Raw genomic sequence first — 144,179 nt, 5'->3', positions numbered from 1 at the left:
CTTAGCTACACTTATTTAAAAAATAAAAACCATGCATTTTTTACAGTATTCACAGTTTTAGAGTTTGCATCTACACAATAATATTAGTACCCAAAGAAGTATATGATTGGCATACAGAATAGTCTGTGCTGGATCATACAGATTGATAGAGTATGCACAAAGAGCTGTATTACATTGCAGTGTAAAGTGATTTATATGCACCTGCAGGTTTTAAGGCCCCAGAATGCTTTCTTTCCGTGCTGGCAGGAAGTGAGTTAGTTCCTAGTCTTTAGATTCAGTTAGTATTTTAGTCTATTTACTGGGATGCAATACTGTGTTGAGTGTATTGTAAATATTGACAAGGGATTTTCATCATACTTTTAATGTTAAACTTCAGGTTTTTAAAGAAAGGATGGTTAGTTTTTGGTGGTAGCAAACACTCAATTTACAGTTATTAACAACTCAAAAATACTATGTAAGGAGTGGTGTAGGGTTGGGGGTTTCTTCCATCTCCATTTAAGTCTGTGTACTAAATGTTTGTGTAAAACATGTAATATTTTACAGCATTAAATTGTATTTGGAGTAAATATTGTTTGCTTTTTCATATACCATGTTTGTGGAGAAGAATGCAGCTGCAAGTATAATGACTTGAGCCATAAGGATAATTTTTTTCTTACACAGTCTTCAACGATTCTGACTCTGTGAGGCGGAGGGTGACTGCATTAGATAGAAGACCATTAATTAATGAGATAGCAATTACTTTGTGTATCAAACTGGTTTTTGCAACTAGAACAAATATTTGAAAACTGCAAGCCCATGAATCAACGAAGACAAGAATGGTTAAAAATTAGTGGCCTGTATTTCCACAAGTAGACAATACTGGGTCAGAGTGAGTACCTCTGTGAGAACAAAGTGGGGATCTTCAGTGTATGTTATCTAAGACTACGCTTACAACTTAAGGGAGTGAGATTGTGGTTATATAGTAGCCTTGCACCTGCCCTTCCCCTCCTGCTTCGCTTTTACCATGGTTCCTCTCCCTTCATGTAAAAGACCATTTTTGAGACATTTATGGATCCTCATAAGCAATTATAATCAAGCTGGAAATAGCTGTTGTGTGAAAGTATAGCTATAATTCAAGAATGTTACTCACTCAGAATTAATGTCTGTAGCTGCTAAAAATTCAAAAACAGCTGGTGGGTTGGCTCATACTTTGTTGTGTCACTCAGTCTGCTCTTATCTGGAATTTATGGACATGGTTTCCCATGGAAACAAGAGGAGCATCATCATACCACTGCATTTCCCTGATAGCTTGAGAGCTCTGTGCTTATTTTGTCCAAATTTGACAGAGGCAAGAGCCATGGAGGTAATTTTCTACAAATTGTACAGAAAGATGGTCATGTAGAAAAGTCAGGCCTCTGAGACAAACTATTGTTAAAATAATACAGAACTTATCCAAGAAGGAAAACAAAGCAGCGCTCAAGTTCTAGAGTCACTTTCTCTGTGGTTTGTATCAGCTACAGCATCCTGAGCTCCTTACACATGAAAGGAATTTTACATGCTTCTGTTCCAGAGATAGGGGAATTAGTGTAACACACAGAGATCAACATTTTGACCAAACTTATAAGGCAGAAACTTCCCCCGAGAGGTTGGTTGGCAACGTCTTGTATTGCTATACTCCAGGCTGTCAGTTAAACACAGTGCAAGCTGAGAAAGACTGTGGTTTGAAGAAGGTGACTTCATGCCACAAATGTAGGAACCGTAAAAATCTGCTTATGAATTTCCAGCATGTAGTGAGGAGGTGAGTAGGTGTTCGTTAAAAATAGGTTGTGTCTACCTGATTTAGTTTTCTTCTACAACAGAGTATTTGTTGTCTCTGTGGCTGTAGACTTATATATATGTTGACTTATAATCATGGTTTGATGGGACATTATCGTAGAAGTGCTAGAAAATCTGTGTTTGATAGAAGTTCTGTCTGTGCCCACATAAATGTTATTGATAAAGTCTGGGAAGATTTGTGGATACCTTGAGAAAGAAGTCTAAAATCCAAAGGTGGTTGGCCGAATTGAAAAAAAACCCCAGAACAAAATTGAGGAAGAACAATGTATTAAACCTGTATAGTTTTCATTGACAATGCTGAATGCAGAATAACTAGGAAAAGGGTTCTTACTACAAGAACTGAAGGATTAGTGTGGATCAGAAGCCAAATATAAAACAATAATACATCACTTCATTAAAAAGAACAAACCCTGAAAGAAAAAACCCTGGAAGAAATCTTTTTCTTCAAAGTACCAATGAGGATTACCAGCAGTTGATAAAAACTGAAGGTGTATATGGAGAAAGAGACTAGCCTTAAAAAACAGTGAAATATGTATGAACATGTTGCAAGTATGTAGAAGGAAGTGTGCAAATATTCAGGACATTAGCAGAGGGTAGGTTCTGGAAACACAGGAGTAGACTGTGGAGGGTTAGTATCTCTTCATGAAGACAGATATTTAAGGAGCAATTGGAGAAGCTGTAGGATTTGTATAGGACATAGACACTGCTGGTCCTGCCTTGGGAGAGGGATATAGAGTAGTTGGTGAGTAGTGCTGCTAATATGGAGTAGTAGTCTGACAGTCTGAAGACTCAGGCATGATTTTTTTTTCCTCTTATTGCTGTGCACAAGGGTTAGACAGAATGAATTGTGGGCAAAGGTAAAGATGAATACTTGGCCTGATTACACTGGCAGAGAAATACCACCTGTACATAAGAGCATAACTGTGGGCTTTACTGGAAAGTAATTGTCATTGAAATTTATGTAGATTCCTAGATTAGGAAGAATCCAGGAACACAACGGTTGAGGCATGATCATGCTTAAGGGAAATCTGCTGTGACACTGGCACTTTACAAAGACCACTCTATTTGGAGAGCACAGAATACACAAAATCACAGAGAATACTCTGACTCAAAAGCGATTCAAAAGTATTATTGATTCCAGCTCTTACGTAAATGACCTGTATGGGGTTCAAACCCTTGACCATAGTGTTATCAACACTAAACAACTGAGCTAATTTTAAAAAATAGAGAGGTCCACACAGCGCTGGATATGCTGGCATCAGATGGGACTCACTTTTCTCAGCAAAGGAGGAGAGTCTTCTTGGGAACTAGTGGGGCTCACTGGCAGAGCTTTAAACTAGATATGTTGGGGGAGGGGGACAATATCAGTCTTGTCCCAGGTAAGGTGTGGGATGAGAGGCAAAAGTTAGAGGGACAGGGTGCTGGCAAGGGCCCTCAGAGTCTGAACTGTGCTGGAGCATACTTGCAGTCTTACAGAGACGAGCCAGAGACTCCTGAGGTAAGAGGAGACAACAGAGAAACATCGGGGAAATATCTCAAAAGGATTAAGAGGTGCACCTCTAGGAAGGTGGAACTGCTGACAGCCCAGCTGAGGTGCCTTTACACCAAACATCACAGCATGGGCAATATGCTGGAGTTGGAATCCACTGATTACATATTATATTAATCCAACGATTATAGAAAATTATAACCTTGTTGCCATTACTGAAACTCGGTGGGATGAATCCCATGACTGGAGTGCAGCTGTGGATGGTTGTAGGCTGTTCAGAAGGTACAGGGCAGAAGGAGTGACAGGGATTTCCCTCTGGATCAGTAGGCGGATCAAGTGTGAAGAGTTGTCTGTCAAGAGGAGCAAGGGCCAGGTTCAACTTTGGATCAGTTGCATTATTTTGCATCACATGCAGTGCTCTGGTTCTGGGCCTGGGGAACCCTTCAGGGGGACCTTTGATGGGCCGTGACACCCCCTCATGTGAAGCTATCCTTCATGTGAGTATCGTGTAGATGTGACTTTTCTGTGGTGAGGGGTCCAGCTGATGAGCTAGTCTGCACGGCGGAGGATGGTGTTCAGTGCCTCTGACCAGAGGTTTTCACATGCACCCACACACACCTGGTGGGGTGTCTGTGCAAACCTGGCAACAGATAAGCCCAGAGCTATGGCCTCTACCCCAAAGCTGCTGGGCTTGGTGCTTCTGTGAATGTTTTCCCAGCTTTATCCATTACTTCCTAGGCCTGAGATGCTTTAAACACTAGTGTCACTTTTCGTATCTTGAATAGCATTTAACTCACAGTTCAGGGTTTCATCCTGTGGGGTTCTTGACCTCCGGTGCTCTAAGGCACCAACTCCAGAGCTCTTAGGCTCCTACTTGGTCAAGTTATCTTAAATAAGCAAAGCAGCTAATAGTTAAAAAGGTTATTTATTACAAAGCACATCTCATTACAAAGCACATCTGTTGGGAAGGAAATAGAAAAATTTCATGAGTGCCTAGCAAGTAGTTCTGAAACTATAGATGAAATAGAGATGTTAGCATATTTTGATATAGAGGCTGAAAACACCCATGTGAAGGTTTAGGGCCTCTTCCTTTGTTTAGATGATGCCAAATGCCACAAATACCAAAGAACCAACAGACATCCTGTCCCAAGCCGGGCAGGGAAGGTCTGAAGATAAGGGTTACAGATAAAAAAGCCATAAAACATGATAATTCAGTGATTCCTACAGGATGTATGCAAATATTAGGAAATTAGTATATTGTATTAGACTGGTTAATGGAAATTAGAATATTCATCATAGAAGAATACTTAATGTATGGTAAACAGGAAATCACTCTCTTGCCCTCTCCTACCCTCTTTGCTCTTACTTTCTCACCCCCTTGCTCTTACTCTACACTCTCTCTTACACCCACGCCCTTATAATAAACTACAGACCTGAAGAATAGAAAATAGAGAGCTCCTGAGTCTGTCCAGGGACCATCCAACCAACAAAATAAACCCCCCACACATCAGTCTCAACAGAGCCTCAATAGCAAAAAGCAATGGCAAAGCAGTAGCAAAGCAATGGCAAGAGCAGATGACTAAAAGCCCTGGCATAAGCCAAAGGCTAAAAAGGAACAATTCTTCCCAATACATACTCTTATATAGGATTTTTCTGACAAGCTACAATACAAACTTGGACCACTACTCCTTAACCTATTAGAATTCTAATTTCTTAGCACACCAGGTTACGTATAGAACTATGCATACAAACTATCTTGTTCTATCTAAAAAATGTAAGCAATATTCTTACTATAGCTCTGTTATGACTAAATCCTGTCTACCACTGTGGGCCTGGAGCCTCTTGCTGAAAATATCAGTATGTTTTCAACCTTCACTAGAACTCGAACTACTACTGTAAAATCCAGAGTGTTTACTTACTAAAAACACTAGATCTCACCCTAAAACTTACTTACTTCTACTTAAATGTCTACTTTATGTGTGAGTGGTTTAATATACTTCAATCCATCCAAAGGCTTTAATTCAATCCCTGCACTCTGATTTCTTTCTGAAGAATTCAGAGACCCTTTAAAACCCCCTTTTTTTCCCCAGCCCCTCCTACTTTTCTACTGACGGCACAGGGAGACAGGGCATGGGGGTTTGGTCAGTTCGTCACTCAAGATGTTTTTCTGTTTGCTCAAGGAAACATGTCTTTTCTCTGGTATGCTGTGGGGTTGCTTCCACAGGCAAACATTTTTCCTGAAACTGCTGTGGTGTGGGTCACCTGTCCATGGGGTGCTGTCGTCAAAGAATAGGCTGTTCTAGTTTGGAAGCAAGGGCCTTCTCTTTCTATGTCTGGAAGCAGGAGCCCTCCCTCTCTCTCTCACTCTTCAGGTCTCCCACTAGACCACATCTTCCTCTGGCACGCACCCGCTCCAGCATAAGCACTTTCCTCATGGGCTGTGAGCGGATCTCTGCATCCCTGGTGGACTTTGTGCATTACAAGGAGACAGTTTGTTTCACCATGGTCCTCGTCACAGCTTGCAGAACAATCTTGGCTCTGATACTTGAAGCACCTCCTCTTCCTCTTTCTTTTCCACTGAGCTGGGTGTCGCCATGTCTTTTTCCCTCACATGTCCTCACTTCCCCTCTCCTCTGACTAGAAGAAAAACTGCTGCTTATAGGCACCATTGTCAGCAAGTTCCACTAATTCCAAGGTTCTTGCAAGATCCTGCAGTGAAAAGGAGAGAATTTTATCAAGGTTTCATGTTGGGGAATCGCTTGTCATGCTTCTGCTGCTGGCCAGGTGGCCCTGCTGCCATGGCACAAGCAGAGGTGGCTACTGCGGCTCTGGTGCTATTTCAACACCTCTCGTCATGCAGGGCGCCAGGAAGGGGAACTGCTGCCACCATCCCTCCCCTGTTGCCCCCAGCATGGTTGGCTAGAGGCAGCCAGGCAGGCAAGCAGAAGCTGTGGGCCGCACTGAGATGGCAGCGGCTGTGGCAGTGCATTGCCACACACCATGCCCAGGACAGTTCTTGGTGGTGGCACTTTGCCACCCCTGTAAAAAACTGCGCCCACACTGCTTTCATTTTCTTCTTTAATATGTCATCACAGAGGCATTACCATCCTCTCTAACCGGGCCAGCAGCATGTCCGTCATGAGAGCCATCAAAGACTGGCTCTGTTGGACACGGTGGAAGCTTCTAGCAGCTTCTCACAGAACCCTGTGGCCCCCTCATAACCAAAAACCAGGCTGTGCCAAACCAACACAGTCAGTTAAGTGTGCAAAATTTGTTTTTCATGTATCTCATAGAGTATATGAAACATTCTTAGAATAACAGAGTGATCAGTTTAATAAATACTGAAGAAGGAATATACCAACAACCTACAAAACAAGAACAAAATTCTGAGGGAACTGTTTTGATTCTGACATTCTCAATAACCTTGTTATCAATGGTGAACATGGAGAGTTCAAAGAATATAAGAGGTTTGGAAGTTTTGTCTGGATGAGTTTCATGGGACTGGATGAAAGGTAAAACATATTTTGATCAAGAAAGAATGGTGCAATAGTCACAGCATAAACAATTTAAGTATTGAGAGACACATCATCAGCAACCACACAGGTACAAAATGAAAGCAAAAGCACTTGGATAAAAATATACATTTAATGAAAAAAGATAAAAATTATTTAAAAACAATACATACACTCAATATTTACATAATTTGCTGTGGGACTTCACTCTGTTTGTAATGTATCCTTTGTGACCATGTTGTGTCAGATACTCTTTCTTCATGAAAAAGGAAGTTAGAAGCCCTTGCAGGTGCTAGTTTACAGTGACAAGTGAGTGACATGATCTCAAAAAACCCCGTTTCCTTAGAGAAAGAAAAAAAGTACTTATTTGAACAATGAACCAGAGGGAAAAATCTGCACAAGTCTGAATATTGTGTTTGTATAGAAGTGATACCTGTTATTGACATTAACGATTACTTGGAAAAATTACTTAACAGCTGGAATGCAAAGCAAGTGCCTTATTAGATGTCTGTGGGGGAAAAAGGGCTGTCTGTTCAGGGAAGATGTTCCTCTGCCAAAGGAAACTGCTAAGCTGTCCATGAAGAAATAAGAAGGAAACTGAATGGTGGTCTTTACTGGTAGGCAGGAGGGGAAAAATCGCAGACAGCTGCCTAGGGAGAGACCATGAAGGGAAAAACTTGAAACAAAATGTGGGCATTGTAAGAGGGCTGCAGAAGAGGGAAGATGACCTATTTTTTTTTGTAGAAACCCATACAGCACTGCAACATGATTCTCCATATGAGTGCATTTTGGAGTGATGCACTCCTTACAAGTCTGTCTACAGAACTGTGGTCTGCTTCTCTCCTGGCAGAGTCCGTCAAGCAAGGATTGCTGTATCCTAGGCAAACAGATAACGCAATGTTCCAATATTGTGCTGTCACACATAATATCTCCACAGAGAAGTGATGCTGTCTGTCTCACTGACCACAGTATCTGGACCACATTTTGTTAGTTGACAAGCTGCTTTACTAAAAGGAGAGAAGTTGATCAATACATCAAAATCCACGTACAAAGTCTGCTGTCACAAAATGATGGCAAAATAGGGCTAGATATCTCAGGAAGTCACGTATATCAACAGCAGGTCACAAGCAGGCTCATCCCTTCAAAAATGGCTCAGGAAGGTTTTTGCCTGGCCTGATTGTTCAAAAATTCCAGTGCTGCAGTAGCCACATTTGCCCAGTCACACAGGCAGCAGCAAGCAGCGGACAGAATGCAAGATTTACTTCCGGGAGGGCACTCACGTTTCCGGGGAGCTGGGAGGAGGACGCCTGGGATCGTTCAACCACGTGGCCGAGCACAGGAGAGCCAGACCCTCTGCGACTACCTGCCCTGCATCTGCCCCGTTCCAGCCTCCTGCCTCTGCGGACACAGCTGATCACCCAGACACACACGGTGAGCGAGGAGACGCCGCTGCAGCTCGTTCCCGCCTGGGACCGGCGTGGCCGCTGCTGCCCCTCCCCCCTCCTTCCTGCCTCCATTTCCCGCTTGCCTTTTTGGCAGATCCGGGCTCTGGACTAAGCACAGAGACAGCGTGCTTGCATCTAAAGGGACTGACACCGAGTTACCTATTTCGTTCTATTAGCAATTTTAACTGTTATTGTTTTCTGTTTGTATAGTTAGATACATTAGTAAAAGAGCTGTTGTTCCCACCCCCCTTATCTCTGCCTCAGAGTCCTTGATTCAAACAATCATAATACTTGGGGGAGGGGAGTGGAACCAAAGTCTCTATTCCAGAGGGAAACTTCTGCCCTTACTGGCAGACACCTGTCCTTTCAAACCAGGACAGATTTTGGCGCCCAACGTGGGGCTCGAGGACACTGAGTTGAGAGTTAAGACAGGAATAACAGCTCTCTTAACTGGCAATATGTTGTCTGGTTTAATCTGGTTTGTGTTCCATGTGGTCACAGCCATCTCCCTCCCATTTGTAAGCCCTTTTTTGAATTGGGCCCCCTCACCGAGGTTGCTGTGGCTATTGTCCGATTGGTTTGGTGGATTGATTATGTCAGGAATTCATGGGTTTTTAATTTTTTCTGGGAAGCGGTTGCATGGATCCGGAGCTATCGTACTCTAACTTGCGTGTTTCTGGGGCTATTTCAGTAATGGTACTTACTGTGAGATAACGAGTGCAAGGGAAATTTTCTCCCAACCCATCACCCAGTTTTTTGAGGCTACCCCACTGGTTCTCAAGGATTTCAGATCTATTTTAATCGCCAGTGCTATTATACAGTGGCTGGTGTTGCTGGTAGGCTTGTTCTACTTAGCATTCAGAAACAAGGGAATATTGGCTTGGACGACAACTCTGATACCTGCCCCAGGGACTAGGCATGCTGCCCCAGAACCTGCCTCTGCCCCAGAGACTAGGGATGTTGCCCCAGAGCCTGCCCCAGGGACTAGGGATGCTGCCCCAGAACCTGCCCCTGAGACTAGGGATGCTGCCCCAGAACCTGCCTCTGCCCCAGGGGGTAGGGATGCTGCCCCAGAGCCTGATGCTGCCCCACAGCCCACCGCAGAAATGAGCCACCCAGAGTGGGTGGGGGCTCTAGTGAAGGATATAGGTCAAATGTTGAAGGAGCAAAGCCAGATGTTGAAGGAACATAGCCAGATGTTTAAGGAGCACAGCCAGATGATGAAGGAGCATTTTTCTTCAGCTGGTGAGAAACTCTGCCCTAAAGAGGGAGAGTCAGATGGTGCTGCAGTGGAACCCGTAGATGTTGTATCTGTCCAGGTTCCAGCTGGATCACAGCCACAGCCAGCAGCAGTTGCTCCTGTGGAAACTAGGAAATCTAAGATTAAAACGAGGCACTTAGATAATGGGGATCAGCAAGGAGGGTCCTCACAACCAGCAAGGGAGCCAGAGGTTGAGATTGTCACCGAGTCCCTCTCATATGATAGTCTCCGTAACCTGCATAAAGACATTGCTCGGCGGGGCCGTGAGCCTTTTACAACTTGGTTACTCCGGGTCTGGGATCTTACGGGAACAGGTGTACAACTGGATGGAACTGAGGCCAGGAATTTGGGATCCTTGGGCCAGGATTCAGGTGTGGACCAGATATTCGTAAGGGAGCAAGGCCTCCTTTCCCTCTGGGACTGGCTTTTAATGAGTGTGAGAGAGAAGTTTGTACACAGAGAGAGAATGCAGGAGCACCACCGTAGGATGCGCTGGAAGACCCTTGAGGAAGGGATCCAGCAGCTGAGAGAGACAGCAGTATTAGAGGTACTCTTTGGGAGGGATGGACAGCATGACAATGATCCTGACAAGGTCAAGTGCACAGGGCAGATGTTATGGAATCTGGCAACCTTGGGTCCATCTCAATATACCACCTACATAGCAATGATTAATGCCGATAACAGTCCAGAGACAGTGTGTTCTGTTGCCAACAAACTCAGAAATTTCGAGAGCATGATGAATGGCCCAATGCAGGCTAATGTCTCTGCCATGGCCAGGGACCTCCAACAGGTCGAAGATAGGATGAGGGATATGAGGGAGGAGATGATAGAGAGAATTGAGGAGGTGAGGAAGATCAGCGTAGCACCAGTACAAGTCACAGGCCCCCAAGTCAGAGCTTCACGTCCCCCAGCTAGGGAGAGAGGGTACACCTCATGAGCTGACCTGTGTTTTTTCCTGCGAGACCATGGGGAAGACATGGGAAAATGGGATGGGAAACCCACTTCTGTCCTGGCAGCATGGGTGCGTCAGCTCAGGGAGGGAAATGCTAACCGAGGGAGCCGCACTAAAATGAAGGTAGCCTCAACCTCCCACAAGCAAGGTGCAGGGTATTACAGCAAGGAGGATGTTCTGTCAGATCCCCTGGAAGGAACCTCCACTATGTATGCCCAGGAAAGAAATAATAACCAGGGCTAGAGGGGCCCTGCCTCTAGCCAGGGAGAGGCATGGGATGACAGGATCTATTGGATAGTGTGGGTGCGATGGCCTGGCACGTCAAAGCCACAGAAACATAAAGTGTTAGTTGATACTGGTTCACAATGCACCCTGATACCATCAGAACATGTGGGGAAGGTACCTGTTTCCATTGTTGGGATGACGGGGGGATCACAGGAATTCACTTTGCTGGAAGCTGAGATTAGCCTGACAGGGAAGGGGTGGCAGAAACATCCAATTGTAACTGGCCCAGGGGCACCGTGCATTCTAGGCATAGACTTCCTCAGGAACGGCTACTACAAAGACCCAAAGGGGTTCAGGTGGGCTTTTGGAATAGCTACTGTAGAGACAGAGAGCATTAAGCAGTTGAACACCTTGCCTGGACTGTCAGAAAACCCCTCTGCAGTAGGACTCCTGAAAGTGACTGAGCAACAGGTGCCAATTGCCACCATGACAGTGCACCGCCGGCGGTACTGGACAAATCGAGATGCTGTGATCCCCATCCACAAAATGATCCGTGATCTAGAGAGCCAAGGGGTGGTCAGCAAGAGCCACTCACCCTTCAACAGTCCTATCTGGCCTGTGCAGAAATCTGATGGAGAATGGAGACTGACTGTGGACTATCGGGCATTGAATGAAGTGACTCCACCACTGAGCGCTGCCGTGCCGGACATGCTGGAACTCCAGTACGAGCTGGAGTCCAAGGCAGCAAGGTGGTATGCCACCATTGACATTGCAAATGCATTCTTCTCCATTCCTTTGGCAGCAGAGTGCAGGCCTCAGTTTGCTTTCACCTGGAGGGGCGTGCAGTACATCTGGAACCGACTGCCCCAGGGGTGGAAGCACAGCCCCACCATCTGCCACGGACTGATCCAGGCTGCACTGGAGAGGGGTGAGGCTCCAGAACATTTACAGTACATCGATGACATCATTGTGTGGGGGAGCACAGCAATGGAGGTGTTTGAGAAAGGAGAGAAGATCATCCAGATTTTGCTGGGAGCCGGTTTCGCCATTAAAAAGAGCAAAGTCAAAGGACCTGCCCGAGAGATCCAGTTCCTGGGAGTGAAGTGGCAGGATGGACGGCGCCAGATCCCCACTGAGGTCATCAATAAGATCACTGCAATGTCCCCACCAACAAGCAAGAAGGAGGCACAAGCTTTTCTAGGTGCTATCGGCTTTTGGAGAATGCACGTCCCTGAGTACAGCCAGATTGTGAGCCCTCTCTACCAGGTCACTCGCAAGAAGAACGATTTCCATTGGGGCCCTGAACAACAGCAAGCTTTTGCCCAGATCAAACAGGAAATCGCTCATGCAGTGGCCCTTGGCCCAGTCAGGAGGGGACCAGAGATAAAGAATGTGCTCTACTCTGCAGCTGGGAGCCATGGTCTGTCCTGGAGCCTTTGGCAGAAGGTGCCTGGTGAGACCCGGGGCCGACCCCTGGGATTCTGGAGCAGAAGCTACAAAGGATCTGAAGCCAACTACACTCCCACAGAGAAGGAAATCTTGGCTGCCTATGAGGGAGTTCAAGCTGCCTCAGAGGTGATTGGCACAGAAGCACAACTTCTCCTGGCACCCCAACTGCCAGTGCTGGGGTGGATGTTCAAAGGAAAGGTTCCCTCTACTCACCACGCCACCAACGCCACATGGAGCAAGTGGATTGCCCTCATCACGCAGCGCGCCCGTATTGGTAACCCAACTCGCCCTGGGATTTTGGAGATAATTGCGAATTGGCCAGAAGGTGAAGATTTTGGTCTCGCTGATGAAGAGGAGCAGAAGCAAGTGACCCGGGCTGAAGAAGCTCCACCGTACAACCAGCTGCCAGCAGATGAAACACGCTATGCCCTTTCCACTGACGGTTCCTGCCGCATTGTGGGGATGAACCGGAAGTGGAAAGCTGCCGTATGAAGCCCCACACGACAGGTTGCACAAGCTACCGAAGGAGAAGGTGGATCAAGTCAACTTGCTGAACTCAAAGCTGTTCAGCTGGCCTTGGACATTGCTGAGAGAGAGAAATGGCCAAAGCTCTACCTTTACACTGATTCGTGGATGGTAGCCAATGCTCTGTGGGGTTGGCTGGAAAGGTGTAAAAAGGCTGACTGGCAACGTAGAGGAAAACCAATCTGGGTTGCTGATGAGTGGAAAGACATTGCCACTCGGGTAGAGAAGCTCCCCGTGAAAGTCCGTCATGTGGATGCCCATGTTCCCAAGAGTCGGGCTAATGAAGAACACAGGCACAACAAGCAGGTAGATCAGGCTGCACAGATAGAGGTCTCAAAGACAGACTTAGATTGGGAACACAAGGCGGAACTGTTCCTGGCTCGATGGGCCCACGATGCCTCAGGCCATCAGGGCAGAGACGCCACCTATAAATGGGCACGAGACCGAGGGGTGGATCTAACCATGGACAGCATCTCTCAGGTTATTCATGACTATAACACGTGCGCTGCCATCAAGCAGGCCAAGCAGGTGAAGCCCCTCTGGTATGGGGGGCGATGGTCCAAATGTAGGTACGGAGAGGCCTGGCAGATTGACTATATCACACTGCCTCAGACCCGCCAAGGCAAGTGCTACATGCTGACCATGGTAGAAGGCACCACCGGATGGTTGGAGACCTACCCTGTGCCCCACGCCACTGCCCGGAACACCGTCCTGGGCCTGGAAAAGCAAGTCCTCTGGAGGCATGGTACCCCTGAAAGAATTGAGTCAGACAATGGGACTCATTTCAAAAATAGCCTTATAAACACCTGGGCTAGAGAACATGGCATCGAGTGGGTGTACCATATTCCCTACCATGCACCAGCGGCTGGGAAAGTCGAACGGTGCAATGGTCTGCTTAAAACCACCTTAAAGGCACTGGGTGGGGGGACTTTCAAGAACTGGGAGATCAATCTACCAAAGGCCACATGGTTAGTGAATACCTGAGGTTCCACTAACCGAGCAGGCCCTGCCCAGTCAGAGCCCTTGGGAGCAGCAGATGGAGATAAGGTTCCAGTGGTACACCTGAGAGGCATGTTAGGGAAAACTGTCTGGGTGAACTCTGCTTCCAGCAAAGACAATCCTGTTCGTGGGGTGGTTTTCGCTCAAGGACCAGGTTGCACTTGGTGGGTGATGCAAAAGGATGGAGAGACCCGATGCATACCCCAAGGGGACCTTGTTCTAGGGTGAACTATATATGATACTGTGCCTGTAACTACATGTATGTATGTAATTTAAAGATTTCAATATGATGTAGCATGTTGGCATGGAAAAATTTGGGGTGGATAATGTTGGGGGTTGAGTGTTTTTTCTATTACTGTGTCAATTGAAAGAATTTTTCCCATTATCATGCCAATGGAGCTGGCCGGGTTACACCCAGGGTCGCTGATGAGTCCAGACAAAGGGGTGGGTGGGGATGGCCCCGGAGGGGCCTCTGAGGCTTCCGGGAGGGCACTCGCGTTTCCAGGGAGCTGGGAGGAGGATGCCTGGGATCGTTCAGCCACGCGGCCGAGCACAGGAGAGCCAGACCCTCTGCGACTACCTGCCCTGCATCTGCCCCGTTCCAGCCTCCTGCCTCTGCGGACACAGCTGATCACCCAGACACACACGGTGAGCGAGGAGACGCCGCTGCAGCCCGTTCCCGCCTGGAAACGGCGTGGCCGCTGCTGCCCCTCCCCCCTCCTTCCTGCCTCCATTTCCCGCTTGCCTTTTTGGCAGATCCGGGCTCTGGACTAAGCACAGAGACAGCGTGCTTGCATCTAAAGGGACTGACACCGAGTTACCTATTTCGTTCTATTAGCAATTTTAACTGTTATTGTTTTCTGTTTGTATAGTTAGATACATTAGTAAAAGAGCTGTTGTTCCCACCCCCCTTATCTCTGCCTCAGAGTCCTTGATTCAAACAATCATAATACTTGGGGGAGGGGAGTGGAACCAAAGTCTCTATTCCAGAGGGAAACTTCTGCCCTTACTGGCAGACACCTGTCCTTTCAAACCAGGACAATTATTTAACTGGAATATGTGGATGATGGCATCTTGATAGTGTGAATAAAATGCATAGAAGAAAATGCCTTGATGGTGGAAATAGCTTTCAAATCACTGACAGGTTTGCAGCTGAATGACAGATTAATTTCTCCAGGAGACCTCGTGTCATGCTCTCTCTGTGAGAAAACAGCTCTTTGCTCCTTCATTCATAATGAAAGATATGATTGACCCTTAAACTGTTCCTAGCAATAATTACACTGTCAGGAAAAAGCAGACATTCTAACAGAAAAAAAAACCCTTGAAATTTTTGAAATTCTGCAGTGATCTCATTTTTTTTTCCTCTGTTCCCATTGCTCCTCCCTTCTCTGACCTCCAATGCACATTTCAGGAAAAGGATGACTCATACAATAGAAAATTAAATGTAAAGCATATACTGTACACGTAAAGCATAGGTAAAATGTAACCATATGTAGCATCATTTGTGACTGTATAAATGTGCAAATGAAAAATTGTACAGTCCTGGACCTTGCTTTTATAAGGTGAAAGGTTTACGAAAGATGGGTGAGACAGTCTGTACATACCATAGTGTCTGTCGTTGGATACTGCTGGGAACCAGGGAAAAAGCAGCCTTGAAGGCTTGGGTTTCTCAGGCTGCTCAAGGGCAATTATAACAATGATTAAACACCTGCTGAAATGTCAGAGACATGTTGTTTTGCAGAAAGCATGTTTTCAAAGAAGTGTAGTCTTTTTGGACCAAATAAGCCTTTTCTATTTTATTTTGCACTATATAAGAGCCATTGCTTTTCAATAAATTGCTTCTTCTTGCTGCTTTGAAAAAAGTTGTGTGTGTTGCTGTATTATTCGCCATTCCTAATCAGACAGTGACACCATAGTATCAAATTCATGCTTGCTGTTAGAGAAGTCTTGTTAAAGCATGCAGGATAGGTTTCCTGTGAGGCAGATTGTTTGTTCTTTGTGTGCTGCCTTTTAGTGATGGCGGGGAACACCACAAAAACAGCTTCTGAGAGAGAAAGCTGCTAAGCTTCTACTATGTCTAGCACAGCCAGTCTCTGAAGGCTCTGATAATGGATGTGTAGCTAGCCCAATTAGTTGGTAACATCTCTGTGATGATTTAAGGTGGATATTTAAGAAGATATTTAAGATATTTAAGAAGACTTTTCAATTGATAGAACTTGAGAACAAATGAACCTGCAGACAACAATTTTCTCCTGAGTCAGAGAACAAAAAGTGAAAATGTGGGTAGAGCAATATGGTGATAGTAAAATCAGTGAGGGGAAGGAGGGAGAGGAGGGGCTCAAAAAATTGGAAATGAGATTCGTCAGCAAAATGTGGTGAGGACTATAATACAAAATCTGTTCTCCTGTAGTTCATGAAGTGCACAGGGGGATACAGAAATCTACTCGCAGCCTGTGAGTAAAGGTGCTTACACTACACCAAGTGTATGCTGAAAATTGTAACCTAGTGGGAAACTCAAACAGAGAGAGAAGATAGTGAAAGAGTAACCTTGCTTCCAAACTAGAAAAACTCATTCTTAAAGGACTACATGCCATGAGCTAATAACCCACCAAAACACTTGTGGGAAAATTGTTTGCCTATGGAGGGGGGACCCATCTTGCAGCAGGTGAGACTGCTACTTGTGAAAATTAAAACCATTCTGGAACAGCTCACAGAGAACTGTCTCCTGTGGGAAGGACCCCACAGCACAGCAGAAAAAATATTCTCCTTTCCCTAAGCAAACTGAAGAAAGATTTGTAGAAATTACAAACTGACTAAAAATCTCATGCTTTGTCTCTACGCTGTTGGTGAAAAAGAGGGACTGGGGAAAAGAGTGCTCTAAATGTTTATTTTAGTTGTCATTATCCTCTTTTAATTCTATTAATAAATTTTCTCTATACCATTTAGATTTGAGTATCTTTTGCCCTTGGAGTGTTTCTTCCTATTCCAACACTGCAGTCATAGGAGTCATCTCACCATGTTTGTGTGATGCCAGTAAAGCCATAGCATTGCAGGTGGGCAGGCACACATCTCTCGTTCCTCCTGTTTATTCTCCATGTTTTCTGCATTGGCATAGGGACATTTAAATTTGGCCTCCAGTGAGACTTTCTGTGTGGAGTGGCTGGAATTTCTTAAAGCTGCCCTTCAGATGCTCCCCTGCTGACCTCTATCCTCTCAAGGCTCTGAGAATGTCTTGCTGGCTCTGGTATCTATCTACTCCATTGCAATGGATGCATGATATATAGGTTGGGTTTCTCTTGTTCAAAAATCCATGTAGTTCTTCCACCCAGGAGATTGACTGTATGTGCAGCACTGCTAAACTGTTAGCCCTGCTGGGGAACAAATGCCTGGGATAACCCATCCTCCATTCCTTGCTGCCTGCCTATAGCTGCCAGTGCCACTGGGCTGTGCTTGCCTCAGCCCCAGCCTGGGGACTCTAGTAGGAGCTGGTAGCAGGCAATCTGTGTCTTCAGAGCCATACCCTCCAACACCCTGTGGTTTTGCTAAATCCAACCAACACTTGCATGACTGCTACTACAGAAAAGGCTTTAGTTACTGAAAAGCCAGCCAGCCAGCCAGCCAGGAAGAGGGAACATGGGGAGCTCCACAAGCTGAAGAAGTTGAATTTAGAACAGTTCTCTGCCTTACACACACAAACCTCCATTGAGGCAAATTGAAACAATTGAAAACCCTCAATTTGTTAGGGTATTTATAATGTCTCTGGCTCTCCCTCCCATGAATTCTCTATGCTTAAAAGCGCAGGTCATTCTTTTTAAGCAGATACAATTGATAGTGACTATGTGTTCTGCACTAAGGTAGCTGCTTCCATGTAGCTCAGGGAAACGGGAGTGCCTTTGGGATCTTCACCTTTCTGTCAAAGCTGAGTGAAACTAGCCAATGAGTAAAGTACAAGAATATGTCATTGCTGGAAGAGGTGGGTATCCTGTCATGTTTTGTAAGGAAATCATATCAGACTTTTAAAACAAAGAGGGACACTGAGATACTGGTAAATCTCTTTCTGTTGATCCCCTGTTGTTTTGACTGCAATAGACGTCATACATTCTGGATATTTTTGCAGTACACTTTGGAAGACTGAGGTAATTGTCTAAAATCAGCAATTACCATTCCACAGGATACATTTTATCTCTTTTTTTCCCTGCAGCAATACAATGAATTTGAACTTCCGTACTGTCTCCCTAGCCCTTTTGTTTGTGAAGAAGTACTGCACAAATTATAACCATCTGAGTGTTGTTTTAATCTTTCGTTGACACTAATGGATTTATCTTGCTTTTAGTTCTCTTTATGCAATCTCTGAAAGGAACAGTTCAGCAAGTAAGACATAAAGTCACTCTTTTAGGCTCACTCTTCGTGCATCTACTTCATCTCCCACTGTGAGGCCCACTGAGATTTTGCAATCACTGAGGACAAGGCCAGTAGACACTGTTCAGCCTGTGAAATAAGCTAGCTTGGTTAACTCAGGCTGCACTACAAAATTAAGGGAATACAGACTCCAGTAGGAGTAATGCAGACCAGTTAAAAGGAACAAAGGACTGTAGACCTGACAGAAGCAAGACAAAGGATGGTGTCAAGAAGAAAACTCTTTCCCTTTTGTATTCTCTTCCTGACCTATTTGCAACTACAAGATGTTCATCATTCAGGCAACACTGTCTGTGGTTTTGATCTGAGGGCTTTAGAGTGCTCTATCATTGAAGTCTTCTGCCTGAACTTTCCCCAATTGTCCTAGTGACAATGGCACTGAAGGTAAAGTGAATAGATTGCTCTTTGCAGCTTCTCAAGGGGTATTTTCTCCTCCTTTCTGTGAATCCTGTGATTCCCAGTACTGCCCTTGACCCAAATAACATCTCGCAGTTTGGGTAACTCTCAGCAGTTCTTCAGCTTCAAGGACTGAACACTGTTTATACATAGCAGAAATACCTTCCTTCAGACAGTGATTGTCAATTACAAAAATGTACTATGTAATTTTAAACTAGGTGTCTCAGGAAGGAGAGATCATCATTCCTTGTGGGTTCTTAGTTATGCTACTGTGGACAGAAAGCTGAAATGCATGTTAGAGATTGTGAGATCAGATTGAAGAAAAGTCAGCAGCAGAAATGCTATCAGCCAAATTGTCACAGAAAGCATAGAAAAAACACAGACTCTCCAAGAACATTTTTTCAGTATTAGAAAATATAGGCATTACTTTATTCTTGCCAGGATGTGCAGCTGAAATCATTCCATGGTTCTTTACCAGACTTTTCATATACCTATACAGACAAAAACCAAGGAAATTCTCATACATTGATCTTAAATCACACAGTCCTTAGTATTCAATCTCCTATTGGTTATGGATCCCTTCACCTTCAATGCCACTTTGGTTCTCATTCTTTGGTTCTGTCATCATTCTTCTCACAGACCAGGTCTCTCTAACCTCTCCAGAGGGTGATGTTTGGGGTAGTGTTCATTAATGTTCATTTCTGTCTTGTATCTTCTGCCTACTCCCATTCATAGATCTTAAGGCCACCAGGCTCCCTGTGAACAGAATCTTCTGTACAGAAACTTCAATTCTCCTGCCCCTGGGCAAAGGAGAACAAACCTGTGACTAAAGTTACATTAAAAAATATTAGAAGTTGTATAATTTCCAACATCTTCCTCAAACCTCTTTTGGCAGAAGCTCTGCTATTTACCATATGTTGCCCTGAGAAATGAAATATATAGTGGTTTCCAGCAGCATTTGATTTTTATGGTTGAAAAATGCTACCAACCTAATAAAAACACAATTGTTCTGCTGCAGTCACAGTTTCAGTGACAATACCTCCACATTAGCATGCAAAGCCAAACTTCCAAGCAACGAATTCATGCCCAGGTATTGTCTCCCAAATGCACAGAAAGGCCAATTTAAATGTATTCACTTGATTTCACGTAGTTGTGGTTAGACTGCTTTTTCTGGTGCTGATGAAAGATATTATCTTCTCAGACTAAACTCTGCCCCCAATATATGAGAAATTGAGGAGGAAGTTGAGTTTAGAGTAGAAAAATTATTTTCCTGTATTCATTTGACTTGCCTGGTTTTTGTTTCTTTCAAATTAGCTGCATATTAACTGAGATTAAAACCAGACAGTTCCATAGGATAAAGAGATAGGTTTATTGAGCCCCCTCCCTTTGCAGTTTCTAGTTCTGTGCAGCTTGACAAGCTTATCAAAGACATTGAATTTTCACTCTGCTGCTGACTCATTGGTGGTCCAGAGACCAAAATCAGCAAGGCCTTCAGATGCAACCAGTCTGGACGAGTTGTTACCTGCAGCCTGTTGGCAGGCTGTGTGTTGCACTGTGGTTTCCTGTAGCTTGGGATGTTGAGCAGACATGTGCTGTGACCCAGAGCCCTCCTGGAGGGGCAGAGACCATTCCTTAGCCAGGAAATGATGGGATTTACTCCATTTCTTGGCATGGCAACTAGAACACATAGTGAGCAGAAGGAAATCTGTTGAATCTCAGTCTAGAAGGAAAATACAATCCGCAGCTCTTCAGAGGCATGTGGTGGGGCTGAAAAAATTCACCCATGGGAGTGTTAAGTGGGAAGACATTCCCTACATGGGTGATGACAAAAGGCAGATTTCCATTCAATCCCAGCTGCTCTTTATTGTACCTTGGGCAGGTGCAGGAGCTAGAGAAACCTAGAGATTTGTTTAGGCACCTGCCCTGTATTGGCAAATATAATAACTATTTATTGCACTCTTTATGATCTCTATCCCTGCCCTTGTTCTTCAATATTCAGCACTGAAATCAGCCCAGAGAGGGATGCTTTTGTTGCAATGAAGGCCAGCAGGGGTTTTGACTGGAGAACAGCTGCTGTAATGCTAAGTATATATTTGGAACAAGGACACGATGAGATGTACTGCCCTGCTTAATGTCCTTGCCTGGCTGTGCCTTGCTCACTTCCTGCGTTAAGGGTTTTATTATATCTCCTTGTCAGCTGACATAATTGCCTGCAAATGTCTGCAAGCACACCTGCTACCAGACACTTTGCTATTAAGGTAATTCCAAGAAAATGAAAGCTTCAGCAACCATGCCAGCACTAGTTATTAATCCAGATAAGCCACCTTCCATGGACTGAGGACATGACCTGTTTGTATTTCGGTCCACCTACCTCCTCTGACATTCTGGAAGATTAGTGTTTCTCTGGCAGATCACTGTGCTCATCTCTGCCTGATTTTGTGGCAGACCTGGTGGCTAAGAGATTTTATTCTTTTGACCTTTCCCAGAAATGTCCGCTCACAAGGTGCACATGTTGGGGTTTATTACTTTAGCAGCTCTCTAGACAAACTGGTACAGGTGTCAAAGTACTTTCATGCCAGTAAATTTCTTTCAGTAGGGCAGGAATGGTAGAGCTCAACAGGGCAGGTAAAGCAGTGGGTGCATGTACATAGGGTCACCTCTCTGTTGGTAACCACACTTTGCACAAAAGGTCTGGGACCTTCTTGCTCTGAGCATCAGCTGCCTCCAGTAGCTGGGGCACCATTTGTGCCAGGAGTTATTTTGGATGCTGGGCAGTGTAAGGAACAGAGAGACCAGGAATGTCGAGGGAGTCAGGGCAGTAAAAACAGGCCTGAGGTCAGGGGAGATTTGGCTCCATCATGTTTGCCCCAGCTCTCTTCAGGACAACTTAATTATATAATATAACAGAAAATGGGTTTACTCATACTTTTGACTGAGTCCCAAATGCTGAATTCAACAGCACATTAGTCTGGAACAAGCTAATGTTTCCAACACTCAAATTGATTTTTTTTTTTCAATAGTCTTGTGCTTTGTGTACTTTAGTGAAACTCTTTAGACCTAGTTTCAGCTAGCAGTATGTCCTAGTTCCAGAGGATCAGACTACAATCTCCTAGTCTTGAAAATCCAGATGGGCAAGAGTTGGTTGGTGCTGTGAGAGGCAAATTCTGACCAGCAACATGGCATGGTATCAGGGCAGACAGGCAAGCAGGCAAGCAGCACATGGCAAGAGCAAGTCCAGATCTTCACAGGGAATTTGACAATTCTGGAAGTAGTTTTCCTTTTCTTCATACTAGTTAGTAACAAAGAATAGGTAATGAGTGGGGGTGAGGAGTGGGCAGTGGGAGCATTTTTCCCCCTGTTACCATACAATGTGCTAAAACATTCACAAGATCACTGAATTTGTAAAGTTGGAGGGCATCACCGGTGGGCTCATCGAGTCCAACCTCCCTGCTTACACAGTGTCCCCTAGAGGATGTTACTCAGGGTTGCATTCCTTCAATTTACAGCAAAATTAAACTGGGCTGCAGAGAGGCAGGACAGAAAACCATCTGTTACGTGTCCTTTCAGACATAAATTATAACTGATTTTCTATATCAGTTTTTCTCACAGTCTTCCCTCCTGCCCTGCTCTCTGGATCACAGTGTCAAAGGCAAGGTCTGGTGAAGAGGCATGTTTTCCCATGCCAGACAGTGCCCACAAACACACGCTCCCATCCTCTTCTTCCTCTGCCTCAGACAGCAAGCCCAAGCCAGACCTGCTCCTCGACTCTGACACAACCCCACTGCAGGCAATCATCCAACACAGCAGAATCAGCACATGCAGCTCCACATTTTTAGCAGCAGTTAGTGGAAAGTTGTAGGTGAGGGCCAGTATTTACTCATCATATTGCTGGTGGACAGGAAAAAGTGTTTGCAAGCAACCCAAAGGTTTGTGGGACACCTCTTGTTCATTTTAAGTTTCATTAATTGTAAAACTGTTGTTCAAGCATTCTATTTGGAGTGCTTTAAACTTACAGCATGCTGGTAACTTCTCTGATTATCCTCATATTTAACTAACAAAAAATGGTTCAGTTTGGGTTTGATGCTTCAGAGGCAATACTGTAGATTTACAATTAATTGCTAGTACTTTAGCACCCTGCCAAAAAACTCCTTTGTCCACAAAATATATATGTTGCTCAAACCATGATGTGAAAATTTGCATAAATAAGAGACGTAGGGATGAAAAAAAATCTCTTCAGGGCTAAAATCTGTAGTCTAGCTCTCTGTACTTTTTGCAAGTTTCTGGCACAAATGTTTATTTCTCTGAGATATGTGTTGACAGAAAAGGAATTCCTTATTTTAAAGGGAAATTCTGAAGTCTTTCCAGGGAAGGAAAGGTCAAACTCAGTTTTAGGATGCACATTGCTTTTCTTCTTGTCAATAAACACTCCAAATGCAACTACTTGTAAAGGAAAAAGTGATAGTGAATGGTTTTTTTCAGCACTACAGGTAAGGCAGTGAAGCACTTGTGTGTGGACACATAGTAAGGCAACTTGCCTTCACTGCCCCAGGCAGGACTGTGGTGGATATATAATATGTTTTCGTTTTCTCTCTGCTCAACCCAGTCATGTACCATCAAGGTCTGCTGTGGTACTGAAGGATTTAAAATCTTCCACTTGACAAAGTCACTGCAGTTGAGGAAGGATCAAATGTTAGCAAGCAGTAGGTTAATTAAAACACTCACCCACAGAACAAAACTGTGAACACCTCTGTGTGGGTGTATGATGCTTACTTCTCGGATAAAGCCTAAATGTCTTTTCACAAACAATCTATCTCCAAACTAAATTTTAAAACATTCCACATGTGCCTCTGTGACTTGGAGCCTACACCAACTTTGTTTTTTTTTTTTTGTTGTTTGGCAGGCATGGATGTCTCAGGACAATCACCATTCTCAGCTCCTAGGCTATCTACAAATTTCTTTTCTTTCCAATCTAAAATTTTGAGGCTTTAATAAGGTTAAAGTTGAATGAAAAACCTCTCTTCTGAGCTCACACCTTCAGTGTTGGCAGGATACCTCACAAAAACCACCTTAATTCATTGGGGAATATGACTTCCTGGGGCGACTGTGGGAGAAATATTAAGTAATAATGTCTATTTGCAATGCAATGATTTGTAACTTGTGAAGATGGATATGTTGGATAATTGTGGGAAAATTTTAGTATTTTTGACTTTCTTTTTGTTGCAATTTATTGAAGATAATTCTTTTATTTAAATGCATCATTCACCCAGGGACAGACTGAAAAAAAAAGGAAAGAGCCTAGCTGGCAAGGACAACAGACTGTGCAGCTTGGAGATTAAACAAGGTGTCAAAGTAAAGAATGGCATTCCAACCATCTTGTGATAAATGTATCAGTAAAAAAATGTAAGGGAACTTGATCTGGAATAGAATGACACTGCTCCAGACATACACAGCTCCAGGTAGTTTGGATTCACATTGGGCTGCAAATGAAAAATCCTTGTCTAAGAAAATTTTAAGCTCACTAAAAGACAGGCAATTTCCTTACTCTGTGTATACACTGAAGGTAGCACTGGGACATGGCAAAAGGCATGAAGCAGTGCAGCTTGAACACCAGTAATGATAAACAGCACTGCAGATCATCACTCAACCCAGAGAAGGCAGATAAAATACTATTTTCAGAGTAATAGCAAGCCCAAGACCATTAAGACAAAAGATACTGAGCAAATTGACACAATTTTTAGTCTTTTTATTAGTATTTATTGTTGTTATTGTTATTCACACTTAGACAACTCAGTTACATTAAGTTATTTATATTAAGAACTCTGTATTAATGTGGTAAGGTGAGAAAGTGTACACGCCACAGTGAAACATTCTGTAGATAGTGAAGTAGGACCTTGATAAAAGGGATTATTTCCAAGAGCCTATGTACAAATAAAGGAAACTTTCATACTATATACAAACTTATATTCACAAAGAATATACTGATTCAGACATACAAGAGTATCATCTAATGAATAATGATCCATAAACTTAAACACATGAGAAAAACAGGAATTTTCAGGGAATTGCCTCGACTTGCAAAATAAAAAATACATGACAATGTATTTTTACTTTTAAAGTTTGAAATGAGTAAAGATGGGAGACTTCAGATTTTTTCTTACAATAGGCTGAAAATGAGAGATGATAACAGCATGAAAACTACAAAGTGAAATAAACATACTAAAAACGCTTTATTACAAAAATAGCATCTGATTGTCGGTTATAACACACTACTATTTTCACATTGCAATACCATGTCTTGATCTTGCCATCTTAAGTGACAGAAATAATTTTAATTCATGTAAGTAAGTCAGAGTCAGGTTTGCAAAATTAGAACTGCAACAGAGATCTTGAAAATGGAAATGAACACAAAACAAAGTGAAATCCTTTGGTATTATTTAATTTTGTTAAGGGATTAAAATAAATCATTGATTTCTATTGGATAACCTAACCCTGAAAACTTTTTAAAAAATTGACAGAAGCAACTGATCCCTTATAAACTTACTAAAACATAAGGAGCTTCCTTTATTGTGATCTCAGTGGGAGAAAATATCAGAGTAGCAGAATGATTTAATTGTTTCATTGGGCCTGACTCCACAAGCATTTTATTCCTTCTCCTGGGGTGAACAAGGGTAGCAGGATTGAGTCCCTACTGCAAAGGTAGTGTGCAGTTTTTTGTACAGCCCCACAGGAAAACTCAATTGTATGAGGAGCAAACTTCCTCAGCTTACTCACAGCATGACTAAGGCAAAACCAGATCCTGCTTTGCTGTATATTTATTTGTCAGTATTTGACATTATACCTTAAACAGAGACATGGAATTGATTCTTTACTTTAAAATTAATGATCCCCTTACTTAGAAACCCCATACTAGTCTTCTGGGTTTTTTATGGCTTCTTTTTGCATTAAGACAACTATGTGACATAAAATAAAAATAAAAATAAAATAGTAAAGTGCACGATCTTTAAAAACGTGTACAAATTTCATTGTTGGGATCAGTTTTGTGTTTGATAGGTGGCAAATTTACAATAAATCTACATAAATGTACAGTTCATTTACCAATCTTGAATTAGTCCTGTCCTGGGCTGTTTCACTTATGGCTCACGTAGAAAGATATGGCCAATTACGTGTCTGGTCTACCCATACTCCAAGGGATTACATGGCTTCTGGGCTGGGGTTGACCTGTGCCTGGCTGGCTGGAGCACAGGCTCAGTGCCATGCCAATGTGATGACATGACTTCTGGAGGAGACATGCTTGCATCTGCTCAGGCAGAGCATGGGCAGGGGGAGGCTTGACCCACTGCAGCCATCCAGGCAGAGTCCTGGGTGCAGGCACTGGCACCCAGCAACAGCTGCAGACCTGCAGGATGGCCTGCCTGAGCTACAGAGCTGCAGGCCATTCGTGACTGCTCTATTTGATGGGTGCACTGAACTGCAGAACTTCAATTTGGAAGTGACTCTCCCCAGTTCCAATGGAAATTATGGATATCTCAATACCGATATTCCTATAACTGATGGCAACAGACCCAAGAAGGATAATTTTAACATCAACCAGGAATGAAACCCATTGCTATTGAAGGACTGGAGCAGGATTCTTCTCTGCAGTGTTGAGTGCAAACTATCCCATTTGATCATCTCAAAATCACTTTCTGCAAGTATTTTTACAGGTGCAAATTCTTCCATTTAACTTTCCAGAAATAGCAGAAAAAAAGAGAATCACCTGCTCATAACCTCTTTCTCAGTTAGTTGTGTCATTGTTATTTACAAGAGGTAAAAATGGTTCCACAAATACAAGTGAGTGTAATTTATCTCTTTGTATATAGCTCCCAGGACAATTAGGTTTGTTATGTAACTGCATTTATGAAATATGGGAACCTAAGATAAAAGTCTCTCTCTTGTCCATGTTAATGGCAGAATTCTTCTGTATTTCATTGGGCCAGTTCTTAGAGAAGGGATTATTTCCTCACTATAAATAAAGAAAACCATCTGATAGAGACTCATACTTGACTCAGAACATAAGTTATATGGACCACAAGATGCTATTTTAAAGAATTACTGCTGAAGGAATAATAATTAAAAAAAAAAAATTGAATATCCCCTTTTTTTCTGAAAAAAAATTAATGAAGTAAAAGACAACCAGAGAAATAATCCCTTAAAAAACACCCAAACATTATTAACATTTCTAAGCATCTATTTTTTCACAGTACTTGGATTAACTACATGTTTAACTTACCACTTTGTGGACCTTCATATCCACACAAAACAGTACCATGAGTGACAGTGAGCATAGACTACTTTAGAGTAGTATATGTGGAAATTATATGGTAGATTCATTGCCATTACAAACAAATGACACCTAGATAAGATTGCTTTGTCACCCACTGTGCTTTATGCTTCATGAAGTTTATGCAGTCAGCCACATCAACTGGATACATAAGCAGAAGCATACAGACACAAGAGCCTGTCTGCACTATAAGAAAGCACTAGCTTTCAGTAAAATAATTAATTTAAAATACATACAGCTTTGCTGAAAGATTTTTCCATGTCTACATTTAGTTCTTAAGGAGAGAATCTTCACCACACTTTTAATAACACTTTATAGCTTTTACCAAGTTGTGACCAGGGTGGCTTCTGCAGAGGGAAAACAGAAAATAGTTGTAGAACTCCAATGGTATTTTGTACCAATGGGGCCCATTCTCATATTTAATTCAAATGAAGTTAGTGCAGAAAACCTTTAAAACTGGCTACAATCTGAACCATGATCCTATTCAAATGTTACCAGAAATCCCTTCCAAAAACTTAACATTGATTCCATTCAGAGATGATGGAGAAGCCACAGAGGGTTGGTTATTCAATCTGAAGTTGGATTCTCATCTTACTTGCTATGTTGCCAAGCTGGTGTCCTGAAAGAGCTAAGTTAGAACAGGGTCTTTATCATAATGCCAATTTTTCTATTTATTATTCATTTACACTTCATAAGGATTATGCAGACAGCAGTATCAATTGAGTAGGTGAGCACAGGCATGCAGGCAGGTGGAAGAGACTTTCAGCACCAACCAGCTCACTGCAGAATTTGGGCAGTGTGAAGGACTAATCCCTAGGGAAGTTGTTCAGAACTGTGGCTGAAGAAAATAGAAACTGAACTTTGTCTTCTAGACGTGCAATGTTGAGAAGAGTTCATGATCTGACACTGAAATAATTATGAACAATGAGAAACACTTTATGCTGAGAAATCTGCTGAGACTGTAAAACAGCAAGTGTGTGCATTTCTGGCAGCATTGAACCTGGACAACTCACTGACATCTAGTCACTGGGTCGAAGCAGCTTTTGACTGTTCTCTCAGCATTCCAGTTTAAGATTGAATTCCTTCTACAGCATAAGGGACTAAGCTTCTCCCTGCATCCCACTCCTCTTTTTCTCTACCAGCCAGCAGAGCTGTTGACTTGTAATCAAAGAGCACATCAGCATCCAACTATCCACAAACAGCTCACCCCAGCAGCAGAAAGGTGCCTTGGCAAGTACAAACATTGCTCACAGACATCCTTCACAGAAAGCACCACAGAACTGAAATCTGTCCTATTCCTCTAAATCTGAGGTACCACTGACACAATCATTCAGCCATTTGAAAAATGATCGGCCCAACAGAAACAAGGCAGTGGAGCCATGAAGTGTCTTATTCTGAAGGAGAAAAAGTTATTTTTAATATCTTCCAAGATAAATATGTGATAGGGACAAAGAGACATGGAAAAGAAATGAGACACATTTTAAGACAGTATAGAAATGCCATTACAGGATATCAGGCCCTAATGGTACACATAAAGGTCTTCCTACAAGCTGTTGATGCCACTTACTCTCTACTCCCTACCTGCCCTCAGTGGGACAGCAGTCTCTGCTGCTGATGCCCTGAGTTTACCAGAGTGCTCTTACAGCTCTGAAGGTCAGGTAGGAGTTTTCCTATTCCAGAGTGGGAATTGTTACACTATGATTGGTCTGGTTTCTCTGTTTGAAATGCCAGATCAGTGAATCTGGGCATTGCAGCATTTTGTAAGTGCCTGCATACACAGCCCCTCCTTTAGATCAGTGCTATGTCTGATTCTGCTTACTTGAGAAAGGATTGCCTTTTTTGAGCACTGCCATCAGAGACAAAAGCATTTGGTGACTCCTCTGGAACAGACTGTACTGTGGAGTCAGCTCTATATTTTGGGACGCCCATTTCAGCTGAGGTCAGAATTTGGGTTACAGATTTGCTTTAGGTTGCTGTTGTGTCAGTAGAGGGCACCACAGTTATGTATATACACCCACCTTTCCATCATGTACACTCGTAGGAACAAATGTTAGTGATGGGCAGCACAATTGTTAAGACAGGGATTCTGCACCAGTGGAGGATCTTGAATACAGATTTTGCTCTCAATGTGAGAAGCTCACTCTAAAAAGCACTAAGAAGTAAGAGATGTTGCTTGTTGTATGATTAAGATCAAATACTGATTCTGTATGTAGCTAGGATTTAGGACAATATATGAGTAGCAGACATTGCAACTCCTAGTATCCTTTATTTCATCAACATCTCACTTTTTTCTTCATGATATCACATAATATTAATATTCCTAATATTAATTTTGTACTATTTTCTCTACCATTGTTTTCTGTCAAGTCCTTATTTGCTAATCATACACCATTACATACAAACATATATAACAGGAAAACAGTAAAGGACAAAGGGGATGAGTGAGAAACAGATAGAGTGTGGAGCAGAGAAGAACAGACAAGATAAAAATGTGCTGAGCCTTCTATTACACAGATGAGAATGGTATTGCCATTGTGAGCACAATACACATATAAAACAATGCTGAAACAGGTCACAGAAATGCACTGAAACTTCATGAACACTTAATTGCACAAAAGACTTAAACAAACAAATGATGATTATCTGAAATAATTTCTTAACATTCTTTCCAGTCCTCTCATTTTTAAAAAAATCAGCCAAACTACAGAAAGATGAGCATTTGCTGCTTTGCCCCTTCTTGTTTGTTTGTTTGTTTCTCTAGGTTTGGACCTTCTCCTTCTCTCAGTGCCTCAGAAAAAGGATATTGCATTTTCACTCCTTCCTGAGTTTCTTTAGACATGCACACTTCCAGCAATACTGAAGAATTTTCATGTAAGTTTCCTGCAGCTCCACTGTATTTAAATTGTGTTTCTCCTACCTAGTTTCAAGATTTATAACAGCAAATGTGAACTGTCCCAGCTTTATACAACAGCTGGAGATCTCTTCCAGCAATAACTATATGTAGCTGTGAAGGTCCTTACACTCCAAGTAATAGTGAAAGCCTATAAAGTATATATTCACTTAGCAATTAGGCTGCCACTTTATAACTACTTCTATTTTCTGTATGAAATACTATGCATAAGCAAATTAGCCATTTTATTCTGGCATGAAAAGGCAAACTCATAACAGCATCTGAAAGCCATTGGTACTGTTAATATTGCTGCATTAGAAAAAATGGTGTGTTCACATAGCTGTATGATGTCACTGCATGCTGTGTTGCTATTAGAGAAGAAAGATTATCCCCATTCTGGTCTTTGCATGAGAATGCAATGAAAATCTGCACCAGTTACAAAATGGTCAGGCATCATGGCTCCTTCAGGGCCAGAGACAGAGTTTCTGGAACCTGAAGAGTTTTGCAAGATGTAAAAAACCACCATTAATATCCTGGTGATTGCCTTTACAGACCTGTGATGCAGATAATCAGAACACTGACGAATTCCCTGGCTTTGCTGAAATCACATCATATAAATCCACTCACATGAAGAGACATACACGCCCTTCCCTGTTTGTGACTCATGGCTTGGTGTATGCTTTCCAATCGGTAGATTCAGCAGGTTATCGGAAAAGTCCTGTACCAGGGTGTGTGGGGGGCGGCGCCTCCACAAAGTTAATATTAGCATTCCCCTTGGAAGAGGAGAGCTTTAAGAGCGAGCACACTGTGTGTCTGTGCATATTCCTACAGAGAATGAGAAGTCTGCGGGAATGTACTGTGGGCAGAGGAGAAGCAGCAACCTTCAGTGTTGTCGTGCATTCGTAGAGCATCCAGCACTGAGCATCGAGGATGTTCTGCAGCAGAGAGACCTCGGTGCACCTGGACCCAGCCCTTCAGGTGTTACTGCACTGTCCAGCAGCAGCCATTCTTCAGCTCTGAGATCAACTCTTTGTATCCTTTCACTCTTCTAAAATTCAGGAAGAGGAAATTTACAGATCCATGGGTTATTCCCACTGAAGTCTTCCACTGTGGTTTCTTTTTGCTGTTTTGTTTTGACATATGTATCTTTTTATCTTTTCTTTAATAAAGATGTATGTTTTGCTTTTCTTCTTTTTTTTTTTGGTTTTTTTTTTTTTTGTTTGTTTTTTTTTTCTTTTGGTTGTTTTTTGGGTTTTTTTTGGTTTGTTTTTTGGTTTTTTTGTCGAGAAACAGCACTTTCCACTAGATGGAGACAGGACACTGGATCACTTTGTCCTCCAGAAGGACACTGACAATCAGGAACACAAAATAAAGCCCAAACATAAGGAAACCCAGGATTTTATTCATCCTCCACTTGCAGGAAGCAATGGAGAGGATGACAAAGAGCAGCATGATGAAGAGGAGGACAATTGCACAGAACAGACCGTTGCTGCTGACTGTCACCGGGGCAAAGCTGTTAACCACAGCATACAGGAGCCATGGAAGAGGAAGGCTGTTAAGAAACAGAAAAATTGATTTAAAACATTGCAGAAGTCCAGAAGGGACCATTAGTAAGTTTCTGGTGACAATTCAAAACGCAACCAAAGGCTTTCTGCATAAAATGAAGCAGGAAGAGGTGAATTATATTTCCCTTGGCTGGCAAATCATCTTCCTCTGTGAAGAGGAAAACCCCTTTCATTTGATTCAAGATTTCACACCATCTGCAGAAGCTGTTTGCACTCCTTCCAAGAGCCTGCCTGACAGAAGGGTGAGTTGCATAGAAACATGTCTTTTGCCATGAAGAAACAGCACTCTGCAAGGCACTGCCCACAAAATTTCACCCTTAAGTATATTTGTCCACATTTACTATATAGACCTCTGTTAAACTGTGAACTTCAACTGAACTTCAGCTTAACTTCTGTTTCTGTGTTTGCTGTCATTGCATTTCTCATCTCTCACGCCACCCAAGGAGACAATATCCCTCTGCAAGATGTCAAGCTGAAATAAATATTTAAGACACTGATTGGAGCTTAGCTGGCTTAGAAAGCATGAAGTGAGTTGTCAGAAGCTCACAACATTAAAACTTTGAATAAGCAGCTCAGGAGAGAATAATTTATTACAGCTGCAGTACTAACTACACCAGTCTACAGCTCAACTGTGCCATTTCTGTTGTAAATGTGGCAGACTGGTGCAGGACAAAACCATTTCCATCGTCAGGAAGATTAAACATTTTTCAAAAAGTAAGAAAGCACTGCAAAAGAAAAATAATTTTGTAATGCATCCTCTGTACTCCAAGTTGAAGGATATGGTTTTCTTGTATTTTATAGGTTTGCTGCATGTAGACAATTCAAAGACTTAATGCTTTGAGATTAATAGAAAGTTGGCCAAGTTTTCCTGCTATGTCTAGAGTATGGCCATTAGCTAATAGATGAAGTAAAAAAGATACTTATTATGTATTCTAACTTCAAGATCCCTTTTTGTACCTTTGTGCAGTTGCTGGTATATTTTCAGCTGTGAAAACCATGTTCTACAACTGGGCTGTCTGGCGCTGTAACAATGACTGGACCTGCTCTTCTGTTTGTGTGTGATGGCAAGAAACAATCAAAGATGGAGAAATTGAAAGTATGGACATGATTTTCAGTACCTCCATCCTGTGTTGAAGATGGGAATGTAGGAACAAACACAGAATTTATCTGTGTATTTCCTGCATATTTTTGAAGCACTGAGGCATAGATTACACTGCTTCTGAATCTGATCCACCTTGGTCTCAAAAGATAAAAAAAGAATTTGAATTACAACATTATGCCAGAAATCATTACCTTAGAGCTGCCATGAAACAGTGAAGTGCAAATAGAAAATTTCTGCAGAGTCTCATGTAGCTTCACATTGTCAGAGCTATAAAAAAGGGTTCTTTTTGTTAACAGAGAATTGGTTTGTAATTTGAGAATTGTCAGGTATAGGAAAAAAAATTAATCACTTGTCAACAGCAGCCTAAACGAGTTACACAAGACAATGACTTTCTGTTTTTATTACAGCAAACATGTTGAATACTGCAGAGGCAATTAATTGTTCCTGACCATCATTTATAAAGAAAGCTCTAGTATAAGCACAATGAGTGGTAGCAGAAAGCAAACAACAGCCTCACAAAATTATAAAAAGCTTTGAAATTCCCTTTTGGAACAATGCCCTCGCACAATTTTAAAGTGCAATTCACTTGCCTAAGCTTCTCAGTTATATATCAAAGCAGGGATTAGGCAATGAATTTATAACATTTCTTCATCTATCTATAAACTTCTACTTGCCACAGTAACATTTGCTGTATTATTTACATCACTCTCCTTTTTAAAGATTGCTGCTTGTGGGCAATACCACAGCAAAGTGCTAGGAACAATAGACTTATTTAAAGTAGACAATTTTCTTGGTGTAGAACTTACCCCACTGTGATGTCAAATATGTTGCTTCCAACAGAACTGGATACAGCCATGTCCCCCAGACCTTTGCGTGCTACAATAACACTGGTAATAAGGTCAGGAATGGATGTGCCAGCAGCTAGAATAGTCAATCCCATGATTTCTTCAGTAATACCAATGGTCTCTCCAACCTAGAAGGGTTTTAAAAACCAAAAAAATAGAAAAAGTGTCCTGCAGTGAAGAAATGTTTTCAGCTGTCCTGGACTTCCCCACTAGTAGCTTGGAGAACTCCAGGCAAGATCTGAAAAATAATAGTTTTCACAGATTTCACAGATTTCACAGATAAGACTTTTAAATAGAAGCATAAGGTATTGACAGGCAGTTACTGATGCTTCTGATGTTAAGAGAGTGATCAAGTCCTGTGGTCAGGCCAGCCACAGCTCTCTGAACTATTTTCCATTTAGTGAGCACTGATTTACTTTATCCATGGTTACAGCTCCCGAAATACAGCAGCACCCAGCAGGAGATAGATGGATTCTGATTAGAAATGATCTTTTACAGTGCAAAACATAATGCAGGGCCTTTATTTTGTACCAGTATCACCTCCTTACCTGGTGTGCCCACCAGACCATCAAGTAAGAAAAGAAGGCAATCCAGCTGATAGAGCCAAAAAACGTGATAGGAAAAAATTTTCTTGATGTCTGAAACAGAAACAAGGAGAAATAAAGACATACATTGAAGGATGACATGCCATACTCTTAATTGCTTCTCAATATAAGAGAGGCTTCTCATTTTTTCTAATGGCCTGTTCTTAGCAACCGTTCTGATGATCAGATGATAATCAAAATACCTGTCAAGCAAGGTAAGAAACAGATGCCCTGACATTGGTATTTCTTACCTATGCCTCATTCTTCCAATTGCTTCAGTCATAAAATAAGAACTTGTATGATGAATGGCAAGTTCTGGTTGTAATTTTTATAATGATTTGTTACAATGCAGTTTGCATATGTGTTTAGCTCAATAGTGGTTTGACTTCTAAATTTATTAATAATTTCATGTTTCTTCAGAATTAATGTTTTCAAATTGCTTCAACAGGTGCCCATATTTTTCCTTCCTACATTAGTAACTTTTTGCAACAACTTTCACAGTCAGTATAACAAAGACTGCCATATGGGAGAGCTAAAAAACATGCACATTTAGAATTTATTTACTCTGCTTGTGAAACCTACTCACTTTCTCAATAGGCTAAGCATGTGTTTTCCTTGCTTCATTTTGTAGAGAAATTTAATGTTAAAATGTTATAAAAACATGCAAAACATACTGTCAGACCCTTCAGTGATTTAAAAACTCTGCGTAACACTGAAGTAATTTAATTTTCATTTTCACTGTCTCCCTTACTAGTGTCAGATTTTGAATAGTGTTCTTGCAGGCAATGAATGGGTTATATTCAGATTAATGGTTTATTTTGGCTCTTTCCAATCTTTTGCATTTTCTGTATTTCCTATTGACTAACTGAATATATGTAACAAAAACAGATCAAGTTAATGCTAAAGGAAGGAAACAAAACTGCAGTACTGCACCAGGCAAACACTCTCTAAATCAAATCAGTACTTAAATTTATCCCATGAATTAATTCTACTATCTTTCTTTATGGTCACTGACCTTCTGAATTGCAGATCTTACCCCAGATGATTTCTAACATGCGACTAGCAGAGTTCTATAAATTTGCACAAATAACCAGTTGGACTGCCTGTGGAAGTAAGTTAAAGCACTCTGAAAGCCTCTTTCAGCTGCTGCTCAGTCCTGCAGTACTCCTTCCCATTTGGTTCTCACTAAATCCACTTCCACTCCAGAATTTTGTGCACTTTCATTGCAGGTTCTGCCTCTGCTGCACCAGAAGGCTCATAAGATTGTGGATCATTCCCAGATGTTGTAGGAGTAGATGGAATTGCAGGGCTTTCCCTCAATGTGACTTCTGGAGAGAAATACTATTTGTTCTGATTCAGATTTTTCAAGCCATAATAAACACTTCTTTTTTAGGGAGTTTAGAGAGCTACACAGGCAGCTTTTCTTACGTAACAAACTCAGCAGGCATCTGTATGAAACAGCTTCATTTAGAAACTGATCACCACAGAACCACAGGATGGCTGTAGACCTAGAGATGATCAGTATTTTGGGCTGGTCATTAGAGCTGGTCAAGCAGGAATGTCACTGTGTTTTTCCAGCTGAAGCTGAAAACAACGAGGCTGACCTGTAGCTCAGTGAAACTGTGTGGACTTTCTGCTGATGTAAGTGTAATGAGCTCGAAACATTAACTGATGTAAAAAGGGTAAAGTCAGCAATGGCAGTTGTGCACGCTCATCCACATCATGGTACAAATAGAAGGTCCCTATCTGCTCCAGCAGCAGGTGCAGCTCCTGGCTGTGCTACAGAGCACCTACTCACTCCCTGTGTGTACTTTGCATAATGCTAAATGTCTTCCTGAAAACTAAGCATGTTGACTAACATGACCTATACAATTTCACAACTGAATATCCACAGGAACACACTTAAATATGGTACAGATTTAACAGCACTACTAGAGGGATGGAACACCTCTTCTGTGAGGAAAGGCTAGGAGAATTGGGATTGTTCAGCCTGGAGAAGAGAATGAAGGGGTGACATATTTGTGACATTCTGATACCTGAAGGGAGCTGACAAGAAAGATGGAGAGAGACTGTTTACAAGAGCATGTAGTGACAGGACAAAAAGACTGAAAGAAAATAGGTTTAGATTGGACATTAGGAAGAAGTCTTTAGTATGAGGATGTTGAGACAGTGGAACAGACTGCCCAGAGAAGCTGCAAATGCCTCATCCCTGGCAGTGTTCAAGTCCAGGCTGGACTGGGCTCTAAGTGATCTAGGGAAAGGTGTCCCTGCGTATGTCATGAGGGTTGGAACCAGATGATCTCTAATGTTCCCATCCAACCCAAACCATTTCATGAATCTGTGATTCTAAACACCCTCATGGTATAAATAACTGAACTTCTGTTGGACTTAAAGAAGTGGTCCAGTAAGTGTTTCAAACTTAAATAACCACCATGGCACTTGAAAACATCCTTTTCTTATAAATTCCACTACTATCACAAGCACTGTTTTTAGAACTACTCAGGGTACTTTGGTTGATCTATTTCTTGATTGCTTCTCAACTCATTACAGAGTTACTTTTACAAACAAGACTTCTAAATTTCTATCAAACCAGAAAATATGATAATGAGCTTAGGATATTTAAAACCTACTCAGGTAGAACTTAAAAGTTTAAAATCAAAATTTTATATTCATTGGGGGACAGAAGAACTTAATGTGAAAAAGAACACAGTTTGAAAGAAACATATCAATGGTTACAATGATCTGTCACCAGTAGGAGCAGAATTAAGACCGGTAAGAATAAATGGATATAAATAGTAATTTCTTCTTTCAAAACTAAACAGCTAGCACTTTGTTTTCACCATTTTTAGTAGTCAACTTTTCCAACTTTCAACATTTTTCATCTTCCTTGTGAACTTCCTTTGATCTTTTGGCAAGACATACGGTAAATGAGACAATGAAGCAACAAACTTGTTGGAACTGGTTGCTCACAAAATCTGCACAGAGAAACTTGCAGCAATGCAATTTGAATGATCACTGCACAATACTCAAGATTTAAGCATACAGTGATTTAAGCAAAACTAATACAACTAGAGTCAGACTGGTCAGTTTGGTGTGATTATGTACACCAAATGGTTCTTGCAAAACAAGAAGACACTGCCTGAGCGAGATACCCATGGAATTTGGATGGCTAAGAATTCCAAGTCAGTAACTTTGCAGCATGTGTACTCCTTGCCTGTCTTAGCTAATCCTCTCCCACTAAAATTAACTGATAAGCAGCAGTCCAAGATACTTTAATAGGCTTAACACTTAAATTACCTACTTTAAAATGGGTAACATTTAAATTCAGAAAGGGCAAAATTTAAAGACTGTACATTTTAGAGGTGATGAAATAAAAAATGGATTCCATAGGTGCAGCTATATAATTTGCATATAGATGAAAATTTTAAAAAGCCATAACAAGAATGCTGATTCTTTTTTTTGTATGCTGCATTTTTTTCCAGAGTGTAACAATAATAATCATCATGCTTGTTTTGTAACTAGTTTCAGCATTCTTTTGAGATTTATGCAATTCCTATTCCCTAGCTCTTTGAAATACAGAGAGCTGCCAAGTTTCTAAGCATTTCCCTAGAATAATTACTCAGAGACAGTAGACAACAATACTTCCCTCCATCTTTTTCAGTAGCTGTTGTGGTGGCTGCCTTGTAAAGACAGAGTGCAGAGTTTATTAGCAACTGGCTCTTTTGTGGTCCTAGTAACAAATTAAAGAAGCCATTGCTCATTCAGTTCATATGCTATTTTCCTTTAACAAAAGCAAAAGAATTTTGTAGTTCTACTGTAGATTAGATGGATTGGTATTGTTCCTGTCTATCAGAAACCTTAAAAACATTTTTCTCTATACATTTTTATGTATTTATTTAGTGTCAGTGTCTGAAAACCAGGGCTATAAGTAGCAGAAATAGATGAAGGCCTTTCTTCTTAGATCTTGATCCTGTAAGGTAGTGTGTGCTGAATAATTTGGAAGGTAACTCTTCTAATTTTAACCAGCATTATTACCAACATCTCTAACCTGAATGATTCAACATGTTTGTCTCATTCATAAACGTATCTGCATTGCAAAGTTTTATCTTTCTTTCACACGTAACAGTGCTTAACTCTGATTATTCAGAACTTGCTCCTCTAAGTGGATCTGTACAGGAACATGTTGTCCATGTCCCCTTGGTAACAGTACATCTCTGTATGGCAACAAGAGTTCACGGAAGTTGTATCTCTTCGTTTGTAATGGGAATTTGCAGAGACAGAAAGGAACTCCCTCATATGGATCCAGTGATGGCAGGAATGGAGCCCCAAAAGTCATTTTTCCTGCCTGTAGTGCAAATGGATGGGCAGTGGAGTAAGGTTATAATAAAAGAGGTGGTGTACAATATCTGCCCCTCACCTACTGGGGCCCTAGGTCACATAATTTTTCTTTCAATCTTTCAATATCTGTTACTCCAGGAGGTATGCAATTACATATGTGACTTTACAGAGCCAGTGGGGAAACGAGCCATTAGGACAGAAAAAATATCCATTATTGTTCAAAACACCTGAGCAAAAATTCAGGAAAGGAATTTCCCAGGGGCACACCTACCGCTGGGATATGCCAACAACAATATTGATGTTATAGTAAGGATTTTAATATATACTGGCTTAACACTGTGAGCAGGTGTTATTAAGGCACTAAACACATTAAAACATCTCAGCTAGTCAATCAGCTGACAGTTATCTGAACTAATGCATAATCTACATTAAGTATATGAAAATCTGCATATGTGTGCACCAGAGCATAATAAGGCAGCAGGATTTTGCTAACTTTAGAACCAGAGACCTCGTCTACGAAATATTTTTTCTAGAGCTTCTGGGTTTCATGGAGCTAAATGTATCTTGGAATAGTAAAAATAAATGCAGGCAAACCATCTCCTTTATGTGGAGATAAAATATACATTAGAAAAAAGATTCTAGATGGAAAGAAGAACTAATTGAAAAGTGGACACCCACAGAGGATGCCAAAGGCTCCATATGGTCTTTCAAATCAGTATATAGCACACAAGCATTGACTTTATATATGCATATGCTAATCTGAGCATCCTGATGCAGAATTTGGTTTTCTGACTAAAATTACCACACTTGCAAATTGAGCCCCTGATGGCAGGCCTATCTAAAAAGTCTAGTTGAATATTATTTTAGGTTTGCTTTAACTTTAATCTCACAGATTTCATTGAAAATTATTGTCTGATGCACATGCTGATCTGTGATAGCAGGCATCATTTAGTTAGAAAGGGATTAGTGGGAATGGCACACAGAAATAAGCGACAATATTTTGAAGATACATTAATTAAGCATACTTAAAATGTTAGATCGTTTATGCAATAATCTGATGAATTCTTTGACAGCAGTGTTCAAAGTAAGCAGCTTGTCATATTGATTCAGCCCATTACCTCTTCTGTTAACCCACATGTAATTGTAAACTACATTATTTGTAGTTTAATAAAATAGTCTGTATGAATTAATAGTCTTTATAAAAAACTACTCCTTTCAGTGAATGGAGTTTTAAAACTCTGTTGTCCACTTGTCTATCTGGCACATATAACCATGTTTATCTTTCGTGGTATGGCAGGGTATTTTAGCTGCTGGATGTCAACATAGAGTTCTGTTGTGAATGGTACTAGTGTTAATAATCACACTACATCACACAGTTGCAGGCAACTTGTCAAGATATTAATTTTCCAAAACTATTATATACAAAACTGTTCTCATTTGTGCAGTACAGAATATTGGATAATGCTACAGGTCTACTTAAATTACTTTCAGATTTTCAAAATTCAAAACAATGCCCATAAATATTTCTCAAACATTTTCACTCATGAAAAATATAAGAAGGATGATTTTGAATGACAAAAGGAGAGCATAAATTCAGAAATAAACAATCTTGAAATTCATGAAATGTGTTATGAAACTAAAGTGATTTCCAGAGTTTTCTGTATTCTTTAAGAAAACAAAAGCTTAAATATTAGGAAGGGGAAAAGCATCAGAATGGAAAACGTCACTTAATAGCCTTTGGAACTTTTTATCTAAAAACAAGTCAGAGATCTTATTTTAGCTTTTTTCTTGCACTGAATTGCAGTTTTTCAGTGTGTGGGATGGGAAGATTTTTCACTGTGTGTGAGGAGGAAAAAAGAATTCAGGGTGTTGATTTATAAGCTTACATGCTGTGTATGCCTCCCTTGCAGCAGTTTTAAACCTGGTTTTGATCCAGAAAGGAAAAGACATTAAAACACCACTAATTTTTTTTTTTCAGCTCTTGGTGCTCTCTCTTTTACTTTCTATGAGCCTTCCCAGTCAGGTCTATTTGTATATGTGAGTATAAAAGTGGTGAGCCTTGGTAACTTGTCAGTCTTACATTACTTCAAGCTGTGTTTAGGACAAAACTAGCAAGTATTTTATACATGAAAGGACTTACAGATCTCATCCTAGTATGAAAATTATAATATTATGGACAGAAGAGAAAGGTCTAATAGAACATAAATTTAACAGAAATACAAATCATTATGTTTAACTACAAAAAAAATTCAGACAGTCTAAAATCCTTCCAGTCATACCCTTTAGGGCTCTACAGATAGACAGATACTGAGCACTCTTGTGTTCAGCAGAGATTCAAAAATACAAATGTGAAGGCCCCAAAGAATTTTTCAGACCATTCACTTTATGTCATAAAGTACAAGAGAATACAAATTATAATCTTTATAGATCTTTTACCTACCAGTTGCTTAAAAGACCCATTCGCATTTGAAGATTTGAATACTAATGTTGTAGCCTCTTCTTCAAAGAATAAACAATTAAAAAAACCTAATAGCTCTAGTCCTTTTTTGGCATTTAACTAGAGAGCCACGCTTTTGTGCAGGACACACTGACTTAAAACAACAGTTACTTACTGGTTTTCTGACGTCTGGCAGGGTAGCCCACAGTGGGAAAACAATGGGTAGCACGAGAAGATAGGTGACCTGCTTGCGTTTGGTTTCTGGCCAGGCCAGGCTGAGAGGCTGTTCCTCCTCATCCTCTTCATTCTGTAAGAAAAGCTCTAGTGAGCAGATTGTCAAAGTGGATGAAGGAAGTTAGGAATTCTTTCCAAAGGAGTTCAAGGACAGTGTTGTGTGTCAGGGAGAACTATGGCATCTGAAAACACTGAATTAACACCACACCTACCTAGCAATGTTAGCTAGGACACACCAAAAAAAGACTTTGGCCAGACTGTGAGGTATCCCTCAGCCTGTGCTGCCTGAGGATGTCCATTTGTTGACAAGGTGGTTGGTCCCTTGGGATGCACAGGGTGTCTCTGACAAATGTTCCCATGGCTTTCCCTTGGGATGTGGGCTAGTCTAGTCAGGGGTTAAGACTTGTCTGGGCTGCATCAAGCCTGGCCACACAGACAAGAGAGAATGTGTGCACATATGTGCCTGTGCACATACACACACACACACACACACACACACAAACATAGATATAAACAAATCTTTACACATACATATAAATGTATACATACATCTAACTGAAGCTTTTGTGAGTAACTTGAAACCTTACTATTAAATATAAATGCATATATATTTGTATGTAGTGTCTTCTCCACAGGGAAATAGGGTAATTCAGGCACCTGTGGAGCTCTAGTGCTGAGCTGTTAGGGTCAGGCTGGGCTGCTCAGGGCTCTGCCCACTCAAACTGTGACACCAACTAGGATGGAGATGGCCTATCTTGTCTGGACCCCAGCACTGTTGTGTGTGTTTCCTCCACATAAGGAAAGGGCTTCTCCATGTCTCTACTAAAGACTCTTATGTTCAGAACAGTCACAACACAGCAGCATTCCCAACAACTTGGTGCTAAAGCACTCCTCTCCAATTTGTGCTGCTGATTTTGACATCAGTCCCTTGTCTCTATTTATGTGTAAGCTGCCCACCTGTCACACCTATTACAGAGTAGGTGTATAGGAGCCCTCTCCTACAACAGAAAACACTTGGCTGCCATACACTTCTCTTTCCTTAGACTGCTTCTGCCAACAAAATGGAGCAAGTATGGTGGGCATGACTCAGCCTTTTGCAGGCACGTATTAAAATAACTTTAGAATTGTTAACATAGACAGGTGATGTCTCCAGAACTGCATGTAAATTGTAGAATCAGGCAACTGAAAAAATGGACTGAACAATACCTTCACATAGACATGTATAATGCAAATGCTGTTAAAACTGTGGAAAGATATGTAGAGAGCTCAATGAAAGATAAAGTCTGAAAAAGAGTACCACTGTTTGACAATGTGAGTGATATATGATGACTTCTTCAGGTAGTGTTCTTGGATTTATTTTTGAAAAAAGATAATAATTGAGACATCTCCACAATATGCATGTTACCCGTCCTATAGATTTATAATCGGTTTCTTTTTAGTTTTTGCCCTATATTAAGATTGCTTACATAAACCTTATGGTAATGTTATATGAAGCAATCATTTAAATGACCACACCAGTTGTTCTTTTCTAAGCAAAAGTATTATTGATGAAATGTCACCATATGTTGATACTGTTAATAACACTTTCTACTTACAGCTAATTTTGAAGAACTGGTCTTGATTATTGTTTACTATTGTGAACTTCTGAATTGTTCAACTACCACAACTGATCAGTACCTAAAGAAGAAAGCTCAGCTCTTATCTTAGGATCTTTCACTATGAAAGTATCATCTGGTATCAGTGAACTGGAAGCAAATTCCTATTTACCTCTTGACACACTGACAAGTTGCAGCTACTTCTGAGTTGCATGTTGATGTCAACAGAGGACATTTTCCTAACCCCTATACTTTGTGAAACTCCCAAATTGCATGACTGTATGACAACAGTAAAGTGAATAATGGTTATAATAATTAAAAAAATTTAAAAATGTATAACCACAATTTATAGCACTCAACACAGTACTTCAGAGGTTCCTGAGCGCTTATTAAGAGGCCAGCTTTTGCCTTTAGCTTTTAGCTCTTCACTGAAGTGGACATACAATGCTTCATTGCTGGAAATCTACTGAAGCCTGACTTTAGAGGAACTGTGCTGGAGGAGAAGTTTGTAAGGCTACTTCCCAAAACCAAATCCATTTATTTTCCATTTTGGTAGATACTTTTGGTGTGGGAAAATCAGCCTGAGACACAGGCTCAGCTTTGAAAAATGATGGCTGAGATAAAATTTGATCGCAAAAGGACCAATTGAAGGGTTGCCTAGGTAACTCTTTCTGAATGGCCTCTGTGTAATTCAATCAGCCAACTCAGCTGGAATAAAGCTTTCTAAGTGACTGTTGCATAAACAGCACTGAGTGGCAAAGTACTTCCTGAATTGCCATCTTTAGAGATTAGCCATGATTAACAATTATATTTAATTACAACTAAACTTTACATTAGTCTGAGTTTGCACATGAGTCTTAGAAATATCTAGACAGTAATGCCTATGTTGGCTCTTGCAATACTGTACCAGTACACATTGTACTTCAACACTGCTCTATTCTCATGTCTGAGTCAAACACCTCTGGGTGTGCATGAACACAGAGGTAGCATGAATGGCTGTAGAAAAGAACCACAAAGAATTGCTTTTGGAAATTGCTAGATCTGCCTGAGAAACCCTGATCTATCTGTTCAAGATCTTTCCACCTTCCAATTATCCTACATCATCCCTTTCCCCAAGACAACTATCCTCAAAATATAAGGCCAAACAAAAGTTCACAGTGCAGGCAAAATAATTTTTTTTTCTAGTTTAACTCCAGGATACATTACAGATGTTGCAAAAAGGATATTCCTTTCCTGTTTTTAAATTGGATTTGGCATCTCATTTTCAATGCTGACCTTCCAAAAATCAGTGGAAGTAATGTAGATCTTGCTTCCATGAATTTCAAAGCAAACTAAATTATCCACTGATGTTGATGAAAAGAATGGGAAATAATTTCAGCAGATCTAAAACCATACAAATGCAAGTGTCATGCTGTGCACTAAGCAGCAGCAACAGAAAATGACTCAGCATAGATTTATGGCAGAGATTTCATGCACTGTCTGTGGCTCCAGCCATGTACATCTGAATATGCACTGTCGCAGTTTGCAGAAACTAATCCTGAAAATACAGTTTTATTTCCGTCTGTATGATGAAAACTCTATACTTGCAATGTTCAGTATAATTATATTCTGCAATGCTAAGAAGAAAATGTAATTATAACATGATATATACCCAGGAATTCAATTGCTTAAACACATATGATGTGTTGTGTTCTGGTATGTGCCTTGACCCTCACATGCTCTAACAGAATTGAATATTCTGCTCTCTTTATGACATACTTGCCATCACCATGCAAAGATCTCCATTTCTTTAGGGCAGCTGAAGTGCTACTACCTACCCATCTCCACTCCAAGACTCATTCGCTAAGTTTTGCTAAGACTCTGTAGCTAATTAACTTCAGTGACACTGGACTGGACAAATGAGAAAGCAGCATCACTGGATATGATGAACTCTGATGACAATCCATCAGAAAGACACTGCCATATTAAATGAGAACAAAAGCCAATTTGCACCAGCACCTTGCTATGGTCAGACATGGGCATTCAGAGACCAAGTATTGGAATATGGCACATTTCTTCATCTTCCACAAATAGCAATATTAGGCTGGAAAAGACACTTTAGATCATCAAGTCCAATCATAAACCTAACTGCCAGCTCCATCACCAAACCATGTCCCCAGACCTATACATATTCTCACCTACATATATTCTAAACACTTCCATGGATGGTGACACAACTAGCTTTATGCTTGATAACTGATCCGATGCTTGATAACCCTTTCCATGAAGCAATTTTTGTAAAATCTGATCTAACCTTCTCTGACACATCTTGAGGCCATTTCCTCTTGTCCTGTCATGTGCTACTTAGGACAAGAGGCTGACCCCTACCTGGCTACACCCTCCTTTCAGGCAGCTCTAGAGAGCATTAAGGTCTCTCTTGAACTTCCTTTTCTCCAGGCTTTAAAACTCACCTCCCTCAGCTGTTTCCCACAGGCCTTGTGCTCCAGACACATCACCAGCTCCCTTGCCCTTCTTGGACACACTCCAGCAATTCAATCCTTTTTTGTGATAAGGGGCTCAAAAGTGAACATGAGATTTGAGATGTGGCCTCACCAGTGCCAGGGGTACAGAGAACAAACACTGCCCTGGTCCTGTTGGCCAAATTATTGCTAATACAAGCCAGGATGCCACTGGACCTCTTGGCCACCTGGACACACAGCTGGCTCATGTTTAGCTGCTCTTGGCCAGCACAGCATCATAGAATAGTCAGGGTTGGAAGGGACCTCTGGAGATCTAGAATAAATGACATCCAGGTCCTTTCCCACCATGAATTTTTTTGTGCACTCTTCCCTAGCCTGCAGCATTGTTGCATGGTGTTGTGACAGCATCTGGCCTTACTGAACCTCACATTACTGGCCTCAGCCCATGGACCCAGCCTGTCCAACCCCTCTGCATAGCCTTCCTACCTTCTAGAAGATCAACAGTCCAGTCCAGTTTTCATCTTCAAATGACAGGTGTACTTGATCCCCTGATCCAAATTATCAATTCAGACTTTAGGCAGGACTGGTCCCAGTTCAGAGCCCTGGAGAACACCACCAGGGACTGACAGCTGGATTTATCTCCATTCACCACCATTCTCTGGACGCTACCATCCACTCAGTTTTTTACCCAGTCCACCCATCCACACCATAGAAAGCCAGTCTCTCCAGAGGAATGTTGTGGGAATGGCGTCAAATGCTTTACTAAGGTAGACAATATCCACAGCCTTTCCCTCATTCACTACACGAGTCAATTTGTCACAGAAGGGGATCAGGCTGGTCAAGAAGGACCTGCCTTTGACAAACCCAGGCTGGTGGGGCCCACCCCCCTTGATGTGCACGTGCTGTGTGATGGCACTCAGAGTGATCTGCTTCGTCACCAACCCTGGCACTGAGGTCAGACTGACAGGCCTGCAGTTCTCTGGATCCTCCTTCCCATCCTTTCTGTAGCTGGGCATTACACTTGCCAACTCAAATCAACTGGGACCTCCCCAGTTAGCCAGGACTGCTGTTAAATGATGCAAAGCAGCTTGTGAGCTTTTCCACCAGTATCCTCAGTGGATCCCATCCAGCCTCAGAAATTTATGTGTGTCAAGGATTATAGTAGGTCACTGACCATTTCCTCTTTGATTATGGGAGCTTCATTCTGCTCCTCATCCCCGTCTTCCAGCCCAGGGGTTTGACTGACCCTGAAGACAGCCAATTTTGCTGTTAAAGAATGAGGCAAAAAAGGCATTCCACACTTCTGCTTTTCCCTTATTTCTTGTTGCAACATTTCCCATTCTATTCAAGAAAGGATGAGGATTGTCCTTAACCCTCCTTCTGTTGCTAATGTCTTTTTAGAACACCTTTCATTGTCTTTTAACTGAAGAAGTCAAAATAAGTTCTGGATGGGCTTTGGCCCATCTAATTTTCTCCCTGCACAATCTTAAAATATCCTTGTAGTCCTGTTGAGTTGCTTGTCCCTTCTTCCAAAGTTTGTAAACCCTCATTTTTCTCCTCAGCTCAGCCTAAGCTCCATTTAGCTAGGCTAGTCTTCTTCCCAGACAGCTCCTCTTTCAGCACATGGGGACCTGGGAGCTGATCATACCTGCTCCTACACCTGTAAGATTGTTTTCTTGAGCTATGTTCATCTTTCCTGCACTCCCTTGTCCCCTTGGGACCACATCCCAAGGAACTCTACCAACCAGCCCTGTAAACAGGTCAAAGTCTGCCCCTGGAAGACCCAGGCAGCAGTTCTGCTGACTGCCCTCCTTACAGCCCTGAGGATAGAAAGAAGCTCTCTTTTGGTGGTCTCTGTGCCCAGGATGGCCTCTGACCACCACATCTCCTACTAATCCTCTGTTCACAAGCAGCAGGTCCAGCTGGGCACCTTCCTTGGCTGGCTGTATTGTATTTCCAGCAGACAACTGCTAGGTTAAAGTGTCCCAGAAGAAACAGATCCCACAATTATAAGACTTCCTCCAGCTGCTCATAGTATATTTTTGTCTTCCTCTTTGAACTGGTTGGATGCTATATACTAGACTCCCACCAGGACATAGGTTTTGTTGGTCTTACCCATAAATACTCAACCCTTTTAAAACTATCTTCAAGCTTGAGAAAGTCAAACACTCCATAACTTACTGGGCTACCACACCATCTCTCCTTCTTTGCCTATCTCTTCTGAAGAGTTTATAGCCAACCATTGCATCACTCCAATTGTGCAATTAATCCAAGTATGTTTGGTACTGCAATTGCATCATAGTCTTCCAGCTGCTGAATGGCTTCCAGTGCCTCTTGTTTGTTGCACACACTGCATGCTTTTTAATTGGGCTATTATTCCTGTCATATACTGGGGGGGAGGACTGTTGTGACTGCTCTCAGGTGCTTCTGCAGTTTCTAATGGATTGATGATGCTTAGATCTTTGTAGCTGCACATAGACCTTGATCCATCACCTCCACTGGGATGGTGAAGGTGCTATGTGAATTAGTACAGGGACATCTCAAATGTACTCTGGTGTGGTCAGCAAATGATGGAGGAGACTGAAGGACCACACTAGCACACTGTTCCTCAAACATTGATGTTTGATGATAAGCCAACTTCTTGTCTTATCTCTAGCATGCCTGGTTTAATCCCTTTCTTTTTTCAAATCTAGTTTAAGGCTCTTTCAATAAGCCCTGCTAACTCTGATCCCTATGCTCCTTTGAGACAGGTGTACCCTTCAAGTCATCAGCAGCCCTAGACTCATTTAAGCCAATTCATGACAAAAAAACCCTAAAATTCTGCTGGTGACACCACTCTTGAAACAAGTTACTGACTTTCTGAGTCTTCCTGTTTCTTCCTGCATCATGTTCTGCAGACAGGAATGACATACTTGTGCCCTTCATGCCTTAACCAGTCATTAAAGATTTAAATGTAGCTGAATTAGATCCTCACATACAGTAGTCATTACTGTATTTCTATGAAATCCTTACTAATTCTGTCATAATTATTTTTACTCTTTATGCATAGGATCCTCATTTCTTCTTGCTGATGTCTGAGACTGTCTTATTGTTACAGAGACATTTGCAGTGCTGAATATCAAATGTATACTAATGCCTAGATGGGATAATTGTGGTACCCTGGCTTATATTTTATTATTGCTATTATCATTATTATTATTATTATTAATGATGATAAGGAAAGGAATCCTCTACTAGGAAAATGCCTCCTTTGCATCTTAAGAAATGAGATTAGAAGTGTTATTCTGCTTGGTGTTATCTTTGATACATTTTTAACTAATAAACCTTTTAAAATCAATCTACATACATTCAAAACTCTATTCTTGCTACTTCAGCTCTTCTTTTATTTTAAATCATTACCAACAATTAAAAAGGTACAAAAACTACGGATGTTCTATATTTCACAGTTCTTTATGCAAGAACATCTATCAAATACTTATCTGTAATCCCAGGGAATAAAGCACTTACTGATTTGCTCAGGACTGTTTTAGAAACATGTGATGGTTTGGGTTAGAAGGTTTGGGTTAAAGATCACCTAAAAGCCCTATCCAGTCTGGCCTTGAACACTTCCATAGTTCCACTTGGGGCATTCACAACTTCTCTGGGGAACCTGTTCCAGTACCTCACCATGCTCATAATAAAAAATTTCTTCTTAGTATCTAATCTAAATCTATCCAATTTTCCCAGTAAAAATTTTCCAAACAGAGGAAATTATGGTGTGTTTCATATTATGTAAACAGCACAAACATACAATGACATTTCATCCACAAAAATTTTGTTTCTAAACAACAGCTTATAGCAAGCTTCATCTGCCAAAGTCACAAGGTAATCACTCCTTTAAGCAAACATCACAAAATCATTGTATCCACAGAAGCTTACGCTCATATTACTGATACTACTAATATTACATATTATTAGGAAAAACACTTGCTTCTCTGGCAAAACATTAAATGGAATTTTAAACTTTTTTTTAGAAGAAAACAGAAAACAAGTACAAAGAACCACCTCAGACTTCTCAGAAATACTGAATCTGCCACTGTTCACCAACTACAAGTATTGTATAACAGCTAGAACGTATGAACTATAAATACCCTATTCTGAGGATTAATCCGTTAGTCCACCTAAGATAAAGAACTAAGATATAAATTCCCACACTTATTCATTTCTTGTGGATTCTGACTGCTGATGCAATTAATCAATAAGGAATTAGAATGAGAGCTCCAGAAGAAAGCAAACTTAAGACAGGAATCATGTGCAGCTCCATTTGCTTATGCTACAGCATGAATATTGCACCACCCATAAAGAGGCAATTTCTTTCTTTGCTGCAAGAGACTCTTCAGTTTTGGGATATTTTGGGGTTTTTTTTTTTGTTTTTTTTTTTTTTTTTTGTTTTTTTTTGGTTGTTTGTTTGGGTGGGTTTTTTTTTTTTTTTTTTTTTTTTTTTTTTGTGGGGGGGGTGGGGGGGTTTTTTTTGTTTGCTTGTTTTTGAGGGTTTTTTTTGGAAATGAGCTCTGTACAACCTAGCTTGTCACAATGAGTAAGTAAAGAAAAACTGATGTGATTGTGGTCTCAAATATTCTCTATCCCAGAGGTATGTAGTGATTTTCAAAATGGGGTTTATTTTTTTTTTTAGAAGGGCACATCTTACAATAATCTATTTCACTAGAAAGGCAGAGAGTATAGACAATTGGAGCCCTATTATGAACAGCCTCAAGCCTCTGCCTTCTGCTTCTTGTCTGTATGCCACATCAGTCATCTATCTTCTCCTATACGTCATTAAAAAAAAAACCAAAAAAACCAAGGTGAGATAGCAAGCTAGTGCAAGAGTATGCAATTTCTATGGGATGACTAAGATAGAAAGCAACATCTTTCATCACAAATTACTGAGTCAAATTCAAGCAGACGGTAATATTTTATCAATTACCTTTCAGAATGCATTCTGTATATGTGGATACTCTTCTTAGGAGAGCTAATTTGTGCTAATCCTTGCTGCACCATCAACTCACTGAGAAGAGCTACCTTTTCAGCAGACTCTATGGGAAGGAGTAAGGTCAGGTAGGTGTTTGGTCCAGATTCTCCTATTGCTGCTTATGTCCTCTTGGGCACTTCCAGAAATAACTAAAATCACAGTTCCCAGAACTATTGTACTAGTTTTTATGCTGTTATTGCCAGCACTCTTTGGGGAATTTGAGAAGAAATTCTCAGAATCTAACACACAAAACTGCAGTCAGCTCACCAGGGGAAATAAACAGCCATGGTATCATGGAAGTACTTCTAAAAAATAAGACTCTGTCTTCATGCCATTTTTCACAGTCCTAATTTTCAAGTCAAAACTGGTATACAGCAGCAAAAAATGTGGAGTAGGCAATTGAGTAGCATTGTGAAAATAAAGATCAATCTCTTTTGATAGCAATAGTTCTCTATAAGTTACAATGAGCAAACAAGATGCAGACATTTGCTTTAGAACCAAGCGTGGCAACTGAAAACATATTTGGGCTTTGGAAAATAATTTTCTTATGATGAATCAAACAAATACTAGGAATGCTGGAATATATCGCAGCCTTACAACGAAGGCTGTTCTAATCTTCTCTACCCTCTCTCTCTATGAAATAGTAATGTTTAACATAGCTCAGATCAATACCCTGACTCATAGAATGCAATGCTACTCCCATTCATACCAAGCTATTTTGATTTGAATGGAATGAGTATTCCAGGGAAGGGGAGATATGTCCCCATCAGAGATCTGTCTGGAAATGGTGGTGCTGCTCTTCAGTGGGGAAGGCAAAACGTGCTTTGTGGACTGCTGCTCAGGTAAGTGGATTAAATCCAATGCAAACAATGAAGCCTTTGCACCATTCTCCTACGACATAAAAATTGCCTTATACTGCCATGGAAAAGTTATCACAGTCATGGTTGGCATGTGAATGCTTTCCAGCGGGGTTTCCAGGGAAACAGGGAAAACTGCGCATGTGCCCATGTGTATGTGTGTGTGTGTGCATGTGTGCGTGCATGTGTGGGTGGGAGGAAAAGATGTTATCTTCAGATTGGAAACTATTTTTAGGTAAGCCACAGGTTAAAACGACTACCAAATGCTAGTTAAGAAGGTGGTGGGGGTGGAACTGGTCTTCTCAGAAGGATCACATTCTGAAGGGCATTTTATAAAACATTTAATGAGCTAGTAAGTGTCCTTTTAGTCTTCTTTAGTTTTCTTATGCATGCTTGGTACCACTCTTATGATGTCTTATATAACAGAGTCTTCTCCTGTGTGGCAACCTGCTAAAGGTTAAGAGGCAGAATGCTGTAAGTGGAACAAAATCCCCAAGGAAGATGCAATACCCAGCAGAAAGGAAGGCAATTTCTGACTTCAAATAAAGCAGTAATGTCTTACAGATGGTATGGTGGGAGGAGGTATTGTTCCCTCCTGTGCGGGCTAAGGAATGGGAAGGAGACCACAGCTGCCTGTCCTTCTTAGCTGATGATCCCAGTTTTATCCAAGAGTAGGATATTGGCTGCTGCTAATAGTCAAGTGGGGTGATAAGAGTCTCATTATCTGGAACAAATGATTGGGTTGCTGGGTATATTTTCTGGACACCCTTTTTAAATTTCTGCAAGCAGCTTTAGAAGAGAGTTTTTCTTGTTGCTCAAGAGCTTGAGCTATAAAGAGAACAGCTGTATTTCCCTGGAGGACAGTGGAGTAAGAAAAATGGGGTTAAGGTCTTAGGAAAAACAGAAAAGCAAGAGAGTGGAGTTTGGAAGAGAGAAATGAAAAAATAAAAACAAAACAAAAAATACCCCAAACAAATTAGGTGAAATCCACCTAGTCATGACACCTTGCAGAAGTCATTAACTTTACAATCTCCTCGCATCTGTCTTGAGTGGTGATTCAGCTGTATGTAAGCCTTTCCTTCTTGAAAAAGAAGGAAAGGAGGAAAGAAAAATAATTTGAAAAGAAATATAAACAGGTTTCTAAAAAAAACCCTAAATGAAAAACTAATTTATGGCAATTGGAAGTATTATGCTTATTTTTAACAAATTACAAATACATGAAAAATAAAATACAGTATGAAAGCTATTTTTTCTCCTTTTCTTGCAGTCTTAGCCTAAGGCCATCTTTTCACAAGGGTCTTTTCCTCAACATTGTGATTTCAAAATAATAGGGGATTTATAAGTAAAATGGATTTATATGCATATTTTGTTTTCACTAGAGGAACATAGACTACTTAATGTACTTATATTCTAACTCCAATATAGAGACTGGTATTCTAAAATGCTTGCATCTAGGGATTTAGACCCAAACACTATAATCTGCATCAGTAAAAAGTAAGAAAAAACCCCACAAATACGCTTATTTTGCAAGAGGGAAAGCATGAATACCATACTGGAACCTGACAATGAAGGAGAAAGAATTAGATGCCTATGCAGGTCCTCTGTATCCTCATGGCAGACATGGCTTCAGGATGACTTACTATGTGACTATATCCATTTCACATCCTGCACTTTTCAGGACAATATTTTTTTCCCCCCAAAGGCATATTTGAAGCTTTGTCAGTCCAGATTGACAGTGTCTCTAGTTTTATCAGTTCTATATTATCATTACCACAACATGGAGGCACTAGCAGTTCTTTTAAGGGATTTTTCTCAACAGCATTTATGGATTACAAACCTTATCTTTAGATTATACAAACTGAAAACCAGAGAGAAGCAATTTTATACCCTCTTTCCAAATTCTGACACTACAGCAATTCCTTTTGCGTCCGAGTACAGAAAAATCATCAGAATTTCAAGCTACTTGATTGAATTCTCCTTAGAAGCAGAAAAAAATGGTACCAATATAAAATAGAGACCACTCGGTTACAAAAAGATCAAAATTCAAAACCATTTGTAAGTCAAGTCTGGAGAAGCTAAAAAGAAGGCTTAGGAGAGCAATGACCAATTGGTCTTCTTCAAATTTTAATATTCATCAATGGAAAGTGTCACAGAAATGCTGTGAGTGGGCTTCTGTTGCTGCCTCCAAATTTTGTTGTCTTCTATAAATTGAGAGTAATCTTATTAGTGCCCATGAAATCAATATATAGAGCAGAAGGAAACAGAACCACACAGTTTTAGCTTCGGAGTGGTGCTAGAGTTTGGAAAGGTGTTTAAGGAAGCTATGCACAAAAAAGCCAGGCAACCCATTGAGGAGAGGTTCTGGTACACTACAGAGTTGGCAGAGACCTTAAGCATTATGGAAGCTTATTGACTTGTTCCATGGATGAATAGACTATTTTTATTACAACTTCTCAAAAATTCCAGTATGTACTTTTAAATTACAAAATAGGTTTCAGCATATCAATTACTCAAGCAGCCTAAGAAAGCTGCCAGGTTACCTCTGGAGGAAGACAAAATTGGAAAGGTGACTGGGGAGGAAGCCAGCCTGGACCATCTCAAAATGCTGTTAGGAGATTGCTAGTTTTTATTTTGACAGCAGATACCTGAAATCCTTTCATTCAGACTGATGGAGCTAAATCTGCAGAGTCATTTCTCCACCAGTTACAAACCTTCCTGCTTTGCTCTATTGTGCCATTTGGGTAAGGATAAATAATGTATCCCACATCTAATACATAAGAATCATTGTTCAGAATGTCCTAATGTTTGCTGAAATTAACATAAAAGTTCCAGAGCCTCTCATCACTGCAAATTTAAACTGTCCAAAGGGAGATTAAAGGAATTGCACAGAGTAATGTACTCCTGCAAAAATCTTCCCTTCTTCCCCTGCAGTGGCTTGAAACTGAAACCATTATCTCAAATGATAAAAGTCCTTGACCTTGCAGATTTCTGAACAAGCCTAGGGAATATTTTATTACAATGTAAATTGATAGCATGTGGACATTGCTGTGATATGTGATTGCTTAAGATTGCTTTTTCTTAGTTGCTTTCACTGAACAATCTCAGTGGGGAAAAAAGACTTACGAAGCAAGATAACAGAAGGCAGGATGCAGAAGTTCATGTGCAGATCCTCTTTCATAATGAATTTTGACTATTCCATGATGCAATCATGACAGGTTCTCTTCAATGAACAGGTTTTATGCAATATGACAACCAATTTCTATTTGCTATATTTAGGGCTGCAAACTTCTTATCTGTAAACTAAAAATACTTTACAGATAAGATGTTTCCCAAAAGAATAGATGCCAGGCTCTCACCTTCCCTTATAGAAAAGGGCAAGAACAGAAGGCATGTTTTTTTTTTATGGCAAAACATACACTGGGTTCAGTTGTAAATGATAACTAAATAATATGTAGACAGTTCATACTTATCAGCTTCATTCTATTAATATGTTTACTTTCAATGAAAAGCACAATGAAGCATGCAATTTATTTACTAACACAAGAATAAAAAGAAGAATAAAAAAGTCATTAACCTCTTCAACATTATGGGCGATTCCATTTTGCACTGGTCCCGAATCACTTGGTGGTGTTACTGCAACTTCCACTTTTGCACCTTTCTCTGTGTAATCATCCATAGATAACAGCAGGAAAACAAGAGATCAGAACATTAAATTACAAATATACTAGTGAAATAGCTGTCACACATTCAGTCTGAGTAAATTATCAAATACTAAAGTTGATCCAACATCTGTGTTAAAAGAGAGAGAAAAAATTTGCCTATCACACATTTTCAATAAAAATCTTACAAGCAGTGAGTTAGCATTTTAAGAAATATTTAAGTTCATTGCAATATTCAGTGCTCTTTAAGTTAAACACACTGAGCCTAATACTTCAGGTAAAAGGTGACATACAGCATTCACCCCTGACATTATAGAATATACTGTGCTGCATGTACAGGTGAGGGATACATTCAGCAACCTAAGTTTTATAACACACTAACCCCTTCAATTAGTAAAATTGCTTCCAAGCTGTAATCCATTCAAAAATGTGGGAAAGAGTAAACAGATGGTGTAATAACATCTAATTAGAGATGACAACCTTTAAACCAGAATCCTGTAGTCCTTGTGCTAAACTTCCACAGGAGTCAAAGGCATAAGCTTAGGTCTTTGGTTTCTGATGCCAAATTTATTAAAATTTCTTCTTTGACTATCTTGGAATTCTCTAAGTGGTAATTACCTCTATAAGTATGTAGCAAATAAATGTGTCAATAGCCAAACATCCTTTGGACTATACAAAGTAATGAAGAATAGCAATATGAAATGCCTTACTCAAGTTCAACATGCCTTATAGTATGCTCTAGTGCAGAAAAGTAAATACAGCTGTCTAGTTACATTACTGCTATCCTGAGATTCTTCTAAATTAAAAATCTGAGATCACAGCCACAGAGGAGTGCCAGACTATCTGGCACTATGTGTGTGTTGTCTCTTAACCCCACAGTCAGCATTATGGTTTATTAACAGAATGTCCCAACCAACTGCCTGATTTTGGAAGCAAATAATATGTAAACATAACACAAGGTTAGAAAAAGTGTCAAGTAAGAAAATGATTCAGATTTTATTGGTCACATCTGTATCTGGTTTTCTAATGCAGATAATGTGCTGAGGTAAAGTAGAGAAAACAAGTCATGGTACAGATTTTCCTTTACCATAAGAACTTTGGAACTAAAATATAAACTCTTGCCTTAATGGCAAACCCTAGTAACTTAATTTTGCACAATTAGCATAGATGGGCCTCAATGACTCCTAGCAAGTAGTATACAGACAAATAAAATCTTAAATATAAAGGCGATACTTTTTGTGACATATAAAACACATATTCTACTAGAGCATTTTATTAAGTTAAATTTTCCCATATATTCTGCAAGGAAGTTTTGCCTCTCTGTCACTTCAACACATAAGCTAACTCAGCTTTGCTTTTTCTTTTCAACCTGCTAGAAGGCTTTCTATAGGCCTTGACTGGCTTTCTATTCTTATATTTAGCTTCTGTCTCATCCACAAACTTCATACTCCTTGGTACAGAGAATCAGAATATTTTTACTAAAATAGCATAGATAATGTAGGAGAAAGTAATGATTAAAATTTTTCAAACAAAATAAAACAGTGAAAGAGGCTCTCAGGAACAAGTGATAAATCTGTAATGCTGCACTCACCGTGATTAGCAGCTCCATTCTGCCTTTCACTGTCTTCCACCTGGCACTTCTTTTTGGCAATCTTATGCAGAATTGAGGCCCTTTCCTTGAACTTTCCTAGAAGAAAACATTGTCATTATTACAGTGCAGTCATTCTGAGATGCAAAATTTATTTGCCATAGCTTAGGCTCCATAGAGCACTGTGGATAATCCATTTCAATTTCTTCTCAAACAGCAAATATGCTAATAGTATCTCATGTTCCTTTATACAGGGTTGGGGATTTTTTTCATCCTTTTTTTTTGGAAATAAAAATGCATTTTTTTTTTTTTTTAACTCAGCAACTAATAGAACAAGAAATTGAAACCAAAAACTATAATTTTTCTTTGGAAGAAGCCGGTCAAGTTCCACCTATAAATTGCTGGTGTAAGATTTCAGCCAAAGCAGAAGATGAATACAGATGAATTAAGATAGAAACAAACACAAACTGTTTCAGTTCTCAATTAATAGTAACTTAGAACGGAATTTCATATTAACACATATTTTGCATTGTAATGAGCGTGGTCAGCTTGGTCACTTTGGACTCATCTATGTGTCTGTGACTTCTACTCACTTCCGTGCTTGGTAAAATTATAGAGAAGATTATTCTGAGAAAGACCTGAAAGACAACACAGTCACTTATCACAGCCAGCATGGCTTCATGGGAGGCAAGTCCTGCTTATCAAACCTAATTTCCTTTTATGACAAGGTAAGACACCCACGTGTTGCCATCACACGTTGATCAGTGGAAACCAGTCAATGTGATCTTTTTGGGTTTCAGTAAATCTTCCAATACTGCCTCTCACAGGATCCTTCTGGACAAAAATGTCCAACACACAGCTGGATAAACACATCATGGGATGGGTGAGCAACTGGATCACAGGTCAGGCACAAAGGGTTTCAGTGAATGGGGTACCTGGGAACCTGTCACTGGTGGGGTTCCACAGGACTCCATCCTCAGCCCTGTGCCCTTCAGCATCTTTATAAATCACTTGAATGCAGGACTGGAAGAGATAATAAGTAAGTTCCCAGGTGATACAAAATCAGGAGGAGTTGATGCCCTCGAAGGCAGGGAGGTCCTGCAGAGAGGCTTTGACAAATCAGGGGTCTGGGCAATCACCAACCATGTGAAGATCAACAAGGGAGAGTGTTGGATTCTGCACAAGGGATGGGGCAACCCTGGGTGTAGGGACAGACTGGGGAACGAGATGCTGGAAAGCAGTGCTGTGGAAAGGCACCTGGGGGTCCTGGTCAGTGGCAAGTTGAACAAGAGTCAGCAGTGCCCTGGAGCCAGGAGGGGCAGCCCTGTCCTGGGGGCATCAGGGACAGCAACACAGCTGGGCAAGGGAGGGGATTGTCCTGCTCTGCTCTGAGCTGGGGCAGCCTCACCTCCAGTGCTGGGGGCTGGTGTGGTTGACACAATATTAAATTTCAAAATTAATGTATGTTCTGGGTTGATGTTGTGACTAGCTCCTCTCCCTGCCCCCGCCATGGAGCTGCCAGCCGCCTCCCCCGAGCTCCTTTAGCTAGGTTTCTGTTTCTGCTGGCCCTGTTGCTGCCGCTGTAGCTGCTGCTGCCCCGTGCTGCTTCTGCTGCCCCCGGCTCGCTTTTGCTTGCCCCTGGCTGCCCCTCTCCCTCTCTCCCTTCTTCTCCTCATCCCCAAGATTTGTACCAGCTCCAGAGGAGACGAATCTGAACTTCAGTGACTGCCTCTGGAATTCTGCCAAAGAAGCTCTGCTGCCCTTCCCAGCGAAGATCAACCGAGTTCGTCTCTCTCTGTGAAATTTTTTGGTCATCTGGGTCTGTGCTGGGAAGTGTTTCTCTTGTATTTTTGTTAATAAATAAGTTTTTTCCACTTTCCCCTGAAGAAAATTCTTTCCGAGCCCGGTGAAGGAAGGAATTGTGAAGGGTGGTGGGGGGGAGGGGGCGCTCCTTTGGAGATCTTTCCCCAAATTTGTCCTAAACTTGGACAATGTATTAGAGAATATCCTAAGGAGGGCCATGAGGATGGTGTAGGATCTTGAGAGGAAGCCGTAAGAGGGGTGGCTGAGGTCACTTGGTCTGTTCAGCCTAGAGGAGACTGAGGACAGACCTCACCGCAGGTACAACTTCACTGAGAGGGCAAGACTGTGCTGACCAGTGACAGGACCTAAGGGAATGGCCTGAAACTGAGTCAGAGGAGCTTTAGGTGGGTTATCAGGAAAAGGTCTTGCACCCAGAGGGTGGTTGGACACTGGTACAGCTTCCCAGGGCAGTGGTCACACCACCAGCCTGTTCAAGAGTCCAAGAAGCATTTGGACAATACTCTCACATTCACACAGGGTGTGAATGTTGGGGTGGCGCTGCTCAGGGCCAGGAGCTGGACTTGATGATCCTTGTGGGTGTCTCCAACTTAGCATATTCTGTGATTAGGAAGGGGAAGAAGAAATCTCCAGAATAACACAATTTTCATATCAGATTCTTAAAGGCAAATTCTAAACATGCCAGGTTGAGATTTTTTTGACTCCATGAAGTTAACCATCCAGCTCAACTTCTATACTCTCTCTGGGGCAACATACTCTCCAAAGGTGCCAGGTTTTGTCACTCTTTGTTGACCACTGTATTCAAATGATACATTCAAATAAGGCAATGTCAAAGATGTCACACCTTAAGTGAAATGAAACCCTTTTCTGCCTTGATAAGTCTTTCTATGTAGGACTCTTCGGATATCTTGTGACAGCTTATGATGTGTAGAAAGTTGATACATCTGCCTTTCCTGATTTATCCTGATTACTTTTAGTCTTTTAATATTTTAAAAATATTTTTTAAAAATTTAACTGGTGGCTATTTTACAGCACATTTTTCTAATTAAAAATAGGATTACAATACAGGACCTATGGCTCTTTTAATTCTTTAACTCCACTTTAAAAATTCCATTGAAAACTGTTGGTGTCTCTGCAGCAAATCCAGCACAGACCAGGAGATATTTCAATGCAATTATATGAAAGACAAACAGTGGAAAGTAAAAGTAAGAAGCTATTTGGATAACAGTCACTTGTTGCCAAGTTAAGAACTTGGAGAAATTCCAAGCACACAAGGATAAATCATTAGTCAGGAAAGAAATCCTCTCTTCCTGCCTTAAAACAGAGGGTTCAAACCCCTGTACCCACAATTTTGTATGTGAAGAAGCATATGAGCAGTTCACAGGGACTAGCAGTCATCATTTGCGGGGAAGTGGAACTAATTTCTCAACAGCAAGCCACTTGGAAAGTAATAAAAATCACCACAGATATTTAATAAGCAGAACTGCAGTACTGTCCTTTCTGCAGTCCCTGTGTTTTCACAAACATCATACTCCAAAATAAAAAAAAAAACCAACAACAAAAAACCAAAACCCAAAAATCCCCCCACAGAATTAGCAAATCACAATATTTTGCAAATATTATCTTTTTTGGCACCCGGAGTAAAACGCCTGCAGAAAAGTATTTAAGCATAGAACACAATCATAAATAACAAGGCATCCATTATTTCACTGCACAGAGTAAGAGGGAGAGATTCTAGTTAGAAGGGAAGAAGTAACAAAGAGTTAAAGAAAGAGAGAGTGAGAGAAAGAACAGGAATTTTTTGGGATAGCAGATAAAAGATGAAAAAAACACAGAAAAAATACAAATCATATCCACAAATATTTTAAGCCAAAATGTTGAATCATGGCAGTTCCTATCTTCTTTTGAAAGACTAGGGGCATTTAAAAATGCTTATCCAGAAGAATTAGTAGATATTAAAAATTGCCTGATATAATTTTAGTTTGCTAAAGGATCATGCTAGCTTTCAGACTCCAACTCAGTTTTACATGTTTGAGAATTCAGCTTGTGATGTCTCATATATACAAATGCATTCTATGCAAGCAATGAAAATGATGCAGCTGAGACATTTTCTGAAAAATATCTGTGGAGCTATCCATGTCTCCACCTATTTCAAGAGGGTGTAGGACCTTTCAATTAAAGGTTCAGTTTTAGAGGTTAATTAAAATGATAATGAACCTAAGGATCTTCTAGTATTTTATTTAAGATTGTGTAAAATTGTGTAGGTTTTCTTAACAGAGAAACATGGCCATTATTGAACTGAAAAGAAAATATCTCCACAGAGATTCACACCAGCTTAATGGAATGTGTCAATTTTTTTCACATTTACAAAAACCTCCCAGAATCTTTAGAAATAATTTCTGACACTGACTGTTAACCATTTTAAGTTACAGCATTTCATTCAGGAGATTGTTCCACAGTTGTAAGTCACTGTCACGGAAGTTAAAATCAACATTTGAAATGGAAAATGTATTTTGCTTTATTTCTCAATAGATGCATGATTCAGTTTACATTGTTTTACATCATTACCTTCCATTAGATTCACTCAAGGTAGTTAACAAAAATGCAAGGAAATGATTAAAATGCATTATTAACTGTCAAAAACATGAAACTGAAAAAAGCAGTAGTACTTGCTTGCATGAAAACAGTGAAAAAGTAAAAATACAGCAGAGCAATGCCCCCTCCCTCTCTCCCTTTCTCTACCATTTTCCTCCTTTAAATCAAATCAAAACTTGTTCACTGAAGAGGAAGCACAGAGCCACCAAGAAAAAGGATCTGCTGAGGATGAATCTAAGTCATTCCAATTTTCAGAAAGCCACTAGGGTCAATCTTAGGCACAAATATTCTCTCATGTCTTTCTTCTTATCTTTAGGTGGGGTCATTAAATAAAGCATAGGGATCTTATGTCACTGTTCTTATTTCTAGAAGTAGGTGCCTATGTTTCCTCTGGAACAGTTCTATGTACTATGGTTTGACTAAATAACAGAGATTTTCGCAACAGCTAAAATAATGAAAGTTTAGGTAAATGACAATGATTTAGGACGTGCCTCCATGCATGTCCTAAAATAGGACAGATTGATAGAGAAAATTCTTAGTTAATCTAGGTTCACTAAACTCCAACAGATTTGGAAGCTCACTTTGGTTTGCGAAGAAAGAAGTAGAAGGAAGAGGTGATCAAGGCCAGATGGTTACCAATGAAGGTAGCTTAAAACTACATGGTTTTATTTTGAATATATACAAACAAATTAGTATTGTATAATGTAGATATGCGTTGATCTGCATAAGCATCTCCACCTGGCATCAGTTGGCAGAGATTCTCCTCCTGATAAAGGATATATTAAAAAGCCAATCCTTTATCTCCAAACTGAATTGCAGTCTACGGGCTCCCTGGGTCAGAAAAATATCTCATTTGATGTGAAAACACTTCTTCAGAAATTCAAGAAATTAATTTTAAAAATTCAAGACTCTACCACTTGCCTTGTTTTCAGTCTGTGATCAAAGGAAAATTACTATATCTGTGCAGGTATAGCCAAGCTTTCATGGTGAAACATGTTAAATCTGTGGCTGTTGAGCACTCTGAACTGTACTTACTAATTCTCCTCATGACCTGCTGTGGAACATAATTAGTGAGTCATTACAATCAATTCCAGAAATCCACCCTACATGCTACCTCCTTTAAGATCAAGCAGAAATGTCACATGAAAACACATGCAATCTTGACATGCTGTAGGCTTTCGGTGAAGCACAAGGTTGCAGAGAGGGTCTCGTCTCATCTTGTAGGGCACATTTACTCTCTCAGTTTGACCTGAATAATCTAAAATTAACTTAAAGTCACTTTCAGACTAAAGAGAAATGAGCAAAACAATAAAAATCAGTTTCTAATATATGGAGCACAATGCTGCTCTGGCCATTAGGTTGAATCTGATTGTGCATTATAGCTTATGCATTACTTCTTGTCTGACTGTTCTGATGCAGCATGAAGAATAAATGCACCTGAGCTTCTTCACTCGAGGACTGAAATAATATTCCCTATCTCCACTGCAGGCTTGAGGGCTGGACATAAGGATGTACTTTATCAGAAAAAAAAAATCAATGGATTTGTAACTGGATTTATGTGCTCTTGTGACCATGTTGCTGTGCAAACGGTACAAAAACCTCAGTCAAAAAAAGGAAGAGAAAGAAGAAAATGGGTAATGCTGGTAAGTCTGATGCAGAGTCATAGCAATTTAACTCCTGAAAATCCAAACAGAAAGCTGAAAATATAGTACACTTTGATCAAAATACAACTTCTGAGATACCCTAATCATTACTTGCTTTGTGAAAGACAAGTGAAAACGATGATGGTTGTATTTGAGAAGGTAAAGTGTATCACAGAGCTTCCTTTTTATTTCTGCCTCTGGATTTTTCCTGCTGCTCAAGTATGGTCCTGGTTATTCATGAGAAAAACATTCTGAGATTACATTGAATATTAAAATCATTACTTCTGCACAGGCACAGTAATAATATACATATTATTATGTATATATATACAATATACTGCAACAGGTGTTTCCCTACAAATAACTATCTTTGGATGTCAATAGAGTATTTATGAATTTCAGAAGGCTACTTTTGAGATAGCAGATTTAATACTTCACCATAAAAAATAAAATCCCCAACATACCCAGGTTTAAGGCTACAATGCAAAGCTACCTTTTAATCTTTATTGTAATGAAGACTGAGATAAGACATACTGCAAAACTTTTGCTCTGGTAGCCATTTCTAAGTGGCCCAGGTTAATGGCTACTTATGGGTGTTTGAGACATGTATTTAAACAACACAGACACCACTGTTTACCTGTTAAAATTTATTTTCAGACACATTTTCTTATGTTGGTGCCACCCCTGTGAACCAGATGCTTAATGGAGTGCAGTGAGGCAAGACCATTCTACAAGCTCAGACCTGCCACAGATGAAAAGAGTATCTCCCAACACCTGGTGCAAAGGTGCACGGGACCATCTCCCACAGCCAGCCCCAGAACCCAATGGTTATATTGGTGTATCAACAACAGATACAGACAGAAGGAAAAAGACGTTATCACTTCCCATCCTCCCTGAGGAATTATCACGAGTAAGTAATGCAATGAAGGTTCTCTTAAAATCTTCAAGATTACTCAACACTAGAAAGCAACTGTGTTTTTTAAAAAGAGAGAATTAGGGTATTTGTGTTAAAATTCCAAGATTAAAAACAAGTAGGAATAGGTGGGTAATTTTTCTACAGGACTCAAGACTTTCCCCATCCCCAAACATGGTGCTAAGTTCTAAACTTAACATAATGAAAACATCTGTCTGGCAGTATAATCAAAGAGCTGGAAAAGAGGCCCTGATCCTACAGACAATCAGTCTGTAGGGTCTCAGTTCAGGGATAATTCCAAATTGCAGAAATGCTGACCACACTAGGGCGAAAAGCACGTGCTAGAAATTCAGTACAGAGTTAGCTGCTTTCCTGAATTAGTATGATAGAACTGCAATGCTTTTGAATCAGCAGCAAAATTTCCTGAGATTTCACTAAGCCCTGGTTCAGGCCTTAATTACTTCCTTCTTGTAGTGCTAGAATGAAGATTTCAAACTGCAATTTTTTTGCATTGCAATCAAGCATACAATTAAATACTCCAGAAATAAACATGCCTAATTTTTAAAGGTTATTCATTACTTTTCAATAATACAGTAAACTGAAGTCACTTACAATTCTTCTGAGTGATTTGAAAATCCAGACATTAGTTCCTCTTCTTGAATGCATTGTAAAACATAGTATCAAATAAGCACCTACAATATATGTTATACTGTGCCATATAATTTGCAAGTATGGTTTTGCACATGTTCTTTGCTGAAAGCATCCCATTTTATTTCTTTACCTGAAATAGCAGAACTGAAATGTTGAAAACAAAAACTTGAAAAAAGAGTAATAACTGACGAAGCCATTAATAAAGACATGCAAAAAGGAGTTATTAAAAAATGTAGAAAATGAAAATAGGATCAAGAAAAACAAAGAAAAATGTAAACACATAAAAGGCGCTCAGAGGGCTTCAAAAAAAGCTCATACAAACAATTCTAAAATATGTCTTACCTTCTTCAGTCATTGTGTCATAATATTTTAGGTTTCCATATGATCCAAGCTCTATAACATCACAGTAAAAGACACAAAGATAAGGAACCAGCAGACATTCAAGAAATGTACATGTTTTTTGCATGGGCTTCATAAACTGGAACAGTGATTATGCAAAACATTTTCCAGGACAATGAAACAGAGATTACAGAAATAGCACTGCTTTCCCCTCCAAAATTTCACAAGTCATTGACTTTAGCTAAAGTGTTAAACTTGCTAAAGTGAGATGTAGGAGAAGCACTGAAATCTAGAATTTAGCCTTTCAAGTTTCTTGCCAGTTTGGTGCCTTTACATTTGGGAAAAGATGATAGACCTTAAGAGTACCTGTCTCCCAAACACTGTTTTGATACAGTGCTGATGTTGACTGGCTTTAGAGGGGCTACTTAATTTAACCACTCTCTTGTCACTTGTGAAATCACAAAAAAAAGTTACTTGCTTCATCAGGTGATATGAGACCCAAATTAATTAAATAATTAAATCTATCTGAATATATTGCATTACTATATTCTATCAGGGCAGAAAAAAAGAATGGAATGCAGAGGACTCCAGGTCTGTAGGGCTAATACTGTTTGTTTCTGTGTGATACTCTTGCATGAGATCAACTTTCTACTCCAGATGTGACTTTACTCTCCTTTTCTTGAAGTGCTTTTTTCTTATCATTTGGCATATATGTTATGATATGTATAAACACAGTAATTAATATAAACCTAGAAAACAATAATGAAAAATTAAGCTCAACGAGGAATTTGTAAATGGCTGAGGATATGTGGATGACCACTCATAATTTTAATGTAAAGTTTCGCAACTGAGTTTCTGAGCATCCACCCTTTCACAGAATGTAACTGCTAAAAAATGAATATTTAACAGTTTGATGATGGTTTTTTCTTTACAAATTTTCTTTTCATATTTATGAAACAGCTTAAGTAATTAAATGCAAAAGGATACCAAATTATTTTGTTTTTCAATGATGTATGATGATTTTTCAACAATTTTTCCAAAGGCAAATTTCAGTAGAGGCCTGGCTATTAGTTTTTAACTGTTAAATACTGTGATGATATCAAATCTGACACTTAGAGAGATATATTAAAAAAAAAAAATTACATTATTTGCAGAGACAGAGAATGCCTTATGCCATGTAAATAAAACATACAGGATATTATAATTGTTATTTTTTAGTACATATGATTGGACTGTAATTATTTTACATAGGCATATTATAAAGAAACTTACAAGTATTCCTATACTCTTGCTAGTACAATGCACTGCCTTACTTGCCCATAAGTAAGTCAAATAGGATAAGACACTAAGTCTCTTTTAAAGCAAAGAAAAATGTAATTTAAAGATATAATTAATTCTATTGTTTTACAGCAATAAAGAATGCATGTTTTTTAAAAATGTTCTTCATCTTGCAACAAAATCTTTGTAGCTCCTAGTAATATAAAAAAGGTATTTTCTTAACATCCTAATTTTAGCCCTAAAGATTTAATTTCCTTACCTGGACAGAGCTCCCAATAACTCCAATACGGACTTCCCTATATACAGCATTTACTTGTCCTATTTAATAAGGGCTCGGAATTTGCTGATTCTACAGGCAGCACCTTTGCTTGTGCTCACTGATCTTTGCCTACATGTTTCTGAGGTCTGCTTTGCCAGAACCTGGGCAGAGGCATTCACTGGAGATTGAGGACAGGACTGGAACGCATACATCAGAAAGAGTATGCCAAAAGGAGAGTGTAAGAGTAAATAAAGAAATGGAGGCACATGGAGAACAAAATGTTGGCAGAGAGGGACTGCATGAATGAGGTTGAGAAGAACATTGCACCACAGTAACAAACTTCAGCATTAACAGAATAACATGGGGCTTCTGACTCAGCAGGTGAAGCAGAAGATATTTCAGAGGAAACCAACAACAACTGTGAATTCTAAATCTCAAAAAAAACCCAAACCCAAAACCCCAAGAAACCAGAGTGGCAGAGCAAGGCAGGACATTTCACACACTGGCAATCTCATTTAAATCTGTTTGCTTCCCATCTGAAGTGAGAGATAAAAGACAAACAGGAAAGGAAAAAACAGTAGATCTGACCTTATAGAGAGCAAAAAAGAAGCAAAACAAGGCGATTCATGACAGTGCATGATGCTGATGATAATCATATTCTGAGCACTTCAGGAATTCAACACACTAAGGATTAAACTAGGTTAATTCCTGCAGTTAGCAAAATTATTTCCAGGAAAACTCTTATCTTGCTGGTGAGATTATGTTTTCCAAAGCTTATAGTCCTATATCCAGAGTGGAAGACTTTATACAGTCATCAGCCCACTGACTGCAGTGTACTACAATGATCCCAGAAAACATCAGCTGCATGCATTCACGCAAATTATATTTGAGGGTTTTAAGATTACTTAGGCCAGTGTTGCTTGGCAGCATGACAGATCTGCCTCTATACAGTCTGACTCCAATATATCGTACTTCTGCTGTAAAATTTGTCTGCTTTTGTTTTTGAGTTCTTCTATTATATCCAGATATGTTCTGTTTAATATAAATTTAAGTAAAATGAAGTACTTTTCAGGAAAAAAAAATTGTATTGGAACAATTTCACAGCTTTAGGAGTAAACTTCTTTGAAATGAAATTGAAAAGGATACTTGAAAAATTATCCCTAAATCAAATACAATTAAAACTTGACAATTCCATTTCTGTAAGCATGCTATGCAATTCCCATGGTGAGGTCACAGTAGAAAGACTGGATGACAGCCAGTACCTTCATCCCTTCTGGTCACATGAAACAAAGAGGATGCAGAGATGCAGCTTAACAGCTGATCCCCAACAGTTACAGACTCACTGAATTAATTTGTTCCCTTCTGCATATTTTTACACCAGAAAAGAACAGAAGGTTCCTGGCAATCCTGTCTGACATTCCTGAAGTATTACAGCAACATTTGTCTTACTATCTACTATTCCCTACTGTGTTTGTAGGTGTCACACAACACCAAAGGAAAAAAATTGTTCATTAATGGGTTATGTTATTTGTGACTTCAAACTATGTTCAAGACACCCAGCATTGCTTCACCAAGAGAAAATTCCTGCCTGACCAACTTAGTGACCTTCTATGATGAAGTGACTACATCAGTGGACCAGGGAAGAGCTACAGATGTGACTTACCACATTCTGTAAGTGACCTTCTGTAAGATCCCCTCATGCTCCCTCTCACGGAATTGTAGAGAGATTCAGCTGTTTAATGGAAAGAAATTGACTGGATGATTGTATCCAGAGGGTAGTGTTCTATTGCTTATAGTCCTGATGGACACTGACAATGAGTGGTGTCCCTCTGAGATCAGTCTTATATTAAATATCTTCATCAACTACATGGACAGGGGAGATCAAGTGCATCCTCAGAAAGTTTGAAGACAAGATCAAGATAAGTGATGCAGTTGACACATCCAAAGGACAGGATGTCATTCAGAGGGACCTGGACAAATGGGAATGGGAATTCCATGAGAAGTGAAACAAGACCAAGTGCAAGGCACTGCAGCTGGGTTGGGGCAGCCCCTGCTTCCAACACAGGCTGGGGGATAAACAGATGGAGCGCAGCCTTAGGGAGAAGGGCTTGGGGGGGCTGAGGGATGAAAAGCTGGACATGACCCAGCCATGGGCACTCACAGCCCAGAAAGCCAAACATGTCACGGGCTGCATCCAAAGCAGTGTGGGCAGCAGGGGAGGGAGGGGATTCTGCCTCTCTGCTCTGCTCTGTGAGACTCCACCTGCAGTACTGCATCAGCTCTGGGGTCCCAGCACACAAAGGACATGGATCTGTTGGAGACATTACAGAGGAGACATGATCAGAGGGATGGAGCCTCTCCTATGAAGACAGTACATTTGAATTTTTCAGCCTATAGAAGAAAATGCTCTGAGGAGACCACACAGCAGCCTGTCACTTAAAAAGGAGAACTGCAAAAAAGATGGGGACAAACTTTTTAGTAGGAGTTACTGTGGTAGAAAGTAGATTCACATAGATTCACACTAGACATAAGGAAGATATTTTTTATATGGAAGATGTTGAAATAGTGTCCCAGATTGCTCAGAGAGATGTGGTAAATGCCCCATGCCTGGACATATTCAAAGTCAAGATGCACAGGGGTCTGAGCAACCCGATCTGGTTGAATATATCTCTGCTCATTGCAGGGAGATTGTGCTAGGTGATCTTTAAATGTCCATTGCAACCAAATTATTCTATGATTCTATTATATAAGATAGCTAATAACTTGGTTTATTTTTCACTCACTTAGTATAGTACATACGGTCTGGGATTAAATTCTCATTTCTGTCTTCTAAATATATAGCCGCAGGCTGACAAAGAAGAAAAACAGAACCAATATTTCTCTTCACTCTCCTGTGACTAAGATCTCATATACAGACTGCAGCTGACCCTAGTAAGGTTAGAAATTAGCCTGTCTCAGAGTTTCTAGAACCACTCATAAACCATACAGATATTTTAGAGACAGCAACCTGCATTACTAAAGGTATGTATCCCTTAATGGAAAATATTAAATCAGACTCTCAAATGAAAGAAACTCCTTGTGGATTTCTTCAACAAGCATGATATTTTCACTTCCTATTAAAAATGTATTTGTATGAGAATTCATGTCATGCTCCTCCAAATTAATTAAAAGCTTTAAAGTTGGTATATCTATTATTTAAAACAAATCTGGTAAAATGAAATTACTGATGGCAATCCCATAATTTTTAGTACAGTTTCACTGTTGCATTTACTAGATGCTCCTTTTGTTTGACTTCTACAGTCATGAAGGTGTCAATCACATGTGTTAATCAATCATGTGTTAACAAGGTGTTAATCCTCAATCACATCAGTGGGAGCTTGTCTTAAAAGAAATTTTGAGGCATTCTGAAACAAGCAGATGGAGAACATATACTTTTCCCAAGTTTTTGTACTCATAAATTAAAACTACCAAAAGGTTGAATACTTAAGAGATTGAAGAGAAGTGAAAATAAGGGCTCAAAACTGGTAAGTAAATTAAGAATATGCATGCAGCATAGAACTTAAAAGTTAGTAAATAATAATGAAAAATTCTAAACTTACAAAGGTTGAGTACTGGAGACAGAAGAAAATTTTCGTGTGAGAGGTTGTACACATAGTTCTGAAAGTTAGCAAATTCCTGGTTACCAATACATTATTTTCCCCTTTACATCTTTTTGATGTGACCTCTGATTTGCACTTTTTACTGTAATCATGCTTAATTGCATGTCCTTTTTCATTGGCGTTTTTTAAAAAGCAGGCCAAAAAACTAGTCAAAGGAATCAGAGGAATTCATATGATAACATTAAGGAGGACAAGGATTTACTTTACTGTTTTTTTTTTTTCAGACATCATGGTTTTGAGAAAACTTAATTAGATAATCAGTCTCATCCATAAACAGAAAAAGGAGGGCACTTTAAAAACTCTTCTTGATAAGTTGTAGTGACTATCCAAACTAAAGTGGAATCAAAATTTGATTTGGCTTCAGCAATGATGTTAGATTAGGAACAAAGATATCTTGATGATACAAACTTGTGAAAGATCTAGTGAAGATTAACATTACAGGTTTAAAATTAGAGTCCTAACCTCTAAGAGATCTTTAACAAAAGCAGATGCTTTTGCACTTACACTATTAGAGGAAAAACACACAAAGAATACCATCAACTGAAGGCTGTCAGGCATTGTGAATTTTAAAAAGAAATAATTATTTGAAAAATTTTTTTCAGTGAATCTCATCTTATTCGAACTCCTATCATTTACAAACTTCATAAACCTCTTAGCTTTCTTACTGAGTAATTATATCTAATCTGGGGTAGACTGGGACTGCTCTTGGAGTTCGTATGTAATATCACTGCAGAGGAGAGAAAACAAATATTATTTTAAAAAGCAAAATACTTAATTCTCCTACTCCATCCGGATGCTGTACCCTACATTTTCACTTGTGGATCTTCCAGCTGCCAGTCCTTTAAAAATGGAGGCTTTGCCACTGAGCTGTTTCTGTAGAAAATGCAAACAGATCCCTTTTCAATATAAGTAACGCAGTTAAAAATTGCATTGAATTTCAGAATTGCATCTTTTTTTGCTTATAATACTACCAGTTCTGCTTTATTAAAACTTATAAACAAATACACAAAATAAGGCAAATGAAATCTTTCAGATATTTGGCTATTGGGCAGTACATTGGGAGTAACTAAGTAATTTAGTACTTTGTGCATCTGAGCTCTAATAACATATGTAGTCATCTTTCATCTTGTCTTTATATTGCAAGCCTTCTATTCCTGTTCTGTGTCCTCATCCTGGGGTTTTTTTTTGGGGTTTTTAAAAATATTTTAGGTGGTTTTACCCTGAAAATTATTTTATTAGAGTTGTCTGCTTTTATATAATTGGTTTATTGCAATTTGATCAAGTTGGACTGTGAATAGAAATAGAACTAAAAATTTTTACAATTATATCAGTAGAGTTTCTGGGCAGCTTAAGATGGCGAGGACATCCAAAAGCTAGATCTACCTATTACTTTGCTCTTAGTGCAACATTTCAAATCAAGAGTGAAAATCCACTGTTTTCAGCCTATACCTCTAACAAATCTTCTTGTTGTGACAAAAGGAAATCTCTCAGGGTTTTAATTTATATGGCTAAAGAGCAAATATTTTTAAGGGGATGGCCAATGACATACGCAATGGAGCAGAAAGTAAATTAAATTACTATTGCATGTCAGACACAGATTTTAATATTTTTAGTGATTTTATTTTTCTTAAATTAAAGTATTAAATTGCTTATTCCTGAGAGCTTTGCTTCTTCTTCCCTTATAAGATACCTTCGTTCCATCTGTCATCAGCTCTTGAAGACAAGTGCCAAACATTCTCTACAATATAGTAGCACCAAAAGACAACCAATACAACAGAAATGGCTTGGCCTGGATCAAACAGAATTCCTGCTGACCTTAAAGATGGTATTTATCTTCAAACAATTTTCAAACATTCATGAAAATAGGAATTCCAAGGTGAAGAAGTGAAGACCTCATTATGCTGACGATAATGGGAGTTCAAGAACTGGTTCTAGTGGGATCAGGATTTCCTTGAGTGTCTGTTGGGTGAGGCATCATAGGGTCTGCAAACCTACAACTCCAACTGAATAAATTCCAGCTGTTTTGCTTTCCAGCATATCCAAGAAGAATAACAGAAAGACAGCATGCCTTCCTTTCACTAGCCAGTCATAAAATCCAACCACCTTGTGGACAATGAAGTAATCTGTCATGTGCAAACTGTATTAAAGGAAATCTCCCACTCTCAAGTTCAATGGAAAACCCCTCATAGACGTACAGGTTTACACATTATTTATGTTCTTTATTGTTCATATTTTCAACAAAAAATTCTGAGTTAAGAAGAAACTTAAAATGAAGCTAAAGCCATTAAGCATATAAATACAGAGTCAGGACAGCTGTACCCTGTGCTGGGATCATGCTTGTATTTAAATATTCATGTCTTCCTTGCATCCTTTGTAGGGAACTGCAAGAAGAATATGCTGTCTGAAGAGCAGGGCATCACTGAAAAATATTATGAAGAAGCGAAACAAGAATTCTGCCTGCAGTGTACAGCTTAAGTAGATTATAGTTAAAACAACAAAACAGGGCATGCAGAAATAAATTGTTGTGGAAACTGACAACAAAACAAATGCAAGGATTATATTTCAGATTCAAAACTACATTAAAAAACCATCAGAAAACTTTTAATTTTTACATTTTTCTGCCTACAAAGACCAATACTGATTTTAAAAGGAGATCTATGCTTCAATTTTATGTAACTAGAAATTCTCTCAATGAAACTAGCACAACAGTGAGTTGTGCCTTCTCTCTGAGTTTTGGGAACCTCTGAAGATAAGCAGAACTGGTACTTATTGCTACAGAGTTGGAGAGCATTATAAAAGAGAGCTGAATTTTCCCACAGAACTGCCCTTTCTGTGAGAAATCTGTATGACTTTCATTGCCCACAAAGTTACATATAACAAAAACACAGTCAATTTTTAATACCTGTGGTTAGGATAAAAGTTGCAAACCTACTCATTCTATAGTCATGGAAGTTTTCTGATATATGGAAAAAGCAAGACCTATGTCCTGAATGTATGACAAGAATGAAATGGTTCATGTATGCAAGCTAAATAGATCCACTCAGTAAAATAATTCAGACTTTGAATGTCTACTTTGTTGATCATCACTATATATTTATGATTGACATTTTAAAAAATGAGCTGAACAAAAAACTTCATAACAGATTCACTTCACTAGCCCAAGACATAGTTTTTCTCTATGCCAAAACCACACATTTTTATAGGCAGCTCAGGTTCCACAGCTGTTACAGTGACATTTATATCTTCTGTGTGTTACATGGAAGTTTGCAAATACAATTGCTATCCATTCTTCACCTTGAAGTCCTAAATAATACTGGGGGAGACAGCTATATAATTTCTCTTCTGACAGATATTTACTAGGTTATCTAAAATACTGTCTCTGCTCATTTAACTAGATGTGCCCTTAGCTGCATGTAACCCATATGGCTTTCAACTCTATACTGTTGCTAACTGTGGCAGTGTGGAGTGCTTGATGTTGGAGATACTTTTAAAATACTCATCTCATCTACATTATCATGGAACCTCAGGTACCTAAATTAGGAACACAATTTTGGTGGTCTCTACTGTAGTTGAAACATAGTGAAAGGTGAAAGAAGACCTTGCTGGAGAATTATATTTCTTCATCTATCTCATTTTAGATAGATGTTTGAAAAATTCTTCAGGAAAAAGCTTTCTTCTGTTGCCTGGAAAGACTGGCCTGGAGCAGAGACTAGACAGAGCAAAAGGAATAAAATAGGTATTTATTGAAAGGATACACTTTGGTCAGTGCAAGAGTCTGGCCAGGGCTACACCCAAATCAAATCCAAGATGGATCCCAGTCAGAAGTTTTACACTTTTTAAAGTTTTGGTTAATTATCCAAACACAGCCCCAGGTTATGAAGTCTCAGCCCCCTGGCTTGCCCCTTTCCCTCACCGTTGTTTATGCTTTTTGAGTACCAGTTGTCCTTGATTCTCTAGCTGGGAAGCTGTCTTACTACCCTGTGAAGAGAACTTACTAACACCTAACATGAAGTTTCAGAGTTACACACCAAGAAGCAGAGATTCTGAAAAATGTAAAAGCTAAAACCCAAGGCATCACTTGCTAATGACTGCATGGAGAGTCATGCCACTAAAAGCTAGAAAAGTGCCACTGCAGTGAAGATGACCAACAGCACCCTTAGGGTGCTGCACTAGGGAAAGCACTGCCACCAGGTCAAGGAGGTGATACTTTCCTTCTGCCATGTTCACAGTATATATGTGGGTGCTGGGACTAGTCCCAAGCTCACCAGTACAGGGCAGGTGTAGACATACCAGAAGGAGTCCAGCATTGGGCCACAAAGATCATGATGGGATGGAGCACCTCTCAGAAAAGGAGAGGCTATGAGAGTTAGGACTGTTCAGCCTGGAGGAAAGAAGGTACAGGGAGATCTTATCCCCATGTATAAGCACCTGATGGGACAGAAAGAACAAAAGGGAACAATAATTCCCTCAGAAGTACCCGTTGACAGGAGAAGAGTTAACGGACATGAACTAAAAACCCAGAAAAATCCATCCAAACATGCATTGGGATGATGGGCAAACATTGAAATGGGTGTCCAAAACCACTGTGGAGTCTCCATTTGTGAACATTTTCAAATCATGATTGGAAGCTGTCACAGTCAACCTGCTGCAGTTGATCCTGCTTGAGCAGAGGATTGGACTAGCTGGATTCTGAAGTGCAAGGAGTCCCTTTCAACCTACATGAGAAAAAACCACATCAATTTTGCAAAAGCTAGATGCATAAAGCCAGTATGAGCATCTACCTGATGTAACACTACACTGAGAAGGTAAGCCTAATTGTCCTTTCCATTGGTTTCCCACCCCATATCAGACTGGAATACCATGGGAAGGAGTTAAAGAGAAGATCTTATTATAATTAACAGCTATTAATATGTGTGTGAGCCTGGGAGGGAGCCCTCATCTTCTCTGGCAGAAATCCCTTGCAAACATTTCAGTCTGCAGCTGAGAGGAGAGAGAGCCAAAATCATCTGAGCACTGTGCTCAGAAGACTGTTTTTTCTTGATGGGACAGAAAAGGAGCGAAGGACAGGCTGGGTAAGAGCAATGGTGCAAGAAGAAGGATGCATAGCTTCTTTGCAGGCCTACGGTATGCCTAAAGGATGCTCAAGAATTATGACAGATTTAAAGCAGAGATAGTTAATAACATCCAAAATTACTTCATTAATTTTGTCTAGATTTGCATATTTCTTCAGATTGAATAAAATACTTTTGTGCTTATACAGTTCTGAAGATATATTTCTTTATTTTCTGGCATGATGCTAGGAAGTGGTGAGATCACACCTTGAGTGCTGTGTCCAGTTCTGTCCCCTCAGTTTAGGAAGCACGTTGAGACCCTTGAGTGGGTCCAGAAGAGGGAACAAGGCTGGTGAATAGTTGGAACACAAACCCTGTAAGGAATGACTGAGGGAGCCTGGGGTGTTTAGCCTGGAGAAAAGGAGACTCAGGGGTGACCCTATCACTCTCTTCAACTCCCTGAAAGGTGGCTGTAGACAGGTGGGGGTTGGGCTCTTTCACCAGGCAACAGCTGCCAGAATGAGAGGATGCAGTCTTGAGCTGTGCCAGGAGAAGTTCAGGTTAGATGTCAGGAAAAATTTATTCACAGAAAGAGTGACTGAGCACTGGAATTATCTTCCCAGGGAGTTGGTGGAGTCACTGTTCTTGGACACAGTTGAAAAAAGATTCATGTCATGGTTTAGTTGATGAGGAGGTATTAGGTCATAGATTGGATTAGATGAATTCAAAGGTCTTTTCCAATCTAGTTCATTCTGTAATTCTGTGATTCTGTGATTCTGTGAAGTGTACTCAAGTCCTCCAACATCACAAAATCAAAGAAGAGTTAAGGTTGAAAATGACTTCTGAGATCCACATTATGGAGATGAGGAAAGTGGAAGTGCTCAGGTTACTTCAGCCATGCAGGAGATGAGCATTACCCATGAGTTGGTGTAAGCTGAGCTACCTGGCCATACTTCTCTGAGGATACAGCAAATAAACAGCTTCAGGTAAACAAGGTTTCCAATGGTGCCAATGGCAGCGAGCACAGACATGATGGTGCAGCTCACCTGGGCCATGGGAAGAGTAAGAACATAAGTTTTTTACAAAATGAGACAACTGCTGGGAGGCTGCTGAGTAACCATGCAGGCAAAGGATACCCATCCTCTGTCAGATGTCTTTGGGGTGAGCTGACAGTTTTTATGACATCTAAGAAAAGTACCCAAGTAGAAGCAGCAAATGAAGCAGAATAGTTTGTGGTGAATGGAAAAGTTGGAAAATTCTTAAGACCAGTGTGTAGGAACACAACAGCATCTACCAAGCCATTACAAATAATTCACTACTATGTAAAAAAACTTTGAGGATTCTTCTTTATTTTCCTGAGAAGTATGAATGCAGGTTTCATTTCTTTTTGTCAGAACAGTAACAGTGACTGTATTTTTCTGTATTCAGTGAAGGAAGTGACAGAATTGTAAGCTCAACTTTATGTAACAGAAGGTTACTTTTCTCACCAGTAACATGCACCATATTTATATCTTCAAAAAAAAAAAAAAAAAAAGTACAGCATATAAGATAAACAATTCATTTTCTGCAGAAGTACATCCTGTAGTTTTCCATTTTGGAAATAGGACTCGAGATAGGAATAGGAGAAAATTGCCAAAGATACCTACTTCTCACTGGGGACTAAGCCATGACAGAGATTTATATCACACTCATTTTCATGCAGAGGATGGCATTTGCATATGAGTTATAGTCTTGTCACACAGGAGCAAGAAAGTCAGCAACTAGCTAAATCCTCACTGCATTTAGATGTTGGGAGATGTTTTGCTGGCCTGTGGCACCTTATCAGCAGGCAGAAAAGGGGTGCTATGATAATGAAAACACTGCACTCTTTCTGTATCTTGATAAAACTGTGCAAGAAAAACAATGCAGCCTAACTGCACTGTTGCTCTAATTCCTCACTGCAGTGCTGGTATCTTCCCTACTCAACAGAGTACCTGTAGAGAGAAAATGCTTCCTCCACACTCCTGAAGGAGTCATCTTTAAAGCAATCTACAGCTTACAGGTAGAAGGTAGGATTATTGTTCATGACACATTGCCATAAAAATACTTACCATCTTATTCTTGCCCTGCTCCAACTACACAACAACAGCCATCTTCTCTTAAAAAATGTAGAGATCTTTGTAAAACCTACACTTTCATAACCTAGGAATATCCCTTTCAAAACTAGGACAAAGGTATCTGAGATACAGGACTCAGAAGAAAGCAGCTACAAATGATCAATGGTTGTCATGAGTTATCTTCAGGTTGCTTGGATTTTGGACTGGGACTTGACCAACACAGCAGGTCAGATGACGCCATCCTTACCTTATGGGTAGTGTTGTTATGAACAGACCAGCTGGATTGCCAGACTAGCACTTAAGCAGAAGCAAATATGGCATAGGATTTCCTGGGGATTAATGACTGGCTAAGAGTTAATGATAGCCTGAAACACAGGCAGTCATTAATCTTAATCCTCAGGAAATGATGTCTATCAAGGTCATTATTTCTGTAATAAGATAAAAGCAAACAAAAACCTAATGTCATATAGATACATATATTTTTAATGACTCACGATGTCTCAGCTGTAATGTAAAGCTCACGTCCCATTAACAAACATCCTACACATTCACCTATTAGAGTAGCTGAACTCTTATCTTCTTAGAAGCTTTATACTGAGACCAAGATTTTGAAGGGGAGAAGCCTTCCTTGTCTAGACTGCTAAATCCACAGCAGACTGCACACTTGCCTGAATGCAAAGAGCCAAATATCCTGCAGCTCCTCAGATATTACTCATCTGTCAGAGGTGGGCTGAACACCTTGCAAGCCTACTGATTCTGGAGAATTTGCAAGCTGGCTTTCACAAGACAGCCACAAGCCAAAACTACATTTATGTGAAAAGGGAAAAGGAAGGATAGGTTCACAAGTGTGTAGCATATTGGGACTGCTCTGTTTATCCACATTTTGTGGAAAAAAATCTTATTTCATGTTATCCTACTTGCAATCAAGTGCATTTTTAAGATGCTTTCAATTGTGGTAGAGGTTGGTTCTGACTACACAAATGAATTATTCAGAAGTAAATTTGATGAGCTGGTTTTCTATAAATACACTGAATATTAATGCAGTAATAATGGTGTGTAGGTCAAGCTCATGTTTAATAGTCACACAGACTGTTTATACACTTCATACTGCTTTTGCTACCAAGAGGATGCAGATGGGACTTCTGCCACCCTTGCAAAAATCCACACAACTCCAAATGACAGTGCAGCATGCTTTCCCATGCTCCCACTTCCCTTGCAATTATTCAAGGGAAAGTAATAATATTACTGACTTAAAGAGGAAGAAAATCTGGATCCCTCAGCAGCAGTGCAAAAATTAGAAAAATAACTGCTAAAGGCAATATTTGATCTAGAAGCCCTCAAGAATCAAGTACAAAGCTCCCAGACTTTACCCGTACTCTTCCACTTGGCTGTGACAGCTGAGTGCTGCTGGTGTCTGACCTGACTAATGGACACAGGATCCAGAAAGACAGCAGGTGCTGAAGAAGCCATCTTATGGGAGAAGGCTGAAAGAAGGTGGGTGCAGGTGGGTGAGATCCAGTGGGAGAAAGGCAAATAAGTAAATGCTAGAGAAATGCAGAAAAAGGAAATGCAAGAAGGAGGAGGAGGAGGATGTCAGGAGTATGCCCAGGGGTTGCCAGAGTCCCCATGTTTGTTAGCTTTGATAAACACCTTTCAAATGCTTTTCTCTGAGAGCGGCACCTTTTAATGCTTTCCTAAACTCTTCTTTTTCTGCAAATCCAACAAATTCAGCAAATGATGCAATGCTTTTGCCCTATTGATCTAAGTCATCATGTGGCAGAAATACTGAGGAAATCCAAGCTGACTGAAGTAACACTGAAAATTTTTATAACATCTTTATGCTATTCCTTTGGGTCTGATCCATGCTTGTATCAAATTATTTGGAAAACACCCTTTAGCCTCACAGATCATGCAGCAGGTCCATCATCATTCATCACATGAATGCAGCAGAGCTAATTTTATTTGCTTACACAAAACTCAAAACTGTTGAGTTTTTGTAGTAGAGGAAAGGACATGTAAATTGAAGAGAGCCACATGGCCCAGAGAAGGCACCAGGTAATCCTTTACATTTCTAAATTTCTCAAATAATGGGTTTATAGAGTAAAGGACTGCATTTCTCAGACACTTTTAATAAATACTATTTCTTTCAACTTGCAATAATCAAATGCTATCAGCTTAAAAAATTACTTATCTGCCAAAACCTCTTAAAATAAAGATGATGCACCAATTTGCTTCTTCAATGTCATTATACACAGATTAAAACATGAAAACATGGGAAGAATTTGGTAGATAAAATTCATACAGATCTAAGTACATAATTAATATTATATACAGTAGGTACCCACATCCATATTCACACATACTTTTAAAGTGAATATAAGATTAAAATACAACAACATCCAAAATTATTAACTGCCATGACCAGACACAGCATTTGTATCAAATGAAAACACCATTTCTTTCACAGAAGTTTGCAGAATAACCTGAATACAGAATAATTAATATGGACACTTTAAAAGCTTAAAATATCAGAAAACTAGTGTGTTCAGTGGAGACATTCAGTACTCCTCATATTTGCCTTCCAAACTGCCTGCAGTGCAAAAGATCTTGAAAGCTGAGTCTATGCACAAATGAAGTGCTGCCTCATTAAAGGTTAATAATGTGTGACAGAAACATGGATGCATTTTTATCTGATTTTTCCTACAGTCATAAAAAGCTGTTCATAAAAAGCTAAAACCAGAGTTTCATGTGCAAAAACAAATTATTGAATGAATTGCACTTTCATGCTCTCATGAACTAAAATTTGAATTCTGTAAAGTCAGCAAAAGCTTGAAATACTGGCTTCTTCGTATATACTAAATTAAATATCTGCACATACATAGGCTATTTTCCAGCAGATTTTTGGCCATTTCTTCATGAAAATTTTGCATTAAAATACCAAATGCAGGTAGATTCTTTTTCACTTTTGTAAATTTAACTCAGTGAGTTAGTTTTAACAAAATGTCCAGATAATGAAATGGCTACCTTGCACGTACTTGAAGGCCACAACATATTTCCATTCTGATTTTTTTTAAAGAATATTATTTCCAGGACAAATGTAAGACTTCAGAAAGGAAAAAAAATCTGTAAAAAATGAAGCATTATGTGCAAAGAAACCCTAAAAAAAATGTTGCTTGATTAATTCAAGAGAGATTTATGCATTGCAAACATCTCTATCAATCCACATCCAGGATTGAGCTACCTGACAAACTGAATTACAAGTAATAGCTAATTTTCAGAAATGTCTACCAAGACGAATTTCAGATTTCAAACCTCTTTTGTCCCTCGCTATCGTGAAGGGGAAAGCCTCTGGATCACACTACACAGTGCAAGCTTACTACAGCAGAAAAGTAGACAGGTCTGAACAATGAGCAAGCTATGTATGGGTAACAAGTGAAATAAGCTTGAGCAATGGAAAAACACCTGAGAGATTATCGTATTCTCAATGTACTTTAGGTTCAAATTGTGCTCCAGTCAACAATTTCTTATAGTCTTCAATCTGTCATGTATGTTCATGTAAAGTCCTACATATAGTTGTTGGTCACTGAAGTTTGAAAAGTCTGTCAGTAATATTTTTTTTGTCTCTTTAGTACTTCCCCATTCCTTCAAAAGTGCTATTTCTTGAGACATCATTTACTGCAGCAAGAGAAGTCCTATGGACACACAGACATCAAATAACACAAGGTTTTGAATTTTTTTGGTTGTTCTGCTAGAATCTGAGAGTCAGATCAAAGCCAATAGGGTTTTCCTGCCAGCTTCTTGGATCAAAGCAGTGGTTTTCTTGCTAATTTGTCAAAGAAATAATAAATCACACCACACTTGGATAAAGCAAGTAAACAGTTTATATACATAGAATAGAGAGATATGTTGGCTGCATTTTTATTAATGTCGGCATTAAACAACCTGAAGTCAAATCAACAGAATCTCATTCTTTTCTACAGTGCACCTGACAAATTATCCACCATTTTGATAAAATCAAAACCAGGGAGGAAAACAAACAAAAATCTTTATGGAAGTACAGGATGATACAGTTTGTGTAACTTTTACATTGCTGCTGACACCAGAAGAGAAGAGAATCAGTAGTTATGCATCAAACAAGTGACCAGTTTTAGTTTCACTGCAATGAACATAATTCCTAAGTGGAAAGTCTTGGTGGGAGTATGTATATCACACCATAAAAGCACAGAACTCTCTCAGAAAATCTAGACACACTCAGAAAAGCAAGATGAAAACAAGAGAAAAGAAAAAAATAGTTTTGTGGAGAAAAAGGAAAAATAAATAATTTGTTTGCTTTTTCATCAGGAAAGCAAAAAAATAATTATTAGGCATACCTTCAGCAAGTGGGTCAAGTGTGTGAATCATGAGCTGGAAGATGCTGTTCCTCATTAGGCTGTTGTGGAGAGATGCAGAGCTTCCTCCCCGCTGGAGACGTGGCTTGGTCTAGGGTAAAAAATATGGTGAAGAATTTAGGGGGTTTTTGTTGTTTGTGTAAAGATGTCTGAAACAGTATTAATTAATCTCACACTTCACTCCATAATGAAACATTCTGAAGCATTGCCTATAGCAGATTATGTTAAGTGACAGACTTTATCACTCATTGCCATAAGTACAGACAATTTCTCAGGAGGGGTTGGATTGTAAGAACAGCCATTAGTCTCCCAGGACTCAGGAAAAAAAAAACATGGCAAAAAGAATGCTTCTTTGTGAAAACTCATAAAGTGTTGAGAAAATGCAAACCTCATACTTGCATCAGGAAAAAAAAATTGTTTCTTTATAGAACCTTTTGTTGGAATTCCTGAAGTGAGTTATAATTTTTATTACTTCAGCACATTGAAAGAATGCATATAATCAAAATTATGCAGAAAAAGGGTGTACAGTACTTTTTTAAAATGGCACTCAGTCAGAAACTTGCTCCTTGCTCTGGCTCAATCCACTGGATTCTCATGGCAAAAAGAGACTGAGATTGTGATAAGGCAGCACAGACATCTACAACAATGAATCTAATGTACAAGCATCTTTTTCATGCTTGTAATTAAATATAAAACATACTCTGAGATTCTGTTCCCCGTGCAACTGCCTAATACAATAATCACCGCACTGTATATATCTCATAGAACAAGACTGTTTTGTGGCAGTTTTTTTCAATAAAAGGGATAGTGAGAGCCAGCAGGCTACTGACTAGAAAGACCCTGAAATCTAATTAGAGGGGAAAAAACACAGAAGAAAATAATATCTGGCAATAATACATGGATTAATCTTTGGAGTCATACACATGAAAAATAATAACTTATAAAAAACAATAAAGAAGATTAATTCACTGCTTTATGTTTGGAAATAAATTATTTAAACTCTATAGCAGTATAGGAGGAAAAAGAAATCCCAGTAATTTAGAAGAATGTTGATGTATGCCAAACCAATGTAAGGCTTGCCTCACCACCCTTCTGAGAAACAAATGCTCAGATGCATAATTGCTGCCTACCGTCAATGTCTGGTCATCCTTGTCTCCAGCATTAGGTGACTGCATGAATGGGAAAAAGAACAAAAAGAAGTGTCAGATGGAGCACACAGGGAATGGACAGGCAGCAGAACATCACACATGTCTGTTCCTATGAATTCTGTTGTGATAGGTTTTTGAACCGCTCAAGGCATCCTACTGATCAAGTAAATCAGAGTAAATTCACGTTGCAGTGTGCAAGCGTCTTTAACTCTTGTCAGTTCCTTGGAAAGCAACTGTTGTCATTTCAGGGCCTGGCACAGCAGCTGGGCTGCAGATCACAATGTTCACTTCATACAAATTACTCAGGGAGCCAAACTCCCTGTACATCAACCAGCTTGAGAGAGTGAAGAGAGAAGGGCAACAAGAAACTCAGGGCTGAGCAACTGTTCCACAAGAAGGCTAAGATGGAGTAACCTTGGTATTTTGCAGGAAGAGACTAGGCAAGGAAATGAAAAAATGTGTTTCATTTTAACAACTCCCTACAAATTACCGTTTAGCTCAAACTGGCAGCTCTGATCAAGAGCAAGCAACATGGAACATACTGCCTTGCCATGAGGGAAAATGAGACTCTGAATGATGTTAAATAATTTTCTCCATCTCAAGGGCTCTTCTTTAGTGCTATGTAATACACAGAAAACAAACTGCATCACAACTGTTCTATGGAACAAGTTCTCTCCCATTCAGTGAAACCCAGTTTTTGGACACACACAATCAGTATTTTTTTTTATATGCTTTTTGGGTTAATTAATCTTGAAGGTTAAGTGCAAGGCAAGCAGCTATGATGAAACACTGATGAAGTAAATCCTTTATGTTCCATAATAAATACAAGAATAATGAGAACCAAACTCTTTGTCAAAAATGTACTGCTAGAACTCTGACTATTGACTAAAAAAAAAGATAATCAGACAACAAAAAACATCTTTGTTCTAATAAAGGAACTATCTGTTACCTCTAAAATAAATCTATCCTTGTGTTAGAAAACAATAGGAAAGAATTTGATGCTCTATTGAAGAAAGCTATGGCAAAAAGAACCGTGAAAGGAATAAAAATAAAAGGAAACAGAAAGAAAATACAAAATCTGTGTTCTAAAATATCATTGAAAGAGTAGATGTATCTTAGAAAATGCTGGCCTAATGAGTATATATGTATGGTTATATATTATACATATTCATGTGTCTTTCAGATACAAACCCACACAAATGAGCAAATCCACTATTTATATGTGAGTATTTTGAGGGACCTTCACAGAAAAAAATCCATCTCACAGCAAAATTTGCAAGAAAGCAAAAAAGGACAAGCTGGGAAAAGCTCTTATTGTCTCCAAAAAAGAGCAGTTTAGAGTAGTTGAGCCCTAAGGATCAGTGGCTATAGTTACAGAAGTAAAGTCTGTGATATATGGATGAATGCATAAAAGTGGAACTTGATTAGAAGTCAAAAAAAATTATCATTTGAAACATTGATTTTCTGAAGTTTAAAAAAAACCTATTTTTTATTTTTAATATTGAAAGATATGAGAATGTATAATTGATGAAACTGAGTAAATTGTACTTTCTACCTCACAAAGGTCTGAAGACTATCACTTTTCAAAATTTCATGTTGAAGGAAACATTTCTCATTTATTTGAAAAAGAATGGGATGAGGCTAAATGAATGCATAAAAAGAGCTAGTCGATAATTTGCACCATATAATTTAATTAGTAAAAGATAATTATATAAAAAAGAGAAAGAATAATGAAACACATTTTCCATATGCATTAAGAAAACAAAAGTGTGAAATAATTGAATTATTTGCCAATACAAATTGGGACATACACCATGAAATGGATTTCTAAAATTATTTTTTCCACATTTTCCATGCAATTGTTTCTGAGTTTAACTTGTCAGTCAACTTATATTCTAGCAAAAATGTTCAGGAAAATTTCAAAAACAGGAATGTAAACAATAGTTTGACATTCTGGTGATACTAAATACTTAGACTTCCAGGTTTATATCCTGGAGTAACAATAAAAATCTCCCAAATAAATAGCTAATAAATAATTAAATAGTGTCTTAAACTATGACAGTGAAAAATTCAGTTGGGTTGCTGTTTACAGTACTGGATGACATTTTGTCCCCACCAGGATGGAAAATGAAGCTATTTTACTACTGTTCACAGCAAGTTTTGAACATGTCTTTGCTATTTAGTTTTGGTATCATACACTGCATGAGAAAGTATCTTAAAGTATCATTTTTCCCTTGAGGAAACATTGAGTATTCAAGCATTTTATGCTGTCTTAATATGAAACAACACTTATAAGCTGGTCCAGTTGGTGGAGTTTCTTTGCACTGGGAGCAATACTTCATTTGTGGACACACTTAACAACGATATTTAAAAGAAAACACATGTTTTCTGTAAAGATAGGTTTGTTCATAATCATGGCAACTATTGCATGTTAGTTCCCTTAGGATCAGAAAGAGATGAAAGTTCCATGTTTTGTAGAGTACAAACATTTCTGAAGGTGTTACTAATAAAAATTATCTTTTGCAATTACACACTTTAATTTCTTTAAAACCATGAATTTATTATGATTCTGCAAAGTGAAAAAAATGCACTCTAGCATACTTTCTTATTCAAAAGTATTTGAGGCACAATCCATTATTGTGTTTTTATCAGAATTATAAAATGATTAATCATTACACAGGTCACTAATTTTTTTTAGAGAATTCAGTGGAGTATTTGTTAGTTCTTCCATACCCCACAGCAGGACATAAGAATTTGTCCATCCTCCTGCCACCACCAATGATCATTTATTCAAGCTTGCTTCAGATGAGATGAGAGTCTTAGAACATTTTGTTTCAGGAAGAATAAAAAATGTCTACTTGCTATAGAGAGATGATTTCTGGTATTCTTTTCACACATCTGTCTTTGTCAGTGACCTAAGTTCATCAGTGATTGAGTCTGGTAACTTCTTTGCCTTGTTTGGGAACATATGTTGTTGAAAACCAGGCTTCTAAGCAACTCATGCAAGAGGTGATGGCTCACTAAGTGCCTGGTGAGCCTCCTGGTGCTTTCCTTTGACATAAAGGACATCATGAGAGCTGGGAGCAGAATCTATAAAAAGCTCTAGGTATTTGACACCGAGCATCCTTATTAACAGGAGATGGCTGGTAACGTGAACCATCCATTAGGGTGTGCAGTCCACAGCCTCAATCTGAGAGCTGACTGTCTGCAGCTCAAGCAGTTGTTGCTCTAATTAAAGCTTCCATGTTAAAGGTTCAGCAGCCAGAAACAGTGCACTGGACTGCCCATTCTCTTCTCCTAACATGAGAAAAGCAAGTTGTCTATCAAATTCAAGTAAAAATGTAATGGGATTTCAACACCCTTTCTACAGTGTGAGGTCACATATCTTTTCTTCTTGATAAATATTTTCCAAATATGATAATGAAAAGCTGTTAAAAATCAATCAATCAATCAATCAATCAATCAATCAATCAATCAGCTTTTCTAGGAATAATGACATTTAGGGACATTTGTTGTTTTGCAGTGTGGTTCTGAATGCAATACAGTGTCTCCAGTTATTGCATTATATGAGCCCACATGGGAGTTTGTACAATTGTCTCAAGATGTTTTCCAGTGCAGGACTTCTCCTGCTCTCTCTTATGCCTGCTTTAAAATGTGGCATCAGGACACAGCCACTTTACAGCTGGCAGTGAGTCACACTTGTCAGCCCTCAAGTAAATTACAGAAGGTAAGTTTCTTGGAGCACTTTTCTAGGATTCTCTAACCTCACACTTAAGGTCTGTAGGGTTTTTTTTAGACTGAACTGGAGAAAAAATGAGATAGATTTCAAAGGCAGCCACTGAAGTCAACCTAGTAAACATATGACATTTCAGTTAATTTCTAAAATCCAGTGTCCTAAGGAGTACTAGTAATGTATTTGGAATAGAACTGTTCTGCATCTCTTTGAAATTATATGGTAAGTCAGGTTAAGACATCAGTAAAATCCTTGCAATGAATTCAGCTAGGCTTTTCAGAAATAAGCCTAATAAGCTTAGCGAGGGAACCAAAAATGAAGGTAATAGTTCAGCTTGTTCTCTCTCTGAATACATGCATCTTTGAATTTTAACAAATTAGAATCCCTTAGAGCTCCTTTCTGTGAATACTCCAAATTCCAAGTTATAACCTTTGCCTTCTTGATGGCTGGCTGGAAAGATCAAATCCTAGTGTTCCCAATATACTTAAATTAAAATTCTAGGTATCTAAGGAAAAGAAAGTTGACCATCACCATCACCAGAACCTCTGTCAGGTGCTGCAGTGAAGCCAGTAGAACTTCATAAATGAAGGTGAATCACCTCATTACCCCACTCTCTAAATAATTTTTTGTAAAAAGGCTGTAAGTAGCTGCAAGGGAAAACCTCTGTATTTAAGATATAGTAAGGATTTTAACTTATATATTACTGCTTAGACATAAGTATCTGAATCCAGACTGTGACTTAACACTGCATACAGGACCTTAGATCTAATTTAAAACAGAGAAGAAAAAGCTTTAGTAACCACACTGTAGAAAAATACACTAAAGTTTTCTTTCACTTTGCCTTCTTTCTTCTTTTCACCTTTCCCCTTCTAAAAATAAAATAAACCAGGGAGTTTTACCTAAAGAAGCAGATTTCTGTATTGTTGAAGAAACCAAATATGATTCACAAAACCACATCCAAAATTAAACTGAGGTTGTAAAGTTGTTTTTCTTATCAAAATGAAGAATTTAATGAATTAGATGTTGAACTTCTAAAGACATTAACCTGGACCAAAATGATCTGGCTCCACTTACTGCTCCACACTGCTTAGAGGCAGTGTGTGAAAGTTTCAGGCTCTGGAAAAAGCAAAAAGGCTTTGTTAATTCCGATCAGTTGTCTCTTTTATGCCAGTCTATTCATGCAATTACCCAATGTGCATGCACATAGTGAATCCTCATAAATGTTCAGAAGAGATGCATCCTAGTTGATTTGAGCAGCGACAAATAGATGGTGTAAGCCATTAGTTGCTAAATCACACATTAAAGTTAGGTCAACTGATTTAATTCCAGATATCTGTGCATCCCACTGTGTGAAATAAGGCTCTTCTAGTCACACTGTATAACCAATTATATGGTGTTTAGGTATTCATCATGTGTAAGTAAGAGTCTGCCCCATGTCTCTTACCTTCTCTGAACTTGCCTAAAGTCAGGTATCTTTGGCTTAGGGTGGCAATGTAATAGCTCAAGCTTAAAGACCTCATGAGTTTTTAATCACCTTAGTGTCAGAAGTAATTATGCAGTTTAAAGTTGTCCCTCATCCTCATTTCAAGACTTACTAATGAAGTCACCTTTTGCTATTTTTTGAGTCAAATAATTTTGCACCACAGCTCTGTATGCCTATGTAACTTTCAGGAGGGCAAAATAATCCATAAATAAATAAACAAACAAATCTAGGTACATAGCAGTCATTTGATACACATGAACAAAATGTGTTCACAAGTGACAGTATACTTCAGTATGGATTTATGTGGCTAATTTTAAAATAAGTGGATTTAAAGTCTTTAATATGCTGCTACTTGATCAGAAACATTATGTGAGAAAGCATTAGTGAGTGCTCCAAGTAAAAGTTCTTGAAATTTAAGAAATTTTGGAAGTAAAATCATCTATGAAACAAGAAGCAAATTGTAAGGATAAGACTGCAGAGGTTTTAATCTGAATTGCAGCTACACCATAGGAAATGCAGCTCCTGACAGGAAACGCTTGCTCTTCATTTCTTGCAACTTAATCAAACATGAGTGGCTTAGTAAGAAGCCAGCAAAACAAGCATTTCTGGGTATTTCTCCTTGCCTAAATACACAAAGGATCTGCTACAGATAATGGAGGTTTCAGAGTTTGCCTTAGAAGTGGTCACAATAATTCCCAGAGGGGAAAATGTTTGACAAACCTCAACTGTGGCTGTTGCTATTATGATTTGCAGCTCCTGAATAAATTTCACTGCAGTGAGTTGGCTGTATACTACAGAGGATACATCACATGGGCAAAAAGGCTGCAGTTTCATTGCCTTTCCACCTCCAGCACCCTGGAGATCCTGAAGGTCAGCTGCAGAGAAGAAACCTGCCTGCACAGCCCATAGGGAGGAAATGCTGAATCAGTGCATCCTCAGCTGCCCTTTCAGTCCCATCCCTGTTCCACCAACATCTGCTCACTTCTCTCATCTTATCTCACGGTTGCCTTTCTCCTCCAGGTGACTTTTTTTGTTACTAGGATCTCTGCTGACTTTATTGTCAGCTGACAGAAATGCCTGATTGAGCTCTCTGGATAAGGTCTGCAGGAAGAATGTGAGCAAAAAAATATATACAGTAATAAATGATGTTGGCAGAGCTAGCTGAGTATTGCCACAGTGGATGTGCTAGAAAGGGAGATAATGGAGCATAGAACACTGGCCAAAGGGAAAGCCTTGGCTATCCCATGGGATTATCATTTCCATGAAACAGTAATAACATTTAAAGTGGTCTAACTCACATTAAAAAAAAAAAAAAAAAAAAAAAAAAAAAAAAAAAAAAAAAAAAAAAAAAAAGAGTTGGTCTAAAGGAAAGCATCACCAATATATAGCTGGTACTCAGGTATAAACATTTCAAATAGTTGTGTTTCAAAACATAAAACTATCATTCCTGAGAGCATGCTGGCAGCTATGGGCTGCAATAACATGGGTATCAGTTTTACACAGTGTAATAGGCAAAATCTAGCAGTCAGCTTCTCTTCCTCCATTTCCCCATTTGGTACCTAGGAATAGAGGCACTGTTTGTAAAGAACTTGGTTCTTATGGAGAGGGCTGATTGCCTCAGAAGCAGGTTGCCCTCTCTACAGCAATTAACTGGCTCTTTTGGGTTTTGTATCTCCTGCTGAGCACAATATAGACGTTCATTTCAATAAGCTGCAAAGCAAATCTTTGAGAGCAGCATCTCCAATAGTTACAGGTAAAGGATCAAAATGTACCTCCTACAATGCTTTGCTAGCTAACAAACATCTAAGATTTTTAGATTTTTTTGCACTATGTCTCTAACAACTCTGAACCTACAGGTTTACAAGATTATGAGAATTCATGCAATCAAAGCACACAGAACACTTGCGCTTTTTACATCCTATAGGATGTTAGACCAATTCCTCTACATAATAAGAGGGAAACAAATGAAAATATGACGGTTTAATTATTTTCATCCATCCACTAACTAGATTAAGTTACATGTTCTCAGCTTTACAATGCAAAACTAGACATCATGTCCAAGACAAAGCATTACTAAAAGAATCTTAATTTTACCCATTTGACTCAACAGAATTTCAGGCTCAATGTCCTCCTAACTGACATTGAATACCATCTGCCTCTACATTAATCCTTCAGATAACCATTTTCAGCTTTTCCATCACTGTCACTTAGGTCCTTCTTATCAAACAAAATGTGGAAATGCTATCTAAGGGTTTATCATATACCTGGTGCAGGGGTAAAAAATAGTAGGGAGAAAATATCTTCTGTAAAAATAAAGAAGAAATTTTACAGAAGAACCTGCAGATAAGAAAACAACACTGTACTGCAAATGTGTCTGATGGAGCTATGGACAGAAAAGCAAGTCAGATTTTATCTACAACTAAAATAAAAGAGTTTTCTTCAAATTAGGATAAGAAAAAAGAGGACTACATTAGCTTCTGTCTTACTCTGATTCCATCTGCTTTTAACTATTTTTTCTACAATGTTCTCCATAGAATTTAGATGAAAGAGACATAAGATTTTTGGCTCTGAAATTAAGAGCATCCCTGCATGCTGGGATTCCAGAGACCACCAGATATGTTCTGGACAATCTGCAGTATGCATGTGCCAGGTTACTTTCAAGTCCTTTAGAGCTGAAACTGAGGCAGAAAGACCTAAACAACACTGTTCTTCCTAGATTAAGGCTTACAACATCCAGACCTGAAATCAGACCTCCTCTATTTTGGGTCTCAATGTCTGGACCATCAGAGAAATTCAGAGAAATTTATGTACATCATGGCATAGCCAAGGCTGGACAGAAAATCTTTGAGCTCACCTTCCTTCATAAGTCTGCTATTTCACACTGCCTTTCACACTACTGATTTGTCCCTACAATTATGACTCAGATGCCTGCAGGGAAACCATGGCCAGTGCAGAAGCAGTGTCTCTGTTGCTCGTCTCTGCAAACTCTGGTCCTCCCAAAACAGTTTCCTAATTAATATTTAAGCTAAACATACAACTCCAAGGATAATTCTCCTTGTGATTGAAGAGCATAAGGCATTGGGGAAAGCAGATGTGCTGGAGTTAGGAAAAATTTACATGCCTGTAATAGGAGACCACAGCTACAGGAAAACATGGTGAAACAGTGAGGGTGGCAGACCAAGCAGCTACAGATGATACTGAGGTACAGCTTTCTGCTGTGTTTCACCTCTTTATCCCATTTACAGCCTATAGCAAAAACATTTCTTCACCTGTAAGCTGCCAGATAAGCTTCACTGCAAAGCATGACATTTCTCTGAGACATTTGCTGAGAAATGTTATTTGGGACACCACCCAAAATCACAGTCTGCAAGGTCTTTCAATAAGCAAGAGAAGAGAAACTCGCAGTAACTCCATCCATCTTTTATGTAATTCCATTCCACTACAATGAAAATGAAAGTCTGGTATCTTGAAGTCTGCAGTCTCTAACTGCCCAAGTCACACGCACAAGAACATGCCACTACCCCCAACTGTAAGTATCCTTTCAGCCAACAGTTACTGCTCAAATGTCTCCGTCATAAATCACAGAATCACAAAATATGCTGAGTTGGAAGGCACCCACAAGGATCACCAAGTCCAGCTCCTGGCCCTGCACAGCACCATTCTCAACATTCACATGTCCAACTGCTTATTGAGCTCTGTCAGGCTGGTGCTGTGACCCCTTCCCTGGAGGGCTGTTCTGGTGCCAAACCACCCTTGGGGTGAAGAATATTTTCCTAATATCCCACCTAAACCTTCCTTGACACAGCCTCAGGCCATTCCCTCAGCTCCTGTCACTGGTCACCACAGAAAAGAGATCAGTGCCTGGGCTTCTGCTTCCTCTTGAGAGGAAGATGTAAACAGTGATGAGGTCTTTTCATCTCAGGATTTTTCCCCCAGAATGTGTGCTTCTTCCACTGTATTTTAGACTTTCCTGCTGCCTTTCCCCCCTCCTATCTCAGTGACAGGCACATTACACAGTGCCCATGGAAACCCAGCCCATTAGAAAACTTCTGTTCCAGGGACTGGCACGCCTCTGTATCTGAGAGGGATGTTCAGCTATCTGCTTTCAATAAGATGTGTGGTTATAACTATCTGCACTTAGCAACAAGAGGGCTATTACATCCCACTGCTTTCAATAGCGCCCAGCCCAAACAGTCCTTCTTCAGTGTAAAAGGTACACCAAACAGCAGGACTGGGGAGAGTTTTTGACAAAAACTACACCCTTGCGCTGAGTGAAGTCACCCAAGACAGAGGGGATTTGAAACTAAGAGCTGAACTTACACAGTGAAGCTGGGCCCCCATAATTTAAAACCCTGGGTATGAATTCTAGTAAGACAAAAATACTTTCTGAGCCTTAGTTTATGCATTTGTGGATTATTTAATAGCCAAACTCCAGTTCCTGTGGCTACATTCTAGGTTGGCATGTTTTTGGCTTTATCATCCCAAATTAATCTGTTTCCAGGTAGTGCACATACTGCTGGATCTACAAAAACTCTGGTTGCTCCAGGAGGGAACAAACTAGTTCCCCAGGATACAATTTTAATACAATTAAATTAGTATAAAAAGAAAACTTTTAGTTAATGTGAAACAGAAATCATTATATGCTGTGCAGTATTAATCCATCTGGAAGTAATCCATAAACTGTAAAACTCCCATTGCTATGAATCTACATGTTTCTGGTTCAGTGTGATTCTGCAATCACTCCGCTAACATGTAAAAACTTCAGTGAACAATGCACACATGATTCTTTTCACAATATTGATTCTGAGATTGAGATAATTGCTGTCTTCTGCAAGCTAAATTGTCATTCAGTAGGGTTCCTTCATGTGTGAGTTTGTGAGTATCCAATCAGGATTTTATGAATTTAAGCTACTTTTTATTATATGAGGTTCCATACATGGTCTTTTACATTAACATTTTGCGCTTGTAATGCTGTCCAAGAGAGTCAAAGGAATAAATGTATTTGAATCTTAGAGAGTCATCTTTCCATTTGTAAAACAATGTGTGGCAGAATGAGGAGAAACACAAATTAGAACTCCCTAAGTCTGTCTACCTCCTGTTTGCTTTACTGGAAGTTTTATAGTAGACATTTCTGTGTATGTACATTTTTAGTATGCTCCATCAATAGTATTCCTGCACTTGTGCTATGGATGTCAACGGCAATACCTGAAGTGTGCTTTTTTTTTTTTGCTTTTGGTTCAAAAAACATGCTTATTGAAAGGGACAGAATCATCAGATCTGTCACTGTTCAACTCCTGCTAACGGGGTTTTGTTTGTAAACTGAATTCTCCTATTTACAATCACAGAAATATCCTCTCAAGACAATCATGTTTTTCAATATTCTAGTTAAATCTGACTTATCAAAATGTCTGCATTCTGATTCCCAGAGTTGTAACAAAAATAAGGAAGATCAGGTAAAATCATAATCTTAATAAAGAAATAACAAGTACAGGGGACACTGGCATATGTCCAACAGATCAAAACAGCAACAAAAAAAAACTGGCTCAAAGTCTGATTTCACACCAGTTGGAATTAATTTCATGGCATTAGCATAAACTAAATTAATTGAGAGCATGATCTGATTGTGCATGAAGGAACAGAGGAGATATTTATTCCACAGCATGCTGAAAGAAGGTGTCCATCTCACAGTTTGCTAGATATAAAGCAAAAATACAGCAAAAATATAAGACACATTTTGCAATGCAAAATTGCGGTTTTATTATTACAGTTATAATAAAGTTTATTTGAAAGATATGCTCCTATTTCACACCTTTTCCCAGACCTCCCCTGACAAGGGCTTTTGAAGTCATGAAGTCAGGCTCTACTTTTACCCTGCAGATTGTCGCAATTTTGTCAGCTCATCCTGGAGCTTCTCCCACCAAAGAGGCAGATGCAAAAATTTGAAGGCTTTGGAGTTTAAAGTCACAGGTGTCAGACACACAGCATTGAGAGGTGGGAAAACTGAGGGCTCAGGATCGAGTTACATATCCTGACAAGCCAGATCAAACTGCATTGATGATCTGGAGACTTCAACTGCTCCAACAAGACCGATTGCCTGAATATTTCTGAAAAAAAGCATTTAAGCCACTTCGTATCCTACCTATGCTAGTCAGCTCTCACAGCAATGGCTGTTTAAAAAAATATATGCACGATTAAAATAGCTTTACTAAGGCTACAGCAAATCATGGTGAGTTGTGCTAGTGTTTCTCCCAGATGAAGGAATGCCTGGCCACTCCCAGCCACAGCATCCAGGGCAGTTTCACACACTACCAAGCAGTCACGCTGTGGCTCAGCCACGTGCCACATCACTCACTGATTTCACGCCTGGCCTCCACCGCAGCCAGAGTCATAGGCAAGTAAGGGCAACATTATAAACTACTCTCTGAGCTCATTAAAGGATGGCAAAGCAGGAACTATAACAGGAGTCCAACCCTTTCGTGTCTCATTTCTTCAGGCTGAAGGCTTGTTCTGGTTGGGTATAAACAAGAGCTGCCCCTGTCTGCTGGATTAGTAATGCCATCTGTGAAAAAAGAACTGGAAAGTGGACCTGGATGATTACAGATTTTGTCATACTAACAGAATCTATCACAGCATTTCCAACTCCTAGCAATATTTTGGGCAAGCTAAAGAAAAGCAAAATACAGATTTGAATGGACTAGTCATTTCACCAAAGACTTGGGACCTAAAGGCTAACAAAGAATGGACAATTTAGTACAGCTTTTGGAAAAACTGCTGTCCTGATTCTTATTAGTTCTGTGGAGAAGCTACATATACTAACTCCACTGATGGAAATAAACAGTCTAACACAACACTACAAGCTTAATTTGCAATTGTAGGTAATACAAAATAACTCATTCTTTGGTTTAGGCCACGTAAAATGACATGGTGTGTTGGATGAAAACAAAGTAAGAGATGGAAAACTAAATCAGACAAAATGCTGCCACCACAGAAAGTACAAATTTTGTGTGCCTGAAGTAAATATGATACTTACAGAATCAGTGCTTTCCTCTTACCTATCTTCTCATTAAATAAAATATCAAATGACTGCCTACAGTTTCTGTCTATAAAGTGATTTTTTTTATGCCTGAGAAGCAATCACAGGGGCAGGGACAAGATGAATTCTAACCACTGATTTTTGGGGGGCAGGTACTTTTATCTCTCAGAAAGACAGGAGAGAAATCTAACTGAGAAATGTAGACCTGTCGGCTAAATCTTTCCAACCAGAACTTCCCAAGGAAGAATAATTCTGAGATCTATGATTGCATCTTTTTCTACGAAAACCATAGTGATCATGAAACATCTGTGGCACAAGTAAATTGCAAGTATGCCTTCTGGGACCATGAAAGAATACCAACAAATGTCATATGTCTCTGATGAAGGTACTGTGAAAGCCTAATAAGAAAGACACTGCATACCTTGTAGCTAAAGACAATTAAGTATATCAGAACATCATCAGAACCAGAAGTAGAAATGCTCCAAACAAACAAAACCTAATCACTTCTGCAAAAGAGAAGTAATGTTACACACAGAGTTGTAAAAATATGATGTGGCTGTGTGGATTATACTCACATAAAATGTATTTAGAAAGAGAAGGTTTTTTTTCATTGGCATCACCACACTACGAATTTTCTATAATCATACCGTGTTTGCTATTTAATTGAAAGATAGTGATTTATAGCCTTTGGAGCAAGTCTTTTATTATCAATTTTCATGTAACTCTTCCAACAGATAATTGGAGCACTAATTTGTTTAATTACTTCAGGCATTTTGTCTCTCAGAATGTGTATTCCTCTACAGAGAGGAGAATTAGAATATTTTCTGCACTTTGTTTTTGTCATCTAGAACCTCACAGTTTTTTGTGATGTCTGCACGCCTGACTTTTGTAGAAAAAAACACATCCAATTTTCTTAACTCATTTGTTCCCTTCTTTCAATAGCTGAAGAGAAATCTTGCTCTGTGATCTAAATTTTATGAACTGCTTTCTTCTGGTGAAAAAAAAAAGCATTTCATCTTCTAGGTCATTTATCTCCTCTACATTTGCCTTATTTATCGCTTACTCCAAGTCATGCCTAATGTCTAATACCTACAAATTCTTCTGATTTCAGGAACTATGAAGGTGGATCTCAGTTTCATTTATAAAACACTATTTTTGCTGCTTTATCCTTGTGAGGATAACCTTGTAAACATAGATAGGCATAAACCACATATTAGGACTAAACAAGTTAAAGCAAGTAAATGTCATTTCTGCATTAAAGGGCTGAGCATTAAAGGGTGGTGTGGCAATAAGCAAGAGCTAGTCTAGTAAAAACTGAGTATATACTTGTTCTTATGTATTATATCCCATATTTTTGTATTTCTGTCCCCCAAGGTATCAGCAAAATTTTTCCATCATTCTGCACCAAGAACAATGGTTCCTTAAAAGTTTATGGGTAAAAGGTACTAGCCTCTTCATAGCTGCTTTTTCTGGGTTTCTTAGATTCTTCTACAGTAAACCTCAGCTTTCAGTAGTAGGTGATTCACTCTTGCACACAAACAAAAAATAATTAACTTTTCCTATGCCTTTTAAAAGTCCTTTAATTTTAGTCCTTTTAATTTTAGCATCTTAAACAGAAGTAAACCCATTGCACATGCTTAATGAAAAAGGTTTCAGAATCCCCTGCAGAATATAAGGGTTTCAGGATTCTTAATCTGGTTCTGTTTTGGTTTTCAGTCTGATACTCTCAGAAGGACCAATTAATTGAGCGGATTTTTTCCCCTCAACACTTTCTGAATAAATCTTACTTCTTTCTTACTTTCTATTTTTCATTTGTAAGTTTTATAGCACTAATATATTCACTGCCTTGTCTTGCATTTTTCTGTAAAATTGCCAGATTTTCTGCAAGGGCTGTCACTGATCTTAGGACTAAAAGCTACATGACCTTTGCTGCGGTTAGAAATACATGATAGAACTTTAAATACCTGGGAGGAAAATGCCATGCAGTGCAAATCTCAATTCTACACAAGAGATCAGAAGAACTACTCTGCCGGCAGTGAATTTGTCTGCTGTCTTTTTTTTTTTAAAATGTCATGGAGAGATGCAATTATGACCCCTGTTGGTTCACCCTAAAATGTACACATTTATGCTACTTGAGCCAGAATATACTGCATCAATGGTTGGTCATTCTCTCCTCCCTGAGCTACAACATTGAATGAAAGAAACATTTGAGAAAAAAAAAAATTATAAAAATATCCATGGAAAAAATAGCTGTCAGTGTTAAATAAAAAAAAAGCAGCTTGTCAACTAGAGAGCCCTGAGCACTGAAGAATCATCAAGTTTCATAACTATTCTTCATAACTAACCCTTTATGACATCTGTTCAAGTAACTCCACTCCAAGATGCTTTAAGGGTATTGCTCTAATAGCTCCAGCCACAAGTGTAGTCTTATAGCAAAACTCTCATAAGCATCATTTCTGAACCAAGGATGACAATATAAAGGAGCTTAACATCAACTTCAAGGTCAAGGAGACTTGGTCTAGTATAAAGAAATCAACATCATAGAGCAAAACAAAGAGCAAAGTTAGAACACACAAAAGGAAGGTCACCCAGCAAGTGATAACAGCATAACAGCAGTGTAACCTGATCTCTGGGAAAACCATGGCAAACTAGGGGAGATGCATTGTAGAGCAGATTTGTATCTGCATGTGAAGAGCTGGATTTCAGAACTCAGACGCAGTTGAACAGACTTTGTTGCCTGATATTGCTGCTCTAGGTGATGACTCCTTCATCGGTGTCACTGAAACCCACAGTTTTAAAATAAATACAGTTTTGATTAACATCTACCATACAAATCAATTTATTTTTTGGTTAACATGAATGCAAATGGAGCAAATATCCTTAGCAAGGGACTAAGTGGAGTGGAATAAGGTAGTTTTGTAGGCTAACTGGCTCCCTTTGGGAATTTGTTGCACTTTCTGTCTTCTGCAATATTTTTGTAAGCACAGAATGGTCATCTTGCAGACCCTTAAAGATGAGGCAATTCACCAAGGGTCTCATACAAGTAAGAGTTTTTGGGACTGAGCTCATAATTTCTAATAGCAAATACATTAGGATTTTATAAGCTCAAAAACACTTGTGAGACTAATAATCCATAAAGCCTATTAAGCTATTAAGGTAACCAAATAAAGCATCTGCATTTTGATCTGTCTCCAATCTAAATGCTCAGCATGAAGCCTCCTTAGTGATAAAAAGAAGGCTGAAGAAATCATTCTCTATATGAAAATTTTCTGTGTTTCACCTTCTGTTAGAAAAGACTATAAATCCCAGAAACTTCTTCCACTCTTAAAACATGTTATATCAGTGTCATGCTTTAAATATTTGAAAATGCGTTCTCTGTTAAAATGATTCTTCATTCATTAAGATAGAGGATAAAATACATTGTTTCCTTTAGCCTATTTATATTTTTACTTGTTTGCACTACTTCACCTGCTGCAAAATGCATCAGACACACTACTCAGATGGCCATCTCTGCTCCACTTACTACTTACGACTACTGCTCCACACTCCTTTCTGGATGTTCTCTACATGTTTGTTTCCTTTTTATTCTTCTCACTTTCATTCAGAATCTGCTTAAAGATAAATTTCTGTGCTCATCATAACAGGAAAGTTCAACATAACTAAATTAAAAGAACATTTTTAGCTAATGCTCTTTGGAGGTTGTCATTTTGCATCCTAGCTATTTTAACTCAGTGAAAAGTTAATGTCCTTTGTCTTCTTTTGGTACATCAAGTAAGGCGAATCACAGAGGTATAGTTAGTTTAGAATTTATTTCTTTTAATTTTTATTGAATGTCATTTACTAACATCACAAGCAATAATCCTAGCTTTTGTAGACATGAGATTTCATGCACATATCTCAAATAATCATAATAAAATGACAGGAAAAATGGTAATGCATTCATCACGACAATGGAACTCATTGTTTTTCTGCAGCATTCATGGCAGAAATATATTTGGTACTTCTCATCTCCAAAACTTCACAATTCCAGAGTCACAGAAATGCCATTCTTTTGTCCTTTTATTAAATGTGGTTAAAATAAAGACATTCAGTAAAATTATGTACTGTTTCTCACTCAATTGTGAAGTGCCCATTTCGGCAAAATATTTCTTTATATTTTCTTTATTTATAACTTCCTTTCCTTTTCCAGCTCTGGGAAAGTTTAGCTTCCAAGACCATTTAATTATAATGTGCAATAATAATCCAAAAATAACAATTAGAAAAGCTTTACAGATAAGCCAACCAAACAATACTATACTGATTATGACTGGAAATAAAAAGATGAGTCTGTTTCCATGGCAAAATGTAACTACTATATTAGACATGGGTGCTGCCGCAATAAACAGAACCTGCAATCCAGTCATCTTTTGCCTGACTCCAACAACAGGCCAGTGCTGATCTTCTCAAGTAATGCTGATTTAATTTTTTTTTCCTCTTTACTTTTTTCATGCGAGCTGATATTGTAACAAAACACCATGTCAAACAACAGTATGTGTCAGAAAGCCTTAGAAGACAAAGACCAGTGCTTCAGACTGTTTGGAGGAGGAGCTGAGCAGACACAAAAATAATCCCTTCACCATATTTATAATTTTCATTGTCACTAAATAGTGCTCACTGTCTATATGTTTGAGCAGTATTCAGAGAAAGTGAGTATGGTGAGTTTGGATTTCTAGAGAATATATTATAAGCACTTGTTAAGTGCACTATTAAATGGTTTTCATATCTTTCAGATATAGATACTCCAGATTTGGTCTCAATGACACAAAATTATTAAAAATATTTTTACAGGTAAAATAAAGTACCCATATCCCAACATCAAGCCTTTGATTTGTTCAGTAAGAGAGCTTGCAGGCAAAGAGACTGCAATATTGAAATTTCAGTAGTTTCATTTATTTTAAGCCTTATGTAAGTAATGTAATGATTGTGTTTATTTTACAAAGCATTTTTGAAAAAGTGGACTGAAAATCACTCTGCCTGCTCCTGAAGTTAAACTTCTACTGACTTTAACACCTTTTGTTCTCTCTGGCTATCAAAGAAAATCCCTTTATTTCTCTCTGAAAGAGAGCTATAGTTCACTGTAAAACAACACAAAAAATTGAGACAGAGAGAGGATAAGAAGCCTCTGGAAAAAAAACCAGGGCTATTTGGTCTATATTAAATATTTTTGATGAGTGCAACAGTTTTCTGTATTTTTATTTATGTTGTCACTGTTGTAGTGTGCTGCCACATGGCTGCTGTGTTTCACCTGTATTTACCTGAATGGCTTGTGAGGTACTCTACATCCACATTTCAGTGTTCCTCATACTGACTCTTTTTCTGGATAACATTAATTGCTACTTCCATTATTTTATTATTGAAAGACTTTTATGTAAGTCCCAGAAGACTAAGACAAATTTCAGTGGAAGCCCATGTCCACAGTGACTAATGAGGCCTCCTTCCTTACTCTGCACTGATTCTCATAGCATCCCTGGTACAGCTGCACACAACCAAAGGCAGGAGTCACATAAATTCCCCTTGTTGTGTCCCCCCCCCCCACCACATCTAAATACAATGAATACCTGTGTAGATCACCAGAAATTTTGTTAAGGCTCTTTTGCTGCAGTTGACTATGAACCACAGAAGTGAGAACAAGAGCTGTCCTCTGTGGATTTGGGGCAGACACTGATCTGCTGCTTCTCCCACACAGATGACGAGCACTGAGGCGGAATAGCAGGACTAGTGGAAAAAACTGCAAACTGTTTCTACAGTCCTTTGAAGGAACCACAGAAACAATGATGAAATCTCAGTTGCATCTCTATGTGGATTTTGCTGTGCTGGACAAGTAAGATAAGTTCTGAGTAATTTTGCACAAATATCTTTCCTTCAAATGGAATAAAATTAGTAGTGGACTTAAGTCGCATTTAAATATAAGATCCTTAGGCTATCCAAATCACTCTTACCAGAAGTGCTTTACAGTCAGCTTAAATCAGCTGTGCTGTCCTTTATGCAAATGGAAAGGATAATCAGGATCTGGCATTTGACCAGACAAATTTGTGACATCTCTTTCCTCCCTGAGATTTGCAGGGACAGAGCTGGGCATAATTTTGCCTGCCAGATGGGAGGGAAATTTCTGTCTGTCATTTATTCTATTAAAACAAGAATGTACTTATCCCTGGACATCTCCTGAGTGCACTAGCACAGGTCAGTGGTACTGCAGTACCTTTCTCTTAAAAGCCTCAAAACTCATCCACATACTTTTTAAAGACAAAAATTACTTCCACACTGTGTGAGAATATCCATTTCTTATAGCCTTATGTATCTAGATTCTTGGTCTGCTGGGAGATAAGGGAGCTTAATGCTAGCTCCATAATATGAAAGATCTCTTCGCCTCAATATACTCACATTTTTATTTAAACAATGTTAATTCACAAGTTTATTTAGATGCCAGACAACTGTGCACCAAAGGAACTCGATTCACCTCAGAAAAGCAGCCTCAGATTTCCCACAATAGTTACAGAACTCAGCTCAGCACACCATACCTTACTAATATTTTCTTTAAAAAGGGGGTACACTCCTGCCAGTCTGTACATTTTGGTCAGAGCTGTGTACACATGAATGCAGTCACAGATTTGTCAGCTGGGGGAGTGGTCAGACAAAGCCCTAAAGTGGCTGCAAGGACTGCAGCAGCAGCACTTCATACCAGTTCTTTGTAGGTTTGCATTTTACCATTTGCTTAATTATGGGCAGGTAATTGGTCTCAATTATGCACAGTATGGAATAGCTAGAAAGAAACATGAAACCTAACAAAGAAGGTGTCAACTTCTTGACCTAGATTTAGATCTTGTTTTCCTGTTCCTAAACAGAAAATGGAATTACATTCTTTACACCGTGTTTAAATTTCTTGGTTTAAATGCTAGATCAGATCCACAAAGCACCAATTTGTGCTGCTGAATCTTTTATGTTTTATCACTTCTGAACCTTTATAAACAAAAGCAGGGACAGAATTTCTACAATTCTGAGAACAGAAAATGGTCATACAACCTACTGAAAGCTTTCATTTTACAGTTTGAAAGTAAGTATCTAAGCAGGTACCTATGCAGAATTTGTATATGTATTTATTTAATTAATCTATATACAAAATGAAAAACAGTATTGATTTAATGATGAGCCTTTCTAAGTGAAGCAATATATTCCTTTAAGGCAGGACCTGATCTAAGCTCTTGATCTACCAATAAATGAAAGGTTTGAAAATATTCTCTAGCCACTTTTTCTAATCTTGCAAGGACAATGGTGACCTAAAGGAGGAGAATCCTGGCTTTAATGGAAGTTTTATTGTTTATTAAGACAGGTAAGACTTGGATGACCTGGGCAGTCCCGGCAGAGGTGGAGAAGAGAACAGAGATATTTAAAAGTGCTTATTGTGATAAATCTGGTAGAATACAGTAAAACATTGAGGTCACACAATGTTAGTTGAGTCCTAAAACCAATTCTGCCTTTTCCCTATAACTGGCAAATTCTGTTTCCCATGTGTAGGCTCTGCAGCATCACAGAATACTTGCTCCAAATGCTGGAAACTGAGGGGCCTACTTTGAAAATCTCATTAAGTGTATCTTTGATCCCACTAAAATGTGTGCTTAAGAACCTTTGTGAAGCAGGTCCTCAGTGAATTATGCAGCCACTGAAAATACTGCAAGTACAAGAGCAACCTGCGAAGAGCTGAAATTGTCTTCTCTGTGATGATTTTGCTTCTAGATAGGGTTGCACCATTGCTGCACATTTAGAAAAAACTAGAGTTTTAAATTTCTACAAACCAGCAGTACTTACTGACACCAAAGGTCTAGTCCCTTTGATGCACTGTATTGCTGTTTGTTTCCTCATCTGCAAATTTTAGATAATAATACAGACTTTTTGTGAAGAGCTTTGCCAATCGCACCAAAAATTCAAAGAATGAGCTAAATATTTAGTTTAATCATCCAGCATCTTCACTAGTCCCTTGTTAATTGATTTCTAATTCCATCTGCTTCTGGTTAAATCCCATGTGTCTTGGGCAATGCTTTTTGGTCAGAGACAAAAGCAAACATTTCTGTGTGATGCTCAGATTGCTTTTTATTGTTGTAATGCATATATAAATTTGAAGAAGAGATTCAAAGCATCTTAAAAATATTTTCATAATTATTTATTTTTCATGTTATGAAATTTGCAAAACAAACATTCTTTTCAATACTGTAACATAAGTAAGCATGTACCAACATAGTAACCTATTATAACCAAGGACCAAATAAATGTAAGTAGAATCATCAGCAGAGTGGTTAAATAAATGTGTATAACATTCTTTTCACATTTTCCAGAAATTTATATGTATACTTTTCAATTCTTAAAATGTATGTGCTTTGTCACAGATGTTTCTTGTTCTGTATTACTATATCCAGAGGTGTTTGCATAGTGCATTTTCCAATTGTTTGAGTGTTTCTTTGTCTTTACTTACTGATTTCAAGCTAAGAAAGCTCAAAATTGGAAGGTTCTTTGTTTTGGTTTGTTTTGTTTGAATACATATTTTATTCATTCTCCCAAAACAACATCACAGCTTTTTTTCTGATGAAACTGTCTTTTATCCTTTTCTGGTTTTCATGAAGAATGTTGAAGCTTAAGTAGTACATTTTGCAATATCAATTATTTAATGAGTTCTCTGTACTGTGCTGGAAATCAGTCCATGTCCTTCCCTGCATGTGTTATAATATGGCTCTTGCTGTGAGATAAGGCTGACAACACTGACTAAAGTCTGTCCTTATTTGATGAAAACAGCACAGATGTTCCCCAATGGACAGGAAAAGGTCAAAGAAAGAGACTGAATGTTGCTTTGAAATACTCAGTTATACTCAGATATTACTCAGATATTTTCACTTGAATTGTTTTGTGACACTGAGAAAGGAGTTAACAGATGAGTGACTTTTAAAATTATTTGTACAGCTTTTGATATTTTCACAGAACCTAATTTAGAACCTCATAAAAGGTACACATTGGTTACAAATTGGACAGAAACAACACCTATGAGAAGACACAGAAACAAAAATCTGTCCTTAGACACTTACTGGGGCAGAAAGCTGCAAATCAAAACATATTGTCACTATCTCACTGTCCAAGCATTTTTATGCCCTTCAGTACTGATGAAGCCAAACCTGATTCTAATCAAATTTGTGAACTCAGTCTTAGTTATTTCTTCTAAACATTGTTAAAATTCAGCAAAATAATAATGGATTTCTTTAGCATTATTTCTAAGATGTTTTAGTGCACAGAAGAGCTTCATTGGCTTCAGTTGCTTGCTGTTACAAAAAGGATTGCCTTCTAATTTCGGAATTCACCTACAGTAAGTAAAAATCACTGAAATAACATTAATAAGTAAAGAACACATTGTATATTTTGGATAGGCACCTACAATTATGTCCATATAGAGAAAGGGTTTTATAAAGACATTCCATTATCTCAATTAGGCAGAACTGATCAAAACTGAGGGAATCACAGTTCATAAAGCACCAACATACCTGTTGCAAGGAACTATCAGTAAGAAATTACAGAAAAGGAGAAAGGCCATATTCTGTCACAGGATGATGATAAGCCATGTACATTTTCACTGCGGCAAAGCTAAATGATAGGTTGTGTCAATAAAAATGTTTCCAGTAGAGACTGGCAGCCCTTCAAAAAGGCACTGACAAAGGCTCAACTGCAAGATGGTGAAGAGCTCTAGTCATATGCCAAGAGGAAATATGGGCTCTGACTAGGGCACGTGCTGGGAAGGGTGCCAGTGATCAGCAGAAAAGAGAAGACCTCAAAGTTTTATTTCTCTGTACAGGAAAAGTACGAGAATGAGAACACAAAGGCATTTTCAAAATGCATCAGTGAAACAAGGACAGAACAAAAGGTTATGAATTGGGTATAGAAACCAATTAATCCTGAAAAAAGGTGTTTAGCATATAGTAATGGTCAAATTCTAAGGACCCATACTAGAATCTGCCTTTTTCCTGTGGCTTTGAGAAATGTGTATAAAGGATAGCATAAAATAATTGCCCCTGTTGTCAAGCACCCCGACAAGTAAGTCCACACCAGTGCTATGTTGTCAGGTTCTGCAATAAATACTTGCAGCATATCCTGATGAAAAACCAGGAGGAGATTTGAATTTTACTAAGATTTATCAAAAGAGCATTCCATCTGCTTGGTGATATGCAAGTTACAGAATTCTACTTAATTTTAACAGCAGCAAATTCAAAACATATAAATACATATTCCCCCTCATCATATTTTGAAAGAATTTGTAGTTTTGATTTGGTGGTTGTTACCGCTGTTGTTTTTTTTCTTGTTGTTATTATTATTATTAGATCATTTTATTTTAATAAGCAAAACCTACTTTTTTTTAATCATCTTCTAGTCATCACTTCAACAATTGTTAGACTTCTGCAGACTCCTGATAGGATGGGATCTTGTCACTGTTCCCCACGTCAAGTATGGTAATGGGGAAGAGAAGATTGAAAAATTGGAGTAAATTATTTCCCAGGACGGAACTCTGGACAGAGAGCATATTTTAGAAAGCTTTGCAGTCATCTACAAAAATTCATCTCACTGACAGAAAGTGAATACATTTTTGCATCTCAGTGATGCTCACGTGTCACTTTAAGAAATCTGCTTATTTTTGTGATGGAACAGCAAGAAGGTTTATATAATTGCATTCTCTGTGTACACTAAAAGACAATTTTGAAACAAAAACCTCTGAAAGTTTTTACTATAGTCAGAATTACTATGAGCAGACTAGAATTAGATGTGAAGTGACAATCAGCATTAATTCAAGATTATCTGTAACTTCATACCTACCAAGATGGGATATTTTGTGCTTAAGCCACAGAAGATAGTGACTATTTCAAGGACTCAGTAGGAGACTATACTCATACTGCTTTATAAATCCTTTCTTCCTAGCAATTGTAATTGTAAATTGTAAAACATGTGTACTGTGTTATACCAGCATTTAAAAGTAAGGGCAGTACATACACACATATGTATATATGTTGCAACAGCAACAATTTCCTTGAAAATCATTTGGTTGACTGTTATATTTAATTATATTTAATTTATCACAACATATGTCCACTAAAACTCTCAATTATATTGATAAAATATTAAGAAGTCACAACAAAAATTAAAGACTTATTTAAAAATGTGTATTTTGACAATATACTTTGAACTGTTGTGTTCAAATGAGAAATTCACATAGTACATTTTGTGAAAGAAACCCACATTATGATAAATAACCCAAATTATGACAAGAAGTCCAAATAAATACTACTCGAATGTGCTTCAATATAAAACCAGATTATTTAATTTGGGTTTTATAAGGAAATTTAGTTGGTATGATACTTAAGAAGAATGTAATTATTAATTTGAATGCAAAGTGGCCATACTGGTATGATATGCTGTCATATGAAATAGCGACCTTCAAATACATACAAGAAATAAAACATTGTACAACAGAAGTATTCAACTGCCTTGAACACTCTTATTTGAACATGAGAATATTTAGGTAACCCTTCAGCTGAAAGTGTAATGTTGCAACCCCTTATTCCTGGTGTAATACATAGGCAGTGGTATTGTCTATGGTTTTAAAAAGAGTTAGAAAAGCCAAAAAAACCCAGCTCATAAACCCCCATTTAGTTCTAACAAGTTAGTTTTATCTAGTTCTATGTAATACTAAACCTACTAATGCTAAAGCGTGGAAGTACCTAATGCCTAGGTGCTTAGATTTAAATCCAAGTGATGCTGAGAAAATGTACCTTAAAACAGTGCTAAAAGATGCTGGTGTCACCATTTCTTCTTCTTCTTTTTTTTTTTTTTTTTTTTTTTTCCCCATTTAAAAATTCCACCACCACCCTCAACGTCGATTTCTTATTTTTAAGCAAGCATTCAGTGCACTGTTCTAAGTCATACCACTGGGGTCTGGCAGGCATCAACTGTGGAAACCAGATGACATTCAGAACTACAAAGCTCAGGTTCCTTAAGGAGCCTGGGTGGCTGAAGAGACCTTAAAGCCACTGTGCCATTTTGCCTTGCAAAACTCCTTCACAAATACTTCTGCAGTCTAATACATGGATGCTAATGGTTTAAGAAGAAGACAGGCAAGGAAACTGACTCAGAAACATTCCTATCTCTGCCATCTCACCCAAAAACTCTCATTCACTTTTCCCTAAAATTTCTGATAATACAGAATTTTAAACCTTTAGAAATAGGATCAACAAAAATTCAAGCAGATGCATCATTGGGAAAAACTGTACATGTGATATGAAATTCCAGAAAAGAATATTCCTTTTTCCAGTGGCTAAATATTCTTCTGTCCCAGTCCACTACTTCAGAGACTGTTCTCTTAGGTTTTATCTCTCAGACAAAAAATGTAAGGATTAAGTTTTTTCACAAAACTATGACTAAAGGTTTCCTCTCCCATTCTCCCCTCTTCCTATTCCTCCCTTCTTTAGAAGGTAGCAAAAGTTCAATCCCTGCAGCTCAGAGATTACTTGCTGCAAGGTTTCACTATGTAGCAGTGTCTCTCCCCTTTTTTCCCAATGTTTTTGTTTGTCTGTTTTTTAAGGGAGTCACTGCAGAAAAGTATTTTTGATTATGGCATCTACTCACTTCTTCATAGAATTCCTACAGAGTTACTTCCATGTATAATTAATTTATTTTTAATCTTTGACTGAAAATTACTTTAAGCAAGAATAGCAGTTAAATGTCTGTTTAAAATTTACATTTATAATCCTGGGAAAAATGCATACTTCTTTCACTACTTCTGCCTTCATATTCTTTTGCCAGCAATAGTATTGCAATGTGATCATGTGGCATGGTAGTAATTAGGTTTTTGGCTAAGACAGAGACATGGACCACAAGAAAACAGTGACCTTTGCTTTGATCTTCCAAAATTTCAATAGGCATGTATTAAAGCCATTACAGAGATGGGAGATGGTGGGGGGGGTGAACTAGAATAGATGGTAGCAGTGAATAATTATGTCTCTGGAGCAAGGAGAGGAAGGAATTAAATCACCACATCAGAAATTATGTCCTATGAATGTTTCTTTAGAAAAATAATAGTTTAGAATCCCTATTTTTCTTTTTCAAGGTCTAGGGAGAGAGTCTGATTTATATCTCATGACTTTTACAATGAGTTTCAGACACAAATTACCCATTGTGCAACAGCTTTCTGATGATGCCTGCTCTGTGCCCTTTCACTAGGACCTCCTATGGGATCAAGCAGAGACAATTTGCTGGCACAGTATCACATGCAGCAACCTCCTAATATTATTAAACCCCTAGAATGCTGCATCACTAGAATAAATAATTCATTAGTGTTATTTTAAAAAAGGGGTACATAAAATGTGGTAATGAAAACTGCTGCACATCATTGCATCTGAATGCAAGAATGCATGAAGTGACATAAAATACAACCACTTCCAAGAGGTATCTGATGCTGCACAGACACAACTTCATCACATTGGAAATAATTTTCCCTCCTGTTGCTTTAACATCAGTAGCATCAATATTTTATAAACTTAAGAGATTTCATAAAAAAGAGGGTGAGGAACTTTTCACACAGGCAGAGAATGATAGGACATGGGGCAATGGTTTTAAATTAAAAAAGGAGAGATTTTGATAACATGTTAGGAAGAAATTATTTACTAACAGGGCACTGAGACCCTAGAACAGATTGCCCAGAGAAACTGTGGATGCCCCATCCTGGAAGTGTTCAAGGCAACTTTGAGTGAGTAGTGAGTGAGTGAGTGGTGAGTGTGTGAGTGAGTGAGTGAGTGAGTGAGTGAGTGAGTGAGTGAGTAGTGAGTAGTGAGTGAGTGATTAGTGAGTGAGTGAGTAGTGAGTGAGTGGCATCCCTGCCCATGTCAGAGGGGCTGGAACTCCATGATCTTTTTGGATTGCCAAATCATTCTGTGATTCTGCAGTTTTTCTGCAATGCCTGGGGGCTAAAAAATGAGCAGAAAGCGGGGAGATCCTTTCATATGAATACTCAAAAATTATTTCAGTTGCTGGCAAAAATGGGATTTCACATTTCTAGAAGAATAAATGAACCAGTGCAACATCAGAGCTGGTAATGGGAAACTCTGTAGGGAACTGTAGCTCAGTACCTCCACAGGTGCACTGTGGTGCCACAAAGAGCACTGGCACAAGGAATTACATGCTGTTCAGCAATTATTTATGGTAACACATCAGAATGCACTAGCTGTATGAAACAGACAGAAAGCAATGGCTTTCTGCAGAAGCCTGATGTGAAGTCTTTCCTGAGAAAGTGTTTCTCCTCTTTTCCTGAGAACAGGAGAGACCCTGACAATTTTTGTGTGAGTTAGAAATATGTGGATTATTATGGGTCTGCTGTATTACCATTTAAAAGTCATCTTTTCAATTTTAATTCTTCTAAACTAATCCCATTGTTAGCAGATCCCAAAGAATACTTAATTAAAAAAAATTAATCTTTAAAAATTAAATACTTCCACAACAGCTAACTCAGAATCAGTTTTATATAATTATATTAAAATATTTAATTGAGTATGTAATTTATAAAAGCAATCAATCCCTAACCAACTATATTATTGCTGCATATTATCTAGTAAAATAGATTGTAATCTTACTAATAGAATAATATTTTATGGGCATTGTTTCAATAGGAGCACCCAGTTTATTACTTACATAGATGTACTACGAGGAAAGAATATAAATTGATAAATCACAAAAAGCACTGTATCATATTATGGCAAAATAATTTAACCATTAAATATTTTAACTTAGCATCTACAATAGTCTCTATATAGGAAGTGAGTATTCAAGCAAATATTAGATAACTGAAAACTTTTCCTTTGCAAGTTGAGTTCATGAATTGTAAGTGAAAACTTAAAAGACCCAGGAAATAAAATAAACATTGTAAAATCAGACAAATTGTGAGAATAAACGCAATATAAACATAGCAATTTTTTTTCACATCTTACAAAGAGTACTGCTTATACTTTAGACATACAGGAGTTACTTATAAAGATGCATACCAATAATTCTTTGCAGAATTTGGAAAATCCTCAGTTAAATATATTGTCTACAAGTGAGCCAAGAACTTCTGGAGTTGAACATGTAATCTTCTTTTCTTGGAACAGAAGTATTCGTTTAAACTATCTTGCCAGTTGCACTGTGGCAAAAAACTGCCATTGTGAGCTATATGAGGTCTGATTTAACCATCCTTCTTAAAACTAATAAGGAATTTTAAAAAAAAAAAATCGGTTTGGCTCTTCCTCTGCAGGCTTATCAGTTCCTGAAAGTAATGTCACCGTCAATAACCCCCCTTTCCACATCTTCCCTTACCATCATATCAATATTTCTTGCTTATCAGAGCATAGCAAACAAGTTGTATTGCAATAAACACTGAGCAAAATCATACTTGAGACTACACAGACTTGTGGCCAGCTCCAAAAGTCCTCAGGCCTGTGAAGATATCTTAGAATTATTGAACAGTCTGGGTTGTAAGGGACTTTTAAAAGGTCATAGAGTTGAACATTCCTGCAACAATCAGGGAGATCTTCCACTGTGCAACATTGCTCAGAGCCCCAGTCATCCTGGCCTTGAATGTTTGACTGGGCATCCACAGTTTCTCTGGTAACTTGTTCAAGGGTTTCACCACCCTCACTGTAAAAAAAACTTCCCAAATCTAATGCAAATCTATCCTGTTTTAGTTTAAAACCATTACCCCTTGTTCTATGACAACAGGCCCTGCTAAAAATTCTCTCCCCATTTCCCTTACAGGGTCCCTTCAGGTATGGGCAGGTGACAAATAGGTGTTCCCATGGCCTTCTCTTCTCCAGGATGAACAATCCCAATTCTCTCAGCCTTTCCTCAGGGAAGAGATGCTACAGCCCTCTGAACATCCTGGTGGCTTCCTCTGGACTAATTCCAACAGGTCCATGTCCTCCCTGTGCTGAGGACTCCAGAGTTGGACACAATACTCCAGGTGGGAGAGGATCTTAGGGACAGAAACCTGGAACCAAATTCCTAACTGAGGCCCACTGGCTTCAGATCCAGCACATGAAACAAGAGCCTCTAAATGAATTCCTGCTCAGCCATGTTCATGAGCAGGGAACCTACTGGGACAGACAGCAGGACATGGTAGATGTGGTGGCACAGACACAAGAAAGTTTTGGTACCTCACTCCAGGTGTCAGCAAGATGCACCTTTCTGCTTCTGTGCCCCAGCTTACAGCTGGATCCTGAGCTCTGAGACAGCTCCTGCCTGCTGAAGAGCCACTTCTGTTGTAGCTGCCCAAATTTCAGAAGCACCCAGAAGCCCTATGGTGCAGCAATTCCCTTCAGAGTTTACAGGCACCAGGCAACCAGCAGTGCCACTGGAAAAACAGCAGTACAGCCTCCCCGACCTTGTGTTCACTGGTTCTCTGCACCTCTCTCTTGCCCACAAACATAGCAATCCAGGTCCATCAAAATGAAGGATTAAAAACAATGGGGTGCAGACACTTCCACGTAAACAACTCAACAGTATTCACTGTAATTCAGAATTTCACTCTTGAATTACATGAATATTACTTGAATATTAAACCAAATAATATTGAAGTTTCCAGAAAAATCAATTCATGAATATAAGGAATCATAGTGCTATTGTTGGCTTATTGATGGTTAGGATCAGCACAATACTTAAATGATACTGTAATGCAGCAATTTAGGAATTAGAAATTTCATTGTTTATATTGAAAGATTCCATAGTTTCTACTGCTTCTATGGAGAGACCCAAACAGCTGTTTGACTCTGTGAAAGAATCACCCTTCTCAACTGTCAGCGCTGCCAAATATGGACTTTAATTAAAAAACAAGTAACTGCTCCACATAGTGTCAGCAATTCCATTCCACGCTAAACCTACAGAACAGGGTACTTGTTCAAATACCAGGAACTGTGGCTGCAAGCTGCTTTACTGAGCTCCACTCAACAAAGCAGTGTATAATTCAGTTTACATAACAGTGCTGATGAATGCTAAGACTGTGTAAGGTGCAGAGCAGTGCCTAAAGTAGGAAGAGATTAAAATGATACTAAATCAAGTATTTATTCTTCCTGCTGGCTGGAATAAATGAAAGGCACTTTAAAAGACAGCTTTGCTTTGAATCACCAGGACCTACAAATCTATTCAGAACTGAACATTCAGTGAAACGTGATTTTCCCTCCCTTCCGTTTTGTTAACCAGCATAGGTTAACTTGATAGGTGTTTGGATAACTGCTGGTTAATAAAGCAATTCAGCTTTCAATTTCTGGCTGTCATGTAGACATACACTTGAAGAAATTACTAGGCTTTCTACACTGTTCATATGACAGAGGGGACATTATCCTTGCTGACTAGCTCTCTTAAAATTATTGCCTATTATTCACCAATGTTCCACAGATTTTTGCAAAGAATAAGATGACGTAGGGTCTGAGGACTTCTTTCCTGCAGATGAGGACTCCTTATGGACATTTATAATAAAGTTGTCTTCACATCTGTATTATCCTCATTCTATGCCTCAGCTATCATACCCTTAATAAGAGTATCAACACTTAATAAGCTCCTATAAGAACCTAAAAAGATTAAGTCTAGGAGGGATCACAAGTGGAATGTAGTATTGCTTTTGAATGTTTCTGTTTTCACACCATGTTCTGTATAGAAGAGGACAGAAAGATTATCATCAACCCCTAGAACCACCAAATACCTATTTGTATTTTTCAGAACCTACTTCACAGATATTTCACACATTTCCATGAAAGAAGAAATAAACATAGGATCCAGCAGTACTTAGGTCTTGTCCAATAATTAATTTTCCCCAAACACTTTCAGTCAGATTTCATACAGTCTTAGCTCACCATTAGCCTTACCCATCGCCTTTATCTTATGGTGACATATAAAGATAAAATGCAAAGCATCCTGAGATGCTTTGGGCAGGCTTTTACAACAACACTCCCATTTGCATCGAGCTTGAGAGACTGCACACTGCCCATGAGCATGAAGCACCCTGCCACTGGCTGTACAAGCTACCAGAGGACTTGGTGTCACAAAAAGCAAGTATGTCTTGTCACAAAATGTTCTCACTTCACAGAATTATGACAGCACGTGATGGAACAGATAAATTTCTGCCACTCTTGATGAATAACAGCCCCACAGAGCCCATTCCTAAATTACTTAGTCCCACCGTGATTTATGCAGCGTGCCTAGTTAGCTCAAATTCAGTGAGGACCCCTACACAGAGAAATCTCCCTGCTAAAACAATTACCACATTTGAATGAGGCAACTGCTTTAAAACTGCCCCTTTATTACTAATGCAAAGAACACTCCTAGGTCACATCCAGCTGCTGCATACAGTTGGAACCACTACAGTGCACAGAATATTGGTGAGATAGGCATAAGCAAACCATGGCTTTTACTGCCTTCAGCATCATGTCCTAGTGGTTATAGTGTGCTGTCATATCTATGGAAGTTTAAGCACTGGTATACCTACAGAGGATTTCTTAAAAATACCTCTTTGTTCAGGACATTGGCATAAAGCTGTGAGCAGAAAAACCTGAACTGAGTAAACAATTGTGCGTGTCTATTTCAGTCAAGGTCACAACAGCCACTGCCTGTCCCTGCCTATTCCTAAATAACTCATTCAAACTGAAATTTACCCTTGACAGCTGTCATTCATCTTATTTAACTCTTCAGTAAACTAGTTCTATTTTCACAAAGATTAGGATATTTTTCTATCATCAGCATACAGAAGATAGAAAATAGGAATACTACAACAATCTGCCAGTGGATTTTTCTACTCCCTCTTCCACCTCTTCATAATTTACAATTTGCATTTGGCAGTCACTCATAACTAGTCAATTGTTCTAATCCTTTCTACTCCTCCTGATGTGGTGATTTGCTTTCTGCTGGGGAACAAAGTGGGTGGTAAACCTTTGTGAATCCTTGGAATCTTTGTAACTCTATGATTTAGATACTGAAGGTACTCGCCACTTTCTTGCAGTAACTGAAATTCTGATTTAGCGGTTCATGGCAATGTGATCCTAATACCTGCCACACATTAGCCAGAAAACTGTGTCCTACCTGCCCATCATGGTTGCTAGCTAAAAGAATCCCAGACATAGGTCAATCCTGTATTAGCAACTTTGATCACTCTTCTGAGGACTGTTTCTGAAGCCATATCCGAAGAGTCTTCCTGGGGAATAAGGTGGACCTTAAAAAGGTGGGGCGCAGCACTCCATTGCACCTCACTTCATGTCTCACATAACTGCTTGATTATTTGTCTCTTTCAAAGGATGTTCGCATTTAGCAACTGTCAGACACGGTCCAATAACTGGAAGGAAATCAGCTGATAGTAGGGTGATTCAATGAATTGAAGTTAGCCCTGAAATTGATTGACATTTCATTCCTTGCAGAGAATACATAATTAAAGACAAATTTTGTTCTGGTGACTGAGATAGAATGCATTAGTTTAAATGTAGTAATAAAACTCTGATGGACCTTCACAGTTTTCGTGCACATCACAAAATTAAAAAAAAAAAAAAACCACACTTCCTGGGTGCAAAACAGGGTGTTTTTTTTTCTTAGATAAGCACTGCAGATGCATTTACCTCTATTTGTGGACTATAAAGGGAGTCAGATCATAATATCCATATTAGAATAAATTAGATAAATCTCATCTTGGTGTACATGAAAGCAAGCACATGGCTTTCTACGTATTTTTATTGCCTTCCAAACTAAAATGCTCTGTAACAGTAAGTAAATATAATGGTGGATTTTTTTAATCTGTGAGGCACAGAGGATAAATGTGTTGAGGAAGAAACAGTTGATAAAATAAAGGTAATTATTAACTTATTTTCATATAATGAGAAAAATACCAGCTACTCAGGAACAAGCTCTGTTATTAGTAATTTTAACAATAAAAATAAAGATGGGGGGTTGGGCAGAACACTGAATTTTAGTCCTGTTTAGAGCTGCTTGGATGTCCAAGTTTTCAATAAGATGTTACTTCTATGGAAAATAGATCCATTGAGTTAGTCCTAGTCAATTCCTCAGAGCCTGCTCACAGAGAAGGCATTTGGTTTCCACTGTGGCACCTGTCATGACAGTATAAAGTAAGCAAACAACTAATTTAGTTCTTCTTTATATTGTACCTGAAGAAAAGTTCATCAGAGATTGGTATGTTTTTCTATAAGATTTGAGAGTGGGTAAAAAAAATGCTTACAGAAATCTCTGGAATATAGTAACATCATTGTTTCAGTTCCCAAGGTATGATTCTGCAAGCAAAATGTTAACTGTTGCCATTTCATATAAGTGTTTTTCATGTACTTCATACTTTATTATCATTAAAACAGCATTTCTGTATGTTTTGTTGGAATAACTCATTTACATAAACACAAATTTTACTTGCTTTTCACAAGGGATTTAATGTGAATCAAACAACAAAGCCACATGCCAAATTGACATTTTTCCACTGCAAAATGTAAGCACTTAGCAGAAAACAGGTAACAGTATAGCTTCCCTTTTCTCTTGTCAGATCAAAAAGCTCCTACTGTGATGGACAATGTACCTGATGTGATAAGGCAGGTACTGAAACTACTCAAAAATTTCCCTCTTGTGAAAAGAGTCTTTGAAAAAATGAGTCTACAATTAAAATAGGCAAAATCTCAGAATGTTGCCATTAGGCTGACTGGTTTAAAACATAAACACACAAAAAATAAAAGTTGCTTTTGTCTCAGTTAAGCTTGTTTCATCATGATTGCAAGGGTATCTCATACCAGGCTCATGGACCGACAGAAATCAGAGATATAAAAGGATTTCTATAATGCTATCCCAGAATTTGGCATTAGTGGCCCTATAGACCACCTCAGTTTTAGTTCAAAAAATCTATCTCTAATCTCAACTTAATCTCTTCGAGCAGCTCTGCACTACTCTGGGTTTCTCCAGCAATACAAAGCCATGGGGCTGTCCCAAGCAAGACAGCCAAAGTGACTGGCAGGAATAGGCTGTGCTGTTAAAAAGTAGCATGTCTCAAGCATTTTCAACAAACACCTTTTACTTGTTGGCCTGTAAGAAAAGTGCTGCTTCCCCTACTCTTTCATATTCCATCTGCACCAGAAGGACAACCTGCTCACCTCTGGTTTATGTCATGTTATTCATGGACACCAGCTAATGAGCTCTTCTATGTCCTCTCCAGATACTCATTTTTTGAAGCTTTTGCTAAGGTACCCTCATAGGCAGCAAGAAGTCCAGATCAACATTAAAGTAACTCTCCATATCATTCCTCCAAATCTCATGCTGTGCAGAGCAAGTTAGCCCTTTTGGAACAGTTATGTAAGCTGAAATACACTGGAGTGGATTTATTCTGCAAAATCTAAAACGTTGATCTAGGAGAAGCACATCTACAACACTTACTGCACAAAAATGCAAACACGTGTTCCTCTGGCTAAGAACTTAGGGGTTTTGTAACTGGAGGTTACCAACAAGAATTCTGCTTGATACACAGTTACTTTGATGCTGTGTACGTACCAGCCTAATCACACTTCTTGCTGCCTTTTAATTTCAAACATAAAACAAAGGGCATTCTTTATAAAATTAATGTATACAATAAAAAACACAGAAAGTTAATGCCCAGACATGAAAATAACTCCTTAAAATACAGTTTTCAGATTGAGAATGGACTCTGGACTCTTGAATTTGCCCACAGGAAAGAAAAATAATTGCCTGTTTCCATTCCAGATGTTCATGGTAGTAGGCAGAACACATCATGTTGTAGGAAGAGAGGCTGAGAGAGCTGGGGCTGGTCAGTCTGGAGGAGAGCAGGTTCAGGGACAGCTTTCATTGTGCATAAGTACCTGACAGGAGGGTGTAAAGGGGCCAGACCCTCCTCAGTAGTGCCAGGGAAAGGACAGGAAACAATAGCATAGACTGAAATACAAGACATTTTTTCTTAACCCTTGGAAGAAAATTATTTTGAACTAGAGGGGTAGTGAAACAGATTTTCTAGGGGCAGTGTGGATCCTCTCTCCTTAAGGTTCCTAAGCCCAACCAGGTATGGCCCTGACATGACCCACAGTAGCTGAGCTGCCTGAGGTGGGCTGAGTCTGGACAATCTCCCAGAGGTAGGTAAGCCTCAACCAGGTGTGATTCTAAATGGAGAACCTCATTAGAGATACTTTAATGAAAGCTGTTTATTTCAATGAGCTTGCTTACACTCTCTGTGCTCAGAAGGGCAATATATTCAATCAAACTCCTTCAATGACAAAAGAAAGCTTAAAACTTAACTTACATTCACCTTGTTTTTCAAGCTTACAAAATTTAACAGAGGCATCTGACTTCCAGAATTTATGGACTTGAAGGACAAAATACTTTTGTTGGTGTGTCCCTTGTTGAACTTTTTTTTTTTTTTTACTGCTGCCATGGTGTTTGTGAGTATAGTCTAGCCTATTAAAAGTTCTTATTTATTTGCACATTTCTGTTCATACTTGCAACACTGGTAACCTACTGAAAATCATGCCACATATATCTGGGCCTTTACATGAACTTATTTACTGCACACAATACACCTGATGACTGATCTGTATTGGGACTTCATGCTTTCTGACCTAAAGCGTGCATAACTAATTATCTGTACAAACAGGTGAAGGGCATTTCCTACTACAAGTGACTGCAATTACAGAGCAGGAAATGTGATGCCATATTTTATAATAATAACAGTGTACTTGCAATAGTTTTCTTTCGCTTAAGGTCTCAACCCTGTCTCCTTTACCTCTGCCCTGTTTCAGAAACAAGCAGGTGGAGAAAAATGGGAAACACATTTAGGAAAAAGTTTGAGATGATCTTTCCTTTTTCAACTGCTGCTGAGCAAGACGCATTATCAGATTTCTTGTCTTGCCTCTGAGTAAGCCCAGCAGGGGTACAGAGATCTCCAGGCGATCCATCTGCAAAGCTAGGAGGCTGTATTTTTATTTTATTGCAGCTCTTTGCAGCTGAGAGGTTGGACAGGATCTTCAGCCCTATTATCTCAGGATCAAGCAAGAGGCTGAGAGACAAAGCTTGCAGCAGAGTGGAGAATGTGCTGCTCTCACAGGAGACTGAGCCCTATGACAAATGCCGTGACAGATCAGCTCTAATCAGCAACAGCAAGGCTGGCCTGTACAGGAGGTGTCGTTTGACTTGCTGAAGAAACAGTGCACTAAGAATAATCTGAATTCCTCATCAAACTGAATAGGTAGCACAATTCTCAGCTGAAGCAAGAAGATGCATACACCTATCAGAATATGTAAAAATTGACTTTTTCAATATCAGTATAATTAGAGAAACAAACACTCCAATTTTTTATACACATGCTTGGACAGCATACCCTCATCTATCTCTAATGGGCTGATAAAATATCCTCTCTTGATAACTCCAAATTTCAAAGGAATTTGAATCTAAAAACTTAAATCTAAAGGCTTGTTGTGTTTCTGAGTGGAATGTCTTGTGTTGAATCACATATTTTCACTGCACAATCCGAAAGAAGGTCACCAGATGGCACTATTACACATTGTCATCCTGATTTTATTCTGTTAATACACAGAAAAAGGTTTTGATTGTGGAAGAACTGGTGTTATTATTACTCTAGCATTACATTTATTAAGGGCAAATGTGAAGAGTAGCCTCTCTGTTTTAATCTCTGCATCCTTAACACGTTCTTTCAGAGGAACTGTCCTCTGAGAACCAGATGTTCTTTTGAAGGTTTAAATACAGACATAAAAAGAGGAAAGGTACGGACTGTTCTGTTACTTATGTATTTTTCTGCTCAAAGACTAGCACATAATGGGAACACATCACAGCAGGAACGCACACACATTTGCCTATGCTGATTTTTCCTCTTGGTAAGATGAAACCCTCTGCTGTCATTACAGAGAGATTAAAAGCCCTAGGCATACTTAAAATAAGAACCTTTCTCGATTATACTAACAGACAGCCGGAATGTCCAAGGTGCATCTTGGACCCAATTAAAATGCATCTGTGCTCTATCACAAAAATACTGCACACAATGAAAACTGGCATTTGAATCTCTCATGATTGTCCTCAGCTCATCTTTCAACAATGTGAGAAGAAATATTAACCTTAACGCTCCTAATTGCCACAACACATACAAATGGTCAGAACCACTCTTGATACGTGTATTTTACAACAGAAAACCATTGCTCATTTCTGTGGCTACTAATCTCTGATCCCCCGATATGCGTGCCATGATTCTAGAGCTAGTTAAAAGAGTAATTTAGAATAGTAATTTAGACTTGCTGATGCTTAAAGGTTGTAGGTGTTTTTTAGTTTCGTTCAGATTTAGCTTTGTTGAAAGTTTATACATGCTGCCTAACAGTTCTTTCCTGACTCACAGGACAAAGAAATAGACTCAGTAAATTATTATTTTGCTTTCACATATCCCATTCATAGCATATTTTTTTGTTAACTATATCTTATACTTCAGCAAACTCATAAGTGCTGAAACAGGAAAAAAAAAAAAAAACAGGCTGTAAACTTTGGATGGAAATGGCCAACTGTTACAAGAAGTCCTGACCTGCACAAGGTTGACTGAATTTTTTCTGACAAAATGCCGTCACTTTTAATAATCTTGAAAGGTAGCAGAATTAATGAAAGAAGTTTACTTCATGTCAAGTGTATTACTGGCATACATGCTGCGCTGGAGAAGTCACTAATCTTGATGAAGAAAACCACTGGCTAACACCAGAAGCATGACTATTTGTGGTGATCAGGAGCTTGGCTTTTCAGTACTGTATCTAACCTTACAGGTCATCTGAACAAAAGGTTTTCTCCTAAATTCCAATTTGGAGAGTTCATGCTTCCCTGGACATTAAGCACCCAAGTGAAACTAACCAAAAGCAAGAGAACAGCCACCACAGACCTGGGAGAGCCCCACCAGAAGTCCCCATACAGCTCAGTCACATGGAAAACATTTTTCCTGTATTTCTTTTATAAGCTTTCATGCCCTTTATAAGGAATAAATTCACCCAACAGACATATAGCACCATCATATTTTGGAACTAAACTGAAAATGGCAGCAGCATTTTTCACAGGAAATGGTGCTGCATTTATCAAAAGTAAAATTCATAAACATAGATACATTCCATAGTAATTTCTGATCATGAACTTAAGTAAGCTTCTTCTATCAGGAGCACTGCAGACTCTAATAAAAGCTGAAGCCTAGAAAAACTGTATTTCTATCAAAGTTCTCCTTGCTGGAGGGGTTAATATGACGCAGTATAGCTTCCCTCCAATACAAAACCTCAGAAAGGTACAGGACATCACTATGGGTTAGAAAATCCTGCTTCCTTTTTCAGCAATGTTCGATGCCGTACAACATTGTAATGGTCAACACTTTCTGCACAGAATATGCTCCAATTACATGAAGTCCTTCTTGCACTTCAAATCTATCCAAAATCCATTAAGACCAACAATGCTGATATCCATCTACTGTGAGCAGAAAGCCAGTCCATGCAGCTGTTCAGCTCTCTGCAGTGCACAATCCTGGCTGACATTTGGAGTTGAAAGAACAGATCCTTCTGCTCTCGATGTCAAGTTGCACTTTGCTATGTGGTCTTTCACAGGCTGCCAGAAAGCATTTCTTGGCCCACACTTTGGGAAACAGTGATGCAACAATCTCAGTCCCTGACAGCATCTGACAAAGCAGACGTACTGGAACAGAAATGTCAGTGTATTAGGAAATCAGGTAAATAAAGGCTCCTTGACCAGAACCTGATAGTTTTCTTTATTCTTCCCTTGCTCTAAGAGGCTTGGTGAGCAAATTGCAAACCAGCATTGGCCCTAGAAGAGGTCAGGGAGCAGGGACTGAGGCTTACCATTGGCCAATCTCTCCCACCCCATCCTCTGCATTTAGAAAGAAGGTACTAAATTCTCAAAGGGGTGGTTGGCAAAAGGAAGAGAGTAAATTTTAGGTTTTCCTTGGCAAATGGACACTGACATGTATGGCACAAAATCAGTGGATGAAGTAGCACAGACATAACAATGAATAAATCCTTACTGCAATGGAAGGAATTTTGTTTTTTAAAAATACCCATTTCTCAATACTATTTTCCTATACTTACGCCTTATTCTTTTACCCTTACACTGATAGAACAAGATAATCATTACTTTGACAATTCATTCATAATGTCAAAATAGGGTGATGTTCAGAACCACTGCATCAGGAAGAAACAGATGATGCTCTACATTTCATCAGTGAAATGCTACTGTCTTCTTTCTTCACACAGATGTTGTAACACTGATTATTTTAATGGGATGACATCCAAGGACACTCAGGATCTGGGTTCTTTTTCACAAATGAGTAAGGCAGGCACAGGATTTTACAACTGTGAGGAGATCTGAAACACTGTGAAATAAATTACTTGCTGAAATTCAACAAACAAGCATGAAAGAGCCATGACTGCAAATTGATTTCCTTCTGTTAAGGACTGTATATACACACCTCGTTCCAGCAGGCTCTGTTTCCTTACTAAATTGTGAAATATTTGAAAACAACAACTACCATTTAATTGTGAAGAACAAACACCCAAAAACAGTTACAAGCAGATGGAACAACAACAATGTAATCTGAATTTTTGTAATTAACCACTCCTTTTTCCACTGGAAGCTGGAGTTGCTGAATCCTAGCAAGGGTTTCCTTGCTATTTTAGGAGTTCTATGCAATTTAATTCACTTGTTGTAAATGTTCAGTCATCCATATGGAAGGTCAGAAATTTGATCAATTAAAGAATGCATTAAGTAGTTAACCAATATTGTAATTCTCTGAAAGTTAAAAGGAAGCCTCATTTTATAAAAAAGATAATCCAGAAAAATTTGCTATGAATCATGTACATTAACAGTGTCTGTAGCTGCAGTGCCAATAACTTCTCTATAAATAACAGTAAGATTCACTTAGTAGCTTATTTGCCTCAAGTACATGTTTGGAACCATATGTAGTATCTACATACTAACCTAAATAGAAAGAGAGCAAATTAAATGTTCACAGATTAGATTAACAAATAAATGTAAGCATTTTATTTTGCTTGGTGGCACAGAAAAACTTTGAATTACCTCTGTCTCAAAGATGACCATATGCTAAATGGCATCAGGCTATCACCTTCATACAACCTGATGTAATTCCAGGTTTTAGAAAAGGCAGCACTGTGGCAATTACTCATGGTGCTGCAATAAAAGCACAGGAGACAGTTTTTCAGGTTTTACCAATCTATTGCTGCAAGTGATTGCCCAGATTTTTGCCCAGTTCCAGGCCAAGAGAGGATTAAACATTAAAGATCCTGTTGGTGGATCATAGCCAGCTGAACATGAGCCAGGCAGGGCCCAGGTGGCCAAGAAGGCCAATGGCATCCTGGCCTGTTCCAGCAATGGTGTGGCCAGCAGGAGCAGGGATTGTCCCCCTGTACCCAGCACTGGGCAGGCCACCCCTCCAATCCTCTGCTTAGCTCTGGGGCTCTCAGTTCAGGAAGGACACTGAGGTGTTGGGGCATGTCCAGAGAGGGGGAACAGAGGTGGTGAAGGGTCTGGAGCACAAGTCCTGTGAGGAGTGGCTGAGGGAGCTGGGGTTATTTAACCTGGAGAAAAGGAGGCTCAGGAATGACCTTACCACTCACTACACTACCACTGCTAGCCTGAATGGAGGGTCAGCCTGGTGGGGGCCATTCTATTTTCCCAAACAGCAATGGATAGACCAATAGGAAACGACCTCAAGTCGCACCTGGGTATTAAGTAAAATTTCTTCAGTGAAAGAGTGGTCAGACATTGAAACAGAATGTCCAGGAAAAGTCTCCATCACCCCTGGAGATATTTGAAAACTGTGTAGATGTGGTTCTTAAGGACATGGTTTAATGGTAGAGGTGACAATGCTAACATCTGGACTCGGTAATCCTAAGTGTTTTTTCCAACCTCAATGAATCTACAACACTTAAAAAAATGCCCATTTTCAATAGTGATTACAAAAGTAACATGAGGAGACTGTATTCATAGGTCAGGCAGCACAGCTAAGCCAGATGAATCTCAGGCCAGGACCTGGGTTCTGCAATTGTCTGCATCTTGAGCTTCTCATTGGTAATTCTGAATGTAGACCAACTAAATCCAAAAATTAGTCTTTGTATTTTTGCAGAGTAGTTTTCTATATGAAGAGTAGGTAATCCACAGAGAAAAGTTTTCTTCCACTTGATCACTCACAAAAATGTGCCTGTATGTGTAACAAAATAGCTAACAGCTTTTCCTACCTTTCAGGAAGAAATCAACTGACTTTTCCCATGCCCACTCTTCCCCTTAAGAGATAGACCCCTCAAAAAGGATGAAAGCAACAGTGGCTTCTAGAAGTGGTCCGGGAAAAGACAATTATGATCCCACCACTTAGTAATTGCTTTGATATTTATCAATAGTCCACATGACAGGACAGATCATGCTTTGAAACACTCAGTGCCCTTTTCCAGTTTGAGTCCAAGGACACAGAAAGCTGATAAAGCCTGTTTCACTTGCTACAAGTGCAAAGAAATTGCTTTCTTTGTTTGCTAGGGGTGATTTAATATGGAAGGAGAGCAGCTCAGGCTTGGAATCATACAGTGGCACATACAGATCAGAGAAGCAGCCAGATCTTAAATCTCAATGTCCTGACTTCTGGGCTTAATTTCACTTTCATCAAAATCAACAGGAAAACTTGTAATCAACTTCAAAGCTACCTTTCATTGAATTTAGTCCTTTCCCTCACAGAAGAAGAACACAAAATAATTATTGAAGTTATAAAAATCTGCACATATAGGGTTTATTCAAGTTCCATTTTACTTTTTTCCCTACTATCTTTCCTAACATTTTAAGGAAGAATGATAATGTTAATGATGGGAAGAATTCTTAAGCAGAAAATTTACTAACATTTAAAGCTTTGGCAAAGAGGATATGTTTACCAAGATGCTCCAAAACCAGTATGATGCAAAATGAGAGCCCCATCTGTGCTCTCTGGCTTCTTTCCACCAAGCCTGACCACCTTTTTCTCAGATGCCACCCTGTTCTTGCTTTGCTTCAAGACCATTTTGCCATCAATACACTGACCTTTTCTTTTCTTGCATATGGTAATCCAATCAAGCAAGAAGAAATAAAACTTACCTACAGCACACTGTACAATGTTCTATGAGGCTTGAAAACCACAGGTTTCTAAGACAATTAAATGAAAGAGAGAAACACATCTTGACCCTTAAACCCAAAGCTAAGGCATGAGTTTGAAATTCAGTCCAGCCTGTTACTAAGCCTATTGCAGTTATTTTAAGATGAGAGTCTGTATTTCTTCACACTTATTTATGTAAGAGATTATAAATCATCATTTATTTCTCATGGCCCTAAAAAGGAGAGGCTGCATGTTTTGGTGTTTTTAAAATATTAAATATATAAACACTATATTATATTCTAAATATCCTTATGGTGTTTCTTGCAAGTACAAAATGGACACACAAAGTTATCCAAATAGCTCAGTAATTAATTTCAAAAATAATCTATTTAAAAATACTTATTTTTAAGATAGATAGATATTTGCAAATAATTACTAATATGTTTTTGCATTGTAAGAGATAATTAAGGAATGGGTACAGAAACATTTCTATTCCTTTGCTTAGAATTATTTACACTTTATAGGCACCTTTAAATAAATGAAGTAATAAATTCTCAACCCAACTTACTGTACAGCTTCTTACTTATGTAACAAATTTTAGTGACTGTAATTAGAGATGCTGGCCTTTCACCTGAATAAGAAATGTCTTTTCTCTGTATGAAATGTCATGTAGTAAAGAATAGCACCATGGGCCATTCCCATGATAGAATCAAATCACTATTACCACACTGTAAAGCAAGAAATCATCCCACTACAGTGATGTAGACCTCCTGTTTCTCTCTCTCTACAGGTACAGGATAGGAACTTATTCATGTGATACATTAGATACAGTAAAATATGTCAATAATTCAGAACATCATGTCCTTGGCCTCAGGCAGGAATTATTTGTTTGTTGCTTGGAAAGAGTCCATATTTAATAAGAAAACAGAGACTTTTTTTTTTTTTTTTTTTTTCTGAATAACTACTCTGGAAATATCCTATGAGGAATGTGCTCCTCAGAAACCTTTAATATTTGAGTGAGTCTTATGAGAAAGGGTTACTAGGCAGAAGACAGGTGAAATGGTGTAGGAAGCATGAAAATCACCATCCTGGAGAACTGCAGCATTTCTGGTTTACCTCCTGTATGGCACACATGGCACCTTTCAGACTGACAGTGTGTGCACACATGCACAAGTACATTTAGGTGTGCCAAACACACACAGAAATAGAAGATGTGCAGACTGACAGTGAGACAGCCAAAAGGCTACAGGACCACTTCATCACAATGTGGAGAGCATGGTTCAGAGAGGCAGCAGGCAGTGATTTTCTTTCAGAAACAGAACAAAAAACTTACAGCAATGCTCCTCTGCAATGCAGTCCCAGGATCTCTGACTAAATTTCAAAGGAATTCTGCCATAGGTTTTGAGAGGAGACTCATGTATTCTGCCTGTGGCTTCTGGAAAGAAATTAGCACTGCTGTGTCTGTTTCCAAAAAACTCATTCAGAACTGGAAAACTTAACAGCTTTCCAGGATTTACAATACAGAGAGGAAACACCAATCACTTCTTAACTCAAACTTTGTAGAGAATTTAATAATACTAATTTTACTGCAGCATTTAAAAAAACAGCCAAGATGAAGACTTCAAACAGAATATAATTCTACCCAGAAACATTCTAAATGAAAAGAAATTGTAGTACATAAATACAACTAATACTAAAAATAAAGCAGAAACCCAGGAATATTTAAATAAAGATATACAGAAACAAAATTAGCTGTAAGAGAGCACAATACTTTCAAATTATTTCAATTGACTTTAAAAATCTGTAAGCAACTAATAGTATGAATTATTTCAAACTACTCCTGGACACAGAAGTTTTTGGAGTTCTAAAATCTGGGGGGTTTTCCACTCAAACACTTGATTGCCATAAATTTTAGTTAAATGATAACTTTGTAATTGTGCCTGGTAGCAATGGAATAACTTTAATTAGTAATTTACTAAAAGCTTGCAGCACAAATTTTAAAAATAAACAAACAACAAAATTAACATCTGATGAATCCCAAAAGAGGTGCTCACCTCTAATGTTACAAACTTCAACCTTCTCCCTTGGGCAAAAGTCTACATAATTAGACAGGTCTCAAATGGTGCCCTGAAGGTCACCAAACAGCGGCTGTGACAGCAGACATGCCATTTCCTCAGTGATCTATATCAGCTAGAGCTGTTTTACAGTAATGGGAGAGGGTGAAGAGTTTACACTAGCTGGTTATGCAATAAATGTCACTGGTATTACTGGTGACTTCAGACTAGACTCACAGATTAAGCAGCTAAGAGGTGATAAAGCAGGATTAATTCCTGAGGGAAATTTTTGATTAATTTGTCAGCATAGTTTGTAGTACAAATTCCCTGCTTTTTTCTTCCTCATAGAGGAAAATATTTTGCACCAATATGTTATTCTCTTAAAAATAGGACTTCATAGCAGTTTTAATATTATTGCACAGACACACCTTTAAGCCTGTTTTCACACATTCACCTTAAAGAAAGTCATCCAAGATCACAGCTATTTATGGCTGTTCATGTAAATCACAATATGGATGACAATGGAATGGAAATGGAATAGTGAAAAACATAGCAGCTTTGCAGCAACTGTTCTTTAAGCTGCGCAGGGACAGTAAAATCACCCAAAGTGAGTGAGTGGTTAAGGCAGGGCAGTAGTTACACTGCTAAACAAAGCAACATGAGCTCTGAACCCTCCACCTGCTGTAGAAACAAATACATGATCAACACACTGAATTCTTACTGCTCTCCCCAGCCCTGAGGCCCACTTCTGCTACCAGCAAGGCAGTGGCTGTTTTTCCAACACAGCATTTTGCTTTCGTTTCCTTTTTTCAGATCGGAACAGGTAAATGAACAAACCACCAATGATAGAAATAACTAATTTCCTCCAAGACAAAGGTATTGCCTTTCTTTATTACCACAAAATGTGGTAATTTACTACAATATATATTCTGTCAGATGCAATTTGTGGGCCAAAAGTATGCCCTAAGTCTGCTCTAACTTAGGATTCGAAGTTTGCTTATGACACTGACCTGCACTGAACAATACAATTGCAAGGATTTCAAACACACAAATTTACAATGACACCAAACTACATCCAAACCATCTGATCTGACTATTTTCCCCAAAAGCAAAACAGAACATCAGCAGTACTGTTTTGACTTAGGTCCTGTAATATAAAAAGATGCTGCCTTCTACCAGATATATCATTGATGACACTTGTGAAGATCCATTGCAAGATCATGTAGAGAAATAAGCTACTTCTTTAAATCACCTCTTGGACATCTATGTTTAATAAATAATCAGCAGCTCGAGGACAGCTTGGGTGAGGAGGAAAAGACTGATGGTATGCTAACTGTACATAAAATTGCATACATGGCAAATCACATTCCTCTTATCAGGTACTGTGAATCACATTTATCTTTTTCCGACTATGAGTTTCTTTCCACTGAGGAAAGAAACTGATTTCACGCAGTTATCTAAGCACCTAGTCTAGGGGCAACCATTGCATTACTTCAGTAGGAAAATCAAAAATAGTTAAAATATATGTGTCTATATCAGAACAATACAGTGTCAGGATCATTCTATAAGGCACTCTGCTTGAGAGATCAATTTTCCAGCATTTTGAAATGCACAGCTAAGTATTATTAAGGTATTTGGTTTGCACTGATAAAGGAAGATAGTGACTTTCAGGAGTACTTAATGAGCGGTTTTGAATTTAAGAAGGAAAAAAAAATCATAAAACTAGTCACCTTTCTTTTTCTAAGCCAGCTGTATCTCATGATACATATCTGGGCATGATAAATTTATTACAATTTCTCAGTATTTGGTCTATCTTGTCATTGTAGGTTCAAAAAAGCTTGTCAGTGCCAAGATTTGAATCTCTGGTTTGTGCCAATAGCACACTTACTGCTGCAAAGAATGATGAAAGCAGCCATTAGGTTAAATAATAAGAAGTGTTTAAATAAAAGCTGGCTGAAAAACAACAGAACGTGGCTGATCTAGGTTAAGGTGGAAGAAACACCATTTACTCTGCAGAGCTATTAATGTCACCCTAGTCACCATTTGCAGTTTAGAGAAAACTTGGTCTGGGGAGAAATAAGGAAGTCTTATTCTTTTGAAGTTTATTTTATAAGCAGTAAAAAAAAGGTTGCTAGATAGAATGTCTTAAGAGTTACAGGTTTTACAGCTGTTCATTTACACTCATTTCCAATACATCTTCCCATCTGTTCTATATGTCATATATGTGTATAAAACACTTTTAATACTCATTCATCACACACAGATTTTTTCAAGAGAAGCACAGGCACATAACTTACTTTTAAGAATTTTCCTGATCTCCACTTCTATATCACTTTTGTTGCAGTGCTGTATTTGTTGTGAGCACACTATACACTACACACTAAAAAATTCAAATTGGTTATAATCTTCTTCCATAGTTACAAAAGCAAAACACATTAATTCTTGTGGGAAAAGAAATCAGAGGAGAAAAGGAGAAAGGAGAAAATAGAGCCTGTTTTCTCACCTCTACAGCTGGCAGTGGAGAACTGACTCCTGCTAATAAAACCAACAAAACCTCAGATCATTAGCAGGAAAAAGGCACTTCATCAAACCTATTTTTTTGGCCTGTGGCCCTGGCAGTATAGAGCTGGCTGCCTGGGGAATGTCACCACTCAGAAAGGCCAAGGTCACTCTGAAGTCAGCAGTGCTCAGAGCATCACACACTCCAAATGTGGCACCCTCAACACTGCAACAAGCACTGCCTTAGGGCAGCCTCCACTACCCACATCCCACATCCACAGTCTGAAATGTACATTGTGAAGTGGTCACTATTGCCTTCCAAAACAAGACCAGGAAAGTCGGGCAGTCAGCTGTGCCTTGCCACCCAAAACTTCTACGTGATGAGTGTGGCACCAAATAAAATGAGCCGTGAATGTGGGAGATCTGTATGTCATATAATAGAAGTGGAGCACTCTCATCCCCAAAATCTGAAGACCTTGTAAAAGCCTTTGGATTTTGTTAAACATTTATCTGAGAGGTAAATCTGGAGAACTATCTTGGGGGAAAAGGTAGAGGAATATGGGTCAGATGGAAAAGTAGTACCATACTGCTGGACCCATGTCTGGCATTTCTGAACCAGCCTCTAAGCCAAAAGAAGATCTCTGAACCTCTTTTTGATTTTAAAGTAAAGCTCCTCCAGAGATGATACACCCCAAAGCTGGCTGATATTTTGAGGTCTGATATATCGATTTGGGGTGAAATTCCACCTACAATCTCCCATAGCTTTCACGTTCTGTGGAGGATCTGGAACAAAGTATGCAAAACTAAGATGATAGAGGGAAAAATATTTATGAAGCGCCCAGTTCTTCTCTATTTGAACAGCTTCTGGTACAAAAAATTTAACTGTGTCTTGACACAGCATGGTGAACATTTGCCAACACAGATAGTTTTGCACATCCTCCAAGATCTATCATTTGACTTCTTTTTAATTACATATGCTTTTTATTTTTAAATATATTGATGAATATTTTGTCACCCTGCTATTAATTAATGGTAGTTTATTCTAGCCTTCATTTTCCCATCATAATTAACAAGGGCAGCATCTTAGTGGATGGCCATGCCTTAAGAGCATTTAATCCACACAGCATTTGCACACTATCACTTTTTGCTCATTACCAAAAAAAACAGAGACTACAGTGGTGAAAATTATAATCATTGCTTCATAGTCAATAAATTACTGAGAAGTGCTAAAAGAAACTGAGAATAGTATCCATTTCACTGTACAAATGGTTCCATATTTAAAGTACCAGCCTATGGTTATGTCAGTTAATAGTCCTAAATTGAACAACAATGCTAAAAATCCCAAGGCAAACTAACTCATAATACTGCTACTGGAGTACCATTAAATTAACACAGAAGTAGATTTAAAGTTTTTTGAGAAAACAAAAGCTGATAAAACATGATAAAAACCAGATATTTCTCTAAACAAAAGATGGTTCAATGTCAGTGCTGAGGCTTACATTTCAAACATGTACTTAAAACAATGTCACTGTCTTGCAAGATATAGATACTCATAGCTCTGCATTCACACATATTCTTGCACAAGTAGACCAACTGAGAAATGTCTTCAGAATACAAGTCAAATCTTCCTAAGAACTGTTAAACACTATGAACTATACTACGAAAACTACAAAAAAAATATTTTCTTGGTAGTAAGAAAATAAAGGTTATTCTATAGATAGATTTACAGTTACTGGATCTGTGGATTCAAAATTAAGAAGCCATGAAAAAGGAAATTTCATTTTTTCCTGTGTGCACGCAGGTAATTGTGTTTTACCTTGAATACATATTAGATCAGACATTATAGCAGTGAATGTGCATGTGCAGTGCTAATACAACCACAAAGCAGAGAAGTATCTAAAACACTGTTACTTCCCTTTAGAATGCAAATACTGCCATTAAGTATACCGTGGCAACAGATGAGATCAATGTGGATCTTAAAATATCACACACAAGCTATTCAAGTTTCTTAAGACAACAAAATTGGCAATAAAATAATAACTATGCTGGTAAAAATAGCTCATTTTCCAAATGCAGTTCTCTGTATATGTAGAAAAACTTCAACTGTCTAGGCTATTGTATATACCATAAGCCATTTATCTAAAATAGCACTGTCAGTGAAACAGATGTCATTGCACAATATCCCTGCACCACCCACATTCTGCTCTCCTAATAGCCAAACAAAACAGTTTTGAATTATTTACTGAACAATCAGTTTCAAGCATTTCTGCAATGATGACCATGCTACATCAAAGGAATAAAAAGTACTTAGAACTGAAATATAGTTCCACATGATGTTTTCATGTGACTTAATACATTCAACACATCTTCACCAACACAATGAAGAAGAGACTGAAATCTTAGCAGAAAGTTTCAAAAAGTCTTATTTTTAAGAAGTTTGCCCATCAGCCTTTTCCATTTTCCTCTTCCTATTATAATCAGTGTCAGGCTTATGTTTTTAAATATCTTCATGCAGCTGAGGAAGATACCAAATTAATACCAAAGTCTCCACCTCAGTCCTAAAAATCACCTGTTCTTTGCAGGACAGCTACATAAAAGCTAAAAGTCATGCTACAGAATAAGTTAGCCTGGAAGGGACTTTGGGGGATATGCAGTGTGGGATGGCACTTGATACTGTAGGGCCAACTCAGTGTGACCTGTTAGGGACCCACCTCGATGCACATGCACCCTATACCATCCTACACCGTAGAACTCAGCCATATGGTTTTTATCTTGTCTTTTCATGCTGCCTTGCTTTCTCATCTATCTTCCTTCCTTTTATCCTTCTCACAATGATCTCTGGAGTTCATCAGCATCAGACTGCCATCAGGCTTCCTAAGGGGTGGCGCGAGGTGCAGAATATCCAGGGTTCAAACAGAACCTTGCAATGAACCCTACGAACTCCAAATGCAAAAAGCTTGTAGTATATTCTCACCAGTGCCACAAAATTGTTGAGAAAATTGAAGTTACCAGATTTTCTCAACCTGGACACTTTAATAATTCAGACTGTATATGTTTGAAAGCAGGTGAAGGAAAGCTCAATGAAATTCACATAGAGTACTCAGCCTGCATTTACGTTTGTACAAGTAACTTAACAGTAAAGAAAATTAGATCAGAAGTTCTAACACTCACAGTTTTCTAGTACAAAAAAGTGTGCTTTAATTTTTCAGAACAGGAATAGTAATCTAAAACTCATCTACAGAGATACACATCCATTCCAGTAACCCGATGGATACACCTAGAGCAAAGGAGCACTAGAAAAAAGATCAGTTCATATTTAAGGCCTTTCCTCATGGAAAATACTGTTCTTGAGAATGCAAAATTTTCTTTACTCTCTCAAGGCAACTGAAAATAAAAGTATTGAAATTAACATAAAACACATTTTAGTATCTCAAGAGGTTTCTTATCTGATCAGTTTTTTACTCTGATAGTTGTTTGCTAATAAGCCACCTAACCCTTCACTATCCAGCTTTATGATGCCTTATTTAGACTTCTCAAATTTGTTGAGCTGCTTTCAGATTACAACAATCTTAAAGATAAATACAACACATGCGGTTTTTTTAGCAGAATACTTGCCAGTATGACAGCAGCAGAATCAGCAACAGATAGGCAGAGGAAATTTTGATTATAGAAAAGAGAATTTTCACTACTTTCCTAAATTAAATTATTTCAAGAGACTTTAACACACCCACTTCCAGATAGCTGACTAGTAATTCTCTGCCTCAGTGGGGGAAGAGAGAGAGCAAAAAAGTTTCCATCAGAAACAACTGAGATTGCACATTCTGTGTTGGGTATACTAATTCCATACATACAATTGTACATACACACTCTTGATGAGTAGATGCAACCTAGGCTAACAGCTAACGTAGAAATGAATTATTTTTTGCCACCAAAAGCCAAAACTGTCACTTCTGTTATACATATAACCCTCAGTGTTTAGGAAATAAATATCCATGTTCACTATGAGGCACCAGACCTGGGACTATAAAAGCATTTTATCCTTTGCTTTAGACAATAACTTCAAGCTGAAAGTCCTAGGCATCTCTATCAGGCTTAGGACTGCACATAATAGTTTTTCTTTTTGCTTTTTTTTTTTTTTTTTTTAATTTAAAAAGCAAGACAACCAATTATCTAATTACAGCAAATGAATTGAGAACTTCGCTGAGATTTTGTCCAACAAACATAATCTATGACATCCTTGCTATAAGAAAATAATTTCATTCATCCTGCTTAATGTTGTTCAGCTGAAGAATGAGATTCATAATGTCTTATCATTTCAAGGCATCAGTGGAATATTCAAAAATATGACTTTACAGCATGGCTCACAGAGTAAAAACATGGTCTGACACCTTGAGAAGCTATTTTCCCCAGGAAGCACAAAATATGTATTAGCTAAGTTGCAACAAAATTAAAGTATCTTCCATCTTTCTTCACTCCTCAATGATTTATGAATACATTATTTTATCATTCTAATTAAATTCAAGTTAATTCTGGAAAAATATATTCATGAAACGTATGATGCAAGTCTGTAGGAAAAGTAGCCTTCTTTTTATTTCCACCCCTACCTGAAACCTGTGAACCTGTATTAGAAACAAACACTAAGTAATTAAAATGTCAAATAATAAACCAGTGTTTTTAGAAAGCTACCCTTTTAAAATCAAGTCCATCTAGAGTATTTCAAATATAAATAATGTTCAATATGGCTCGCAAATGATTTATTCTTCTGTTCAGCTGAAAATAATTAAACACTTTGATATACATCTACTCTCCCTTACTTTTTAGCCTGCCTGGACAACACAAGGCTTTTGACATTGATAATTGCTTCAGACCAGTTACAGATCTGTATTTTCTGTACAGTTTTGGACAGATGAAGTTTGTTTCCTATACCATAGTCTTTCTATCTACGTATTTTTAGCACTAACTGTCAAAGGACTTACACTGCACTATGAACTCTTAGATTATTTAGAAATCAACTAATGCTGTTAAAGAAACTCTTTGCTAATTAAGGCAAGTATTTTTTTGGTGTTGATCTTTCTTTTCACTAACTTATAAAATTGCAATTACATATTTTGAGAAAAGACAAAGTTACAAGTAAGTGTACAGCTGATAAACCTCGTCAGACAATTAAAAAAAAAGAAGAAGAAAAAAAAAAGAATAAAAAGAGAGAGAGAGACTTTCTTTGGGTTTTAATTTTGGTGTTTTGCGGCTTGCCCTAGAAGTGAATATGTCTGTCAACTTTTAAAATATCCAGCTCTGCTGTGTCTCTATCCTCCTGTTAACGTGCTGTGCACTTACATTGGTGGATTGTGTCTCTTCTGAACTGTTTCATATAAGACTGCTAAATAAAAGAAACTGAACAGTGAGCAGCTAGTTCCCTGATAATTTGAATAATTACTGCATAATAAAACCTTATCTGATGAATATACCCAGAGTTATATAAAAGCAGACATTCCAACATATTGCTACATGCCTAAGTATTAACCAGCTCAGCTTCATAGATCCCTCAAATATTGCTTGCTTTAAGAAGAAAGCTATTTAAAATATTATAATAATTGCTGAAGACCCAACCAAGCCCTCTAAATAAATTTCATTATCTACTTATGGACATAAACCGGTTTGCATAGTTGCAAATAGCATATGGGAAAACATTCTTCTTAAAGAGAAAACTTATGACTTTTGCCATTGTGGTCACACTTTTCATGAGTTTTTTTCATGTAACTGCCACTAATTAAAACAGGAAGTTAATGTTGTATTATCAGCATTGGGTAGATGAAAAACATGCATGAAAATATCTTTGTAAAATTTTGTTCTGAATTATTTGCACCTTCTCTGAGGAAGAAAGTGCATTAAAAGTCTTTAGAAAGCCAAATTTTGTCACAAGATCCTCCCCAGTTATTGTCACTGCTTAATCCAAAAGCTTAGGGAAAAAATAGCTCAGACCTCATCAATGTGCCAAAATGCTGAGTAAAGGTTTATGTCTTTTGCTGGCATTTTCTTTTTTGCTTTCTGTGAGATTGGGATTGTTCTGGAGTTAAAAGCTATTGATTTACTAGAAGGCTACTTGTTTTTTTATTTTCAATAATATCAGTTTGATTAAACAAAAAGACATTTCAGCAAAACATGGAACTTTTCTATATCGCTTACTGTACTATATTAGAAGTCTTAGGCTATGGAAGGACTCAGTACTTACAAGGACATTAGTACATATAACTCAACTAAAAATTGACCAACCTTCCCTTCAGCATCTGTTGTTACCTTCTCAACCTTGTTCCTGTTTAAAAATTTCTTCACCAATTCTTCTACTTGGACATTGAACTTCATAAATGTCACATAGGAGAAATATGCTGTCAGGAGTGTTACGCTTTCCCACCACATTATGAAGTTATCCAGAAAAAAGATGATTAGCAAGATCAAGTCAATGATGTAAAAGGACATATCTCGAAAGAGTGGCCACCAAGTAAGGTTCAAGATCTCTTTAGAAAATAAAGCACACATTCCAATAACAAATAGGATATTGAACACAGCAGATCCCACTATGGTACCAATGCCAACGTTGCTGTGGGATATAAACACTCCTATCAAAGAAGTGAAGAGTTCTGGGGCTGATCCACCAGCAGCCATGAAGGTTGCCCCTGCTACATCCTCAGAAATGGCCAGCTTTTCAGTGATGACAGTCAAGGAAGGAACAAAGAACTCATCGCAGACTATGGCTAAGGCTATAAACATGTAAATCATTCCAATTATATGGAGGATCACTGCTCCCTGTCTTCTCTCCTCAAGAGAGAAAAGGTCCTCGGGGTACTCTCCCTTTGCATGATCATCTGTTTCATTGTCGTGCCCAGCTTCATATTTCAGAGAAGCATGTGGGTCTGGAGTGCCGTTTTCATTCTGTTCTGTGAAATCCAAGAGAGTTCTTTGGTGCCCATGCACCAGCTTTTGGCTACCTAGGCTGCTGACCAGCGCCATGCTACGTGGTTCCATCTTGAAAAAGGCACTCATTGAAAGCGAGAAAGTACTAATGGCCACTACACTGACAAGGAGCCCTACAATCCGTATCAGTCTCAGTTTTTTCCTAACATTCTGGTGCCACCTGCAACCAAACAGCGGTTCTGCCAAACACCACTCCTCCAAGACACCAACAACAGTTTTTTTCTGAAGAGCCATTTTGTGTTCTCTGAGAGATGATGATGGAGTCAGATGGACTGTTCCTTCATACTTTGCTCCAATTTTAAAGTTAGAAGTGCTGTAAGAGTCTTCCCAGAATCAAGTACTTTTACACTTCATAGGATGAATTTTCTTCATTCATCTTAAAAGGACAAACATATTATTGATATTAGTGAAACAGGAAGTGATTAAAAACTTATGAAAGCATTTTACAGACCGGGTTACATTTAAAATTTGAAGCAGAATATGTAACATAAAGCTCTATCACATCCCACCAGACACAGCAATTATATGTTTGTTTAAGCAGTAACCCCGTGGACAAGAATTTACCAATACTCATTTTATGGCTCTCACATGCCTCTGAGCTACTGCTCTCCTCAGTTGCTGACAAAGAAAAAAACAAAAAAAGAAAACAAAAACCTAGTGGAAGGTAAAAACTGTCCTCAGATGTTGTACAAAAATTAAGGAACTATTACTTTAATGGATATACCAAAGATTATTACCTGCTGTAATTACTTTCCACTATGAACATGCAATGTCCAAAGCCCAAATGCAGGGCCAATAGTGCCAGAAAAAGCAATCAAAGTGCTAACATGCATCTCATCAGACCTTTAGACAGCTGAGGCAGCATTAATTGAACTGTTATATGTGCACAAAGCAATAGTCATTGATGTGTAAGCAGAACACTCTGATGCTGGAACAGGATTGAAATGGAAGTTTCTTTAGGTCCTCTGTAAAATCGAGTCAGGTTTACAGAGAGACTTGACTTGCTTCTGATCAGACTTAGGACACTGTCTTGGACGAGTCAAGATAAAATATTCAGTCATCCCTCATTTTGCTTTATGACATGCATTCAGAAATAAATGAAGGATGTAAGAATACCTATATGGCACCTTTTAAAAGTGTCCCTCTTACCAATACATAAGAAAATTGTTTAAATTTACACAAGAGTTGATCCTGAAACAAATGAAATGGTAAGGAATCATGCAAGAATGACTATTCATGCATGCCAGAGATGAGCGTTCTTGACTAACCACTTCTAACACAGGAAAAAACCTCCTGTTAAAAAGAACCTTCTGATAATACAGGTGTTTTGATTAAGGAATTAGAAGGGTATTTGTAATGTATAAGTTAGTTACATACACATCTTGCACGGTAAGTTGTATTTTATAAGAAACAAAATATATGATACAGTCTCAATAAAACTGAATGTTAGTCTTTACAATTATTGCCCAAAAATACTTTGTTACATCTCTTACTCAATTCATTCGTAGCAGTAGCTGAATTCTAAACATTCTATCAATCAGCAAAATTACTGATTTTGCATCCTCAAATACAGGATTATAGCTATTACATGCAGTTATTTCCCTAGAAGTTCTTAAGTCATTCGCAGTTTCTCCTGATTTTTTCAAACAGTTTCCACGCTAAGATGTCATAGAGACATACTTCATCCGCAAGATGCAGTAGCACAGCAGAGATATTTGTTTTCCGCCTCAGAGTTAACACTCGACGGACTGCCACAAAAACATTAAGCAGAAGGACACCGGAACGGCCCCACCAGCGCTGCCGTGCGCAGCCGGCGGTGACGGGCCGGTGTTGGCGCTCCCGGGGTCGCCCGGCGAGCGGGATGCAGGAGAAGCGCCCTGCTGTCCCTGCGCTGCCCGGGATCGCTCGGCAGCGCTCAGCCGGGCCGCTCCCGGCACGGCGGACCCCAGCCCCGCCGCCCCGCCTTCCTCCCCGTCCCCCCGCGGAGATGCCGCAGAGCCTAACTCAGCCCAAGTTCGCACCGCTCCGCCGCGCTCCGAGCCGCACAAACTTTTTCCACCTCGGAAAGGTGAGCGGCTCCAGCCGTCAGCGCGGAGAGCCGCGGAGGCACCAGCGGCGGGCTGGGGGCAGCGGTCACCCCTGAGCGGCCGGTACCGCCCATGGAGGCGGGAATTCGCCGGTGGGAGTTCCCGCACCGCCGCAGCCCAACCCCCGCCCTCGCTCCCGGCTGCGCTCACCCAGAGCTGCGCTGCGCTGCGTGCCAGCCGCGGGCGCCCGGCAGGAGCGGGCAGGAGGAGCGGGTGGGGACGGGGACAGGGAAGGCACGGGGACGGGGACGGGGACGGCGGCCCCGGCTGAGCCCCGCTCGCCTCGGCTGCGGCGGGCGGCGGTGCGGACCCGCCCCTGCAGGCGGGGCTGCCGTGGCCGCCCCGCCCGCCGCGCTCCCGCGGGACCGGGGTCGCCGGCCGAGCTGCGGGGGCGACCGATTGTTTTTTTTTTTAATTTCCCCTCTTCATCCTGGGTTAGCTGGCGCGGTTTAAGCCAGGTAAAATTCAGCGCTTCTAGGAAAGGTAATAAGCCTCAAAGAGCGGGGTTATTTCAAAGAGGTGAGGCCTTCTGATCAAAATATCCTTTGAGCCACATGAAGGGAAATCAGGAAATGAAAGAGAAGGACGTTTCGTTGTGGTTTTGATTTAAGGAAGATGACATAACCACGATTAAGTTATTCCTCATGATTAATTTACTGCTGATAAGAAATTTCTTCAAACTGCATTTCAAAGTTGCCAAAGAGAACAATAACGAAGCACGAGAAAACAGGAGAATTCCTTAGCCAGGGTTGCCCCCTTCTATTTTGATCTTCTGCTTCCAACATTAGTATTTCCCCGCTAAGCTGTGCTTCATTAATCAATTGCCTCAAAATTCACAAACATTGAAACAGTTATAACGCAGATCTGCTAATTTCCTCTGACGTATGCCAGAGATGTATTAGAGTACACAGGTGATGCTCTTTTGAAATACCAGTTGCACTTCTCCCTTACGCCATTGTTTAAAAAAACCTACATGGTAATCCCCGGATAAACCAAAGCAATCCAGTGTAGGCAGGCCAACACCCCAGGAAGACCCTGATTGGTTCAGGGCAGTTTAAGAAGAGCTTCATCTGGAAGTCCTTGAAAAATGCGGGGTCCCGACAAGAGCAAGGATATTCGGATGGGTTGGGTGGGACAGCTGTTGATTTCTGAGAAGAGTTTGGCAAACAGCTCACTAACAGTCCTCTGCTTTCGGTGACATCCTTTCCACATTCTGAAAAGCGTTACTGTAAGAGGTGAACTCTCAGTCTCCTTGGGGTAAATCATAACATTTTGCAGTTTCTACCTTCTTCATTTTGAACTCTGATTTCGTCCCTTGGCAAACAGAAAATAACTGCTATTTGGTGCTTCACAAAGAATACAGAAATGTAAGAATTTGTCCTAAATTATAATACATGGGTATTATAAGTATATTAGGACATCACATGAAAAATAAGGACTGTTGGGATAAGTCTGGTGTGCACAGTCTGTTTGCTTTTCTACACTGGTATTTTCTAGGACCTGGACTGTTTGGTTTGCCCTTGGCATTAATGGGAAACCTATAAGTTTTAAAGACTTAGGAGATGGCAAAACTAGATACACCAAAGTACACCATGTATCTTAGGAACTATGTGGCCATGAAAGAGATTTAAAAGGTTATAAAGATATTTCCAAAATTTCAGTGGTTTCTAGTAAGAGCCATAGCTGAATTATACACACAAATTGTCTTTTAAGGCCAGAGTCTGCTGGTGCAGTGTACATTTATTTCATGTTACATATTGGGAGGTGGTCATTAATGGCTGAGGGTTGAGGGAGGGGGCCTGTTGACTATCTCCATTTGCCTTTGCTCAGTCTCAGGATGATGCAAGAACACATGTGGAGATTGCTTTTAGCTGTGCTTCCAGAGACCCCACGTAGATAAGAATTAGTTAAAATGCAGATTTACATCTGTATCCACGTTTGCAAGACCTAAATGAAGTAGCTACATCTCAAACATTCAACCTGTGCCTGTTATACAATGCAACAGGGACTAAGGGTGGGTGTGCTTATAAAATTTCTTGAGACTGCTGAATTGTTGGATTGCAGTCTATGAGAAGCAGCCACTTGAAAAAATATCAAAAATGATTTTACAGCTTCACAGATGGCCCAGAGGCAGGCTGAGATTTGTGCATAGTACCCCAATTTTATTGATTTCTGAATTAAAAATTGGAGGTAGGTGACTTTTACAAATGACCACAGGGAGAATATGTAGAAAATCTCCTATAATTGTGCTATTATATTCCCTATAATAATATTATCTACCATCCAAAAGTCCATGTATCTGAATTCTAATGTCCATCTGTTTCTCTGTACTTGCAATGATTTTTCTCCCAACAATAAAAATGCATTGCAAGCCAAGGACAATAATATCTGTAAAAAAATTATATGGCTCACAGACGGGTATCTCTACCAATGACTTAAGCATTTTGAATCAGTTGACCCATTCTCATATAAATGCTGCCTAATAATCAAGAGAGAAATAAACAAACACAGTTATATTAGTATAAGAAGAATAATAACAATAACAGAAATTCCTTTTTTTTTCTCACAAAATTAAACACCAGAGTGCATCTTGGTTAAATACAGAATAACTAAATCATTTGAATCAAACAATATTTGCCTCGGAGCTGGTTCAATGTTTTCCTTTAAAGAGAGGGGAGATGGCACCTCTGCTAAGTATTTGGATTCTACTCCTACACATTTGTAAATGTGACTAGGTTTTTGTTTTTATTTATATTTATGCTGAATCTATAGCTTTTAATGCCTTCTCTGTAGTTTACTGCATCATGTGTGAGGAGTCATCTGAATTCATAAGCCAGTCTTCTTCACCAATTCCTATTTCCAGGAAGCTCCAAGAAGTAAAACCTATATATATATATATATATATACACACAGTATTTTTTTGTTTTGTCTATTTTCTTGCTGTTGTAAACCATCAACTTGGTAAAAGCAATCACAGAGGTGTGTTTTTGTGCTGGAGAGGTAAGGAGGAGGGAAACAAATGAAAAATCCTAAATAACAACATCTCTAAGTACCCCAGCAGTACCTTCTAAAGCCGGAAGATAAAGCTGATGAGGAGGTTACCATGACTACAGAGGCCGCATATTTGAATGAAAATGGATGTTAAGCTTTTAAATGCTAATTGCAGTTGGGAACAGGTGACATTTGAAATATCAGAATTATTTCACACTTTGCCATTTGTAACAAGTGAAAAAGGATGGAAAAGATGACAACATAGAGTTAAATTAAAACACTGGTTCTGGTTTCAGCTGCAATAATTTTCTTTGTAATAGCCACTGTGGGGTTATAGTTTGGATTTGTGGTCGAAACAGTGTTGTTAACTCAAGGATACTTTATTACTTGGTTTCATTACACACTGTCAAGGTCCTTACTTTTCCTCACCCCACTCCACCAGCAAGAAGGCAGAGGGTGTACAAAGAGCTGGAAGGGAAAACAGCCAGACAGCTGAACCAAATCGACCCAAGAGATATCACAGATCATATGGTATCATGCTCAGCATATAGAGCAGGGGAGAAGGAACAAGAAATGTTCATGGTGATTGTCTTTGTTTTCCCCAGTCACCATCACATATGATGGAGGACTGCTTTCTTGGGGATGGATGAACTCTTTCCTACCCATGGGAGGTGATGATTTAATTCCTTGTTTTGCTTTGCTTGCATGTGCAGCTTCTGCTTTATTTTTTAAATCATTGTTATTGCAAATCCATGAGATTTCTCATCTTTATCATTCTGATTCTCCTATCCTCATGTGGGGTAGTGACCCAGTAGCTAGCTGATGGTGGAATTAAACCACAAGAGTCCTTTTTGTTATTCGCAATGAATATTAAAGGGTGCAATATAATGTTTGATAGGAATGTGCTAGATTGAATTAATAACAGTTATGCTGCTTAGCTATTAATCAAGCTCCTGTGCTTGCCATGGGGCTCACTTGCCTGGCTGCATGTTAGAGTCTAGTGCTTGTTAATGACTGCTTTTTGCTTTCACTGCTTCCAATAGGGCTGTGCTGCAGCTGTTCTGCTGGGCCTGGGGATGTTCTAGTAACAGCTGTGGTGATGGCCAGGACATCACTGCTCGTTCTGCACTGGGCAGACTGAAACTCCTCTGTGAAACCAGCTGAAAGGCACTGTAACCTGTGAATAAGCACTCAGGAGAGAGCAGGGCACCCCAAAGTGTCTGTGTCCATGGATGTGACACTGCAGGTACACCTCTGGGAGGGCTGTGGCCCAGGGATTAATCCATGCTGCAGCAAGAACACCTTGAGGTCCTATTGGAGCACCTCAATGTGAGCAGCCAGGAGAAGCCCATGACAGAGCACATATGCCCCATGAGGGGGGATGCAGCCATGGGTAAGGCTGTGTTGGAGCAGGTTTGCTCCTGAAAGGATTGTAGCTGGGCGTGAGGAACCTTTCCTTCTCCTTCCCCCAGCTCTATATGCTGAGCATGATGTCATGTGGTCTGGGATATCCCTTTGATCATTTGTGGTCAGCTATCCCAGCTGTGTCCTCTCCCAGCTCCTTGTGTATCCCCAGCCCACTAGAGTGCTGTGGTAGAGTGCTGTGAGGAGCAGAAAAGGCCTGACACTGCTTAAGCCCTGCTCAGCAGCAATGCAAGCATCCCTGTGACATCAACACTGTTTCTGATACAAATTCAAATAATAGCCTGTAGCCCTTGTAGATAACTATCCCAGACAAAACTGGAACAGCATGGATATGGTCTTTATAATTAAAGTACGTTGAATAATTTAATTGTTAGTAATAATAAGCAAACACATTACATACAAACCTTAGTGTTTAAGGAGCAGAAACTATTTATATTACTTGAGTAATACATTCTTGAGGAATATATTGAGCTAAATTAATCAGGCTTCTTTAAAGTAACTACAGTTACAAGTTTCCAGTAGCCCACATTAAAGAGGACATCTAAACTTAGTATTCAGAAATTAAATTCTTAGTGATGAGTACATCCTACAAGTGCCTTAAGTTAGGAATGTTACTTATCAGCACTCTGTATATTGGAAAACAAAATACGAACATATACACAATGGTACTCATTCTTCCCTTGAGTCAAAACCACAAGCTAAAATGCAGGTAGATCACTATCGCTATGTAACTATTACAGTTTGCTATCATATCATCAACTAGCCTGTCTTTGGGATGTAGCTGTAAAAGATGCAAAAAATGTGCTTTACCTTCAACTGTTAGTATTTGCTTATTATTAAGCCTCAGAGATCATCTGACATTTCTGTTTAACTTGCAGTTGGTTAAATATTACTTGCCATTACACACCTTTTGAAACAGCCTTGGTACTATTGTTATATACTATGATCAGTCGTAATGAAAGCAAACATATTATAATAAATAATTAATTTTAAAGCTTTCAGAGTTTTTGAGGGAGTTTTTGTTTGGTTTTGGTTCCCTTTTTTGTGTTTTAGGGGTTTTTTGTTTGTTTTTAGTTGTGATTTTTGGGTCTATTTTATTTGGTTTTGGAAATAAATGAGAAATCTGGGGACTGTACCTGTGTACTCCAGAGTTACAATGAGCACAATGAAAAACTTTATTAAGGCTAAAAGTAACTGCTTTTTTAAAATTTCAGTTTATGCTAGTGAATGAAGTGATAGGAAAATATAAACTGAGTATAACTTTCAGCACAAAAGCTTTTTTGGCTATGTTTCCAGAACACTAAATAATGTTTTTTTTTAATATAATGTTTAAAATACTAATTGGAAATAAGGCAATTGTAAATGTTGTCATTATAACATACCAGTCTCCTTAAAAGACAGTTGAATTCAATGAAAGTATAAATCTTCCTTCTCTTTATCTAGGCTTGAGAGGAACATCTCAGAGCAGAACCACAACAGCTTAACACTTAGTTCTGTGACATAAATACTCTGTGTCAGAAATACTCCCAGTGACCATACTCCTCCCACAAACTAAATTGTCTTTGTTCAGTTCCCTTCTTCCACCATTTCTCTGTCCTAGATTCTCATAATCCTTGCACTCAGTGAATTACAAGTTATTTCTCTTCATCTCCGTTTTCTGTAATCTAGTTTTCAGGTACATTCTTACACACTTTTGGATTTTTTTTTGGGAAATAAATATGAATTAAAAATTGTCCTCAGATAGTGAGGTTTGAAGTAGTGAACTATGAACTTTTGAACTATGCTTAACTATGCAGAGAGTTGGAGTACAGAGGAAGCAAAATGAAAGAGATAAGAAAAATCTTTTTATGACTGAAGTCAATGCTAGCCTCTTAACATTGCCAGTGAAAAGAAAGGAAATCCATGGGTTATTTCCCTCTTACATTGCTAGGTCCTTGTGTGCATAGCACAAATTTGTATTGCTCACTTACAGAGTCCTGCACTGAAAGTGTTTATATTGTGTGCTAAAGCATGCCCAGGTCAGTAGACAAGAGACCCCATCTATCAGCAGAATTTCAAAATTTGCAGTCGTTGCAAAAGGAAAAAAATCTTTCAAGAAACAGCTGGCGTAGTGGGTTTTGTATTTGGTAGTGGTCAAAGCACTGAGTTGCGCTATATTGAATTATAGAGCAAGGCAAAAGACTGATATAAAGAAGAACTGAAGAATTTGTCCTATGAAAAGAAAAAAACCAGACCTGTCAAACTAACAATGGGATCTGGAAATAGAATATAAAATAGAAGTTGAAATCAAAATAAATTAATGATTTAAGAAGTTTTCAGAAGACAAGACACCCCTTTTTTTTTTTAAATAGAAGACTCTCTATCTTGCATTTAATAATTCAAGTGTGTGTAATCTTCCTGCATTCACTAAGAGCTTTTTAGACAAATACATCCCAAAATATATTCAAATTTCTGAAGCTTACAAACCTTATGTAAAAGAGCAATGATCACAAGTGAAGAGCAGTGATCTTTTTATTTACTGTAGTAGCTTTTTTTATCAATTAGAAAAACAGACCAGACCAGCATCATAGTTCAAGTGAAACAGCAGAGGATTATTTCTGTAGTTGAGATTTAGGACAAAATATGAAACTGAGATCTGGAACTATATGTATGTAGTGGTTGGGTTGTTTTTTAAACCACCTTGACTATGATGCCACTTATTGCACAGACTAAGGTAGAAATAAACAAGTGAAACATAATTTGAAGGTGACTTAAATATTCAAAAAGCTTAAATGCATCACCCATTAGATATTCTAAAGGTCACTGTAATATGTTCATTACATTAAGAACAATTTAAGAAGACAGATGCAATTACTTGATCTGGGTTTGTTGTTTT

The 144,179-nt window shown here is 38.9% G+C and overlaps 2 protein-coding genes across 12 annotated transcripts in view; one reads left to right on the top strand and one right to left on the bottom strand.

Moving 5' to 3' along the window:
- ACER2 (alkaline ceramidase 2) overlaps positions 1 to 1,085 on the top strand; it is a 19,928-nt gene extending 18,843 nt beyond the window's left edge. For both annotated transcript variants that reach the window (XM_079330178.1, XM_079330177.1), the window contains exon 6: positions 1 to 1,085. This exon is cut by the window's left edge and continues 2,670 nt beyond it. The gene's annotated coding sequence lies outside the window, so the exon portion shown is untranslated.
- Positions 1,086 to 30,922: 29,837 nt separating this feature from the next.
- SLC24A2 (solute carrier family 24 member 2) lies at positions 30,923 to 137,202 on the bottom strand. 10 transcript variants are annotated; one of them, XM_079330163.1, is made up of 11 exons: positions 136,823 to 136,950; positions 134,103 to 135,177; positions 81,789 to 81,827; positions 80,641 to 80,749; positions 63,931 to 63,981; positions 55,969 to 56,064; positions 54,293 to 54,378; positions 40,741 to 40,872; positions 33,755 to 33,844; positions 33,168 to 33,334; positions 30,923 to 31,246 (listed from the first exon to the last, which is right to left on the bottom strand). In XM_079330163.1, exons 2-11 carry the CDS (start codon positions 135,033 to 135,035, stop codon positions 30,997 to 30,999), a joined length of 1,953 nt encoding a protein of 650 aa, XP_079186289.1. In that variant the 5' UTR covers positions 135,036 to 135,177; positions 136,823 to 136,950; the 3' UTR covers positions 30,923 to 30,996. The 10 variants fall into 10 exon arrangements, with proteins under 10 accessions (XP_079186289.1, XP_079186291.1, XP_079186295.1 ...); XM_079330165.1 differs by having other exon boundaries at positions 134,127 to 135,177; XM_079330169.1 differs by lacking the exons at positions 63,931 to 63,981; positions 136,823 to 136,950 and adding an exon at positions 137,039 to 137,188.
- Between the last annotated feature and the right edge of the window lie 6,977 nt (positions 137,203 to 144,179).

Source organism: Erithacus rubecula, assembly GCF_903797595.1.
Source record: "Erithacus rubecula genome assembly, chromosome: Z".
Classification (NCBI taxonomy): Eukaryota; Metazoa; Chordata; class Aves; order Passeriformes; family Muscicapidae; genus Erithacus; species Erithacus rubecula.
The sequence above is the reverse complement of the archived record's forward strand: the minus strand, read 5'-3'. Positions and strand labels throughout refer to the sequence as shown.

What these genes read in the sequence shown, in the direction of transcription:
- SLC24A2 (XM_079330163.1), bottom strand. Translation starts at nt 135,035, where the DNA reads ATGGCTCTTCAGAAAAAAACTGTTGTTGGTGTCTTGGAGGAGTGGTGT. An exon ending in TCGCCCATAATGTTGAAGAG is followed by an intron (nt 40,873 to 54,292) that starts GTTAATGACTTT and finishes CTTTTCTTACAG; the next exon opens with AATGAAGAGGATGAGGAGGA. An exon ending in TGCCAGACGTCAGAAAACCA is followed by an intron (nt 33,845 to 40,740) that starts GTAAGTAACTGT and finishes TTTCTGTTTCAG; the next exon opens with ACATCAAGAAAATTTTTTCC.